The sequence below is a fragment of the Anguilla rostrata genome, chromosome 7, assembly GCF_018555375.3.
Source record: "Anguilla rostrata isolate EN2019 chromosome 7, ASM1855537v3, whole genome shotgun sequence".
NCBI lineage: Eukaryota > Metazoa > Chordata > Actinopteri > Anguilliformes > Anguillidae > Anguilla > Anguilla rostrata.
Window position 1 is genome coordinate 6,651,751 of NC_057939.1, and position 114,405 is coordinate 6,766,155.

At 46.2% G+C, this 114,405-nt stretch overlaps 5 protein-coding genes across 11 annotated transcripts in view; 1 reads left to right on the top strand and 4 right to left on the bottom strand.

The window, feature by feature from the left end:
• The window catches only part of tmcc3 (transmembrane and coiled-coil domain family 3), a 53,970-nt gene extending 14,602 nt beyond the window's left edge, over positions 1-39,368 (bottom strand). Inside the window, exon 1 of one of the 2 annotated variants that reach the window (XM_064342553.1) lies at positions 38,533-39,368. In XM_064342553.1, coding sequence (XP_064198623.1) covers positions 38,533-38,577 — 45 coding nt within the window. In that variant the 5' untranslated portion in view covers positions 38,578-39,368. Of the gene's footprint in view, positions 1-17,963; positions 18,221-38,532 lie in introns of those variants that run through there. The other variant, XM_064342552.1, reaches the window with a different exon arrangement.
• Positions 39,369-46,069: 6,701 nt separating this feature from the next.
• ndufa12 (NADH:ubiquinone oxidoreductase subunit A12) lies at positions 46,070-48,099 on the bottom strand. Its single transcript, XM_064342532.1, has 4 exons — positions 47,942-48,099; positions 47,445-47,527; positions 47,164-47,251; positions 46,070-46,366 (listed from the first exon to the last, which is right to left on the bottom strand). The coding sequence occupies exons 1-4, from the start codon at positions 48,028-48,030 to the stop codon at positions 46,186-46,188; spliced, it is 441 nt and encodes a 146-aa protein (XP_064198602.1). The 5' UTR covers positions 48,031-48,099; the 3' UTR covers positions 46,070-46,185.
• A 2,223-nt stretch (positions 48,100-50,322) lies between these two features.
• nr2c1 (nuclear receptor subfamily 2, group C, member 1) lies at positions 50,323-61,511 on the bottom strand. Of its 5 annotated transcripts, none has more exons than XM_064342538.1 (14): positions 61,377-61,511; positions 59,833-59,938; positions 59,136-59,330; positions 58,557-58,638; positions 58,111-58,290; positions 57,463-57,610; positions 56,846-56,942; positions 55,926-56,110; positions 55,407-55,560; positions 55,015-55,136; positions 53,971-54,110; positions 53,092-53,229; positions 52,378-52,483; positions 50,323-51,607 (listed from the first exon to the last, which is right to left on the bottom strand). In XM_064342538.1, the coding sequence occupies exons 2-14, from the start codon at positions 59,902-59,904 to the stop codon at positions 51,430-51,432; spliced, it is 1,797 nt and encodes a 598-aa protein (XP_064198608.1). In that variant the 5' UTR covers positions 59,905-59,938; positions 61,377-61,511; the 3' UTR covers positions 50,323-51,429. The 5 variants fall into 5 exon arrangements, with proteins under 5 accessions (XP_064198608.1, XP_064198611.1, XP_064198606.1 ...); XM_064342541.1 differs by having other exon boundaries at positions 55,926-56,095; positions 59,833-59,960; positions 61,377-61,508; XM_064342536.1 differs by having other exon boundaries at positions 59,833-59,960; positions 61,377-61,508.
• Positions 61,512-62,328: 817 nt separating this feature from the next.
• Positions 62,329-90,637, bottom strand: fgd6 (FYVE, RhoGEF and PH domain containing 6). The gene is made up of 21 exons (XM_064342533.1): positions 90,279-90,637; positions 84,799-87,106; positions 78,493-78,628; positions 76,698-76,765; positions 76,568-76,598; positions 73,028-73,179; positions 72,371-72,527; positions 72,052-72,139; positions 71,050-71,100; positions 70,624-70,682; positions 70,307-70,378; positions 69,958-70,026; positions 69,118-69,201; positions 68,648-68,727; positions 67,568-67,670; positions 66,648-66,794; positions 66,265-66,367; positions 65,530-65,645; positions 64,897-65,025; positions 64,340-64,488; positions 62,329-64,221 (listed from the first exon to the last, which is right to left on the bottom strand). Exons 1-21 carry the CDS (start codon positions 90,286-90,288, stop codon positions 64,185-64,187), a joined length of 4,149 nt encoding a protein of 1,382 aa, XP_064198603.1. The 5' UTR covers positions 90,289-90,637; the 3' UTR covers positions 62,329-64,184.
• A 71-nt stretch (positions 90,638-90,708) lies between these two features.
• Positions 90,709-110,311, top strand: vezt (vezatin, adherens junctions transmembrane protein). Of its 2 annotated transcripts, none has more exons than XM_064342534.1 (12): positions 90,709-90,853; positions 92,689-92,826; positions 98,526-98,615; positions 99,030-99,208; positions 99,734-100,018; positions 101,502-101,650; positions 102,181-102,329; positions 102,908-103,269; positions 104,255-104,463; positions 106,981-107,081; positions 107,772-107,979; positions 108,344-110,311. In XM_064342534.1, exons 1-12 carry the CDS (start codon positions 90,818-90,820, stop codon positions 108,898-108,900), a joined length of 2,463 nt encoding a protein of 820 aa, XP_064198604.1. In that variant the 5' UTR covers positions 90,709-90,817; the 3' UTR covers positions 108,901-110,311. The 2 variants fall into 2 exon arrangements, with proteins under 2 accessions (XP_064198604.1, XP_064198605.1); XM_064342535.1 differs by having other exon boundaries at positions 101,514-101,650.
• The last annotated feature ends 4,094 nt before the right edge of the window (positions 110,312-114,405 follow it).

A 114,405-nucleotide genomic window follows, 5' to 3' on the forward strand; every position in this document is an offset into this window, starting at 1 on the left:
CGGGCTACAGAGCAGCCTTCGCTGTCTGCGAGAGATTAGCCGCGGACGGGAGAGAATCCTCTCGCCTCAAACTCCCACGCGCAGGACAGAGATAGAGGGAGGGAGAGGAGGAGGAGGAGGAGGAGGAGGAGTGAGCGATAGAGGAGGGAGAGAAAGAGAGAAAAACATGCCACGACAGCACTGCAGCAGTCCCCCGCAAACACAGGCCAGCATGTGGAACTGTGACTTCAGGAGACAAACCATGAATGACAAGATAACTGCTAGCTGTTCATTTTTTATTTATTTTTTTACCTCAGAAAAAAAAAACCCAGCGGCGCCGTCAAAGTGCTGTGCGCAGGCAGAGACGGGCACTTTCAAGTCCATTATTCAGAAGTGTGATGAAGCAGAACCGTCATCCTGGCAGGGATTTTAGCCGGAGTTTGTGCCCGTGTGTGAATTTGCGAGTGTGTGATTGAATGTCGCGGGGGGGGGGGCGTTGTCGACTGCGGTGGGGGCTCCCGGCAGAATGCCACGCATGCCGGTTACCGCTGCCATGGTGACAGAGGTTCCTCTCTGTGTCTATAGAGGGGGGTTCCTCTCTGTGTGTCTATTCGACCCCCCCCCCTCCTCCTTCCATGCCAACCCCCCCCCTCTTGGGGCAGAGCGCAGACGGGGAGTCCACCGAGGCCGGCCAGATTACCCGCTGTGCTGGGGACCCAGACAGACACGGGCTTGCTTCTGCGTGCCTGTCTCAACATCGCCCACTGCCACGCTGAATGAACCAACGGGCGCTCCCCCCCCGATTCCCTCTCTCCGCGCCACAGTGGAAAGGTGTCCACGCCAGCCTTCATGACATCAAAACAAGGTCAATTCCCTCCGTGTTTTGGCTGATTTCACATAACTGTGGCGCATTGGGCCACAAAGAATGTCTGTAAACAGACACAGTTGAGTCTTGGAGGTCTAAGCATAAAACCCACGAGGGCATGAGGGTATTTCTATTTTCATCAGTTTCAGTGATGGTCTGTCCATCCATTAGTTCAAGAACAAAAACCCATACGCATTATTTGTTCTATAGAATGAAACAAGACCAGGTCAAAACCTAGTATGTGGCTGGACCTAAACACACTTCATCCGGCCGACCAATGGTCTAACTTCATCACTCACCTCAGTCACCCAGTCGCAGACATTCGCGTTTGTAGGGCTGGCCAAAAAAAGCACGGACGTCGGTCCATGGCAACAAAAAACCTATAAGCATTATCCGTCCTATACAATCAATTAAAAGCGCGGACCCGTACGCTTATTCAGTTTCCCGCAGCAGACCCTACGGCTCTATTAGAGGCCTGGTGCAGCTCAGCAGACGACGCTTCACACGCTGCCCGCGCACGCAGCCGGGCGTTTTAGGGACACCGCTGACGTTCAGCACAGCGGCGACTTTGCTCAGCGGTGCGCTGGAGAAAAAAAAAAAAAAACAGCACGAGTGACGCGAGGGAATCTGTCGCTCCGAGGGACCTCCGTCCTACCTCCTCCTCCTCCTCCTCTTCCTCCCAGAACCACGAACCGAAAGACAGGGGAGTCTGACTGACGGGGATGATGACACCGCGAGACACAGCAGGGAATGAGTTTGTGTGTGTGTGCGTGTGTGTGTGTGTATGTGTATGTGTGTGTGTGTGTGTGTATGCGTGCGTGCATGCGTGTGTGTGCGCGTGTATGTTTGGATGGGGGTGAGGGCAGACTTCAGTCAAGGTAGTACCTTGTAACGTTCCCTTTTGCCATTGCAACAGCCAAAGACATTTTAACTAACTGCTCAGAACAGAGATGCCCAAAATGGGGGGTTACTTTCATCAGCCACTTCAGCGCAAATCTGTCACAGCAGGACAAAAACATCTTGAGGGCAAAACACATTTTCATTCCCAGCCCTAATTTGGCACACCTGATTACATTAATTAGCTTCTCAGCATCTCAGGCTGTTGAGTGAGGCGTGCTTTTGTCAGGGCTGGAGTGAAAACCGCCAGGACGACGGATCTCCAGGAACGAGGTTGGGGACCCACTGCGGTGAGCATTCATGTCAAAGGGCTGTGCAAGGCGCTAGAACAATAACGTTTACAAGAGCAGCTTAAACTGCAAAATGATAAAAAAATAAAAATGAGTTTGTGCTGTAAAACAGCCCTGGCCCGGGCTGGCCAAGTCTGTGGTGTGAAGCCACATCAGAACACACCCCACGAATGGCTCAGACCCATCTTGCGCACCGTGGGCATCATCACATGACATGACATGGATTTCACCGGCACTGTCCCCGACTTCCTGCGTTTATGGGAGCAGTCTAGCTTGGCCACGCCCCGCCAACAGAGTCTGTGTTTCAGTGGCCCACTATCAGCACGGCCTCGTAGCCAATCGTGACCCACTGACACCGAGACCATCTCTGTCCTGACAGCACCCACGCGTGCTGGCCGGAAAAGGCTAATCCTCAAAGCCTTTCTCTGCTGATTTATCGAGCCACTCTAAATGCTAATTTGCCAAACTTAGATGGCTTCCATAAACACGGTCCGCCACGCGCATTCAGGACCATTGCTGCACAGGCCCATATATTTCGATGATAAAGCGGAACAAGAGGTCAAATTAATTGTGACCGCCGCCCCCCCCCCCCTTTTGGTGCCGCGTGTACACGCATACAGGGCAATATCATACCACAGAGTCACGGCAGATTAGCTCCCAGCTTATCGCTGAAGCTCTCAGTTTGATGTGACCCAGGCCACGTAATTTGGAGAACGTTAACCAGCCGTGAGTCTCGTTCCCCCGGGGTTTTTTTGTTTCCCTCCGTCTCCTGCGCCCGCTGGGACGTCCCGTACACTGCGGCGCACAAGATCGCTCACAACGTCTCCATTTATGGTCCTGTGCCCCGCCGATCCTGGGTGGGGGAACATAATTCAACGCCATTTCTCCTTCGTAGAATGCGCAATGTCGTTCCTTTTCAAAACAGTTAAAAGGTTGGGGCGGGGGAGGGGGGCGGGGGGGAGAGAGAATTGCGTAACGTGAGAATAGGGAGGGTGTCCGAGTTAAGGGGAGGGGTGGGGGGCGTGCCAAGATGCCATGCAGAACCAGCTGCTTCAAACATGAACGCAGAGGAAATGCGAAGAGGAAAGATTTCCAAAACAGGCCCTGGAATTAAAGCTTTTTTGAGTAAGAGCGAGATTGGTCCATTGGGAGCCCAAACATGGTGTGAGAGGAGGCCTTTTAAATGCCTACCCCCATCCCGTCTATCGAATTCTGTGAAGACTCATAAAATCAAGACAGAGGGTAACTGTTGAGCAGAGCAGTTTTTGCACTTCTCACTGCTCACCTGAACCTAGTATTTACGGAGTTCCAAATATAAGCGTGCTAGTAAGAGAAGCTCAACGAGGATGGGGAGGAAAATCAGCCGAATGTTGAAATCGCTTCAACTGAACAGAAGTTAGGAAAGACAACAACAACAAACCTACCATTTGTGTTGACAGGGATTACTTTGCTAAGATGATTTAGAGAAAAGACAAATCCAGCCAAATGGGATACCATTTATGTTTGGCTCTCTCTCGCTCTCTCTCTCTCCCTCTCTGACAGACTCACACACAAACACTCACTCAACATGCATGCACACTCATTCACCCTCTCTGTCTCTTTCTCTCTCGTTTATGAAGAAGAAGAAGAAAAAAAAAAAAAACTCACAGTGTTTGGAAGCAGGTCAAACTGCAGGTGAGGCAGAAGCAGGCCAGACTGCTAAGCTGTTTGTCCTGAAGTAAGCCAAGTGAACGTGATGGAACTAGCAATTAAGCACAGTTTTGTAACTGTACCAGCGATGCTTCTTGCCCAGACTTGAAATACAGACCCAGTATATTACTGACATGACTCACAGGCTGCAGTGATTCTAGTGCAGGAATTCATTATGAAAATGTTTTGCAGTTCTGTTTTTTTACGTTAAGTAAGTACAAAACTCTTCTGGCTGAATTTAACTTTGGCATTCAGATGTAAGGCCCATGCACTAATTGCACCTTCTGTCTCTATAATCACACTGACACCAAATATTGCATTTAAGAAAAAATATTTGAATAAAAATGAAAGTCTCCACCAATAATTTGGCACCATAATCAAAGATGGCATGAAAGCTAACACAGAATTCTGTGCCACAGACATGCAAAGAAAAAAAATCCAACCCCTAAAGATCTAGCATTATGGTGTCCTGCACAGAGCCTGTGTCTTTCATATTTTACCAAAGGGTAGAGACAGGGCATGTCTCTCCCTTGTTTTACTCCTTGTGTATATGCATTGACAATATACTGAGAAGATCCATGAACCTCTGTACTAATCTGGGCAGGGAACGAACCCCAAATAGAGATCTCGCGTCACACCTCCTAAAAACTTCAGAGGCAGCTTTGTGTATTCCATAGGATACGGCATAGAGCCCATGGGGTACAAACCAACTGTCACACTGCAGCATTTTTTCTTAAAAAAAAAAAAAAAAAAAAGCAGCCCGCAAACAGGTTTAGTCTGGTGAGAGATAGGCCAGGATATGCTTTTACTTGTGATCTTCTCAACTTCACATCCTTGCAATGACCGCGAGACAGCTGTCTGGTCGAACCTTGCGCGTTTCGGCGATTCGCACACGGGTCATCGTTTAGGTCACGGCCTGAGGTTACAGCATCTTTCTCCCTCGCCGTAGCCTGACTCACTATGTGCACACACATTCCAAATATGTCCAGAAAATGTATTCTCCTTATGGAATCCATAAGGATTTTTTTTTCCCCTTTTGCTTTTTCCATCGTGCCACATCAGCAACATAAAGGTTGCCTGGACGTGATGATAAACCTCATGCTCAAAATGAGTAATATTATCGTAGTTCCATTCGAAGAGCCCATTCGAATTTAGCCATGATTCAACTGCTTGAAAAGGGGGCCTATGCCTTCATAGTCTGTTACAGGCGTTGAGCTCATACACACAGTGTTCTCCAGGAGACCGGATATCATGTTTACCCCAGTGACACGCACCAAAACGCATCAACCGCGTTATGCAACAGAATGCACACGGTCGACCAAACCGTTCCCATGTCAACAGGAGACAAAGGTCTTCTGTCGATCAGGTTAGCCGCCGCCCCTGTTCGGTTTCCTAATGCTTTCCAGGTGACATAATTTTCAGTTACTCTGAATAACTGAAATATATGTGCACATTACTCCTCTCTTAAGCAAGAAAAGCGGAATCAATGTCTTATTAGAACTGAGAAGCACACTTCAACCAAGGACATTTTCACTATAAAATAGCCAGTGCTGGTAGAATTTCACGATGCTGAGCACAAGCAAGACTGCCTGACCATTTGGGTGGGTGGGGGGGTGGGGGGCAGGGGGAGACCGCTCAAACACAGAAATTATTCTGTATTCAAAACGCAGTATTTTTCCGTTAAATAAATCTTTGCAGCAGTAAACAACTGCGGTAAAAGCATTAAGGCACAAGAGCCAGTATGAGCAGACGTGAGAGCGAGTCTGAGCAGCCACTGAAATATCCAGGCTGGATTCACGCTAGGAGGAAAGTAGATTGCTTTCTTTTGTGTACAAGACAGACCGTGCGGGGCCGTCCTGTCAGCTTGTTCTAATATCTTGGCCAAATGGGCCATGCTCCCAGTACTTCCTTCAGATTAAAAATAGTTCCTTCCAAGCCCCATCCACTTCCTCCTCAAACAAACCTCGAGCGTAAGACCTGTGTTCATTCACCACCACAGCACCATTCATTGAGCACAGCTGTAGTGCTTTTCAAGGTTTTTAACAATGCTGCAGTACACGACAAAAACAACAGAGTGCATATAAACATAGAGAAGCTAAACTACACTTCAAAAACATTGACAAAAAGGGAGGGAGGGAGGGAGGACAAGAACAAGAAAGAATTGATCTTTCAACTAGTACGTCTGGAGAGCCACACAGAGAATACCACAGCACTTTAGGGCAACTAGCTCCTCACAAGGAGATCCGCAGAATAGGAAGCTACCTGAACCTGGCACTGCTCTCTTATCTCTTTACACTACCTGTCAGGCCACGAATAATTTAACCCTGAGCAAGTAAAAACAACACCGGAGCCAAGCGAACGGGGGCAAAGGGTCAGATGACCGCCTCAATAATTACACAGGGGAGCACTGCCCCCCCCCACCCCTTTAAAAAAAAAAAACCATAAGGGAATTTTTTTTGCAAATTATGTTTCCTGCTGAAAAGATGACAACAAAAGGACAAAAGGTGGCCACAAGAAAACAAAAGTGAACAAAAAAAATGTACACCTTGTTTGGCAAGGTGCAGACCAAGGTATGTGAACGTAAAACTAAGAAAAGAAAGGCAGCACACACTTTTTTTCCCTCCAATTCAGTTTTTAATAGCTGACTTTTTGACAGCAAGCTGCAATCATCGAGAAAGCAAGGGGGCCTGTGAGCACGCAGTCCTATCCTCAGACCAGGAGATAAATATGTCCTGTCGAATATTTGGGGGATTTGGACAGCAATCTTCAGGACAAAAGCCCTCAACTATTTAGGCTGCAATGTATGATGGGACTTGGTGTCGCCCTGTCCTCAGTTGGACACCCTGTTGGGCAATCCATCAATGACCAGCACCCCTCCCGCCTCCACCCACCCCCCCTCCAAGCGCAAGATAATCACACCAGGAACCATTACAGCTCGTCCCTCTCTACATTTACAACCCCATTATCAGTCAGGTTCCATCGACTAAAGATCCTCATCAAGCAACTGTGCCAGACCCACCGTGCCGCTCAGCGGCCTGGGACGTGGGACGTGGGACGTGTTAGAGTTTCGCGGAGAGAGAGCACAAACAGATCGATACTCCGCGCGTCTGTCGATGCAGCTATTCATTTGCGCCGCGGCCTCATTCCGGTTTTCATTTAGTTATCGGCTTCCCGAAGGACGGGCATTAGGAACACTGAATGCCGAACGGGAATCGATCCACAACAGACGTAATGTTCAGACCTGCCACGATGTGTGGTACGTAACAACACCGAAAGCTCTTTTAAAGGCTGAGGATTGTACTAGGATTATGTAGGTCATTATGTGGGAAGCTGTTTTATGCAACTTCAGTATCCATGTGCCCATAAGGTTTATATAGCCTGGAGCGATCTGCCATCTCTGGCGCAACTCGCCCTAAATCCACACAGGCCTTTAGGCCGTTCCAGCAAAAGGAAGGGCCTTCGCATCCAGCGATTAACGTGAGGAATATCATTACATTTGAGCATAACAGGATGAGAACTACAGGCGGGGTCAGGGTTATTTAATATAACGTGGAAATCAAGCAGATCTGTACCATTTTCAGGTAATAATAAGTGCGTAACGTACCGCGTTTCATAAAAGTGAACAGTAATGTTGTTCTAAGCAGAGTATCCACAGAACAAAAGAAAAGAAAAAATTGTTCTGCCATCAAAGCCCTCACCTGTTTTCTGTTCTCCCAGTTTCTTTCTCTCTTTATCACCCTGGAGACACGAGAATCAAAGACCGGTTTTTCGGTGCCATGTTAGCGACATGAAATTAGCACAATTAAGATCGTCACGGTTCATTAAAGCCCTTTCTATTTTCGTTTCTACCTGCCAGGTGACAAAAGAAGGTCCTCGGCGGGGGAGGGGGGGGGGGGTCGGAGGACGGGGGTGCACAGCTTGTTTTGCTCTCCCATTATGCAACATTAAAAGCAACAAGGTCCACGCAGGCAGAATGCACTACACAAATAGACAGCAGCAACTGCCCGCCGACCGTGAAATGTGTCAGTAACCACGGCGCCTGGCAAATTGACCGAGGCGCGCACGTACGCACCACCCCTGTGTCTCCGCGACAACACAGAGCCAGTCTTATAAATGCTCGTTTCAAGTGAGGGACAGCGAAGGGGAAAGGGCCAGGTGGTGGGGTGGCCCGGGTTATTCCAGGGGTATTTCTCCAGATCAAAGTGGTAAAGGGGCAGAACCGGAGTACAGTGTGTTTTCATTGCATTACATTACAGGCATTTAGCAGACGCTCTTATCCAGAGCGACTAACGCAACATTTTACATAGCATTTTACATTGCATCCATTTATACAGCTGGATATACTGTATACACCGAAGCAATGCAGGTGAGTTACCTTGCTCAAGGGTACAACGGCAGTGCCCTACCTGGGAATCGAACCTGGGACCTTCAGGTTACAAGACGGAGTGTAGCACAGTGGGTAAGGAACTGGGCTTGTAACCGAAAGGTCGTAGGTTCGATTCCCGGGTAAGGACACTGCCGTTGTACCCTTGAGCAAGGTACTTAACCTGCATTGCTTCAGTATATATCCAGCTGTGTAAATGGATACAATGTAAAATGCTATGTAAAAGTTGTGCAAGTCGCTCTGGATTAGAGCGTCTGCTAAATGCCTGTAACGTAATGTAATGTAACAAGACCAGCTCCTTACCCATTACGCTACACTGCCGCCCCTGTTTAATGAACAGCGGCGCACCATGAGGGCTGGCCCAAACGGCGCTGTCCCCTCGTTTAGGCACCGCGCCTGCCCAAAGGAAGCTACGCTAATTACGATTTATAATACACAGTTCACAGTTGGATAACAGAGTGTTTCCTCACCCCCCCCCCCCAAAACTCCGCTCTGCTTCACTTGGAATGCCCAAACTTGGCAGTGGGTTAGAAACCCATGCACTTTTACTGCGTCACACCACGCTCTCATCTTAAAATCAGCCGGGCACATCTATTTTGGGGGATACTCTAAATGCTCCATTTAAAAAAAGGAGAAGGCGAGTAATATGTGCACTACGGGTTCTTGAATTTGCCCTTATAAATACAAGTACACAGGGGACACGCTAAAATTACCGAGACCATGAGTCTGGTCCTCGGAAGCGCTATGCAAACCCGACCCGCTGCCAGCTTCGGGATGACTAATCTACGATGATCCGACGCGCTTTTCTAGCTCACTGCCAAGTAAGTGTGACACAGCTTTACTGCCTCAAAGCCCCAGCAGCGCGGAAGAGTTGCACATAAGCAAGTCTTCCAACTTGCATTTTAAACACTCCAGCTGAAGAATTTAGCAAGGGGCTTAAAAGCGTTTTTACGTTAGCCAAAACACCACAGCGCTCCTCAGCTGACAGCTACGTAGCATAACACTTGGGTACTGAGGCTCGTAACGCAAAGGTTGTGTGTTCGATTCCTAACTGTACAATATGGGACAGGGCTATTCTGAGACAGGTGTTGTCGTAGTACTCCTGAGCAGTAAAGTATCCACCTTTATACTTGAGCTATATGTACAAACATATATAATCGGCGTCGTTAGCACTGGGTAAGAGTGAGTCTGCTAAATGCTGTGGCGTAATGAGAAAAGCACAAGAGTTAAAAATAAAAGCAGACGTATTTTCTCACGTAGCCCAGACATTTGAGACTCATCGCTGTGACACTCAGGCCAGGACATCGGCACACGTCGTGGCTCTTTGCTGTAATGTTTTTAATGCTTAATTAGGCCGTGCTGTTAACTTCCACGCGGTGAAGTGCTGCTGCAGACCCGAGAGAAAAGCCAAGCCAGGCCCTCCAGTCATGTGGGTATTCTTCCAAAGTTACCATGGCAGCAGAATGCTGCAGTGTTGTACTTACGAAACCACGCTACCACATCTCCACACCGTCTAAACGTTTGCAGCTTACATAATTATTAGGGGAGAAAAACTGGTATATAACTTGCGTATATACGCACACAAATACGATTGTTTTACATTTTACACAGTGGGGTTTTTTTTTGACAAAAGCCTTAAATATTTTTTTCCAGGAACAAGTAGAGCACTGCATGCATGCCACAATGTCTGGTTTTAGAGCAGTTTTTTTGATGATGCAAACGTTAAGCAGACGTATGCCGTTAAAATGAGCGGGAGCTGCATAACTCCCAGCCCCTCAGCTTGCTTTCCCACATGCTGCCCCAAGCGTCCCAAAGCGGAAGTCCGCACATTTACTGTGACGTTGGGGAAGGAGGAAGCAGGATGTTTTGTTTACCACAATATGGTACACACGTCCTGTAAACAACCAGGACACATTTGCTTTACAGTGAAACAGATCACACAAGGTGGAGGGAAAGGCATTAAAAAATGTTTTAATTTGATAGCATTTGTGCAAGAATGCACAAGTTTGCGTGAGGCAGTATTTGAATGAGCTCATGAGCCAGTTCATTTAACTGTAAAATCTTCTGAAGACACCAAAACTCTAAAGAGGGGCAGAAGGCAGGCAGTACCCATTTTTTTAAGCATTTAAGCAGCTAATCACCACAAATTAAACATTTACTTCCCGCAAGCGGATTTATACAAATGTCCCATTATCACACTCAAAGGCAATTACAGTACGCACAATTTAACTGGTGCCAACTCAGAGACAATTACAAAACGAGTACAACAACAGCATTTGAAAAAAGAGTAAAATACCAATCAGAGTAAAAGTAGGTAAAAAGATGGTGGTGAGGAGTGTCACAGTCACACTTCATTTGCTCCCATTTATGTGTTTTTCTTGACTTGACTCAATGGGGGTTTCCACATTGACCTACAAAAATAGAACGTTCAGAAAGAAGCCGTATTAAGAGATGGACCGTTGGGTGGCAGGAGGGACAGTCGACCTCTTGTGCTGACGTCGCGGATCTGACGTTAAGTATAACCGCTGTAAATTCAGCAAATGACCGCTTTTTATTTATGACCCGACACGCAAAAGCCATCAGTGCCCTTGATCACGCGGCTAAAAAGGAGTGGCGTAGCACCGTACATGAAATGAACGGCAGATAACGGAAGCCGCCGGATAAGCAAACAACGTGAGGTTTCCTTTGTTCGAACGCATAGCTGTGTACTGTACGTGACCGCGGCAGCACAGTAATGTAGCCCTCGAGCCAACGGGAAGAAACACAGATCCCTACTCTAGCCTGGCCTCATCTGAGGGAGAGGGATGAGCGCACCCCCGCGTCACACAATGGGACCTTTGTGTCGTGCCCAGGAGACACTGGGTGGCGAAACACAGCCTTCCCGGCTCTTAAAATGCAACAAAGAGGCCGGGAGATTCATTAGGTTGCTGCATGAACATGTTTAGAGGCTGTTCAGGGGCCCTGTCCTTCTGCAGCCAAGTGCCCACACCGAGGCCAGCTGCCCTGTGCGCTCGAGCACCCACAGCTACTGGATGCAGGGCCCTGCCCCCGGAGGCCCTTCCTCACAAAGGTCACTTTGCAAAAGTCAGCTTGAGGAACTGGAAGTTGTAAAATGCAATCTGTTATGCGTCTAATTGTTGTGTGGAGCACTAAATAATATCTAATTCATACCCGGTAATTCCTGTAATACTAGGATGTCTAATTCCCATGTAAATAGTAGATAATATCCAGAGGGATAGCTGTTAGCTAATGTCAGCTAGCCAACTGATGCTATACCACTCTTGGCTAGCCGGAGATATATTTTCATTCATTTTTGGTTTTCTTTCACAGGGGAGCCATGTGACCAGGTATGCAGATGGTCTTGTGACAATCCTTTGAACAATATTTCTCATTCATAATCCGTTGGCTGAAGCGTATGACGCACAAAAGTGCAGCCTCTTTCGCATTGTGTGAACGAGCAGTCCGGATCACACATCCATTAGCATTGTAAACACACACTTATTTACTGTGGGACGCAATTTTGAAGAGATATGAATCCACGTGTTAATATAACCCATTCAGAGCAAATTGCCATTATGATACTGTATTGTATTTTCTATTGAATTAAGAGCCTCATTTTGAATCATTAAGTGTAATATAATTTAATTATTCTGTTACTGTTGATCTTCTGTTCATTCTATATTGTTCTGTACCCTGTACAATAGTGAAATCTATTTAAAATGTATTTTGTTTTGATTTTTTTGTATTATGAACAATAGATATATTCCATATAGGGAGCCTATTCCATTGAAACGAGACGGGAGCCAGTTAAATTGTCACAACGCACCACTGACTACGTTTTGTATTGTACGACTTGCAACCAAATAAAGACAAAACACCTGACTGTCTTGTCATCCTTCAAACATCCCACCCTCCAGAACGCAGAAAGCTATCTAACATCAACAGCAAGCCAGTTACGTTCACACCTCACTGTGTTCAGCAATAACCACCAACCACATAAAGGTGCTGGTATCACGCACCTCAGGGTGTGTGCGTTTGTGCAGAACGGTACCCATCAGCTCATCCCCGTCGCTCGCATAAATAATCCGGTGATGCGCGCGCGCGATGTCACGTGCTGGAGCTCATATCAACGACTGACAGCCGTTCTGATGTGCATCTCCACTCAGCCGACCTGCCTGGCAGGATAGGTGCTGGTCCTCGACACCAAGAGTGCAGGAAAAGCTGCACGTTCCATGCATTCCTACACACACACAAAGGTACGGCTAAAGGACAGGCAGAGGCCATCTGCAATAAAACTGATCCATACAGACAATATGAACACTCGCACAAAACACGCAGGCCTATGCAGGGACCATTAACGCTCACATTGCTCGTTGAACGCTCGCTTTACTGAATCCACGACACATCGTTGCTGTCTCGTTGTATTAAGCTTACTGGAGTATTATTGCAATTCTGTGGCAATGCCCTTTCTGCTCTCGTTAATCCTCCCCTTTCTACCCATTTCCATCCCTCATTAAGGGACACTTTGTCCCAAGATTGTTTTTTGTTTTGTTTTGGGTTTTTTTTGGCCCCATCCTCCACCCCTCCAGGCCCTGAACGAGTCTGGGGAGCATGGGAGATAAGGAATGTACCTGTCAGTGCAGAGAAACCAGAGAAGCATAATTTAAATAGTATCAGTTTACAGGCTTCCTATAAAGGCTCCCGGTAACTTACGTCCTCTCTGAGATGGTTAGCATCCTCTGCAGAACTCTAAAACTCTGAACTTGCAGTCCCGTCCCGAGCTCGCATTAAAACTCCCAGACAATTTCACTCCAAACCGAATCTGGTGATTTCTCCGGACACCTCCTCAACCACCTTCCTCATAGTCCTTAAATGTGTTGGAAATATAGAGACTCATAGAACATGCTGGGGGAAAAAAAACCCTTGAGAACCACAGCTGTTTAAAAGAGTTGGGCCTTATCCTAAAGTAACAGAGTATATTGACCGTTTCGGGATATGCAGTACTGCATTCATCCTGGATCTGCGAAACTTGCGTTAAAGTTAACTAAAAAAACATGCTGAAACCCGTCTGGCATGTGGAAGCCAACACCTGGAAACAAATCTGTCTCTAGGTTCAGAGAATCAAAGCCATGTCAGACAGCCTACATGGCAGTGACTGTGATGGAAAATGAAAGGTTTATATGTCAGCAATTTGTTCAGTTGGAAGTTCTAGTGGGTGCAAAGCTGTCTCATTATCTTCAATTTTCCTTACTGTTGTATTATACAGACTGAAGTGGCGTTTTGTGCTGCGTAGCCAGTCTACTCTAAGAGTGCCTTTTAAATCTTAATCCTCCAGCTTTCACATCACTTAAAGAACAATAAAAGGCTGCACTCCACCAGCTACTTCTATTGGACGCGTCTCAGTGACGAACCACACTAGCTTTTCACTTCCTTTCTTCACGCACTGTCTCAAAGCTAAAAGAAGGCAATCAAGACTGTGGGACATGTACGCAGATTAATATAGCCAGCGCCTGCGTGTCACTGGAGAGCTGTGATGGTTTCGCTTTTGGTAATCTTGTACCGAAACAAGGATCAACTGCGACTGCTGGAGCGTAACCCTCCACTCCAGGGATGCTGACACGTGCAGATTTAAAATGGCGGAGACCGAAAAAGCAGAGGTGGCTGAAAAGAGGAAATAAATAGTTTTTAGAATTTAACTTTCTCACGACTAACACTTTCCGTGTGACCTTTAGGCTGGTAAATGGGAACACCTGCAGCAAAAACGAGTACTATTCTGAAGTGTTCCTGCAAGACAAAAACCATGTTTTTCCCCCTTTTTTATTTTCTTTTAGCCTAACAAATGTAGCTTCTAGCGTCAATGTAGCTTCTAACAAGACCATGTCACCGCACGAAAAAATGCAACTCTTCTGACCACCAAACCACCCCCAAAATGGGATTATGGGTAAATCTCCAGGAAGCCGACGGCTTCCCCTGAGCAAAGAGAGCATTAATTGGTCGGTGGAGTCAGGTGTTCTCTGTGAACTGCCAGTTCCCCCCAGCTGTCGGTTGTGTAGGAAAGTCTGCGCATCGGTCGTCTCCTCCAGCTGGCCTACGCTGATCCTCGCAGACCCAGACAGAGCCTCCCGCGTTCCTGGCTCCGGTCACCGCCGGAGAGCCGCCTGACAGGTTCTCACCGCCGCCACGGCTTCTGGGAGTTCAACCCGCCGTCTACGAGCCTTCGCTGCAGTCCCCCTCCCCCCACTGCTCCCCCCCCCCCCAATCCCACCTCCGGCAGCTTGGCGCAACCCCACGCGCTCTCATCATGCAGCTCGGCGAGCAGATGAGGGAGCGCCGGTCCAGCCGCACAGACACATAAATCCACCCCCCAGGTCAGTGGGTTGCCCTATCTATTCCCCCCCCCCCCCCCCCCCCCAGATGTCTGCTGACAGCTCAAGGCCAGTGTCCCATGCTCCCCCAGCCTCAGAAAGTTTCAGGGGGGAAGGTTCAAGGAGTAAATCAAACCCACCCTAGGCAGCGTTCAAATAAAATTTTTAAAAAACCAGGGAGCAAACAGCACTGGGACCTGGGGAGCGAGAGAGAATCCTGCAGGTTGCCATGACAACGGCGGACCACGGAACGTCGGCCACAATGCCAGCCGCTAGGAATGTCCCCGACCTGTTGCTTCAGCGGTAAAAAATTGTGATTTGACCCTCGTCTTGCTCGCGATCTTGTTCTTTCTTCTCTCCTGGCCTCGCAGAAATAAAAAAAGAAAAAAAAAAAAAAACACATTCACAGTGGTTTGCGGGGACGTTTAAAAGCCTTTCTACATGGAGGGCACGGTTTTGCTAGACTGGCGAGATCTCTAGCGTTACCAACAAAATATCTCAGCGATACACTTAAAAGATCCTTTCAACCAGGCACTGGCTTGCACCCACATGTTTGTAAACTGACAGCAAAAAAGGTAAGTCTTGGAAAAAAAGTGTGAAATAACCATGCTCTTCAGGCAGCCCTTATAATTGTGCTTGACTGCTGTGCAATACCACCTCTTACTGTAGAATTACTACCTCTCACACTTCGGCATGGGACAACAAAACCTTTCTGAAATTACAAATAAGCTGGAGGGGTCTTTGAAAGCCATCATTACCTCGCCGCTGTAAAGGCAACCCAACAATCTTGGGTACGACTATTGAGATAAAAATAACGTTCCCATCTCTCCTGAAACCTCGAGCCCTATCAGCCTCTTTCTTTTCTTTGACCTTAGAAGCATGCATTTAGAGTGGGTGAAAGAGGGGCCAGGACAATGCAGAATAAAATGACTGGGATTTTGATTAAAAGCTGCGGGTTGAAGTAAATGCCAAGTTGCATCAAAGGTTGTCACAGTGCCTTCAAAGTTATATAGCTCATTAGCACAGTTAAATTGCCCTGCCATAATACGCAGCCAAAGTAGCTCTTTACAGAAATTAACAATTCAATACTTCAGTGCAATTTTCCAAATGCAAACTCCAAATATATATATATATATATATATATTTATATATTACGGCCTTTAGAATATATCATGTCTTTCCCTGTTATGAATCCAAATTTGCTGCATGACTCAAGAACATATCCAAGTTCCACCGCAAAGCCCGATCAATACATGCTCTCCAAAGAATACAGAACCTCACAATCTGTAGAGAGGAAACGCGTAGAACTTCTAATGAAACATCAGCAGGCAGTGGAGAGCTGAGAGGCCACACAAATGCTTAATTAAGGAAGTGCGCTTCGAGTCTAAATAATGATGTCGTCAGTGAAGGTTTTCCTGTCGGGGACTGCGTAAAAGACTCTGGCTGGCTATCAACGTAGTGGCTAGACCATTGCATTGCAGCAACAGCATAAGAGGGCAAAGGCACTTGTGTCTAACAGGTGTGAATAAACCATAAAAAACTATATTACCCCAAAATTCTATAGAATTAATTTTCTCCAACTGTGGCTGCAAACAATACCATTCAAAAACTATCCATGATTAGGCTATCCTTTTCAGTAATGGTGACATTAGTTTCAAATTGCCATTTTAGTTTCCACACTTTGAAGCATAGCACTGGTAGTACTGGACAATTGTTCAAGCAAATGGAGACAATAGGATGAATTAATACAACGGCCAATATTTTCAGAGATATTCTGCATAGGCTGTCTAATCATTGTTAAATAGATAAATGAGAGGTAAACAGCTCATTAAGGAGAAGGACAATGAGGCCCCCAACAGCATTTTCAGCCCGAGAGAAGAAGAAATGCTTGAAAAGATGTACTCTTTTTTTTCTACTGTCACCAAAGTTTTGACTCCTGTCCTCTGGAGTTTCTCACCCTGTTCCTCCTTCTCTTCCACTCTCAGCCTTTCCAAACTGGACCCGTCCTCGCGCATGCTTCTGGCGTGCGCCAAGACGTGGCAGGGCATTCTAAATGAGTACAGATCGACTGCCAAATTTCACTCAATGAGTTGACTAATTACATGATGCATGCCAGCAATCTTAAACGCATGTAAGGAATGTACGTGCTCTGTCATGACCACGCAGAAACCAGGGTCAAGTGGACGAAAAGTGGACCTGGAAGGCTTAAGTCGAGTTAAGGTGCATTACTCTATTCCTAGATGCCTGCAAAGAGATCGTGTCCATTGTTCTGTCGTATTTACGAGACCGGTGTTTAGCAAGCTTATTACATTCCACACTGTCTCCGCGCGCTGTCTGCTGCAGCCCGAGGCTTCGTTACTTCGTAAGCAAGACCACCGAGTTTCTGGTCCAGAATAACAAGCAATTTAGTAACTTTCACACATTTTAAGAAAAATACTACCCGTTGCATGGACGCCGTAAATATTCCCAACCGAGGGTTGGGCGCCGGGCTCAATTTTAGCGATATATAGCCTAGCCTACTGGGACTATATCAAAAAATAGCACACAAAACATTTTAAAGACCCTTGTTAAACTACATAGTTTCACAGCTGCACGGTGGTCATTGAGCTGTTGCTACAAGTAGGAGGCATCTGACACCTCATACTACAACAATCCGAAACGAGACCGAAGTAGCTACGTGCCATATCGGCTGGAGAAACACAAGTCTTAGACATCTGAGGGGAAGACGACTAATTTCATACCTCACTGGTGTGAACTTTCGATGTTTACTCACGGTTTAAATCTATTATAAATTGCTACTTGCCTTATGACTAAATTAAACAAGAGCACAAAAATTAGGTTGTACCATAAATGAATATTTTGTATCGGAATGGCTGATTTAAGGGGTGCATTTAAATATTTTGACTGCCTCAACGCTTGCGTAACTATGCGTTATCCTTAAAAACGAATGTTTTTAACGGGCTTTTGTTGAAAAATAGCTGAAGAAAAATAAAATAAGTGAAAGCTCTGTTTGAAGAAAAAAAACAATTCTGTCAGTTATTCAAATTTAATGGTTGCGTGCTTTAACATGTCTAAACAAACCACAGAGTCACCCACTCTGCACAGTCAGCTATCTAAACTAATGTTACACAAAAAACTAAAAACTGTGCTACTTTTTATTTATTTAAAAACGACACGTTGAACTGCTACATGTAGGCTACATTGAGCGTTGTTCGACAAACTCGCTCTCTGATTAGCGTTGCTACACTAGCTGCATAGCGGTGTTAATCTCGTAACAATAGATAATGCCAATTTAACTGTGTTACTAAGCGGTTCCCTCCGTGAATGACTATTAATTAATTACTATCTGCAAATAACAGATCGCCGATAAATTGTAGCTATTTCGATGCATTGCATATACAGACGCTTCTACAGTGTCCGCGACTCTGTCATCTCGCCATATGGAACCCCTACACGCCACGAAATGCAAGTGTGCGTGAAAGATCGGCATTTACCATTTCGTTTTTGTGATAGTATTTCTTCACTTCACACAAAGTTTTATCCAGAGCGGTATCGGCGCTGGGCATAGTCCCCGCAATTCGGTCCGCAGGGATGTGCTTCAGATTGTTATCGGGACAGGTACGTTGTTCCTCAAAAGAGTGGTCCCATTTGTTGCCCAACTCTTTCACAGATTTTTGTCGGTCCCTCAGAGTAATCCGCTCTCAAGCAGAAACGCTGCGAGCGCAATGTGCGCGCTGAACCCGCCCATTGTGCTCTGGTGATGGGTGGGGGTGGGGGGGTGGATTAGTTAACTCTTTCTTCTCCTAAATGATACGATGTTTCCTAGATTCACAGTGAAATTATTATTATTATTATTATTATTATTATTATTGTATAATAATATATATCAAAACTTGTATTTATATATAAAACCTTATTATTTTCTAGAATTCAATTATATATCGTTCAATTACATAAACATAAAGAACAATTCAGGATACTATTTTGAGCGATGCAGTGTGCTTAGCTGCAGTTTAAACCTCTAGGCCACAGGACTGCATGTCAAGTGGAACAGCTAAATTTCACAGATTTGGATGTAATGCAGTCTGTTCTGTGGTCTAGAGGGTTGAACTTGAGGCTAACTCCTGCTAAAAACACTTCAATTTACCCAGTGATTTTCAGACCCTGTGAGACTTTACAAAGTGTATATCCAGATATTAATTGGTGCTCAATGTCAATGTGTTTTTGCATATTCCACATCTTATTGCAATAATAAACCAGACATTACTTCAGAAAATATCATTCAGTGGATCAAACCCACTAGCTACACCCCACTAATAGGGATGTAGGCCCACTGCATATGAAATCGATGAACACAGACTAGCCAGGACCAGTGATTCATGAGGATTCAGTAGGACTGCTTATGGTACAAGGTGAACCGTGTGATGTAATGTAACGCACACTACAATGATAGGCTAGCCCCCTTTCTGAATTTGCTCCGAGGCTCGCACAGGAAGGACAAAGTCCTCCAGCAAGTCAAATGAACCATCCAGTCCTGCAGGTATAACCACAACAGCATAATGCCCTATTTTGCAATGGTTTCAAAAGGCTCAAAAACTCACCCTTGTCGAAGAGCCATTCATCAGTTTTCTCATGAAGACGACCGTAAATAATCTTTTGTGGTGAATGATGGACACTTTTTCCTCGGTTAACTGTCCTTTCCCATCCCCTGCGGTGAAAGGAGGCCGCCTGACCAGTCCCAGCTTGCAGGTGAGATGCAGGAGGTATTTTGGGCTTTCAGAGGGCCCGACCATTCTCGTGAATAATGAAGTGGCCTCACCCTTCATTAACTTTCCAGGTCTATCTGCTACTATCGCCATGGCTTTGTTATGGCGTGTTCATATTAGTCTGGCTCCTGTTACACCATGGCATGACTGCAGGCCGATACCGGACACACTTATATTGTCTCCCTCTGTTCCCCTACACAGTCTATATGCGCAATAACATCTTCTGATGTCTTTTTATTAACGAGCACAGGCGTTGGCGAGTTCTTTACCGCTCAACGCAGGCTTTGTTTTGCATGCTTGTGCCCACGCCTGTGCATTTGTGTGCATTGGTCTGAGTCTAGTTTATTTTAGTGAAAAATACATTTATGAAAGTATAGCAAAAACAGAATGCAATATCATGTAAAATAGTTGGATGTGTGTAACATCTTAAATGGCCCTGGCAAATATGCAATCTCTTTTTAGTCTCACACACTTTAAGAGCTTCAGAATGCCTACCTGCCACTGCAGATTAGGAGAGGGGAGAGGTTAGGACCACTGTGAGATCAAATTAAATACAAAGCCTGCAGATACACAGAAATCGATGGTAGATTAGCAAAATCAACAAACAGCTGAGTCAGGTCTGACAAACAGGGTGAGAGAGAGATTTAAGAAACTCACTGATACTACACCACGCTGCTAGCTGAAATAGCAGGGACAGAGTTAATGAATGCCTCTATTTCTCTATTTAGCAGCCTGCAACCAGATTCTTCCTGGTTGATGTTCTTGCAGTTCTGCTGCGACATTGATTACAGCATAACGTCGCTGCAATGGTCTGGAAAAGTCACATTACGGTTTGGTTTTGTGCTACAGAAATGTGTCTTGTGGACAATATTTTTACTACCCCACCAACCCAAATTACTTTTGCTTACTCATTTAACGGCGTATACTTGCATAATGTATGTTCAATATAGCTGCAATAATAATAACTTTTATCACATGCTTAACTAAAGAACATTTCATCATTTTTATTTTTTAATGTAAATTATTTATTATTATGGAGCAAGAAAAACAAAATCCTGTTGGTCCTGAATGCACAATCAGTGATGAAGACATCAGATACTTTTCAATAGTTTCTAAGAATAGAACAGCACATTAATATTTAAAACACCTAGTTTCTCTGTATTATACATTTTTAAAGATCGTACGAATACCATTGTTTTTACCAACGAAGAAATTAAGAAAAGTCGCACATTTTTTGTCACACACCAACATTGTAGTATATGACCGATACGCCTTCATAATACGGATTAATGATGCGAATCATTTTGTGCCTGTCCTTGTTTTATTCACATAATTACGTCCATTTGTCTGAACCTCTTATCATCTTTTTCTGAGAAACTGTTACTGTAAATATGAGAATCTGTAGGGAAAATTTACACAAATTACAGTTACACATATCTGAGTTGCTGCATTATTTGCGGACGTAGATTACATGTCACTTCAATTTTACATCTTATTGTGACTTGTGACCTCAATGAGCTCACTTTATTGCTCTTGTTTATAGTCTTGACATTATGCATGTTAATAGACAGGCCTACACAGTACATTTATTGTGCTCATTACAAACCCCCTGTACATGATCCCCCAAAGAAAGCAATGGTATATTATTCTGCTTGCTTAAAACAATAAGTTGGCGTTTAATCATAAAATGGCTCTAAGTTATATTTTCAGGAAAAGGTCAGAGTATTTGAAAATGAACTGCAGGAAACATTGGCATTGCACTTACAAAAGACACACCAAGCTGACGGAAAGCTGGTGTTCACCACTTCTAAACACACTTTCCATTGGTCTCTTCCTACCGTTCTCTAATTTCCTTTAAGACAGGGAGTCGGCATTATATGAAAATATGACTGCAGTCAAAACTGTGTAAAAACACGTGTTCGGCGTACTCTCGGCTGCCTCTCTCAAGCGAACAACCTTCTGGGTCAGGCCAAATTAAGTCTGTAAAACACTGAGCGGGGTATTTCCGCCAGGCTGCTTTATTAATGTGGATCACATGTGAGGGCACCAAGCTAGCCTTTCATTCCCATAAAAAGTTCTGTGACGGTGCTGTAATGCGATAGTGTTGTCGCAACATGACAGCTGGCTGAACACTCTGGAAATGTTTTGTACGAGCTAAGGAGACTAACTATTAAAGAGAGTGATGAGTGATTGAAATCGTTTTTTTTTTTTCAGATATAGCACAGGACACATGTAGCTGCTTAGCTGGATTAAAAAAGCATTCAGCAGCCACTGTAGCCATAAACATAGCCTGCCATGGTTCACTGCCCTAGACCCCGGCCCGGGCACTATGCCCTTGTATTTAATTTCATGCTCTGTGAGGCCAAAGAGCCAGCACACTCTAGAGTAAAATAATAGTAGCAGCAGCTAGGAGTGAACCTGAATGTTGTATAATTACTAACACCTAACCTGAATGTAGTATAATTACTAACTGTTATTAGAAAGATCGCAGTTCATTTGGTTCCTATAGAGTGTAAAGTAAAATGGTAGAAGATTTATGAATCTGGGTGTGTTAATGTGAAGCCTACACAGCAAAATGTTCAGTGTTAAACCAGCAGTGTTAGAGAAGTGTTTAGACTCTTTAGAGTACATTTTAGCCCCATGTACCTGGCGGCATTGTGTAGCTATCTGATCAGATTGCTCAAGTAGGCTAAAATGTAGCACGAGATCCGAACGCGGATCGGAAACACAGCGTGAGACGCGATGATGAATGAATAAGAGATGGCGAACATAACGACACGTACACCTATCTGATTAATGATCGTGACTACGCACGACACGGCTGACTCGCTGAGGTAAACGGGCCGCTCGAAGGCGAACGCAGGTCGTCTACTCAACTTACAACCGGCCGATTTCGGCTATGAGGTGTTCAGAGAGTCCCGTTTCATTACGTTGTTGGCAGTTACATTCCAGCCAGTTCCCTGTGATGAAAAGGCACCGTATAGTGAACCGTACTGTGGATGTTTGTTTCTCTTCTGATAGTTCTACTCCTGCTACAGCGGGCAGGCTAAGCTTTACACAGCTTTCTTCTCCAGATCCCTGGCTTTGCCCCTTTGTATTCAATTTCATTGAGGAAACTGATTTTGGCCTTTTTGCTCTCCTACATTGATCAAGGGGACACTGCCCCTCGTTAATTAATGCACGCGGTGTGATGTGCGTTTGTATTCAGATATATGTCCATCTCTCATGAGCCTGCTCTTCACTCAGTGTGCTTTCTGTTCAGCAGGAGCTGCATTCAGTGTATTTAATGGACTCATTACAGGCAAGCTGCTCAAACAAGATTGAGTTCCTTCCCTAGACAGCAAATTAATCAAATACAAGATACTTATGTCGCCAGCACTATTGAGCCTAATAGCTATATAATGTGCATTTGAACCCAATTAAACGAGTAAAAAAATATCAAGTGATGGCAAAAGGAAATACCACAGAAGCTAATTACATGCTTGTAAAAAAAAAAAAAAAAACTACTCATCCCAAGAATATAGAATTTTTAATTCCTGTCAGTCCAAAGACCAAATCCAATAATGTCACCCTGTGACTTATGAAAGGAGGAATTGAGTTTACCAATCAAGCTCACTGGAAAAAACACAATACAGAAGCTGGCTCCACAAGATACATATATTAGCTCTTACAGATGTCAGCTGGTTTGACTCATAACATAATGAGAATTTATTTATTTATTATTTGACGCTCATAATAGACAGCTTGTTTGGTGATGGAAAATGCCAGATGTCCAAGGGTCGACGTCAAGGTCTAGGGTAATGTAAATCAGGACTTTGAATATAGTTGACTCATTGACAGTAAATTAAATGAATAGTTATCTTGTGAAAAGCTGTCTCCCTCTCCATCATAAACTGGCTCTCAGGGTCTGGTTCACTGTTTTGTCTGAGGCCCTTCTCTTCCGGAAGTCCTTAATAGCTCTGTTATTGCAATAGGCCGGGTGATTTCAATCAACTGTTCAATGGCTACCAACCAAAGCTTGTCTAAATGAATTCCTCCATCTGCAAAAAACTGTTTCTGACCCAAAACAGTCATCCACAGCGCTGCTGATGTTGCGTGGAATGTCACCAAAGCATTATAAATTGAGCAAGAGAGCCGTTCTGTTATCTGTTATTCAAGTTCCATTCACATAATCAGCCTCACTGCAGTAAACACAAAGAGAGTGTGGACAAGCTCGTGGGCGGGATCCAATCAAATGCACTGAATTTGGGGGCGGGGTTCAATCTACAGTAATGCTCGCTATTCTTCTTTGACAGCGTATGCGGTTAAATCAAACCAAAACAAACCTGTTGTTCTGTAGTAATATTAGCTATCTGGCTAACCACTCTGCTGGTATAGAAAAATAAATGAAGTGCAATTCCACCCTTGGCACCCGCCGAGCACCGTCTGGGATCTTCTGAATTGGCATGTTTACGATTGTGACCATGTGATGACTGAAGCTTTATACACATTCTGGACCTTGTTTAGCACCTCCAAATGAGAGAAACACGCAGTCTCCTGGCTGAGATTCATGCTCTGATTGAAAGCTTATTGCAGCCAAAAAAGGACCAATATAATGGCAAAAAAATAATAAGGCATATTACATATATAGATATTCAATAAAAAAAAACATTTTATCTTCTAAATAGTTTGCGATCCACAAGTACAAATATTGTTTTTCCATTTAAAAACTATTCACAAGATGGTTACCTCGCTTGAATAGCCTATATATAAAATAGAAAAATGGTATAAGCATCAAATGAGGAATTATTTATCACCTTATGTTGTGTTTAGCATAACAACCAGTGCAGGTCTATGCTTTGTTGTGATGGACATGAAGATTTAGCAAGTTATTCCGACACATTAATAATACTGCAGTATGCTCCAGTAAAATGGTATCCCGTTTGTTTCTGTCTTAAGGCACACAACAATATTGGCAAACAATGCCAACAATGGGCTGGCATTGTCATCCTTTTCCAGCTCTTGTGGTGAGAGCGCACTGACTTGTCGAACATGTAAAACCTGTTTGTTTTATTGAATGTGGCGGGCTGAGGGGAAAATTTAAACACAAAAAATCTCAACCTAGATGTGCCTAACGGTGCATAGAAACTATATAGCCAAGTCCAAATTGTTCTGGAGTGTGCTGCAGAGAGCGTGTTTTCTAACTACTACCCAGCAGCCAAAGAGATTTGACTCTGTGTACTAATGACAACAAAAAGACAAATGCTATTACCCTTCAAGTAATCAGGGGGTAATACTTTGTCTTGTTGTTGTCATTAGGAACGATCTGATGTAATCTCTCACCGGTCTCTACAGAAATGACGAAACTCCACACGGCCCATTGATTTAGCTGCAGCGCACAGTCGGCAGCTTTTGACATCATTAGGTCCTTAAATTACCCTCCGCGCCTGTGTTTTGAGTTCCTTGGAACTGCAGACAGTGTTCTTCACCACCTATGTTATCTGATCCCGGAAAGCATTCCAATTTGCGCTCTCATTTGGTTTTCCAGTGAAAAGTATGTGTGTTCTTATCTATGCCAGACAGTTATTTAGTCCAGCCTATGATAATGTCCCACTTTAAATATGATTTTGTACACTCCAATACCTAAGAAGTAGCATTTTGTTATGCGATGCCTAGAACTCTTCTGGAATTCATAAACAAGAGTACCGCTGCTGTGACACAGCAGTAGTAGGCTATGCGTCATCCCCTCAGGATATAGTTTGAGTTACGGTGAATAAAGCTATGAGTGCGCCCAACCTCTCCATTTCCCCAGTTTGTAACGAGCGGAACGTAAATGTTTTTACCAAGCGACCCACATATTGCTTTCCCAAACAATTACACGATCCATTATTTATCCTGATACGGCTCTGCAGAAGGGTAAAATACACGTTAACCTCCTAGACATTTCCCTTTGTTATATGTGCGCTTATGCATTGTGCTTGTATTATTTCGTGTTTTTTCTTCGTTAGGTTTTCTGCAAACTCTTGCACAGTGTTGGTGGTGTTACAGGACGCAGCTTCCCATAAACAGCTACCAGCACATTACAGTGTTGAATTATGTTTATTTTGCTGGCTGTTGACAACCCATCTTGCATGCCTGGCTTGGCTTGGCTTGGCTCGTGAAACCTGAAGCCATAACAGTTCAGGTGAAATATTTTCGTCTTGCCAGAAATTGAACTGCCACTCATAAGCACCTGTGGTACCAGAGTGGGGAAATCTCATTATCATATGTACATGCTGAGATTCCGCAATGGTCACTGCAAACTTCAAAGGGGTATTAGCATGGATAAACTGGTGCTACAGTCTTAAATGTTTTTTTTCTCTGTGACAAGGGTCCTTAATCTTATCCAGGAAGGGTGCAGGCCTTTGTTCCAGTAAAGCAGTTACACGCCTGATTCTACTAATCAACCACTGGAGTCTTTGCTAAGGACCTTCAGAATCAGGCGTGTAACTGATTGACTGGAACAAAAGCCTGCACCCACACGGGCCCTTTCTGGATAAGGGTCAGGACCTCTGCTCAATGACATGTTGAGCATCTTTCGCCCTTTTCATTTTGCATTACTAACCCTCTCGCTTGGACCCTCAGTCTCAGCCTTCTCTCGCTCTCTTTCTCTGTTTCTAACACACTCATTCTAATTCTAACCGGACTCCCTCTCTTCCCTCCTCTTTCACCCTGATATTTCCCTTCTGCTGTTTCCTCTTCAGTCTAATTTATGCTCCAAGTCTCTCGCTCTCTCTCTCTCTCTCTCTCGCTCTCTCTCCCTCTATCGATCTATCTCTCTTTCTCTATCTATTGCGCTCTATCTCTCTCTCTCTCAGCCCGGGTTGTATCTGGCTCAGCGTCTCTAGTGTCCCTCTGTCTCTAGTGCAGATTTTCTTGTGTCGCATGCAGTATATCTCTTGGAATTAGCCGTTTCCCTCAGCAAATCTTCACAGTTTCACTCCATTTATAAAGATTTTGACCAGGCTGTGTCGTATGCGTAGCCAAGCTCCTTTAAAACCCTTCCCAGCACTTTCCGCTCCAGCATTCTGTCATGTACGTGTCAGGAGTGCAAGAGCAAAGGGGCCACAGCTCGGCTCCAGGTCCCAGAGTAATCAACAGCACATCTGTTTTTTTGAGCCACAATGGCGGCCACAAACACTCAGTCCCTTCACTCGCTCAGCCCAGTTCTCTGGCACGAAAAAAAGAAAAGCCATAAATCAACGTCCACTCGCTGTTTCTCTCCATCGGCAAGGCAAATTGATTTGATCTTCTGGCATCCCTTTCTGAAATGTATTGAAGACCTTTATGTCAGTGCATAACTGATCACACTGCCGTTTGCTCATTTTGGTTCAAATTTCTACTGGCTCTGTGTTTCATTGCTGAGGCCTTGTTCTTTGTAGAGCTTGAGCTTTAAGCCAATAAGTCAAGCATACCCAGCTAATGTACGCAACGCATATGGCTAGAGTAATTCAGTGATACCCAAACACGAGACGTTTCTTTTCATACATTTCAAGCCTCTTTGAAAATTGTTATTTTAGAGAAAATGGCATCGCCCTTTTCAATCAGAGCACAATGCACCGCAGCTGACTTAGGCTTTACCGTCTTTGCTTTGGAGATAATTACCCCCTCCCATTACTTCCCACAGACTACATTCTGAGCAAAATGGCGTCAACTTGATTAAATCTTGTGATCCATTTATTTATTTATTTATTTATTTCTTCTTCTCCAATCACAGTCCTCTCCTCCGGGTCCATTTCCTCTCTTTCTTTCTTTCTCGGCTCCTGATTTATGAGTCTTTTAACACGAGGTCCAGGGTGTGTTTTACACCGGGGAAGAAGAATTACTGATCTGGAGCGGTTGCCAGATTCCCCCGCTCTATTCACCGCTGAAGTTTCTAAAAGAGTAAAAAAGGGCCCCGATTGATAGGAGGGGGGGGGGGACTCTCATTCTTTACGCGTCCCAGCGGACCCCCCCTTTTGTTCCCACCCAGCGTGACGGGACGTGAATATCGCTGAATGGGTAAAGTTTTCCGGCGTGTTGGGGCCCCAGTCTCAGGCCCGTCTCCTCGTTCGAGCCCGGTTGGGGTAGGCCGGGCCAAATTCAGTCGTAAAAAGAAAAGAAATACGGCTCGCTAAAACAATGCACTGCAGTGGTCTATTGATTGAGAGGGAGAACAACAGAGACTATTTATGTCATTACTAAGGTTCTATTGTGAATTCATTACTGTCCCTCAAGGTTTTTTTGTTAAATCGTGAAACAAACTGGGTTAAAGCACTGCTGGAGCCAGTGCAGGAACACCACTGTCTGTTTTTTGTTTTATTACCATTTTTAGGCAGCCGGGGACCAAAGGTACTGTTATTTCATTTCACAGTTTTTTTTCTCATTTAGCCTGAAAACCATTTCCGAAAAAGCCACCTCTCCTCGAAGGATTATTTATACTGAATTATGAATTTTTAGGGCAATATCGCAAGTCTTTTGAGCTACATTTTTATGTTGGGTTTGGATGAATGCACCGTGCTTATTTTCTGCGAGTTCGACAAATAGCACATTATGAAAATTACATCCTGCAACCTACTAAGTATGATTCACACAAATGTTTGTATGCATAAAATATTTTAAGTGAAACAGCCTGCCCACAGTCAGCATAATGTTGAAAGAAATGCATTGCTCACCACTGTGTTAATCGCTGCCAAATGTTGTATATAAAGATTCTACGGAATATGCTATGTTTTTCATGCATCAAACTTAAAAGCCATTACTGGGCAGTGAAAGTTGATTTTTTTGTGACTGAACCCAGATTTGTGGGAATGTCTTCCATATTAAATCTAATACACACTTCCAGTAACATGCACACATCACTACATTTTTTTAAATTGACAATCAGACCTCTCCTGTGCTGCTTTTTGCATACTTCTCTCTTTGCTGCTCACAAAATTGCACTTACCCTCCACCACCCCAGCCTCCAACTGTTGTTTGGGTGTGCTTCTAGGTACCGAGTTTAAAAACATATATATTTCTCCCATTTAGCAAGGTAAATCTATCTTGTTCCCTGGTTGATAGGTTGTTATTTATATATTTAATATAAATGTGTGTCAGTTCACTGAACTGAGCTGGCTGCAAGGATTTAAAGGTTTTTGACTTTCCGTGTAATGTTAGCCTACTCCCTCTGCTCCTTCGCTCTTGGTTCTTGGTTACCTCAGGGCACCCTGTCAGAGGGAGGAGGGGCTGAGTGATGTCACAAAGGAGGGGAGGGGGGGCTAATGTGACACTGCAGCTGAAATGGATGTGACAGGTAGGGAACGGATACACAGAGACCACCTACGGATGCCAAAAGATAAATCAATTTTGGCAGGTGAGTTTGAAGTGTTGCATATCTTTCAGTGGCGCACGGTATCACATTGGCACGTTGTGCATGAAAGATGAAAATTCATTCACCTGTCATTCATTCATGCGAGCGGTAAATTACTTCCTGCAGCTCATAAACCATAGAAGCAGAAGTGGAATTTGATCCATTAAAAGCATTACATAACAGCATATTTTTATAGCCTCTTAATTCTTCTCATAACCCAAATAACGATTTGAGGACAATGTTTAAAAAAAAAAAACCCTTTGAAACGCAATTACTCTGGGCTAATCCATCTGGAAAACTGCTTCTGCAAGCAGATGATATTAATATTATGTTAGGCAATGTCATTCAGATTGTTCTCAATCAATAGATTGGTTTTCTTCCAGAGCCACAATGAGCCAAGGGGGGACTAAGTAAAAAAGTATTACCTGAGTAAAGTATGATAATTCAGCCATTCCTAAGAATACAGGGTACACTTGAAAAGGGCAACATAGACGTTTGAGCCGTATTACACACCATTCTGTTTAATGAGTTACTTAATATCATCAGTGGCAGTAGTCTACAGAATCTACAGCACCAGTCTAAGCTTTGATGAGAAAAGACCCCACCTAAGTGCAGAAACTAAAAGGAAAGTTCTTGCACAACCATCATCAGATATTTGTCGTTGTTCTAATTTGTCAAACTTACATCAGGTTCATTTATAATCAGAGCCGCAGGTAACCCACTCAAACAAGCACAGAGGTCAAACACAATGTCAAGAGGTTAGACAAGACACTCATCAGCAGATCGGGGTTTTAAAACAAGAGATCCGAGAAATGAACAAAGTGTTGATTGGCAGCTCTAGCGGCCATTATCGCACAGCCACCACAGAGAGTGAGGAAAGGAACACGCATCAGGACCTAGCAGAGGTATCATGGTGGCCGAGTGGCAGGAGGTCTAGATTGACGTAAAAAGTGCGATCACGGCTCCCGATGAGGTCAGTTTCTCCTTCGGGCCCGGTGGTGTATCGGAACCAAGACAGGCCATGAGGAATGGTCATGGGCTGCTGAGATAGGACCACCAGTTGCCTGTGATACGGTAATCCCAACCAGCAAGGACAGGAACGCAACAGGGGCGTTATGGCCAACAGAGCAGTCCTATGGTGGCAAAACACTCGTGCGGACGCCCAAACAGTTCCGATCAACCATCTTCATAACAACTTGTGACTGCAACAGCAAACAAAGCTGTTGAATGTACTTGGATGACAGTGTTTACATTCTACACTTCAAAGGTTACATCATGATTGAACAGCTGGAGGTTAGTGATGACCCCACACCACTGTAAAAAAAAAAAACTGTCTATCTGTGATGCGTTGCAAGATGGACTGAGGCAAGGGGACAAGATGGCAGTGCTAGCACATGACTTTCAGGAAGAACAGGAAGAGCAGCTGTCTTTCCCAGAGTTAGCTTCAGGTCATGCCTGTACAACCAGGCAGCAATGTCAATGTCAGGCATGCGGGTATATGTGTTCTGAACGTGGGTGTTCCAGGTAGAAAAAGAGTTATGTCATTAGCATAGACATTAGCAATGACACAACGTGCTTTGAGCAGAGGTAATTGGAGAAAGCGATTCAAAGAGAATATGGTAAATGGTAAATGGACTGCATTTATATAGCGCTTTTATCCAAAGCGCTTTACAATTGATGCCTCTCATTCACACATTCACACACACACACCAATGGTGAAAGGCTGCCATGCAAGGTACCAATCAGCTTGTTGGGAGCAATTAGGGGTTAGGTGTCTTGCTCAGGGACACTTCGACACGCCCCGGGGCGGGGGATCGAACCGACAACCCTCCGACTGCCAGACAACCGCTCTTACCTCCTGAACTATGTCGCCCCCAATAGAGGAGAGGACCAAACACCAAGCCTTGGGGGGACACTAGGGGCAAATCTGATTGGTTGGGGTCAAGGAAGTCATTTTGTTGGAGACAGCGAGACAGTTGATTGCAGCCTGCGCGCTCCAGTTTTAGATAAAAATTTGAGGAGTGAGACAGATTGCTATTTGTGTACATCTGCTAGGTTTAGACAGGGCTTTTAGAGAGGAGTGACCCGGACCATCACAGGAACAGCGGGGACAGTGTGGGTTGAAAGAGAGCAGTTGCTAAGAAACATAAAACTCTATGTGGTAGCCTTGTTTGCTGATATCAGAGAAACTTTTTACAAGATGCAAGCAAAGGGAATGTTTACCTCAAATAAAGTACAGTGCAATGACGGCACTTCTGATTAATGACTACAGTTGAGCCAGTAAAATGAACAAGAAATAAAAAGTTCCAGGGGAAATTCTCCAATATTATATAATATCGCTCCAAGGTTTAGTAGCACTGCTACATTGACCCATATATTTTGCAAGATGCAGACCCTCTACAAAAGGTTTGGAAGAAATAGGCTTCATAAATTCACGTCCTTCATAACCATACTTTTGCAAAGTTTATCGTTTCCATGTTGTGAAAAATGGGAAATGGATCATAAATTAAACATATTTCAAAGGCTACTATTCCATCGTCTCACCCTGTCCTTCGATTAGTTGACTGGCATACATTGGAGTATTTTCACATGAAGCTTTAAGCCTTGCTTTAGCAAGGTCATCAACAGGATTTGAAGCAAGCACTGTGGCAGTGTGGTATAATGGGTAAGGAACTGGGCTTGTAACCCAAAGGTTGCAGGTTTGATTTCCAGACAGGACACTGCCGTTGCACCCTTGAGCAACTGGATTGCTTCAGTAAATATCCAGCCGCATAAATGAATGCTATGCAAAAATGCAAAAGTTGTGCATAAGTCGTTCACGATAAGAACGTTGGCTAAATGCCAGCACTGTGATGTCACGGGTAATTCTTTCCGAATTCTTATTTCTTTCACTTTCGCAGACAGTAGCCCAGAACAAACACACCTTTTCACCTCTGATGGCGACAAGAGCCATGCTGCTCCTGTATTATTTATGAATGATTCAGTGGTTCCTGCTGAGCGCGACTGAAAAAAAAACCCTCCCCACCCGACGGCTCAGGCGATTGGACGCGGGTGAATGATTTATGAGGGGGGGATAACGGGTGTGCGCGCAGGAGCGTTCACCGGGACGGTCAGCCGATTTCGGTCACGTTCGGTCTGCTGGTCACGGTCTCGTCTCGCGCTGCACCCCTCAGAGAGGAAAACGTAGCAGCACAGGGGGGTTCCAACCTTCCCTCCCTCCAAATACAGGACAAACGCGTGCAATATTCTGCCCAGGTGGGGGTTGGTGGGGCCTGGATAGGTGCGGGGATTTTGACCGTGATAGTGTGGGGTTACATCTTGTATTTCTTGCTGGTATTTCCTTTCACACTTACATGCTTTTAAATTCAATGTTTGAATTTTGAAACTTGTTAGGATTAATAAACTTGTGGCATCTGCCTAAGTTTGGAAATTGTGCAAATACCACATCTGCGGAATGTTCTATTCAAGTTCTTTGACATTTAAGCCTAACAAGTAGTTCACTGAACAGTCACCAGAAAGCTCATAAAACTCGAAAAAGGCTGCAGAACATCCATGAATAGATACAGACAGGGTCCAATCTAGGAATTCATCTTGGTATAGGCTGCCTCAAAGGCAGTGTGACATCACAATTAATTCTGACTGGTATCAGGCTGTGTGGAGGTTCCTCCAGGCGTTAGATTCTCTCAGAGATTTACGCACATACACATCACGCTCACCAGCACAACGTGTGCCGCATCAAAGCCTGTTTGTAGCGCGGCAACAGTGATGAAACACCCTGAAATTAGCAAGCAAGCAGCATAGGTTCAGCATCTGTGATGTCACAATAACACGACCTTTGCCACAGTTTTTCAAAGTTAACACTGCTCCTTAACTTTGATCATTACGGGATCCTCCGCCATCAGTTCAGGAGGGCAGATGATTACAAAGCATGCAAAGCCAACCCACCAGGTACTTCTTTTCTCACTGCAAGTTGCACGGCTTAATAGGTCAGTGTTGTGGGGTCTAATAGGCCTCTAGTGGTTTGAGAGGAGCTTATAGGAATATAATGGCTGTGTGTATACTGAAGATCTTTCTCAGTTTTCATATTTTTACTGTTTTTATGCTTTCCTCTGTAACCGGTTCTATAAATAAAAAAAATGCAAATGAACTGAAGCTAGATTTTCGGTTTCCCTGGCTTTGGTGAAACAGTTTTGACTGCCTGTGATAGGTGCATGCTTGAGAGGTTGCATCAAGTTCAGATGAGATCTGAAAATTTCACTGCAGATATTAGAAATGCCTCTGTATCTAAAGCAGGGACCAGAAACAGTATTTTTTTTTCTTCCCCCTCCTGATTATTTATGAATAGATCTGTTGCATTTGTATTGCTTGTGTTCAGGAAATTTAATAAAGCTCCTAACGGCTTAGAGCAAAATCAACTCATGGTTCTTTCGTGTAGAAAGGCTGCAGCAATCAAAAGGTCACATGAGGTCCCCCCCCCCGATGAGCAGATGAGCAGTTAAGACGTGTACAGTACGTGATTCGCCCGTTCGCTCTATTGCGCCAGAGAGGCTCCGTCGAGTGGATGTATTGTATCTTCAGCCCCTCTGCAACACGCTGGCCAGTTTCCCCCAAACGCAGGCTAAGAGAGGCTGCAGCAGTAATTACTCCAGTGTGTCTGCGTTTATTTACTCTCCACAGAACAGAACAGCTCCCGGAGACAATGGTCTGTGAGAAAGCACAGGCCCACTTAAAAATTTCATCTTCCTCTTTAGCTGCGCGTTGCCAAGGCAACCGTGCCGAGGCCAAGTAGCCGGCGCAACAGTCACGCACCGCAGACCAGTCAGTTCGGCGAGGGCAACGGCAATAGAGCAGAGCTGTCAGCCAGAAACCACGTAACCTCCGGCATTGGGTGGAGTAAGATCAATGGCGAATCCTTACGCAGCAAACGTTCTGTTAAATCATAGGACAACAGTGGGAGAGGTGGATTGTGAGACACGCAAGAACATTTCTGCATTATCAAAATGCTGTCTTCTTGAACTCGAGAGGTGTAGCTCCTGTCTGTTACTAGCAATGACGAGTATGAAATGTTCCAGAAAAGTCAGAATTGCACCCCAGGAGTCAGTACTGGTAAATACTTGATACAAAAATGTCAAGAACCAGACTAGCTACATTTATGCGGGTGTTTTTCCTGTTCATCCTCAGTCTTTACAGTTTAAAAGGATTTTTTCCAATCAGAGGCCAAATTCCAGCAGACCAGAGGACACGAAATATAAAACATGGAGCTGATTTCAGAATGTAATTTCCGTACATGTCGACAATCTTCCACACGACAGAATGGATGCCAGTGTGGTGAACTCGACTCAACCCTCGCGTTTGGCTCACAATAAACAGCAATACGTTGCTGCAATAGTCCATCACGACAAGGCTTGATGTGACCGAATGTCAGGGTCATGAAGAAGTGAGTTTCTAAAGAAAGTTTTAGATGTTCACAGCGACTCCCCTGATGACATCACTCATGAATCACAAGCTGAATACCCATTTTTGTCAAATGACAAAAAAAAGACTCATACAGGATTTTATATATCATATTTCAGAGGAATAACATCTCCTTCAGCCGCGCTGTAGGGTCATAGGCGTCAGGAGCATAATCCGTTGAAAAGTGTGTAAATTGATATAAAGGTCAGTGTGGCCACATAAATCTTCTCTCTAAACCTCTGCTCTGTGGCCTTCTGCGTAATCAGGAAAAAAACATTCCACGAAACAGCAAACAACGATGACATTACTGCTACGGGTGCTGCGATACAAGATGCGGGTCGATGTGCGATCCCCGCGCGACGACAGACAACCCGAAAAAGTCATTCAAGCCCGACAAGAATTATGGTCGCCTCCCTCTCTCTCTCTCTCTCTCTCTCTCTCTCCCGCAGAAAAATGTCGCCCGTCGTCTCCGTGAGTGATGACGTGTACCCTAGCTGCCCTACGCATTATTATCGCGTTTCCCCAGGAGGAGATTGATCGGTGACAGGCCCGACGCACGGCCTTAATAAAGGCAGAAATGCCGCATCAGTCATCTGCCACTGCTCCGCCCTCGGCTCTCAAAGGGGAAACCGATCAAAACGCGGTCCGAAGAATGATCGCCGCGAAGGGAACACCTGACGTAAATAACCGGTCACCTGCAGGGGAAGGAAAAACCACTGGAAATAAACACTAAGTGGTGAACACAAAGCTCCACTGCAGAGGAATGTGCACAATACCGCTTTTCTCAGACCGAACTGAAATAACTCCTGCAACCCCAGCTTGTTAAATACTGCACACAGTGGAAACATATTTATTTTGCTGTGAATCAGTTCCCCACCTTTGTGAACACAATGACATTAATAAGTGAGATATCGTCCTCGCTTGGAACTACCCAGCAGGAAGTTGATGTCGGTGAGAGAGACCCCATGACCCCATAAGTAAGTGCTCCAATACCCTGGTAATGTTTGAGAGAGAGACACTGCCAGAGGGCATCGTCTGGCCAAAGCAAATGACTCATTCGCAATGGCGCACTTGGAACACGTTGACTCAAAGTACAAGACATCCCCATCACCCTCTATATCATATCCAGCCCTTATTGTACCTTGTATCATTATCTTGATGTCCTAGTTTGACTTAGCGTAAGTTAGGTCAGAGTAATGTTTACTGTGTGCGCTGGACTTAATGCGTTCACGGCAGCATTGAATAACTGTTACAAAATGAGCATTGTACCTTATCGAACCTGCGTTTTTGTAGTTGCTCCAATGGCCTTCAGTATGCGCTTATTGTACGTCGCTTCGGATAAAAGCGTCTGACAAATAAATGTAATGTAACGTATCCGCCTGGCACTGGATTCCATTCTCATCGTTAGTTGCGGGTTCAAGTCCACATTTAAATGTTATTAAAGCAACCCACAGAACCATCATTTCTCCTGCGCTGACGGCCGGCCAAAAGGCCGTTCGCGGTTGCTCGGAGAACGAGGAACCAAAATCTGAGAGGTGTCTGTTTAACAAACATTTCCCACGTCTATCCTGAGATCGTTGTCACTACACTACATCTGAGACACCATTACAGTTTTTCCCCCCCCTCTACCTTGTAAGTCAAGTTACAGATTACACCATTTTTTTTTTGTTTGTTTTGTTTTTTAAAGAAAGCCTGTGGTGTTTATATGTCCACAGTATCTTTTTATTTGGTGTTTTCACAGCAATGCGCGGCTGACAGTTTGTGCTCAGGAGCAGCCTTGACCCTCACGGGTCAAGTTCAGTCACTCATTTGCGCAACGCCTATTTCTTTTCACACATTAAGTCAGTTGGTTTTCAGAGAGGCAAAGTGCAACGTCCACTTGTCGCACTGTATGTAATGGCGATTTACAACGAATCGAATTACACAGCGCCTTTCATCTCACTACATCAAGGCCTTTATTTCATTAAATTGTTCGTAATTCGATTTGTGGTCGCTGTAATGCGATTTATTTCTGCGGCTGGACAAACGGCATGAATTCACGTCCTGAGGTTGTGCGATGCTCAGGTCTCTGAGAAATGAATTGAACTCAAACAGCCCATCTCTCTCTTTAAGCTGTCAGGAGTCAATGGGCACAAGGACGCTGAATTAATTCAAATAAAATAAAATCTACAGTAACTAATATTGCCATTTAGCAAAAAGAAAAAGGACCCGGGCTTCTAATACCGCACAAATACCTGCCGATTTTCATGTAATATCTTTCATGGCGGTTTACCAGCTGCCAACCCATTTGGGACAGAGGACGTGCCCCATTACACTGGTGTGCTGAGGTTACATAACCGTGCTCAGCAGTGTTCAGACGGAGTTGAGAGTTATTCCCCGGGTCCGGTCTGGGTTGCAGATGTTAAGGTGGACCAGGTCACACGACCTCGCTAATGAAGAGGCCCCTGGTGTGATCCTGCCCCCAGAACTGCCCCTCCAGCATCTGCCCTCCCCGACCCCATCAGACGCTCCCCTATACCCTGATCCGCCACGCACAGCTTAAACTTCACGGCCGGCCCTGGATGAAACAGCCCATCCCTATTACTCTAACACATTCTCATAGCCACACCTTTTTATTTAATGAATGGGTGCTAACATTATTTTTTGTTGGTCTCATTTCCATCAGTTTTTTTGGCTTGTTCGGCCATGAATGGACGGGTTACATAAGTGATGTAATTTCCTGTTTACTGATTTTCCCTGACGAGGACTGAAGGCGAGCTGAAATGCGTCAGTATGTTTTTGTTTTTTTTTTACCCTTGCCTAACTGAATAAAGGCTTTTAATACAAGACAGAGTGCCTCGGTCTCCCTTTGCGGAATTGCTTCCTATTGCAACGTTATGCAAGCATGGGAAATTATTTCCAGAATGCTTTAGTGGCCTAATATTCTCATGCCCCTCTGGACGCACATCCACACAAATACACACACACACACACCTGCTTCACACGGAACCATATCAAAAACACGCTTAGTAAACGCAGAAGCACACAAAAACACACACGTGCTCAAAAACACGGAAAATTTGCACCGACACAAGCACTCGCATAAGACAGATGCTAAAGGCATTCGTGAGACAGTGGTGAAAAGGAATGAGATTAGAGATCACCACGACGTTAGGAGAGCACGGGTTTCAGTCCGCGAACCGCGTGACACGTTATGTGTTGCGCGATATTCCTGACTCAGGGTTCCGCCAGAGTTGGCGGCCGAGTTTCGCGGAGACGCAACATTTCGTACGCAACATTTCAAACGAGAGAAGGAGAGGAAGTTCTTCAGACGCTGCATAGAATGAGCAATGCAAAAAGGGGTGGAGAATGTACTTAATCAACGACCTCTGGGAATAAGAGTCCGGTTTTATGATGAAGGAATGGGACGCTAACCAAAGTAGGACATAATTCCTGCAGTAGCTGGATGCTGAATTTCGCTCAAACCACTTAAATCGGTCATTAAAGATATTGGTTTGGCTTCAAGAGCTTCTCTTCAGCCAGTCTGCTTTGGTGTTCGCAAACAAGATAGCATGCAAGACCAGGTCCAAGTCGTTCTCTACCGCTTTCAACAAGACACCCAAGGGTGCAACAAGACGAGGTCCAAATTGGTCCAAAAACAGCCGAGAGCAGTATCAGGATATTAAGGAATAAGCTGTATATCACTTATGAGTGCTTTTGCAGTCTGTAGGGAAGTAAGTCAATGAAGGGAACGTCCCTTATTTGCACCTCTAATGCTTGGTAAATGAAAACGCATTATCTCTGTTCTCTCCCTCCACCACCCTCTTCCTGTCCTCTTGCTGTGAATCAGCCTGATGCAACTGCAAACTTTTGAGTGAACAAACTGTCATTCAGTGTATTTTCACTGCAGGAACCCCAAAAATAAGTCAGTCTTCACAAGTGTTTTAGTCTTCTATTTAGAAAAAATCATACTGACTGGTATCAATATTTTTTTTGTTGAAAAAGATTGCCAATAAGGTGAGACTCTTGCTAGTCACTTGCAGCAAAAAAAAAGTACCTTAAAACAAGCCAACATTTTCTACAAGTGAAAAAAATAAGATTTCAAGTCTCATCACAAGCCTAAACACTTGTTAAGACGCTTGTTTTACAGCGTGATGAAACACTCGGCTTAAGTTGCGTTGCACACAACCGCAGTGTGGCCTGGAAAGAGTGACGTTATTGCTATTTCAGCTCATTTCAGTTTTTTTTAAACGAGTTTTTTTTTTCAAGCATCAGACTGCGAGGAGAAGCATCGAGTTCCTCAAAGAGCACTGCAGCGTGCGGTCTTCGGTTTCAAGGAGGAAAGCTCACGTTTCCCCCGCGTGGGCTCATGTATATTTTAAACCGCGCAAGATCGCTATCTGGATTGTGTTCACGGTCAAGAAGTTCAGCGGTATCTACAGTTCTGCAAGGGGACGTGGGAAGGGTGGCGCGCAGAACGACGCCGAGCCGCCGCCGCCGCCGCCGCGCTCCTACCTGAGTGACGAAGATGAGCGGGATTGCGCTGGCCTGCTTCTTCATCTCCGCTCCCCTCCCACCATATCACAGACCCGCGCCGCGGCCCGGGAGCGCTGAAGTCCACGATTCGACCCCCCCGCCCGCCCGCTGGAAGCGCTCGCTTGACACTGCACTGCCGACGAGGAACGATTTCAGGGGAATGCCTTTTCCTGCGCGAACGAACGCTCCAGAGAGAAAGCCTCCTGAGTTCAAAGCTCCAGCCCGACGGCCACTGCCCCCGCAACTAGAGCAGTCCAGACGCTCTCCTCTCCTCTCCTCCGTCCCGTCTCTGAACTGACCCCCTCTCTGGGCTGGAGCACAGGAAATTGGACTAATTAGGCTGTAAACAACGTCGGTCCAGATTCCTATCTCGTGCGCCGGGGCAGGGCAGTGCCGGGCCACAGAAGGCACTCAGCTCAGTCATTCATTACCCCCTTTTAACGAGGAAGGTTTCGTCGAGAGGAAGTCCTCAGACAATACGCACACACACACACACTTCTCCTGAGGGCTGGACGAAGCCGAGGTGGGGGGGGGTCACCCCCCGATAGGGCGACGGCGAGGTACCCCCAGCACGCCGCAGACGGGCACGCATAAAACTGGCACCCGGCTGGGCGTCGCGCACTTCCCCCGCCGCTCCCAATCAGACGACGGCCTGCTTCCCAAACAGAGCCGACCACCGCGCTTGTGGTTAACCGTCGGAAACCTTCAGAAAGGAGCAGGCTAGGGGGGTTAATCCGTGTCAGCTTGACGAACGGCGCCCGTTAACCGTCCTCAACCGTAATTACAGAATCCCTGTGCGTCTGGCTCCCGTTCAGCTCTAAACACTCGGTTTGACCCCCCCCCCCCCAACCCCTTAAATTCTATGACAGTCAGAACTAAAGGAACTAGAGGAAGAGCTGCTGAATGTGAAACAGGGGTGGGGGCGTGTGATATCTCACAGGAAACACAGCGGACAGCACAGTACAGTATGTCTAACAGGAAGTAAGATATTGTTCTACCCACCCCACCCCCCCCCCCCCCCGAATGTACAGTGAACATTATATTAAAAACTCGGCGAGCCCTTTAGCACAGAAACATAGATAGGGTATTTCCACTTCCACAGTAACAGGATTACGACACGACTGACTGTGGCATCGCCCCCAAGAGGGAGGGATTTCATTCGGTGAGGAGGACGTGATCCCAGCCTTCGGGCACCATAAAAGCGAGACAGAAGAAGAGGCGGTCGGCTGCACATCCTTCAGATGAAGTACGTGTTGCTCCGTGCCTTAAAACGGACAAGGGACGCTGCTGCACTGGGACGGGTTTACAAAGATGCCATCATGCATTTGGCCTAAAAAAAAATACATAAGGACAGAAAAAAAATGTAGGGATGGACAATCATCAAAAAAGAAACTGTTTTTGATAAAAGCATCCACCTCAGCTAGCATCCCACATTAATTCAGTAGAGTTAGAGGCTCCAGAGATTCCAGGGTGCCAAGGGCCATGTGTGGAGTGTAAAATGGTAGGATGGGAATTCCAGGGGATCTTGAGCACGTTTTGAGTGCCTGCGTGACTCTCAAAGTGAGCTGTGCATTTAGAATGGGAACCCAGTGGATCTGGGGGAGATAGCGTGAACCTGAAAGAAGCGGCTGGCGACTCCACATGTATCGGAGGAGGCATGTGGTAGTCCACATCCTCCCCAGACCGACAGAAGGATAGCGCATCGACCAGGACCGTGATTCATACGGGGACTGGTATAACGGGTAAATTGGGGAGAAAATGGGAGAAAAATGGCAACAACAAAAAAAAGAACGGGAACCGAGAGAGGAGACAACACAGCGCACCAAAAGACCACAGCACTGTCGCGCAGGACTGGGACACGGCCATTTTTTTACACAGCAACCAGAGCAGGGCCACATTTTTTTACACACCACAGAAACGAACAGTGCCGAACGAAACCGCCACACAGCTCGTGACTCGGCACGCTACGACAGACGGCCGGGCGCTCTCAGACGTCCCAGAACACCTTTCTACAGATAAGGGACTGCATCGAAAAAACCACGTTAAACGTGTCAGCGTGTCGGTTTTTTACCGCGTAGTTCCGTTTCGGAGTTGCTCATCAATCCCGGTTCGGTCACAGTCTCAAAAGGGCCCACGCTTAGCACAGTCCCTGCCGGCGGGATGGATGCACCGTGAGTAGGCTTTCGGATCTCGCGCGCACAAAGAGCCTTCCTTCTGAGGCTGAGTCACGCTGGTGGCTGACTAGGCCGAGCGGATCGGGTCCGATAAGGCGCCCGCGTGAAGGTCAAAGGAGGACAGGGACAGAGCGAAGGACAATAAATGAAAGTGAAAGGAAGGAAATAGAGAGAGAGAGAGATAGAGAGAGAGACAGCAGTTGTCCTGAGGGGACGGCACACTGCCATCTCACATGAGATGAGCAAGGAGGTCTTCTTAATTTAACATTAAAAGGGGAGCAGGCAGTTGGTGCTCTTTTCATGTTTGAAAAAAAAATGGTATCCCTTGGCGGGTTACAGAGGTGGAACCATGTAGAAAGTGCCATGGCAGGTGCTGGAATCCCCAACCGCACGGGGGGATTCCTGAATGGCCTGAAGGGTGGGGCTGTGTTCCGGACCACAGCACACACTTCGTCCTGATCAAGGAGCTTAACAGCTGCGTACAAATTAAGACAAACCTGTAGTTACTTATTGCATTTATTTTAAATATTCACATTCTCTCATTTTTGAAGGTTAATCGAAAATATATAAAACATATTTCACAAAAAAAATAAAATAAGAACACAAACTTTTGGACTAAAAAGGTCTTGCTGGTTAGCAGCCATGTACTAGATAAAGCTCTTTGTTTGTAACTGAGACGATCATTCAGTTCCTGGTCTGAACATAACTCCGTGTTCTTCCGCTTCCTCCTTACTTACCCACATAAGACCTGGATATCTTTCATACGGACATGAAGCGTCCTATTCTGCTGAATGGTGTGCAAGTACTGATTTACTCCCAACAAGGTATTCCCCAAACGGCCTACTGACATCTACTGCCTCTCCAAGCGATGACACTGAAACTATGGACACTAGGGGTTCTAAGGGGTAAACACCTTATCTCACTCTTGGGAGCTTACGTGAACAACACAAGATTTCGATTTAGTCTTTCTCATTACCAGGAAATGAGAAAAGTTTCCAGAAATGCTCGTTCGGATCATTGACTTCCGCATTTAAAAGTTTCGCCGCTTTCAAGATGCAGCGGTCGGTCAGTCAACCACGAAACGGCATTTGTTGCACGCTGAGAAAGGGACACTTCCACTAATTACACCTACAAAGCCAGTGTTTCCGGCAACACTTTTTCTGAGCTAACCTGGCATCACCGGTGCGGTCTCACATGTCGAGGACAACAAAATTGATCCCAATCCTGTTCTCAAGGCCAGTCAATAAAATCCATAATGGATCGTCGCAGCAGGAACACTGAACCAAGACAGGATCCTGAGCTTTCCAAGACATAGTAGACAGTGCCATGTATTTATTTTGCCGTTTATATTTATACATATTTATTCTTCCAGGAAGGAGCTCAAATAAAGCAGTCTGTTACGCAGAGCTCTAGACCCACTGCACGTAGCCCCACAGCTAAAGTAAAGAACAAACATCCGTGTGTTTTTCCTCTGTTCGCTCATTATTTTCCTCATGAATCCTGGTCACACTGACAGAAAGGCAAACGTCACAGTGAGTGAGTGAGTCAGGAAGTAAGTGAAGGTTTGAATGAGAGCAAATGAGAACCAGAGTGTGTGTGTGTGCTAAAGTGTGTATACCCAGCTAACACACACAAAGGTGCTCACAATGGGACTGGAATGTCTTGGAAAGTTTATAACATTAGCACTGCAGGGCAGCAATGTTGTGAGAATGTTTTGACTGCTGTATGGACCTTTTCTGCCTCTCCAACCTTTCTATATGTCCTAGAAGCTTACGCAGTGAATGAACAGTAATTTTCAATGTTTCATCACAGTCTCACTCTTTCTTGTATGGTTGCAGGATGAGCCAATTATTAATTATTCACTAATTATTAAACGAACCCGTCAGTATTTAAGAACAATCAATGAGTTTACAATTTCATTCAATACCACCATTCACGTATAAACGCGGAAGCTCAAAACAAACATTCGGTTATTAACGGCATCTTCCAAATTTAGAGACTTGCACTTGGATCGAGCCAGGAGCCTCAGCCAGCACATGGATGTGCCAAAACGTAACTTACAGTGATAAGTAATGTGCCCCTTTCAGGCAAAAAGGGAGCAAACAGACTAAGTGCTTTGCAGCTGTTTTTCTTTGTTTGACTATAAATACTGCTCACATAAAAGATATGCTCTGCTGTGTCTGACAAGGACATCCTGAATCACCCAGAGCACAGACTGACAAAATTGCATTTCCTGTTCATTTTCTCAACAAAAGCCCTTTCCTTAGAAAAAGAATGAGAATGAATTTAATCTTCGCCAAGTCAAAACCACCGCACAAAAAAAAAAAAAAAACGAGAGTCTATTTTGGAGTAATCACCAGACTCAACACACTGTGTGGGGTGGGGGGGGGGGGGTGGGGGGGGCAGAAAAAACAAACACTGGTGGTTACACTGGTGGTTACACCGGTGGTTACTGTAAGACAACAGGTTTTCCATCAAACCACTTTCTTACCTCGCCGGCATCCCGTGAGAACAGCGACGATAGTCGGATCCTTCTCATTTACTTGAGTAAGCCCCCTGAAATATTCAGCAACAGGATACAGGGCAGGCCTTAGCAAAATGAATTTTGTAGCCGGGCCGATTCAGCTGCTCAACTGCGATGGCCAACACTGGACCACACGAATCAGCGGTGCTCATCCCGATTTCTGTGGTGTTAATGAAGCGGCCGTCTGGGTCCAAGTGCAACACACATGCTGAAAGTTCCTGTGGTGTTCAGTAGACCCCTGCCTGAATCATACTACACAAACAGAGCACGCTCACCTCTCTCATGATCCACCGTCCTCACTTCTCCGTGCTCCTCGGGGGATGGAGGGGCTCTGTTCTGCTTGCTCTGTCCCTCCCCAGGGGCGGAGGGAGAGACGCCACGAAAACGCGAGTGTCCGGTCACGTGACGCGGGCGATAACGCGACGCCGCTCCGAACGCCGAGGTGTGAAATACTGCGGCCTGCCTTCAGCCCCGCTGGGGCACGCGCCAGCACACACACCCATCAACACCCAAAACCCGCACACACACCCGCCAGCACACAGACACGCCAGCACACACACGCGCCAGCACACACACCAGCACACACACCCATCAACACACACCAACACACACACCCGTCAACACACACCCGCCAGCACACACCAGCACACACGCGCCAGCACACACACCCGCCAGCACACACACATCAACACACACACCAGCACACACACCAGTCAACACACACACGCCAGCACACACACCAACACACACCCGGTCAACACACACCCGCCAGCACACACGCCAGCACACACACCCGTCAACACACCGCCAGCACACACCAGCACACACACCCGCCAGCACACACACCCATCAACACACACCCGCCAGCACACACCCATCAACACACACACCAGCACACACACCAGTCAACACACACCAGCACACACCAGCACACACACGCCAGCACACACACCCATCAACACATGCCAGCACACACACACATCAACACACACACCAGCACACACACCAGCACACACACCCGTCAACACACACCAGCACACACCAGCACACACACCCGTCAACACACACCAGCACACACACCCATCAACACACACACCCGCCAACACACACCAGCACACACACCTGCCAACACACACACCCGCCAGCACACACATGCCAGCACACACACACCAGCACACACACCAGCACACATGCCAGCACACACACCCGTCAACACACACCCGCCAGCACACACCAGCACACACACCCATCAACACACACACCAGCACACACACCCGTCAACACACACCCGCCAGCACACACCAGCACACACACGCCAGCACACACACCGTCAACACACACCCGCCAGCACACACCAGCACACACACGCCAGCACACACACCCGTCAACACACACCCACCAGCACACACCCATCAACACACACACCAGCACACACACACCAGCACACACACCAGTCAACACACACCCGCCAGCACACACCAGCACACACACCAGCACACATGCCAGCACACACACCCATCAACACACACCAGCACACACACCCGTCAACACACACCAGCACAAACACCTGCCAACACACACACCAGCAGACACACTCGCCAGCACACACACTCACCAGCACAGGACTGAGAGAGAGAGAGATGGTACATTAAAAAATTAACTCTAACGGGGCTGGAAGGCCTGCTCTGGTCATTATGTGCTATTTAAGACCATACTGCGTCATGCTATGTTTGACAGCCCTTACGTTTGAGAGTCAAAGCTAATAATTTGAAATGGGGATAGATGGTTAGATGGATTAGATTATGGCTGATGCTCATACACCTGCAGCAGGACAGTAATGTAGTGATGTACTTAATGCCACAGTCTCTCACACGGTATACAGTGCACAGTAGTTCTTCCCTTTCTCTGAAAAACACTTTGACACGCTGTATTTAGAGAGCCCTGTCACCACACTAATCTCTCTCTCCAACACCAAATAACCCACCATGAGAGCAAGACACTGAACAGAAATGTCTCTTTTCTCACTATTGGTCTGTAAGAGTGGTATTGTTCCTCTTTCCACAGCATTGCTGTATTCTGTAAGGCTGTTCTCCCCATGTCCACTAGAGGGGGTCTCTCTCTCACTCTCTCTTTCTCTTTCTCACTCACACCACAGCTTGGCCACTGTACCATCGGCCTGAAATAAAGCAACTTCCTGTTAGCTGAACCCTCTATCTATGCCACCAAACTACTTCAACTGATTCAGTGCACTGCTGGGACCCAAAGTCACAGGATGTGAATAAGGGACATTTGTTCTTAATGGTATACACTGTCGTTTCTAACATAATGTTACCTTAAGGGGGTAAATTCTGCAATTCTCTTTAAAATTGTGTTCAAAATTCAGAGTTTGCTATTACAATGGTATTGCAAAAAAAAAAAGTCACTGTTAATGTGGAAACAAACTAGTTTTGATCTGCTTTAACATTCAGCAGAATCATACATTAAACCACAGGCTCGGTGCTGGAGAAAGTATCAGAGAGCACAATAAGGTACCCACGTGCGTGCTCCCTGTTCAGATTCCGAACAGTCTGAAAAGGAAACTGACACACCTACGGATTTATTCAAACCGTAGCTGGAAACCTGAAGTAAGCAGAAAATGCCACAGCAAGAATACCTCGGTCATGAACCCAGAGCAACAGCATTATGAGAAAAGACTGAAAGCCATCCCACTGCACTGAGACTCGAGTGGGAACTTGCAGCGTATTAAAACACAAAGAAAATCAAAACATATTCCCCAATAGTATTGCTCCCATAGTGAACACACAGATTGACTTCATAATGTTTTTAAGCCTTATTTTTATTACCAGAAGCAAAATGTTCTGGAGAACACATACAGAACAGGAGAATTATAATTTACAGTTTTGGGAAGTAGTGTGGCCGGGGGGGGGGCTGGGATCACTCACCCCCAGTATTGGGGGGCACCCATTCATGTATCTTCTTCCTGGTGGTGGAATAGGGGACGTACTGCTTGGCTGAGCCACTCAGGTTGAAATTGTGGGTTTCAGCCAGGAACTTTCGGGGCACAGGGGGGTGGGTAGTGGGCGGGTCATCTGTCATGCAGTGTAGCCAGCGATGCCTGCATGATGTGGAAAAAAAAAAAATTTATTTAAAAAGAGAAAAAGCAAAAAAAAAAAAGATTCTAAGCATAGGTGCTACGCCTACAATAATGCCACAGGCATTGGCTGGTACCTCAGCTGGACCCAGCAGTTAGTGTTATGAGCACAAACAATTTTAAAAACATCAGAAACATTCCTAGGCATTAATATATCTGATGAAAAACATGTTTTCAACATACAAAGAAGAAGAAGGGTAGCTGAGAGTATGTGATCACTGTGGTTATTTCTGTAGGGAACCCTGAAAAGTGCCAAACTCTTGGTGCTGTATAGGTAAGGGGTATGCCGCCCCACCAAGACGTAACTTGGCAGGATGGCATACCTGCCATCCTAATAACAATACTTGATGATGGGAGCAGGCCTTAAAGCATACAGGCTTTCACTTATCTACAGTAGGAAAGCTCAAAGTTGTGGGTTTACTCGGCTGAACTTCAGCAATGGCAAATGGGCCAAAATACTACTATTCCTAATTGCAAAGTCAAGCATATCATTTTGCAAAGAAGTCGTTTCAGATCTTAGTGCATACTCATAGTTCACTTGTTTAAAATCTCTTTTATAAATGTAAAAAGTGATTCAAGCAAACATTCATAAGTTATATAAAGCTGAATTTAAAAACAAAGGTAATCTGTTATATTAATTCATTAATCTAACCAATGAAACCTGTTCAAATAAATATTTATTTAACACTGTGCGTTTATGGCACCGAATTTCACAACATAAAACACTGAGAAGGTCCATTTCCAAACATGCAAAATCTTACCACTCAGCCGGCACCATGCTTCCATCCACCGCCCAGACGGTGTTCTTTCCGTTCATTTCCGTCGTGTAGATGACCCATCGGTGGCGACCTGGGAAGAGACAAACAAATGACTCTTGCACGGACTATTCTATGCAAAGCAGACACAGGAAGATGCGGAAAACAAGCTGGAATGATCGGTGATGTAACAATGTCCGGGTCTCCCCAAACATTACTATCTTTTAATTAATAACAATAATACACACACTACACAATTATCATGTTTCCACTGGACTGAGACTTACCAAAGAAGTAACGATTGTCTTCGTAATACTTGTTGCCATACTTGTCGACGCCAACGAGAGGTCCGGTTTTTAAATCATTTACTCTGTAGAACATAAATACAACATTTGCCAAACGCTTGTTTGCTATCCGTTATTTTATCCCTCTTTGTTATGATCTCGCCACTAGTCTATCTCCCCATGTTCTCACCAACCGTTCGCTACCTATGTGTAAATGAAAAACGTAAACCCACATGGACAGAATAACACAGATAAGTGTAAACGAAAAATATTAGATTGATATCAAGGCAACTTTCTCATAGAGTTAGGCAACGTCGTTAGCTTACTATTGTTATCCGACTCCCCAAGCGCTAGTTTGATACTCCGATAGCTACCGTCAGGACACAGGGACCTTGCGAGGTCATAGCTAACTAGCAGACACTCGTTAATTACAGTCAAGTTTCTAGCTAAGGAAAGCAAATGAAAAGCAGGTACATCAATTACCTCCATAGATTACCCACCTAAAAAACTGTAATAAAGCCCCACGTATGCCACCATGACCTCCTAACTGCTGGAAAGCCCTTCGAAATACTTGTACATACTCCGCCATCTTCTGACGGAAGTACCACAGGAACCCGGAAGTAGTCCTGTCCTTCAGCAAGTAATCCGCTCTCTACATTCCCTGTAAAAATAGTTCCATCAATAAGACTTACAAATTGAACACATCACTAGCATTATTGTGCTTAAGAATTCCGCTAAGTATGCGATACAATCGCATTTCTCCTGACACTAAACTTTTGGACCACATAAATACGTTAACATACAACTCCACTGTGCGCTTGCACATTCATTCCACATCTAAACCCCAACCCCGTTCCAACCAACCACAGGAGGGCTAAAGAAACAGGTGAAAATACCGCAAGTCTATGGATATGTCTGCAGTGGTCTCATATCATATGTAAAACCACATTGTGCTACTCTAGTGTGCATGGCGCAAAAGCGGAACGGTTGAAATACAAAAGAGTAGCTCAATAACAACTCTGGTGGTGCCCCTGCGTTAGCTGATGGCCACGTAACCACACCTAACGGTATACTATTGTCTTACATAAAACTGACAGCACTGATTGATTTATCGATATATATTTTAAAGTGTCGTGTATCTTACGATGCCCAGCCTTTTACACTAGGCTACATTAAAGCAGAACATTCATACATTGTATATTACATTGACTGTGAGCAGAAATCAATGAGACAGAGACTGGCAATAATGATAGTAAAGAGAAAGTAGACATTAACAATACATATAAAGCATAAATAAAACACACCGAAGCCTTATCAATTCAGCAAAGGAGCACGCTTAGCCTTTTGTACCAGCCTTTGTGAATAAAATGCGAAACTTCAATGATTTCTGAAAAGTTAAGTCAAGGGATCAGCCCCAGCATAACTCCACAAGATCTTCAAACCCTATATGCCAGCCAGACCCCTCCGTTCTGCTACCTCAGGACGCCTGGCACCTCCCCCTCTTCGCACCTGCGCTTCCCGAACACGTCTCCTGTCTGTTCTGGCCCCACGATGGTGGAAGACCTCCGTGGAGGTCAGAACAGCTGGACATCGACCACTTCAACGTACGACTGAAGACTCACCTTTCAGGCTGAAACCTTTCCCCATCCTCCCTACTTCCAGTAATTCTTAATTGACTGTAAGCTTAGTTGTAACTAGGAGCCTGTTGCTTCTGTTCGACTGTGTGATATGTTCTGATTTGTGTAGTGTTAATCAGGTTAACTTCAGGTCCAAGTTGAACTATGCGGTTGTTCCCTGCACTTGGAACGGTACTTCTCTCTAGAGTTTTCAACATACTTGTTCCTGGTTATGGTTATACACTTTGTTGTACATCGCTCTGGATAAGAGCTTCTGCCAAATGCCTGTAATGTTATGTAATGTAATGTTATTCAGCTTTCTCCTCATCCCCTCACCAAAATAATAAAAAGGTTTTCCATCTATAATTTTCTGAAACAGATCATCGTCAGACATAGTGCATTTGTCTTCCTGAACGTGTGTCACATTTAAACATATTAATGTATTTGATTGTCTGAGCAACAATTGTATTTTGTTGCCCTCTTCTGCAAAAAGAAAAAAAGAGGTCTTTAATAACAGTTTAATTTTCAGGAAGCTTTCATGCGAGTTCTAGAAATCCTGATCACGCTGTCGCTCTTCGCTTTCTCCGAGCATTTTCCAATTCGGTCGAAATGCTTTGGCCTAATAGGCTAATATCACACTTAACTAAGTTAAGGTTAACAGTTAGGGCTGCCATCCACAGCTGCTTAAAACTCCAAAAAGCACTAAAAACGGGGAAAGTCCAGGAACTGCCAACCAATGGGAGAAATGAGAGGACCCATGACTCTCGTGAGTTCTGTGACACACATTCAGCCGAAGCTACGAGTACATTACATTACATTACAGGCATTTAGCAGACGCTCTTATCCAGAGCGACTTACACAACTTTTTTTTTTTTACATAGCACTTTACATTGTATCCATTTATACAGCTGGATATATACTGAAGCAATGCAGGTTAAGTACCTTGCTCAAGGGTAAACGATGTCTTACCGGAATCGAACCTGCGACCTTTCGGTTACAAGCGCAGTTCCTTACCCACTGTGCCACACTCCGAGTAATGACAAAACAGCAGAATAAAGCACGATTGAGTTTATTTTAGCATTTTTGCGTAGCCTAGCTGCCTATGTGGCAATAACAAGCTCAGGATTTATGGTCCCTCCTACAGGGCCCCAGGGGGTGGGGCCACAGCACCACCCCGCCTCCTGCCCCCCAGCTCCACTTATAGTTATTAAGGTAATAGATTAATTGTGAATGAAAGATTTTTTACCAAGTAGACACAAAAGATGTTTGTGGTTCTCTCGGATGGTTTATTTCGTTAAGCAATTCCATCAACACGTTTCAAAGTTCATGGGTGCATGTGCAAAGCACCATGGGCCTTGATAGTCTTTTCTTAATTATATATACATATTTATATATACACAAAAGAGCATCCCATGGGCAGGTCCAAGCTACTGAAGTTACAATGTGAGCATTGCTCTGATACAGAAAACCGAATTATCTGCCGTAGTCTATATACGCATATACTTTGAGGATTTGTTGAGACTAAAGTCTTCAAAAAATGAGAGGATAATAACACTGCAAAAACCCCTCTAAGAGGTTACCAGTTATCAATGAGAGATGTGCCTCGCATCCAAACATAACTAGCTCTAACTGCAGTGTGCAGTGTGGGAAACACTCTTGGGCAAAGTGTGTTTGAGGAATGAACGCACTTCCAACAGCAGTGCTCCCATCATGGAAGTGGGAGACGCTGGGTTTTCAGGAAAGCATGGTATGACTTCAGTTAGGAAGTAGAAAGGGGGCAAGAAACAAATACTAGACAAGAAACCTTCCAAAGTCAAAGAGAATAATGTTCGCATTCCATGATTGATTCACACACAAGGGGACTGTATTAACACAAAGGCTTTGGGGAGTAAAAAACAAAATAAAATAAAATAAAATAAAAATTAAAAGCAAAACCAAGGCCTCCTCTGATCCTAGGTACAGGCCTGTTTAGATCTTCTGCACGTGCAGTCCAATACCATTTCAGTCCCATTCGCAAAGTGAAAGACCACAATCTTTTTGCTACAGGGATCTGCAGTTCTGTGTTTTTACATGTTTGAATTTATAATCCAGCTGTTTTCCAGTCTGCAGATTCCCTTGTATAGATAACGGAGGTGATAGAATGGATGCTATGGAGTAAATGCAATTAGCTGATTGAGCCGACACAAGAAAAAACAAAAAACGACAGTTCTAGTCAGGAGCCTTCATCGTCCGGATGACTCTTCGATGACTTTTTTTGACACTTGAACGTTCAGAATGTACGCAAGACTGAGGCACTGATCTGACTGCTCGTTCGCGTAGCAGTGTGGACAGTCTGCCCGGAGACCCCGTCGCTCAGGCGACCGGCCACTCCGTTACTGGATGACGTGGGTGATGACTTGGCTGCTGTAGTCGGTGGACTCCATCTTGAGGATGTAGGGAATGATGCTGTCGATCTGCACGTTGCCGATGAGGCCGGCGAAGAAGAGCTCCTCGGTGACGGCGGCGCTCATCAGCCTGAGGGCGGGCAGGCGCAGCAGCAGCTTCGACAGCCTGAAGCACACAGAGATACACAGGCTCAGAGACACAGAGATACACAGGCTCAGAGACACAGAGATACACAGGCTCAGAGACACAGAGAAACTCAGGCTTACAGACACAGAGACACACAGGCTTACAGACACAGAGATACGCAGGCTCAGAGACACAGAGAAACTCAGGCTTACAGACACAGAGACACAGGCTTACAGACGCAGAGATACGCAGGCTCAGAGACACAGAAATACGCAAGCTTACAGACACAGAGATACACAGGCTTAGAGACACAGAGAAACGCAGGCTTACAGACACAGAGACACACAGGCTTACAGACACAGAAAAACACAAGCTTACAGACACAGAGACACACAGGCTTACAGACACAGAGAAGCACAGGTTTAGAGACAGGCTTACAGACACAGAAAAACACAGGCTTACAGACATAGAGACACACAGGCTTACAGACGCAGAGACACAGACAGAGACACAGGCAGGCTGGCTTTCCACTGCACTTGCTCATTTTGCAATATTTAGTCCTCTCTGTATGGAAAACATATGCAAGCACACACACACGCACACGCGTGCATGCACTTACAGGCGTTCACATATATACAAGAGCATAGTGGTACAATATATCTGGCTGACAACTAATTTGGCTGCATGGTTCCCCATAGAAGCATTACTAGGACACTGATTTATGGTATTTATGGTATGCCATTAGCCTCTTATGAACATGACCGCTCGGCAGCACTGAATACTAGATCGCTCATGTAAACGAGTCTCACCGATACGTGTCCTCCGGGTACGTCCTGGTTACGTAATCCTGCAGCTCCACGTAGGCCTTCTCCTGGAAGCTCTCGATCTGCAGCGTGTTGTCGATGCCTGGGTGGTCTGGAGAACGAAAGCCACTCAGAGACCGCAATACACACACAACCGGGCATGCAACGCTACGACAGCGCTAAAGCAATGCTGATGTACGCGACCTATTCAGCCTCTAAATAATGAGTCAGACAGCCTTCTGAGTAGCGAAACAAAAGAGAAACACTTTCCCGATAGTGTTTCCAGACAACTACTAGACAAGTACAGCCATAGCATTGTTTGGAAACTGTGTGCTAACTGAAATAATTTGGCATCACAATTGGGATACATGTCCTCAACTTAGCTAAATGGAAGTTAGCAAAAGGTAAATTCTGTACAGACATTATTTTTTTTCATGCAGAGTAGTCAATGTGTGGAATAGCCTGCCAGGTCACATAATAGAGGCAGAAACTCTGGGGATTTTCAAAACCAGGCTTCACACAGTGTTAGATACTATCTAGTCTTTAGGTAATCGGAGCACTAGGTACAATTTAGTCAGGAAAACGACAGCCCTGCAGCCAGACATTCTCTCTTCCAGGTGAGAAGGGTAATGTGCATGTCATTAGCTCCCGCTCCCGCCCCCGCTGCCTCTCCCGCCCCCGCTCCCTCTCCCGCTCCCTCTCACGCCCCCGCTCGCTCACCGGGGCTGAAGAGGACGATGGCTTTGAGGAAGGCGTACTCGTAGGCGTCGGGCGCCAGCTTGGACATGCTGTTGCAGAACTCCTGCATGCGCCAGATGTGCTCCATCACCAGCTTCACCCGCTCCGCCGACACTTTCTCTGCAAAGACCACAGGGCGGGTCAGGCGTTCGCTTGGCTGTGCACGTGCGTCGGGTTACTGTGCACGTGTGTCGGGTTACTGTGCACGTGCGTGCGTTTGGGTTTCTGTGCACGTGCGTTGGGTCACTGTGCACGTGCGTGCGTTTGGGTTTCTGTGCACGTGCGTGCCTTTGGGTTTCTGTGCTTGTGCGTCAGTTTTTCATATTTGGAAAAGCTCAACTGTCTAAGGCAAAGGTCTCTGAATCAAAGCCGTTATTAAATAATTTTCAGTTTAGAGTGATTCAGGGTCTATGCAGTGTCTGTACGACTGGGTTTCTCAGGAAACACCAGCAGCACCTCACAGTGCGAACAGCTCTCAAAGGTTTTGCACAGGAAGCTAGTAAAAAAAATTACAGTGACACTCTACTTTAACCCTTCAACGTAAGGCTGACTCAATAACACAGATGACATCAGTTTATATTTAAAAAAACTGTCATAAAACTGTCATCATTTTTTACTGCCATAACATTTACCTACAAAAGTATGACAGTGAAGCTGACATCATGAGCTACGCCATCTTGTGACAGCCGCCATGTCACGCGTATGACAGTGCTATGTCACCCTTATGTCAAAGGGTTCAAGTAGCGTTACCAACATTACTCCTGCAGCAATTTGTCACACAGTGAAGCTCAGGGGGATCGGCAGCACAGGTTTCTGGGGACAAGCTTTTACAGCGAAAGGACAGGGTGTGGCTCCGCCCACCTTCTTGCAGGCTGTTCTGCAGGTGGTTGATGATGGCGGCCAGGATGGTGGCCACGTTCATCACGTGCGCGCACTGCGCCAGGCCCAGGGCGAACAGCTCGTTCCAGCACGCCTTCATCAGGTTGATGTTGTTGTCATGGCTACAGACGGGGCAACGGGAGTGCAGTGTGTTATATATATTATGGGCATTTGCATAATAAACCCCCCAAAAAAAACCCAAAAAAACCAAACACCTGCTTCTCCAGCACATAGCAATTAAAGTGCAGTTCACTGCTTACACAGGAATCCCACCCTCCTCTTCCTCTGTGACTGAACAACATTCCCTTAACCAGGAAGAGAGAGAGGTCACCCGGGGTCAGGTGACTGCATCACAAGCGCATTCACAAACAAGCATTTCTGCTGAAGGAAAAGCTTTGATCAAATGTCCCGGAGTGCAAATGCTGATGCACAATCAAGCTCTGACAGCCCCACTCATCAACGTCCAATTTTCCATTCGGTGAAAGGGTGGAAAATGACTGCGAGGCCTCATTATCGCCCCTGCTCTATTTTTATCTATTCAGCACAGACCCAACTAAGAGGTTTCTGTGGAAAAAAATATTGTTTCATCATGCATTAAATAATGTCCTCATTAACACCTGGATCTGAACATTTATGGTGTTTGCACACAACGGGCATTGTTACTTAGTTATGATTGACAGATCTTGACATTTGTTCAAGTATCCCCCCCCATACATTCCTACTATATAAGTACGAATGTTATATATACTCCTACTAATAACAAAACTAAATTTTGAAATAAAAAATAGCATGTTTTGATTTCGACATACATTTCACCATTTCTGGATTTTCAGCGGAATCCAAGATATCAAAGGACAAAACAATATATAAAATGAAATTAGAAAAATTCTCAATTCCTGTTCAGTATGCAAAGTACAGCCACTTTCTAGTTTCCGAGATGAGAGAGACGACATCTATTTCCAGAAATCATTTTATTTGCAAAACAGGTAGGAAAAAAAGAGTGGGAGGGTAGCAGAACAGACTCACCCCAGAGCTTGGAAGGCTGGTATTGAGCGTGCCCAGTGCATAGACAGGAAGAGCAGTCGCGAGGCCGACTCACAGATGTAGTTGACGTTGAGGTACTCTGGCACCGGCAATGGCATCATTAGCTATGGAATGAAGAGGCCGTACTGTTACCATGGCACTGCCCGCTATATGAGCCAACAGTGAACAGTCAGGAGTTACGACACCACCATCACAGGGCAAAAATAACCTATTCCTCTGACCGTCCATTATAAGCAACAGCTGTATGGAAAACTGAGTAGCCACATTAATCAAAAAGTTATCTCCCTTCAAAACAAACTACAATTGACCATTTACAGGAGAAGATGCTGATAATCCACCATGCTGGGGGTCAAAGGTCGGGTTCTCTCCTTTACCTTGAAGGGAACGTGCATGTCGGAGAGCAGCGGGCCTTCCAGCTCCACCACGGCGCCTGATTGGTCGCCTGAGACCAGGTGCATGCTGGCCTCCATGGCCTCCCCCGCAGAGTTGTCTACCGGGTTCAGCGCCTTGGCCAGGGTGTCAAACGCCCTGAACGCCCAAAAAACATCAGTCAGCACGGACATGCACACACAAACCCCGGAAATAACACGTGTATACATGCATAAACACTAAATCAGCTACTATACACAAGACTCAAGCTACCAAGGATGGCCAGTGTCAAATGCTTTGTCAATCAACAAACTATGCTGAAATGAAAGAACTCTCAAATTAAAAATATTTGACATTTATCGTTTAATAACCCCTTTATTGTTTCTCCATCATGGTCAGGAACCCAAAAGATTGGCCCGTGTATGAGCTCCTCGTTTAAAAGGGTCCGTTTAACTGGGACACTTGGAAGGGACAGGGACGTTAAATCATCGCGTTCGCCGACGTCCGACGCGAGCGCCCCTCACCGCGAGATGTCGGTGGTGCTCTGCTCCTCCCCCTGCACCTCGGCCAGTGACCCGTCCCCGTTGCTCAGCGTCTCCATCAGCGATAGGTCCGTGTTGCTGTCACTCATCTCCCTCGCCTTGCTCAGGTGGGCGAGCGACGTGACCACGTTGGCCAGGGTGCTCAGGTCATCCTGGCAGGGGTCATACTAAGGCGTTCAGAGATAGTTTAGAGATCATACTTACCAGTGTTGCACGCCGCCCTACAGGAAAATCTTTCACTGTGCGGATGTTAACAGACAGCTTGGCAGTTCGCAATAACAGTAGGAATGCAGGAAGGAGCCATAATTACAGCAATCAACCGTAATTCACAATTCAGTCAGCACTGTCATAGTCTATTATCATAAACACACGGTGGCAAGCAATTAGAACATGATTCCTAGTTTGCATCAAGAAAATCACATCTAGAGAACAGACAAGATCAGAAACATGCAAACGCAGCACAGTGACTATAAAACTAATAGTACAACTGTCTCTTGAGCCTACCAAAAATAACTCAACATTCGAGCTCCATTTACAATGGATATACTCTTCTGTAATAGAAAGGATAAGTGTACTAAGGATTCAGTAATCCAGTTTCACACTGATGTGATTCTCACGTTCATTTTCCATCCTACATAGCTTGATTTTTTTAAATAGTTGGGACCTAATTGGTACCTATAATAAGAGGTCAAAATGGTTTGAAGATAAATTCTCCCCCGCCACGGGTGGACATAACTGCAGGTTAACTTACATCAGCAGTACAGTCATAAGAGTTTCAAACGTCCTGATACATCATGCACTATCCAGTGCTTACATTGTAACTTATGCACCAAAAACCATCACTGATGGGGGCTGGGGGGTGAGGTCTGGGGGTGGGGGGGTTGGGGAGGTGCATGTCGTACCTTCTCTGGGGATGACGGGACCATGATGGTGTTCTCCAGTTTAGGAAACGGCTGCTGGATATTCAACAACATACCAGACTCCAGTACGCTGGTGGACCTGCACACACAAATACCGATACAAACGATTAATACAATCAATACCTTAAACAAAACAAAAAAACTCCTAGAATGTATTATTAGCAGATATAATAGCATTTGGACACTGTCTTAGCCTGGAGGGGGCTGAACCGGTTTTACGTGATGTTATGAAGAGGAAAGGCTGTGCGGTCTACATCACAACAACAGTAAGCCCATGAAATGGCCGTTTCATAATGTTCTGCAAGTTGGCTGAGTGGATCCATTTTGTCTCTTTAACTCTTAGTTGAAGATTTCACGTCAAATTTCAGAAATTATAGCAGTCATAAGTCGACGTTTTTGTACACTGAAAACCTGTCCTGTCAGCAGATGAGTTTTGATCTGAATCGGTCCTAACGCGCCAGCCCATCTCCTTGGAAGAGGAAACAGTCCAAGCATACATCGGTTACATTTCAGCTGGGACCTGAATGGTTTCCAAGACAATGGTTCCACCTGCATAGGAATGTCCATGTCTCTGAGTTGCCAGTTGGCGGTAAACGCACCTGGCGGTCTCCTTGTCCGTCACAAAGGTGGGCGTGGCGGCCAGAGGGCTGCAGAGGTTCTTTCGGATGTAGATCTTCTCTGTGGAGGCGGCGCAGTTGACGGGCTTCTCCCGGGACACCTCCATGGGCTTCCGCTCGCACTGCACAGCTGGGGGGGGGGGGGGCAGGAAGTCAAGAGCATGGAAATCGCAGTGAAGCCTGTGACCGTGTGAATGCAGCAGACTGTATGAAGCGAAAACCCGTGATTACAAAATGGTTACCACAGAGCATCATCAAAAGGAAAGGGCGATATCAAAGCGTCATTTCAAAGAGCTTAATTTGTATGTCACAGAGTTTGGGATGAATTAGCTCATAGTCACGAGGGTATGAAAATTCAAAAGAGACAACTACATAATGCGCAGATGACAAGCCATTAATGAGCAGTATTCTGATTGGCTGGAGCGCTGATGACACATGGCATTAATGAGCAGTATTCTGATTGGCTGGAGCGCTGATGACACATGGCATTAATGAGCAGTATTCTGATTGGCAGGTGCGCTGTTGACATAAGACATTAATGAGGAGTATTCTGATTGGCCGGCACGCGGATGACACAAGGCTTTAACAAGCAGCCTTCTGATTGGCTGGCGCGCCGGTGGGCGTACTCACAGTCCTGCTTCATGCCGTAGGAGATGCAGCGCTGCAGGCGGCAGTACTGGCAGCGGTTGCGGTGGTGCTTGTTGATGACGCACTCGCCCGACCCCCTGCAGGTGTACACCAGGTTCTTCCTCACGCTTCGCTTGAAGAAGCCCTTGCACCCCTCGCAGCTCACCGCTCCGTAGTGACGCCCTGAGAGAGAGAGAGAGAGAGAGAGAGAGAGAGAGAGAGAGAACAGAATGTAAAATTAGGCCCTGTTCTATTTTCCCGCTGTGGCGTTTCACAAACACCTCCACAGGCCTTACGCAAGAGAAGGCTCTCATTTAGACTTTTGAACCGTTTAGTCTCGAGGTTTAGACCAGGCTTAAACTCCAGCTAAACGTGATGCAATGACCACACATGTCCATAAGAAAAAGAGAAAAGAAAAATTAGATTAAAAATGTGGATTTCTTGCCCACCTGAGGCCTTATCTCCACACACGACGCAGTACTCCACGACAGGTTTGGCGAGCGACTGGTCCGAGCCATCGTCTGTCACAAACTAGGAGAAGAGGCGAAAAGGTACTCACAGTCATCAACTGGATTTGAGCACTTGCAGCAGACATCTGATACAAAACAAATAACTGAAAGTGTAAGTAAGTCACGGGTCTGCATTGTTCCAGACAATCTAACAGTGAAAAGGTCAACTTAGAAGATATCTTAACAGTGCTGAACAAATGGCATCATAAAGTCTACATTTATAACCCATAAATCCAGCAGAATTTGCAGTATGCTCGGCAACCACAGGGGGCAGATAAAGTTTCTTCTCCCGTCATTCTGGACATGCCTTCCACTACAGCCTTACATACCATATGAGCTTACAAGCAAGAGATCACATCAGATACCCGACAAGTCTTGCGTATCAAGACTTGTGTGAGCTTTTCACATACTCAAGCTGCGACACCTTCGCATGGAAACACAGCACTGTAGTCTGAAATGAGAGGGAAAAAACTGTGGGCGTGTTGCTGTTGGGGGCGGAGCCTGCCAGGAAGCACGTACCTGGATCTGCTGTCCGGCCAGCTCGGGGGAGGCGAAGAGCAGCTGATTGACGGCATTGCCGTCGGGGGTGGTGAGGATCACCTTTCCCGGGGAGGGCTCCTGCTTGGCCAGGATAAACTGCTGCCTTCCAGCAGGGGACTGATCGAACGCCGTCACGATCTGGATCTTCTGTCCCGTCTGCTGATCTGTCACAATCTGGAGACCAAAGCAAGGTTACGGCATATACACCCTGGTTGTTTATAAGGGTTTGAGACTGAGATGGCTCAATACTGATCTGGTTCTAACATCATTTGTCAGACGTGGGCTATTAGTGCTTTCAGCAAGAATAGTTTGGTATAGCTGATGTGTCCATAATATTGGTCAGTGTGACACTTAACATTAAAACCAGATATTTACTTCATTTTGTTTTTATTTTTGCACACCTACCTTGTTATATATCTCCCACCTCGGAAACGACTGCTGGGACATAACTCATCACAAGCAGGTAGAACAAAAACTATGTATGTTGGATGCTAGCGATTGTACCACGTACGTTAGCGAATAACATATGAATACCATTCCCCCCTTCAGCTATACCGCAATTGTATCAATTCAGCATGCCGCATTCCGTTAAGTCAGAATCGTTAATTACAGTTCATCTAACAGCTTTTGTATGTGCACGTGGACAAGCAGTGTAAGTGGTTCAGGACTGGGTCACCTGTATTCGATGTCCCAGGGCCATCCCTCCATCTGCTGAAACCAACTGTATCCTCTGGGTTTGTCCATCCATGGTGATGAGTTGTCCTACGGCAACTTCTCAGCTTCTAAGCCCATGAGGCAGGCAGACTTTGAATGAGTGATCCAAATACAGAAAATCATAAAGTAAATCTATCGGTTCATTGGCAGCAAACATGCTTCTGATGTACAGGGACACGTGAAATACAGAACACACTACTGTGAAAAACAAAATCATTTAAGATGACAGCCAGATGTGTGTGTCCCTTTGCAAACCAAATCGGTACAAAACACTAGCCGTTCACAATCGACCTCAGGCGGGGCGAGGACGGCAACAAATCCCGATATTAACTTTACCTAGTAATGTTTTAAGAGCATACCTAAGCAAGTTACGTAAGGCCAATTTTGGGTTCAATTTTAACACATTATTCGCAAAATATGCAACATATCTAGGAGAGGGATATCGTGTAAAGTGAACAGGGCTTATGTGGCTAACTAGCAATAGAAATCGGGAATGTGTCACAAATTCTAAGACGGATGCGGCTAATTCAGCATATGAAACTCTGAGCTAAACTTCGGGAAATGTGTGAACAGGAACACGTGTGATTGGGGATCAAAATCTGATATCCAGCTCTCATAGCTGGCTTAGCTGAATCGAAATCTAGCTAGCTAACCAGCTAGAATGACAAGCCGACCAAGTCCATCCTCCATGTTTGTTTATTTTTTTAGCGACTAGCGCTACAAACCAGCTAGCAAGCTAACCGTGACAGTATAATTACACCCACAGCAGGCAACGGCCCGCTAACTAATGGGTTGTTTTCCCAACAAAGGTCAGTGTTTAAAACCAATACGGAAGATAAAAGTTATTTCTTTTCCTGTGGGTGAAAGGTCAACATTGATAGGTTAAAGCATGCTACATACCGTGGGTTCAAGCAAACGGCCTGTCGAGAGGAAGGGTTGAGACTGGCGGGATTTCCTTTTACCATTGAACTATAGCGACAAATTACTTTTTTTTTTTTTAAACCTAAAGCATACGGAGATGTAACATTGGCTTTTGTAATTAAATAATTCAGTTACACTCGCCTGTGTATCCAGACGTATTTTTGAGGTTAGCCAGGAAATGTAGCCCACGCGATCTAATCCCAAACAGGAACTAAATTGGCAAGCTAACTTCGTTAGCTGCTAGCTACGCGGACCCAAAAATGGCAGTCCTAGCGTGCAAGCTAAATAATGCGGTTGGGTATATTTTAGTCGATTGTTAAAGCCCGGTTCAATTTCTATCAATTATTTGCATTTTTATGGGGAAGCGCGAAGACGACGACTGACCACTACAAACAGCTGCCCATGGGTGTTTTCCCAATCTCGTTCCGCTTTTACAAACCGAGTGCTGGCTAGCGCGAAATGTTAGTAAATAGCATGCTAGCTAACGTTGGCAGATGCATATTTCCTTGGTTAGTGCGCCGTCATGCCACGAGGCTAGCCACTGCATTGCCAGAGTAATAGTGTTCTGTACAAAACGAGCATTACCTGGAATGTTGTATTATTTTCTTCTTATGTTGCAATCTTATTCTTAAAAATATGTTTCTACCGTTCACTGCTCCGGGGAGGGTCAGAGTTCGTGACCTCTTTCCGCAAAATGTGCTGTGCTGCACTGCTCATGCGCAAACGCGCAGATAGCGGGTGGCCCGTCTTTTTTCCTTATTGTACTATCACAGGGTTTGGGCCATTTAGCTCGGTATGTGCGGTTGTACTTCTATGCTGGAGTGTATAGCGGTGTCGACAAAGGTAGCTAGCGTTTATGGTAAAAGTAGGCGAATACATCCACAGAAGATATGCCAAATTCCAAGTTCTCTGCCTGGTAGGTAGCTCTGAAGACCACCTTGCTGGTACTCACTATTACAGAAAACCAATTTACTACACCCCCTCATACCCTCATTGTATTGAAACGTGGATTAAATGGGTAATTCACTTTCTGGGTGGGGTTGCTGAGGAAAAACACTTAATGTTTCCGGAAGCTTTAAGCTACATATGAGCAGATAATCGAAAAACTTATGAAGAATGGTAAACAAGTGTTTTTGCCGGTACTTCTTTCCTTGCGCGCAGTAGTCTCGGGTTGCATATGCGCCACATAAAACAGTTCCAGCTCAAAATGGGTTAATACACACGTGGAACCTCTCTGAGGCCATGACATTGATGTAAAACCTATGCAAATGGGGACAGATGTACAATTAGCTACCTGGCAGAATAAAAACATATTTGAATAAGTATTTTTTGGGGAAAAAATGAACACATCAGTCTTTCCTAACAAAAACTGTTGGTTGTGAGAATGTGGGAGCTTACTTTGAACAGAGGAACATTTTGCACATAATTAAGACCAAGTAACCACCATTGTAAGCAGTAGGTGTAAAAGTGCAAAGTTTATCGAAGAGATGCACACCTATCTGAACGAGTTAAAAACACAAATGAATACAGGGGCAGATTTTACAGTGGTACAGCAAGGCGATGGCCATTTTATTCAGTCAGTACTTTACACTTTGTTCTGTAGAAACACATTTACAGTTACGAAAAAGGTGAAACTGAAAATAGTGGTGGCGTTCTATTAACGCTCTGCAACTCCCATTTCCTTTAATCAACATTTCATAGCATAGTAGTGCAATCTATAGTGACCAGATCAGTAGATGTAAAATACAAAATGTAAACTTCATAAAATTCATTTATAAATAAACAGTGGATAATAACACCAGGCTGTGCTAAGAGGCTTTTCGGTATGAAGCCGAAACGCATATTTTATATCTAAGAGTGAGTAGTCCAGTTTAATCACACATTTTAAACATTTCAATAATAAATCATTAACTTGCACATATTGAGCAGTCAAATATGAGAATGGGGGTGTCCCACTCATTTCCGTCCTTACCCTGGTGTTTTTGCTAGGCTCTACTCAACTAATAAAGCATTACACTTGAATTGAGTATTGCTCTTTAAACAGTAAGGGAGGTTTAGCACTATCCAACTGATGTGAGACACCAGAGAAACTAATAATAATAAAAAAAATAATAATACATTTCACACTGTTACCAGTCTCACAATTAAGCAAACCAGATCAGGAGCCTCATGGTAGGGTTTTCCACACTGCACTGACACTGGTTGGTTGCAGGTCCAATCCCCAGTGGTAAATAACTAGCATTAGACTAATGGACTGGCCTAGCATCTTATACAAAAACTTGTTTCCAAACACCTCGCAATGTATTTTGGGAAAACAGAATGTGATTATGCACAGTGAAGTGTCTGAAGGAGTTAGAACTCAAGTGCAGGTAAACCAACAAGCCCAGAAAAATTAGCACCACAGTGATTGGTGAGAAAATTGGTTTACAGTGGGTACTGCGATTACAGTAATTAATGCTTCAACCATCATCTCATAAGAAACATTATGAACACTATTATTCTTAAATATATATATATATATTTATATTACATGTATTTATATTACCTTAGTAATTTCAAACTATTTCCAGTTTTTGAACTACACATATACATTTTTAACGTCCTGCATTATTATAAAGAAGTAGACATACTTGAAAGCCTGTTAAAAATAAAAATCACTTTTTCCTAAGTTTTTTGCTGGAGGAGTGTTGGAACAGAATGGTCAGCTTCTTTCTCTTTGCAGAATGCACAGTTCATTAATTCACAGCGAAAACAAAAAAATCTCCCACAGTGCAATGCAGAAAAACAGGGCCATCACAAACAAATCTCCCGTAATCCATTTCCTGTATCGTTGACGCACCCAACATGGGACATTTCTATGACACTTCCGCGAACACACTCCCGACTTGACCTCTGACCTACATCTGTGACAAGTGGCCATTGGCTTGATTCCAAAAAAAAAGCCCCTTTTGGGGCAAAAATAAGTTTCTTTTCTCTCATGGATACCACTGTGAATTGAATCGATACACAGTGAGAAAATGCCAGCTGACCACCTGCTGCCTTACAATGTACTGTATGTGATGCATGGACTACAGCACTGGCCTACACTCGCCTCCTCTTCGTGGAAGGAAACTGTTGGATTTTCGCTGGTTCTTATGCTGTCCAGTGACTCCAGTGTTCACCATACAACCTGGACTTTCAGCAGAGATTTTTTTGTAGATCACAGCTCATAGAGACAAAACAAAACATCCTCAAATGTTTATCAGTCCTCCACGCTGAACTGGGGCACACTGTAGCACCATGGAGACGCCCACTACAAGATTACCACGCCCACTGCACTAGAAAGTTCACCCCATTGGCTGAAAGCTGTCGTTAATGCTGGTGATTGGATTTGCTATTAAAACAATGGAATGGTTAGAGGATCATGGCTTCCTGGAACGCGTCAATCCATCTGAGAAAAACACACACAAACACACAGACAAAAAGACAAGATTACTACTATAAAAATTTTAGCATAGATGAGGCAAGATAGTGCAACACTGATGTGAAGGGTGTAATGTACTGCTCACCTCTGTGCAGTAAGGCAGTCGTCAGCCTTGAAGATGTAGAACAGAGTGTTTTTGTGGTAGAGCTTGAACTGCAGCTTCTGGGCTTCGCCCGATCGCTCCTCTCTCAGGAAGAACCCCAGTAAGGGCTGGCTCTCCAGCGCTGCCACGTCCTGCAGAAACATCAGATACTTCTCCACACTCTTCCTTAAACTCAATCTTACCTATACAACACACAGGCACTAAGCCACACACATTTAACCACATGCTGCACAATTATGCAAACGTTTCAAACTGCCAAATTCATAAATTATTAGAATGTTTAGGATGTGAAAATAAAAGCATGACAAGGGTTAGATTTAATATAATACCCAGTTCCTATTTGAAAACTATAGAATACTGTGACTGGATATAGAAACATGCTTGTGTTAACAAGCATGACCCCAGAGGATTATGGGTATTATCACATCTCTAGTTCACTCAACTATTTACATGGATCCATACAGGAGAGATAAATGAAATGTCTTTAATGTCCTCAAATAGTGATGTTCACTAAAGACATGAAGAAGAACGCAGCTCACCTCACTGGCAGCATATGTGTACAAGACTTTGTTTTTGATGACGAACCACAGCCTTTTCCACTGCTTCTTGCTGCCCTTTGACCTCTGAAGGTAGCCGCTCATTGAAGAGTTCTCCGTATTTGCAGACACCTGGAAGCAGACATCGGTCATCAGTCATGAAACTGCACTCCTTACCCAACCGAGAGCGTAACAGGGACAGTTCACACTATTTTCTCCAAGCCTCCTAAAACACGTTCATTTTGCCAAAGGCACTGTACATTTTGAATTTGTCTTAAACAAATATACCCTGGTAAGGCAAGACATATTGTGATCCACACTGCTTATTTATTGATCAAGCATAACACAAACATAATTATTTTAGAGAAGAAATGTCTTGTATGTAAGTTTCAGCCATTCAGACCTTACACACTTGTATATATCAGCTTTTCCTATATCCATTTAATCTCACCGTTAACAATTGTGACCACAAATACCGTACAATGGAAGAATTTCACATTCTTCTCCTGGATTGTTTGTTAGTGCTACAAATCGAATACAAATTGTGAATGGCTGTGTTGGGGGAAAAACATAAATATATGTCGCGCTGAAATATCGATTAGATTATTTGTATGGAACGTCGCTGCTGCCATTCACCTCTTTGAGCGCAGCAGGGATCTTCTTCTGCTTTCTGGAGGGGATGAGGACGGAGGAGAAGGCCCCACTAGAGGTTCTTGTGCTGGGGGAGACGGTGGTGGATGCAGGCCGGTCACCTGGAGGGGGAGGTGGAGGGAGAGGGGTACGTGCAGTCACTCTCAACACTGAGCACTGTGACTAAAGGAAAACCCTCAAACAATACTGTAAATTGAGTGTGTGCTCCTACAGAGGTATTTGGGTACATAATGGCCGTCTTTTCTACTTGATTTTTCAAAAAATAACATGAGTCATTGTTGGTATGCATGGTGTACAGTACTAATATGTTTAGAGTAATCAGCACCTGAATGATTTTTCAGTTTGCCATAGCAGAATACATTTGACATTTTAGCACACAATTTGCTCAAGATATCAATACTTATCAAAAAAGCCATTTTGAGGTCAAACCCCAATAGCAGATTGGTGAAGAGACACTGAATGCTTGTTGACTTAGCTATCCATTCCACACAGTGGTGTAAGGTCCTGGGGTCAGAAAGTAAAAGTCCTGCCATGTGTTTCTTCCACTCATGAACTCAGCCTGCTGACTTCACTAATTAATTCCACCTCCTGGCTGAAGAACTGTGCTAAAGTAATTGGCAAATCCAGGCGATTGGAACAAAATACTGGGGAGAATTTTTACTGTCTGAACCTGGAGTTCCTGCTTAAGCATAAACGGGGTCGGGGGGGGGGGGGGCGTACTCTTCTGCTGCAGCTTGAGGAAGCAGTGGTCACACACTCGGGCCAGCTGGTTCTTCAGGTACTCCAGGTAGTGCTTGTGGGAGGAGCAGGACTGGCACACAACCTACAACACACACACACACACACACACACACACACACGTACATGTACACATACATACACGCACACACACACGTGCACACACACACACACACAAACTAATTAAGAATGCAGGTGGCAAGTTTAAAAGTTACGAGCTGAGCACATAATTACTGCTTTGGTGAACTACTGAAAAAGTCTTTGTGACACTTAGACCCTATCCTTAAATGATGGTAAATGGAAGTCAGTGTAAACTGTATTGTATTGAAAATGAATTAGCCCTGGGCTGGAGGAGATCTAATCACCTTCCCGCAGGCCCGACAGTGATGTCGCCTCCAGGTGAGGGTGAACTCGCAGGTGCAGATCATGCACATGGTGGCGCGCAGGTCAGGGATCCAGATCGGCGCCTTGGCCCCCAGCGGGGCGCCGCTGTCCCCCCCGCCCCCACCAGCCTGCCGGGGAACAGGGAGAGGCTGCAGTCAGTAAAGCACGGCCAGCCTGTTCCACATGATCAGAGCCTACAGTCTGAAAGTGGCAACAGAGCATGTGGAACAGGGAGAGGCTGCAGTCAGTGAGCACGGCCAGCCTGTTCCACATGATCGGTCTGCAAGTCACAACAGAGCATGAAGTGTACCCCTCCGTCGAAACGACTGCACCCACTCAGCCAGCTGGTGGAACGCTGAGCGATAAGAGACGACAGATGGCAGTGTGCACTCTGGAGGCACTGATAAGATAAGCAAGTAACCCCACAGAAAGAAACGCTTTGTTCATTTGAAGGTGAGCAGTCCAGCGCAGCGGGCATTCTCAAACTTCTCTCCGTCACGGCCAAACTCTTGATCGGTTACAGTTGTAAAACTGATGTTTAAGCTCTTTTAGAACTTTTTCCCTCAACTTATGTTAAGGTTTGGTTCACTTATAACCAGTGATTGGTTACCAGGTGTACACAATTTCAGTAATTATTTCATCTGTGATGTAATCAACTAAAAAGGGAAAAGGGAGCCTGGTGGATGGCTCATCTGACAAACGCACTGTTGCATTTTAGGGGATACAACTGTGGTTGGAACGAAAACCAGCATTAAAAAGGGGTCCCCCCCAGGACTGAGCATCAGAACTGCCCCGCTCTAGTGATCAGACGGTACCCAACGATGGCTGGAGCTACCACATGCTGTCAGTTACTGACTTGTTCAGGCCAATCAAAATGCTTTTCTCTCCACATCAGAAGTACCTCCTCCTGGCTCTTGCTGCAGAAGAAGGTGATCTTCTTCCTGGTGTAGTCCTCCATGGCTTTGGAGATGGCTTCCAGCCACTCGTCACGCTCCGTTGCTGAACTGCCGGAGAGACAAGAGAACGTCAACTGCCACTCTGACAAACTGGAAAAAGCTCACGCTATCTTTTTTTTTTTTTTTAAAAGCCTGCTTTCTTACAAAACACCAGTTTTGAGGACAAATTTATTTTTTTTGATGGCTCATATTTCAAACACATTCCTCCTTCAGAGAGATTAAAAAAAAGGGAACAAAACACTTCTAGGCTATCTGGAACCACGAGCAAAAAAAGCCCTTCTTCCCCACTGCTAATCTGGAGTTGGCAGCACTTCACATGTCAAGAGCCCGGAGATTAAAACGGGCAGCCCAGTTTGATAAAATCGTTGCACAGCCTCTTGAAGTTCATGGCTGCGGAGGAGGGGGAACTTCTGAGAGCGAGAGACCCAGCAGACAGAGCTGGAACTCCAGCAGGTCAAGCTGAGCTCGAACTCTCCAGCGATGCACACAGGCTTCCACACTGAGGCAGCGCTCACCCGGCAACAAAGTTACGCAAGCCTTTGTCTAGAATCTTCTCCCAGACTGCACTCCCAACACGGAGAGTGGAGCAGATGCTAATTGCCCTCTGCACACGTCAGTCCCGGTTGTAGAATGTTCTGATTGGGGCGGGGGCAGTCACAGATTTTGCAGGGGCAACTTTTTATTCAGAGCGTAGAGTGTGCCATACAGCTTACAGGCTTTTTTCATCCTTCGTATGCTAGTGTGTATAAGATACGGTGTGGTCTGTATGTCTTTGGACAGTGACGCAATCTTTTGTTATTTTGGCCCTGTACTCCGGCACGTTGGATTTCAAGTGAAGCAGTGAATATGAGGTTAAAGGGCCGGCTGTCTGCTCTGATTTCGCTCCCCCCTAGATCTGGCCCTGGCCCACTAATGGAGACCAGATGAGAGATATACACCCCTCCTGCTCCCGGGCTTTCACTCCTCACCCGCTACGATGAATCACAGTGACATCAGCGCAGCACTGTGCTGTGATTGGCTCCTACCTGGCAGACAGAATGAAGGATCGCTCAACGCTCTCGATGTTCAGCTCGTTCTGATAAGCCTCCTGGGTGGGTTTGCTCACCTGTGTGGACATATTAATGGAGTTGTATGAATCGCTTAGTCTAAGGCCAACACAGAGAGCTTCAGCCAATCTGTATCTTTTTTCATGAACATACACCAGAGCAGTAGACAAAGTGCCAAAAGCCGGACTTTACATTAATTAAATATAGTGAACAAACACAGTAACAAGGATTCAATCCCACTTCTCTGTGCTCTAAGGCAGCTTTTAAATTTGTAAAAGGGATTGACAAAGTGAAATACAAGAGATCCTTCAGGTTGAATTCTGTCAGTAGAACCTTGTGTTAGCATCATACCCATCTAGGTGAAAAATGCAGAATATTCTAGTTCGTTTTGTGAGTCGCATGTTATTTTACACACAGAAGGAACTTGTGTAAGTGCAAAGAAGTCCCACCTTCATCCCCGCCAGAGACAGCATGCAGTTGAGCTTATACTGGCCAGAGGGCACAGGGGTGGTGTACAGCATGGTGTCGTTGAACTGCAGGAGAAATCAAACGAAACAACCACCAAATGAGGAACTGAGAACTAAGCACAGAAACACAATTTCTAAACAGTTCTGCTGTGGAAAAGCTGTGGCTAAATATACACGCAAGCAGAGGTGGGAAATCCAGGTTCAGAAAGTGAAAGTCCTCCCCAGTATTTTGTTCCAATCATCTTGATTCAGCACAACTCCTCAGCCAGAAGGCAGAACTAATTAGTGAAGTCAGCTGGCTGAGTTCACGGGTGGAAGAAACACACGGCAGGACTGCTATTTTCTGACCTTTGTACTTTCACCTCTGCACACAAGCAGTTTCGCCAAGAACTGAGCATCAGCTCTATTTGAAAAAGATTTCATTCACAATAAAACTACTGCTATCATTTAGAAATAGCCAGTAGCTGTAACCTGTGTATTAGTCAGTTCAGATATGATTAACAGTACATTTTGCACACATCATTTAACACAATAACCTTTCAGCAAATCAAGTCATTCTATTTCTACTGCTGTCATAATCCAGACGGTGGGTTTAATGAATCTGATCTAGCAATGCTGAAAGCTAAATTCAGTAAAACTTAGTAAGCTCTCATGTTCACTATGTCTCTGGCATACTCACAGGTATCAGAACCAACATCACACCTTGACTCAAACCTTCCAGCACATACACATACACCAGCACATAAATGCTGATTTGAAATAACAGCAGGTAATCATGTTGTGCAGTAGTGGGGGTGGTCCAAGTCATGGGCGTGGTCTCACCAGGAAGAACATCCTCGGCTGCATGACCTTCCGGGACAGCTTCATCAGAGTTCCCTCCTTCAGGAACACCTGCCAGGGAGGACCATTTTTATGATTAGAGGAATTCTCTAATCAGTGTGATTTCCTAATTAACCCTTTAGTGTAAGACTAAAAAAAATATGAGATTAGAATGTTCTTAGCCAAACATTCTAATGCTGATGTCACAATCACTGCTGGTAATCGACAGCAATGGAACACTGATTTAGAATTCTGAAAAAGCATTCCAAAAAACACTACTCTTCAAAGGGTTGAAAAGAAGCATCATTTAAACTGTTTGTGAGAGAACAGGAGACCACGAGGCCACACTCACCCTCCCGGGCTGGACGATCTCGTGGTGGCCAGTCAAGCTGTACTGAACCTGCATAAGCTTCTGGAAGTTATCCTGGACAGAGAGAGAGAGTTTCTGGGATGAATTCCAATGAACCAAATTTTTAAACTTCTGAGCTTGAGATTTACAGCTTGGCATTAGGACTGAATGCAAATGAGTGTGCAGGTAAGAATTAAATCTGATGATGACCGTAAACGGATTGGGAATTTATCGAACTGTTGCCGCAAACCCAGCAGTCTGAGTGGGGTCTGGAAAAGCTTAAGAGGAGGATGCACCGGTCCCCAAACACGCAGCCTTACCCCTTGCTTCATGATGTCATTGGCATGGTTGGCCACTTCCTTCACTATGCCCAGGGCGGCTGTGTACACAGAGATACAGTTTATGCCGACGCGTCCTGAATAAACATTTTCCATGTCATTTGTGTGGTCTCCAGGAAGAACAGTGGTCACCATGGCAACTGGTTCCAGCAATCCAAATAAACTGAATGAAAGGTACAGGTGCAGCCACAGTTTCATGAACAGTAAAATAAAAGATAAAAAAATTCAATTCAGCTGACAGGAGAATGGATTTTAAAAGTAGTTTCAAAGCTACTGGAATGATTTGGTGTTTTCCTCTCCAAATATCAATACATATCATATTACCAAAAAACCCGATGACATCATACATGAAACAAGATCATCATCAGCACACAAAATACAGAGAACAAGGAAAGTCACTGTTCTTACATTGTGTGTCTTTGAAGTCAGATGAGTCTTCAGCCAGGTTCTTCAAATAGTCTTAAAAACAGAAAACTGCTCTTTAATTGCAGCTGAGATAATATTTTAAAATAAGATGTCGACATTGGGCTCCCACTGCAGACCCAGAGTAAATACAAACATAAAGTTTAACTTCAGCATGAGGGCAGATTATGAAATACTGACGCAAGAGAAATTTCTCACATTTCTCTGGGGACTGGTGCCTCTTAGCAGCAGGAGGTTGTCATGCCGCCAAATCTTATTTGTAGCGTGCCTTCTAATCAGATTAAACACGCGGACACTGGAAATGTACCGTTCCAGAGGCCTCTGCAATTAGAGCATCTCGCCTCTAGGTGGCACTGCAGTGCTATGTCTAACAGTGATCCTGTTATCTTTAAAGGGAGAGTTTATTTTCTGTTTTCTTTTTTTTTTTTTTTTTTTAAAGGAGTGTGGGACAGTTTTTTGCTTTATTTAGACAGGTTGAAAGCAGAGAGGTTAACAGATAAGGATAGATAGCAGAGAAAGAGCCACGGCAGGGATCACATATGAATAGCACATGGCCAAGAGCTGTCCACTATGGACAGCACATCTCAACTGAGTTTTTTAAAATAACATTTAAGATTTAGCAAATGTTCTCGTTGGACCGGACGGTTTTTGTACACAATGAAGGATATTTCATGTGTACGGGAATATTTACATAAGTTTCTGTAAGCTTAACAATTGTTAACATATGGGTATTCATGTTAAAAAGAAAAAAGCAAGAAAGTACACTTCAAGTAAAGCCGGAGCAGCCTCCCTCAAAAGGGTTAGCAACGATTATGGCTAAAACAGTTAGTCAGTGCATTAGTCAGTCAGTGCAGTGTCATGTGAAATGACCAATAGATGTCTCAGAAGTACAGGACAGGCAGGAACCAGGAAGTGACCAGTACATGAGCGCATGGCAGATGACAAAGTGCACAGACTGTGTAATCAAGTCTCACTGTCGCCCCCTACCTGTGAGCAGCAGCTGATACTGGGGGATCCTCTGGACAGGCTTCAGAAGGTAGTGCTTCAGAGCCAGATTTGCACAGCGAGGACTCATCTGAGTCACATGACATATTCATCATCAGTAAAATATGTGCTACATCACCCACAGATACCCACGTGCACTAAGAGTGGTATGCGCACACATACACACACACACACACACACACACACATACATACAACCAAAGACACACACCTACACACACACACCAACACATACACACACACACACACACACACACACACACACATTGAAAGTGTGGTCCTGAACAGCCCGACCCGGTTACCTCGAACTCCCTGACGACTCCAGCGAAGCCCGAGTTCTTCCGGCACTGCTCGTCCAGCAGGGCCACGTTCTTGTCAAACTCGCGGATGTAGGTGGAGTACATCTTCAGGTACGGGCCCTTCTTCACAAAGACGTCCGCAAGGCGCTGATGGTCGCTCCTGTCCAAAAAAACAGACAAAGTGAGAAAGAAAAGCAGAGGAGGTCAGTAATAGATGCTCAAATGGCACACACATACGCCATGCTGACGTATGGCTCAAACCAAACACAGACAGCTGAAGTCTTTGCAGATGATGCGGGTGATGGCTATGGTTATGTGCTGAAACGCACATACGCATTATTGGATCAGTGTGTTGTACGTGTGAATGGATGGTTCCTGCCATTCAGAAAACAGTGACTAATAGTTGGGGTGCAGTTATAGGCCAATCCATGTTTTTGAAAGTCCATGGTGTATTTTAAAGCTTGACAAGTTGGAATACATGATGGGTCAGTCTAAACGGACACTATGTAGGGTGAGCAGTGGACGGTCAGTCTAAGCGGACAGTGTAGCAGGTGAGCAGAAGATAGTCAGTCAAAGTGGACAATAGCGTATGAGCAGCAGGCGGTCAGTCTAAGCGGACAGTGTGGCGGGTGAGCAGCGAGCAGATGGCGGTTCTGGTACCAGCGGGCCACCCTCTCCTCCAGCTCTCTCAGCAGGTCTCGGTTGAGCTCGTACAGCTGGGGCAGGTAGTACAGGATCTGGGTCAGAACCCGCTCCTCGATCACGGCCTTCCCGCTCAGCCGCGAGGCCTTGGCCACCGCATCTCGGAAATCCTGCCAGGGAACGACACACGGAAGGACAGGATGCATTATGGGTACTCGAGGAAGGGAAGACATAGATGACAGAGCAGGAGCTTCACACGGTGCTTTCTAAAGTGCTGAATTGAAAGAATGGTGCAAAAATCAAAGTACAGCAGCCGGATTGAGCAGGAAATCTAGGCTTTATAGGGATGACTCCACATATCAGGGAACATACAGGTTTCAGCCACATGCCTGTACTGAGGCCTTTAAGGTAACTTTTCCCTATGCATGAATCCCTCTCTATCTTCTCTCTCTGTCTCCCTCCCTCTATCTCTCTCTCTCTCACACACACACACACACACACAAACACTTCCTCTCTGTCATGGTGCTGAAGTGGTGAAAATAGCCCTGCCGGACTGGACCGTGACTCTGAGCCTGTGCAGGCAGCAGTCATGAGGTTTAAAACACCCACACTTTCCTTGACTCAAATACCCTTCATATGACCACCAGAGACACACATGCGCCCGCACAGAGACGTGTGATAACGGTGACTGTTAAAAATATATCGCTACACATTTGGTTTCAAAGACACCGTCCAGGGGCAGTCTCTGATTGGTCAGAACAATGGCAAGGTCAGAGTTCAGTCTTGTGGATACCATGACCCGGGAAGTGTAGGGTTTTATGGTGTTCCAGCTAATCCAGGCACTGATCTCCACACACAGTATCTGTGTCACACATCACTGGCAAACCTACACCACCACAGAGGAAAATAAAAACCAGCAGGGATATGCACTGTAGCATTTGGGTGCATGAGAAGGAACTCCGCAACTACAGCAGTCTAAAAACAGCCTGTGTGTTCCAGAAGGGTGCGGCTCATAGATTCACATGACAGAGTCTAATTTGCAAGCACACACATGAATGCACACATGCGCACACACACACACACGCAAACACCCAAGAACATGCACACACTCACACACACAAACACACACGCACACACACTCACACACACACACACGCACAAGGTGTTCGACCAAATTCTGTTCGTCTGATTGCTCCTGCACCTCTGACCACCTAATCATCCCCCTACAGGTAATATCACGCAGCTCAAGGTGAAACAATCATCACAATTCAAGGCAGAAATCTGACAAGATTGAGAACAAGATGTCACATATGCTACAATTAGGAGAGGCCAACAGTGCGAAGTGGCAGTAACAGCACTGTGCTAATTCACAAAGGGGTTGCAAGTTCACATCTCTAGCGGGGCACAGTATTTAACGTGTTGCGGTAAAACCATATAAACGGTTCCTGGGAGTGAGTTGCTAAAGCCCGAGGCTGCAGAAGGAACGCCAGTCAAACTCTGGGGCCACAACCCCAATCTCTCTCAAACAGAGAGGCAAGTAGCAACCACTTTAAATCTCTGGAGCGACACCGCTAAGAAGTGAACCCACAGCTCGGAGGGTGACTGAACTGGTAGGAACGGATGACCTGCTGTATGTAAGGAATGTCAGACCCACCCCCCCCCCACCCCCACCCCAAACAAAGCAAACAGACCGTAAAAGGGAATTACACAGCAGTGTGGCCTCCGCACACAATGCAGTTTATCTCCATTTTCCAAACAAGACAGCGCCAACAAAACGCTTCCTGTCCTCCTTCTGAGTTCAACAGTGATTAGCGGCGAAGAGAGAGCTGGAACGTCAGACAGAAATACACACACGCTGCAGGGGCAGACGGATTGGCTTCCTCCCTCCCTCTCTCTCTCTCCCTCCCTCCCTCCCTCTCCCTCTCCCTCTCCCCCTCCCTCCCTCCCTCTCCCTCCCTCCCTCCCTCCCTCCTCTCCTCTCTCTCTCTCTCAGATTAGCAGAGTCCTCCTTTTCAGACGGAGGGCAAACACTTCTGCTAGGGGGCAGCTGTCGCGGGGTCAGGAGCTGCAATTTGGCCTTTCTGTGAAAGAGACCTCTCACGTGCCACTCCGCTGTGCTGAGGCCTTAAATCCCCACAGAGCTCCAGCCGCGCAGGAGAGCCGGCCAGGCTAATCCAGCCGGAGCGCGAGGAACCCAGACAGGTGGGCTCCAGCTCCCCCGGTGTGTGTGTGTGTGCGCGTGTGTGTGTGTGTGTGCGAGGGAGAGAGTGTGTATGTTTGTATGCGTGTGTGTGTCAGTGCGTGTGTGAGAGAGTGTGGGTGTATGTGTGCGTCAGTGTGTGTGTCCGCGTGTGTGTGTGTGAGAGTGTGTGTGTGTCAGTATGAGTGTGTGTGTGAGAGTGTGTGTGTGTGTGTGTGTGTGTGTGAGTGTGTGTGTACGTGTGCGTCAGTGTGTGTGTCCGTGTGTGTGTGTGTGTGTGAGAGTGTGTGTGTCTGTATGTCCGTGTGTGTGAATGTGTGTCTGGCATGTCTGCAGTGTGTTTACGTCTCTGAAACCTCTCTCAGTTCAGAATTTCATGAATGAGTGCTGCTCCCTCGAGGAAAGTCAGGACTGAAAATAGCCCCCCCCACCCCACCCCACCCCCAGCTTGCCCAAACCCCAGAAAACCACAGCTGAACAGATGGGGGGGGCCACCCCTCTCAAACAGAACAAAACCATTTCATGGAACTTCTCTGAAGACCACATAGTGGTTTCAGATAATCGGGAGGTGTGTGTTGCTGTCGTCCTTCTTACATTTCCGAAGGGGAGTTTTAATTAGAGCCCTAAAACGGGAGACATCACCCGGGCCCCTCCACTGACTGCTCAAGGCATCTGTTAAAACCTCGCCCCAACCAAACTTCATTTGTTTGTTAATGTCTACGCACTCATCAGAAGACACCTGTCACACCTGCCATGGACCCTTAGGCCAGGATTAAGACATTTATGCCCGGTCGCCATGGATACCCTTCATTTATGCCCTGTCGCCATGGATACCCTTCACCTAACCGCCAATCAGCCACAAATGTGTACATTCTAGGAGCTGGAGTGACCGAGCGTGAAACCCCGCTTTGATCGTGACTGCAGAGTTTTGAGTGAGATCCATAGTTATGGGGGGTTTTTACTTCCAACCGCCACCCCAGAGGGGAGTGCAGACTTTGGATTGTAATCACGGAGCTCCACAGTTGAGAGCAGTGCAGAATTTCCACTAAGACTGCAGAGCTCTGTAGGGATGAGCGGTTTGAACTGAGAAGGTGTGCGCTGAGAAAAAATGAGTAGTGCTATATCTTCCACATCCATTACCAATTCATATCTTGACTTTAATGAAAACTGCAGAGGACTCACACTTGGCTAACTTCATGCTGCTTCTTGAAAAGTGAAATCACGAGGTGGTTTTTTGAGTAGATGTATATGCTATGCTACTAACACATTTTGATAAATGTTATCACAATAACTGACTGAAATCCATATGAATTAGAGCTATGCTAATCCAATTTTAATATGATCAGGAGGATACTTACGATATGCAGAAGCTTCAAGACATCCACAAATCTACAGGGGGAAGAGAACAGGGCAGATAAGAAACATGCACACTTATGGCATTTGACCTGATGGCTGAAGTATTTGAGGTTTTACAAAACAAGCACTCACACTTTCTCGGAGCTCACGATCTCCTTAGCGATGTGGACCACCTTGGTCTTCTTTAGGCCAACTTCATGCTGGCACACAAAAAGACAAAACAGCTGTTAAAATCCATTCATTTCTCGATTTTAACACGCGTTATGGTGCGACGGACAAACAAGTGGGTGCAAAACGCCTTACAATGTCACCAAAGCCCACCATCTCATCGTCCAGGGCGCAGCCACAGCGAGCAGTTCCGATCCGCAGTAATCCAAACAGGGACTTAAACACTGTGTCTGTGTGCGAGTATGTGCGAGCGCTTTTTATATGGAGACCAGCAAGGATGTAGGGCGCCCGGTCATTAAGATACCCTTTCCCTATGTATGAATCTCTCTCTCTCTCTCTCACCCGCCCTCTCTCTTCCCTCCCTTTCTCTCCCTCTCTCTCTTTCCATCTCTCTCCCACCACACACACTTTCCCCTCCCGCCAAGGCTGAAGCTATTGGTCTTCGATGACATACCGAGAGTCTTTATTTGGACAGTTGCTTCACTTCCGATACGAGCAGCCGCTCAGCCTGAGAGGCACTCCCGCGCTCCGGTCCCAGTTTCTCTGCCCAGTGACAAACAAGTCGCTTTTCTTGCGCGCGAGTTCGCAGTTCCACGTGATAAGAGGCTGAGGGTCAACATGGGGGGGTACGGGGGGCGGACTCAACTGCGGGACTCAACAAACTCAACTGCAGGGGTACAGGAGAGAATGCTGGGTAATGTAACCGCCCGGGCCCACCCCTGGGCCCATCTACAGGACAGTGCTGTCATATTTCCGCTAGCCTAGCTTCAGCTACACCTCGGTGCGGCTGGGCTTTTTGCAGCGTTTACATTACATTACTGAGCGCTAGCTTGACACAAGCCAGGAGCCTTCTCCGCAGAACGCACAAATTCAAATATGCCAATAGAGCTTTTTGAATGTGAAAATATTAATGCAGTTAGTGACCTACCCAATGGCGCACCCTTGATTTCCTACAGCGTGTAAACTGAAACCTACTTTAAATGGACTTGAACGGTCTTATCATTGACCTATGCCTCAACGCTAATTACATAATTACACGCCGTGGCTGCCACTAACGAGAATTAACAAGACAAAAGCAAGCCGTATAATCATGTTGTTTCACTCATCTTTCTCCAGTGTGCAACTTGGTTTCCGCGGAAACTGTAATTAATGAGAGAAAGCAGGATAAATACAGCGCGTGGCTCTCTGACCAGGAGATAAGAGTTATTTTTATGTCACTGAGCAGAACTGAGACAGGAATAGGCCACACCCCCTGGGTGGAGAATGACATCATTCGGCACCTCACCCTCTGACAGAGCACCCGCTGCCAACCAAGCGTCTGACACCCCCAGGAAAGCAAAACAAACAGCAATCAAGGGGTCCTTATCGCACTCGTTTTATCACCTCCCCATTTACACCCCAAACAGGCAGCCGTGTGGCCACCTCTTCACTCGTCAGCCGACACCAATCAGAAGAGCTCTCAGTCCTGACACACACGCAAGCATTCACTTCGGCTGGGTCCAAATCAGCGCACTTGCCTAATATTGAGTATGCTTGCTGAGTACACTTGGGTGAGAAAGTAGTTAAGTAGGTGAAATTTTTTCTAAATGTAGTGTACTTAAAATCCCTGGATGATATACTTAATTCCAGGATTTCGCTGAGTACCACCTGCACCCTACATCCAATTCAAATAGCCCGAAAATGCTGCGCTGTGTACCAACTACCCTGGACTGTTCTGTGGGTCCGCTGAGCATATTTAAAATCTGGAAAAATGTCTCACCTGTCTGTCGGCTAAGAGCTCCAGTTCCCCTTTGCTGGAGGCGAAGCTGTCATCGTCATCCTCGTCAGAGCTGTCCACCACTTCCTCTTCTCCGGAGTGCCGAACATCCGAGCCATCGCTCCGCTCCAGACAGACCCTGTCAGGAAAACAGGAAGTTCTGTTCACTCCATCCCGAGGAAAGCCAGCTGGGGAGCTAACACTTATGTACACACACACACACACGCACACGCACACGCACACGCACACGCACGCACACGCACACGCACACACACGCACACACGCACACACACACGCACACGCACACGCCACACGCACACGCACGCACGCACACACACACACGCACACACACCACACCCCACACCCACGCACACACACACACACGCACACAACCACAGCACACACACACGCACACACACACACGCACGCACACACGCACACACGCACACACGCACACACACACACACACACACACACTCACTCACACACACACATACACACACACACACACACACATGCACACACACACACACACACACACAGAAGTATACACTCTCACAGCCACACGCACACATGCATTCATACTCACATGCTGTCTAATGAACAGCACAGGCCTCTCAGAACAGTAAGACTAAGTTCATTCACAAACTTCCAGGTTGACGCATCATTAAAGCAAACACATTCATTCACGCACAGATGCAGTATTTCAATTCCTCTGCACGTTTGCCCCCATTTCATTGTGTGGGGAAAGCAGAAAGCAAGATGTTTGAACAATGCCATATTGTTATTCCCTTGACAGATTTAGTGGTGGGCATATTTCCTTAGGGAAAATAAAAGGGCAGCGCATAGTTTTATTGCCAGATTCTTTGTTCTCTCCCATTAACAAAGAGCGTCTTATTGTTTCTTTGACATTCTAACATGGAATAATAAGACGCTCGAGTACTGGCACTTTGGAAGTCAGAGGCCAGAAGGAAATCCTGTCTAAAATCCACTCGACTGAAGAGAGCAACATCACTGGCAAGCTCTGTCTGACGGGATCAGGCTAACATGCAGCGTTCTCATTAACGTGCGTTTAAACAACGGTAACATTGTTCGCGGCGACAGTTACTGTCAAACGATTTTAAATTAACATTCCATTTAGTTCGCCACCAACGCTTTTTAAATTAAAATTAAAATGGACGCCACTGAACGGAGAGTAAACAGCATCATAACGTAACAGAAACAGTTCAAGAACATTAGAGATCAGCAGGAGAGGTCTGGGGACGGGCAGAAGGCAGAAGATGAACGCGAAAATAAACCCTTCAAAGAATTTGTGTAAAACAGCTGGTTCTGACTGTACTCTGGGGCAAGGCCTCCCTGCTGACAGAAACGCGTTTCCTGTCTGGCTCTCTCTGCCACCGCCGCATGCCTGATTTTGCCACAGTCGCTTTTCTGGTTCGCGGCTGACGTCCAAAGGCCACGCCACAAGCACAACCGCAAAACAAACCGCTCGTCTGAAGACCCAGCGGGGTCTTACAGGCTACGTGCGTCCCGATGTGTTCGCCCCCTTCGCCCCCGCTGCTCTACCAGACCTCTCATCCACACCAGCTGGTCATCTCTGGTTTTGATCACAGCTGAGGAAAGCTTTAAATCCCGTTCCTTTACACAAAAAACCCCACAACTGTGTAATTAACATGAATAGCGAGTAAATCCCATAATGCAATGATTTAGGGGCTCGGAGTAGTTCTTAAAAATTCAGGATATTTTGTCAAATGCAATTGTAGGTCTGTGGAGCGGGTGCACAAATTGATTCACGTGAACCTTCCCTGTGACTGCAGGTGCCAATCAAGGGACCAGACTTCAAGTGTGTCTCTTGTGGAATTTCACAAGGTGAGTAATGATAATCATACAGCCTCTCAGCGCTTCCTATGAAAAGACGGCTAGGCTTGAGAAACCAAGCAGATCTTTCAATTGCTAAATCACACGACTTACACATCGCAACTTTACGCAGCCTCTTAATTAATCCCGCTTTTTAAGTGCACCCACAGAAGGAGGCATATGAGCAATCCAGACAGAAGCAAAAGGTTCAATATCAGTGACATCAGCAAGTTTGAAATTTCTCATTCACCCGTGACAAATACAGTACATTTCTGCCTGTTGTACAACATCACAACCCAACATGTTAAAATAATTTTAACCAGTGTATTTGTTCGTGGGCAGTGACCCTTTCTTTGACATCTATGACCCACATATTGTACACGCTGTCAGGAAATCCTCAGCCTTTTAACCTCCATTCACTCCATATGTTTTGCATCGTTTCCATATTGCCTGTAACATACATGTTATATTCAGGGCATCAGTGATTTATTAGACAACGCCTTTGTGTGTGGATACAAATGTTCTCTACTCCCACTTCTGCTCCCAACATCTGTTATCTCTTTTCCTATGGGCCTCCTCTTTTGTCCATGGCCTGGCCTTTCAAAAACACCCTGAGAAGTTACTGCACCAATAAATCAAGCCGTGTATAATCAAGAGCACTATTTTTTACTTGCCCATGACTGAATGCAGTTATTATACACATAAAATCACGGGATCCCTAAATTTTAAAAAAGTGAGGGATTTCAACAGCAGATCATGAGCTCATGAGCACCTCCTCAACCAGCATGAAAAATGAGGGAGAATACGATCACAGCTGATCCTCAGGCACAGAGTGAGGTGATGCTGGTATATAAACCACCTGCTGTATGATGTAACTCCCTTTCCACCAAATATGTATAAGAGTAATCTGAGGTAAGCATATCAGATGCATTCTACTATTTCAAAATATATTAAACTCAACTGCAATTTAGAAAAAAAAATTTATATACAGCCTAGCTAGAGGAAAGTTCTCTACAAGCAACAGAGTACACATGGCTTCTATTCACAGGGATCAATGTTCAAATTGCGTTCAACAGTAAAAAAAAAAAAATTCCAATTTGTTAGCCTCACACAAGAACCGACATTAGTTGCCGTTTCAAATCTGCATAGCTTCCGTACAGGAGGTCACGATGACGTCACTGCCATCTTATTCCCCCCTCCAAAAAAAAAACGCAAAAACAATGCATGGCCTACTTTGCAAACTGACCGTGACAATGAAGAAAGCAAATCTTCTATCGGCGTAGATCTGAATGCGAGCGAGAGAGCCAAATCCAGGGCTGACACTCGAGCGGACAAGCCCGGTCTGGCTGGCGGGCAGCCTTCAATACAGGAACAATGGGGCAGCTCAGGGCTCTGTACCTGCAAACCCAAGCCTAATCCGGAGAATTCACTGCGATAAAAGCAGCACGGATCTGATATAAAGGGGGTTATATGAGCGGAATTATGAGCTCTGTAAGCAACAGGAGTCGTACCGTGAAAGCGACGATGAGAGAGAAAGGCGCTGGATCTGGGCCACCTGTGCTCAAAGCAGCAGTTTTGACTTTCAACACGGAATCTGGAACATGGCTAGGATACTGGACTCAGAATCGGGGCCCGAATGGTGTTGAGCAGTGGTTAGGTCATTTTTAACCAACACCCGAAGGTTGACGTTACAGTCCTGTTGCATTCATTAGCAAGGCATTTACAGCCAAAATAGCCGCTTTGGCAATATCACCAAACTATCAGGACAAACTTACTGTGAGCTAGCCTATCTACTTTTACAAACAGAAATCACAAACTGATATGAAGTCCTATCAAACCAACCAGACCACAGAGCGTTTATTGACCACATGGTACGTCAAGCAATGAAATTAATGAATAAGGCCCACGGTGCCCTTTGAATTTAAACATGGTTATTCTGCTAAACTTGGCATAGTGCTGGATACATTTCAGAGTGCAGGTAATAGGACAAATCTAGATGATCATAAAGACCGTTTTGCGGTTGGTAGTGCTATGAACCTCAGGACCAACTCACTAACAGGACTCGTCCAGTTCACAGAAACGCAGATCCTTCCTGCAAGATTTGGCTTTGCTAAATTTGACCTGTAGGCCTAGGTGTTTCCAGATTTTTTTTTTAGGTTACTCATAATAGATAATGGCTCAGTTCTGTCCTGCATGCATTCTTAAAAACTTTTTCCTGGCACATGGACAATTATGTTAAAGAAGTTGCAGGGTTTCCTGTGGGCGTGTTATTCATAAGTTATTTCAGTGTGAAATTTCACTGTAGTTTTCACCACAGTCGCAAAGTGCAATTTATTCTATGAGACTACGTAGTCGAATATCTTCAGGATTATTTCATTCATTTATTTCTATCTTATATCAGTAAACTTGAAGATATAAAGCATGTCTCGTTCTTTTCCTTTTTATGCCACATGAGTGCATTATGACTCACCTCTTTTCCTACCACTTTGTGGTTTCCTGATGATCCATTTTCAGACCAAAGTAAGTATAGCCTGTGCACTGGTCTATGTTATTTGCCACTAAGGTGAAATTGTGCCTCTTTCTTTACCACCATTACCACAGAGCTCTGTATCAGACTGTCTGGAAGATATAGCCTACTTAAAACTGGGACACAACGCATGTGCTGAACAGTCCACCAAGAGGTTACTTCCTGAAAGAAAGACCACTATTAGACCGCACTTATATAACCTTAGTGTAAAAGCACTTGAATACATTTGGACAAGCCGAGGATTTGCCAGTATTGTTGACAAGGTTACAATGTGTAAAAATTCTGAGCACTTCAGGTTTGGGTATGATGCAGGATGGCTGAACAAATCCTGGGTAAGTGCTTATGGCCACTTTTTGCTAGGATGTAGGCTATAGCCTATATTCAGATATGCATCGGAAAGAGAGGTAGAGAGAGACATACAGAAAGATCTAGGGTTAGAGAAAGGAGGAGAGAAAGAAAAACGGACAGAAATGAGGGCAGGGTTTCTTCCCCACCCCTCCCGAGTTAAAATTCACCAGCTTTGCTGTATTCACACATTTCCTGCTCTGGGCCACTGAAAATAACCCACAGGAAAAAGGTCTAACCAAGAGCCCGATGAATGCCCCTTTCATCGCCTGCATTCTCAGCACGGTTTCCTCAACATGCAACTCACCGCTGTGGTCAAGTACAGGGATTTGGCCAAAAAAAAAACATGGCCAGTGCAGTCTTGGGGAATATGTCTGAGAGGCCTGTCCCAGACACTGCAGTCATAACTTTGCTTGTTTAATTCGCTAAGCAATACTGTACTGTGACAAATATGCGACCCTAGCAGGGGACAAATATTTAAGCTTCACCGGTCGATGATGACTGCATAGGTACATCTCCAAAGTATCAGGCACAGTTTAGTAAAAGACAGCTTGCATAGTACCAGTTTAACATATGCAGTATGGCTATAAATCTCAAGAGCGTATTGCATGTAAAACTGGTTGTAAAATATATTGTATTTTTGATCTTTAGAAGGCTAAGTAGAATATTTTAGCCGCAATCAACACTACACCACGAGGTTAGTCTTTGGATGGATGTACTAAGCAAGTACCAGGACTCCAGACACACTAAGCTGTTCAAAACATGGTAAACTGTTATACAAGCACTAATCCTGGGTTTGATGATTGGATAACCCCTAGACTTCTAAGAGTATAATTTTGCACTGTAATTCCTTTGTGAAAGAATAAACAACTCAACAACAAAAAAAGTAACAACTCAAGGAAAATGACCAGTAGCCTGGAAAGCCCTGTCTTCTGACACTACCATGAAAAAACGCTGGACAGATGTCAGCCTTCAACATCTTTGAACTGGAGACAAGATAACTTGACAGTCTGTTCACTTCGAAACTGGTGAATCACTGAAAATTTGCCACACACAGACTATCTCTAGCAGAGAAAAATAAAAGGCAATGACAAAGCTAAATAAATAACATGTTTTCGCATTCCACAGCTGCCTGACAGTGATATTCCTGACAGCACGCTGAATAAAGTATTGTTCTGGAAATTCCTCCCACGTAGTAATTAGCTTACAGTAAAAGCTCAGCTGCCACACTCCTCCCATCTCTCCTCCACTCCTACCCTGGGGGCACAGTAGTTCATTCCAGCGACATCATGCACCCCACACCGTTAACATCGTTATCTCCGCAGACTGAGAAACCACAGGCTCCCGTTCACCGCAAACACATGCCCTCTCTGAAAAGGTGTGCTGCAGAAGGGCACACCTCTCCTCAAAACACAGTCATCAAACTAAAATGAGCTTCCACTTAAACAACATGTAGCCTACAGGTCATAGTTTCCCGAAGGCCTTGCTGACGGGACAGACACGTTTCACAACTCTCAGCTCAGCTAGACGCCGAGTTTGATTAACGGCACATGAAAACGGTTCGCAACGAATGCCGTTACCTCCTGTGGGCCTGGCAATGCCGCTCGTTCGAGACGTGGTTTTCACGAGACGCGTACGGCTCCTGTTCCTCGTAGACGTCCTCGTCGCCGTCTTCCAAGCTGGACGAGTTGTGCCAGCTCAGATAGGCCCGCCGGTGGCCCAGTGCCCCCCTGGCGTTCAGGAACGGCAGGTTCATATACTCAGGGATTTCCTCGTAGAACGGAAGGTTCTCGTATTCCACCGCGGTCTCCACCCCAATGCAGAATTCTTCGTCATCTACGCTCTGATCCAAGCTGGTCTGCGGACACAATGGTTTGTGCTCGACAGACAAAGTACTGCTGGGCGATGTGTCCTGGCCATTCGGCAAGGGAGCCTGTTGGTTACTGATAGCGCTGCTCTCCGGGTCTTCTTGGGTCCATTCGTCATCGATAGACTTTTCCATTTCCACGGTGGTGCAGTCCAGAGACTGGGTGCCCTTGGCCAGCAGCTTAGGTAACATTTTCATGGAGAGCTTGAGCTCCAGAAGCTTCCGGAAAGAGCTTCTTTTATGGCTGCTTGCATGCTCTAGGTCCGCCGAGGAGAAGGATTTTGCCCTCTTTGGCTCAAGACCTGATCTGGGTGGCTTGCTTTGTGCGTCGCTCGTGCGGCCGCTCCTGGGCGCTTTTTTTCCACAGAAAGGCCCAATTGCCCGCGGAAACCTCCGTGAAGGTTTTTCGACCAAGGGTACCAGAGGCTCGCTCGCCACCTCCTCGCTCTCATCGAGAGCATCGCCGTGCTGGTCTACAGGTGGATGCTCATCCTGCGGAGGCAAATGAGGGTCCCCCTCACCCGCGCTACCCCCCGCTCTCTCTGAAACCTCCTCAGACGGCTCCTTCCTAAGCAGCCCCGACGCGGGCAAACTGTGCCTCTGAGGCTTCTTTGGGGCCACCTTCGGTGACCTCTCCTCTGCTGAAGCCGCCCTGTCCCCCATCGTGAGCCGGCTGCAGCTGCGCTTGACATGTTTTGGTGGAACCCTGGTGACAGGGAACCTGGCAAAGTCACAGTACCCTCCTCCATCCTCCTCCACCGCGAAACTGTCGGAGGTGGCACAGCCACCCAATCTGACCTCCTCATCTTCTACCTTCAGCGGCGGCTCTTCTGTAAAAAAGCTGGGCATCTGGTCACGGTCCAGCAGAAGGGACATCTGCCGTGGAGGGGGAACAGGTGGACTTGAGTCCTCAACGCTATCAGCACCTTCTTGGCAGGGTGGGAAAACTCCCTGTTCGGTGGACGGGTTTTTAAAATCTAATACGCTCTGTGTGTGAACTTTAGAGGGCGGAAGAAAACTATTTGAAATCAGCAATTCCTCTACTGTTTTGGAGCTTTCCTCTGGTGTGACCATCTCTGTACCATCCTGCCTAACTAGGACTAGTTTCTTGGATTTACGCGGAGTGGGGATTGGGAGGGGCTTCCTTGGGGCCGCTGGGACCGGGGACCCGCGATGAGACTCCCCAGAATCCCTGACCGCGGTGTCACTATCTGTGGAGCTGGCCGAGCTGTCCGTGTGTGCAGAGCTTTGCTGCTGCGATTGGCTGAAAATGGGAATGGAGAGATTACCGTTAGCATCGTCACCCGATCTTTCAGAGAGCGACTGCCTCTTAACAGAGCCGTCCGTGTCTCCGACTAGGTTCAGGTTCTGATCCAGTGTCTCAGCCTCATCGCTCTGAACTAGGGGCTTTTCCAGAGGTGTGTCATTTTGGAAGCAATTAGTGGAAAGAGCCTGGACCCAAACCTCATTCAGTTTTTGCTCCAGAAAGCTGGTATTGACAACCTGACTCTTGTTAATCCCCATTTCATCGTGCCCATTCTCCAGTTCAGGGTGAATTGGAGAAACCGGCGAGATCCGCGATCCAGACGTCTCCGTTCTGTCAGCCTGCCATGTTTCCAGGGGTTTTTCCAGTGGCTCAAACATGATCTCAGTAGTTTTACAGATCCCCACGTGTTGACAGTGTGAAAAACTATCTTGGCTGCAGGTGCAAGTTGGTATAATGTAGTCTGAGCCTGGTTTGTTGAGCTCCACATGCACTCCATTTTTAGAGTTGAGCAGGCCCAGGTTTTCTGAACTGCTGTTCCTCTCTGGAGCACAGGTAAAAGTAACAGGTGTGGATTCAGTGACAGTTGCTGTTTTGGGAATGCAAGGTTTAGGGGCGACAGTTGGCTTGGCCTTTTTTGGTGCTACTGGAGAAGGGTGAGAGAAGACAATATCCGGTTTGGGGGCGACTGGGGGAGGAGTTGGCTTCTGAGTCGGAGTAAGTTTGGGTTTGGGTGCCACCGGTGGCTTCTTCAAACCTGTAGGGACAGAAAAGGACTGATGTCAGTCAAAAGGACAGAGCTACTGTTTTTATAATGAACTTAATCTTATTAATAAACCTTAATCAGACATTTCTAGCTTTCAAATCTCGATTTAATTAGCCACCATCAATTTAATATCAAATGTTTTCACTTGATTAATCGTACTGTGGCCAGAAAAGCAGGGTGATTGTGGAAGCAGGAACTTTGTTCAACATTGTTTTGATAATTAAAATATTGTTGACAGGCTATACATGTGCATAAACTATTTGCAGTAAATGAACAGCCAAGTAAGGCTTCTACGCAGATAATTCAGTAGATAAACAGACTTTTTTTCAATAGCAAGAGGGCAAGTTAGTTTACCCACAATCGACAGCTGTTCTAGAAAACTAGCCTGCTGAATACCTTGCTAGCAACTACCTAGCTATCCCAGTCATTACAACAGCAAGTGAGTTCCTCTGTACAGCAAATTAATGGTTAGCGTACTGCTTACAAAGAAGAACAAAATCTACCTAAAAGGAAAAAGGGTTCAGAGGGACAAGCATTCATGTGTCCTTGGAAAAACATGCAGACAGCCAGAGACATTATGTTCATTAATTTTGCCTGTTTTTTTTTTTTTTTTTCTACTCAATTCTGTTTAAATTCAATTTAATACCAGTCTGGTCTGGTGGATTTAGAGTAAACAATCAGCAGTCTAGACTTTGCCTCAGAAAACTGGGAAGCATTTTAATGACAAATGTGTGTTCATTGGGTAGTTGCAGCACCAGTGTTATGGCGCAAGTTTTCAAGTGCTGAAAAGTATCCTTTGAAACACATTCAGACACCTTTTCTGTTTCTATTTTCTCCTATATTCAAATATTTACCTGGAATCTTAAAATAAACTAGGCCTCATGATTAGACAAGGGCTCTGTTGTCTTGCATAAGAAAAAACCTGTGAAGCCAATATATTCGTTTCCTGTATGTTACATAAAAACAATTTAAGCAAGCAATACTGTGCTGCTTCCCAAGCCATGTTTTGTAATTATGGTCATACACAACTCCTACTAACAGCTGACTTACAGAGTTCAAGAATGCAAGAGAAACTAATCTGGCAGTCCATATCCTCAGCAGATCGTAGTAGCCAATCAATACACAGAATATAACACTCTAAATAAAAAACTAGAATAAGAGCGTCCCAAATAATTAAACAAGGACCTGTCTGTCGCGGAAGGACAGACAGGTACTTGTTGTAGTAATTATGACATTACAGAATGAGAAGGGGGTGGGTCCAAGTTTCAAGTTTCAGTGGGATCAATTTCAAATGGACATGAAGATTTTGTGGACTAGTGAATAATGTATTAGATGACTCAAAAGAATGTGGGCCGCGTTTTGAAATACCATGCTAAGTGAGGGTATGAGCATGTGCCATGTGTGTTCACAAAGTGTTCCATATTCCCACACTTGAACACAGCTCACCATGGAACTTGCACAGCTGTTCTATTCTCAGGACTAGCTCTCAATAGGAAAAGACCTGGAGCAACACAGCCTTGATGTGATGACACCAAAAACAATTATCTATATTATGATAAAAGCCCAAATACAAGTACACAAACACAAAAGTACAAAAAAAGCATGCATGTATACACGTGCATGTGTATAACATAATGCATGTGTATAATAATGAACGTTATAAATATAAGAAACATTCCCGTATAATAGCATAGCCATAAGTACATAGCTATATACAGGAGCACGGTCAAATACACAACATGCATAGCTGAAATTACAAGTACTTTCGCCAAATTACGAGCACTTTCACCTATATAGCCTACTGCACCATCTCGATTTATAGTAGATTTATTTACATAGTGTATTTCTAACCACAGATTCATTGGAATGGTACAAGAACGAGTTGTTTTTGTTTTACGTGGTTCGGAATTTCTTGTTTGTTTTAAGAAACGGATACGATTTACGAGATTTCGGGGAAACGATCCAAGACAGACACTTCAGTTCATATGATTTCGGTGTAGCCTAAGCAGAGATAGGCTAATAGTTTACATGGGCCCTTTGATTACTTATGCTCCCTTCTAATTTTTCCAAAGTAATTCCACGCCTTAAATTTAACAAACAGGAAAATGTGCTCCGAGATGCTATTTTACTCTTTGAACTGGTTCAGTTGCGCGCAGTAATTCATAAATCCTGCGAATTAAAATGTTTAGAATATGACTAGGTTTAATGAATGCATTTAATTAAACATTAAATGAAATTTACATGCCCTTTCATCTGTCTTTTTTAACCTGACACAATTGAACGGACATGTTCAAGTACCGATCTCCACTGCCAACATTTAAAACGTGGTTCCAACAAAGAAAGCAAACAGTGGCCGGTGTCTTATTCTGTCCGTATCAAAGCACAAAGGAACTGCTTGAAGCCTCATTTGCTGCCCGACTAGACCTCCATTGCTTAACCTGGCGTAGTTTTATGCTATCACGAATGTACATTCATTGAGTAACTTTAGTGTATATGCTGGTAATTTACTTGTCGTCAATTTCTCGGGATAGACAGTAAGAACAGAATAAGTCAAATAACTGTATCGTCTGAGTATCCACCGTGACGTACATTCAGCTTTGCCCATGTGGAAGAAAACAGGTATCCAAGTAATGCGTGTGCCAAGTAAGTAGCAAGGAACCACACGTACAGAAAAAATTATCAGCTAAAATCTGTCTGAACATGCGCCTGGGATCAAGTATCTTGATTGTCTTTGCAACCTCCCCTTCCAAAGGTACGCTCCGAAACGGCTGTTAAAAGGCAAAAAAAAAAAAAAAAAAACCGAGATGCATAAACGCAATCTCCCCGAAATATTTGAAATACAGTGAACGATAGGATTTTGTATATAATCCATGACATAGCCGAATTTGTTTATACATATTTTCCTATATTTTTTGTTTCTTGGGATTTAAGTCAAGTTGTTGGAACCTCTTAAACTAAGATCTGTTGTCGATGAATCCTAAAAAGCAACTATCACAATGCAAAACATTATGTATAGTCCGCTAATGTGCAAATAAAAAGTTAATATGATTCATCCTACATTTTCCGCTTTACCAGGCAACCTTAAGTTACACGGCTAAAGGACAGTTACAGCTAAAGTGCATGATCAGCAATACACTGCACAACCATTCAAAAACTAGCTAACCTGTGCTCATGATGACCAAAAGTTGATCCTTAAATCCATGAACGACTTTCTTTCGGGGTGGTAGCGATAAATTCGTTGATCTTCTTTTTCATGATGCTCTGTCAGTTACAGAGTCCACAAAACAATGACACGTCCAAAACAATCCCAGCAAATCCATCTCCTTTTTAGCGAGAAAACAGGTAACACAAAAAACAGATCATAAGTAAAAGGTATTCCTCAGTGTCCTCTTGTTCCCTTTTCGCAGCTCACTTGCAAACCTCAGCCTTGCATCAATCACAATTAGCCACTGAACATAACATTTGCCTCGAGCTAAGAAGTTTCGTAAAACTTCCACTAGGTGCTTCACCGCTGCCACTTGTAACATGAGCACGAGACTTGCGTCTGGTTTGTTCAAAACAGTGTTGCATTGTGGTCAGTCGAGTTTTTTTAAAAGACGTAGCTCTGCGCATCCAACATGTGCACAACTTTCTGCTCTCCGTTGACTACATTGGACTACAATCCCAGAATGCGTAACGAGTAGATACCTATGGTGGAGCGCAATGACTGAGGAGTATGATGAAGAGGTGGTGTTTGAGGTTCGTGCAACGTTTGCAGGTGTTTTGTTTATATGTGTGCGTGGTGTGGTAGTAGACACTGTGGAATTGTGCGTGTGCATTGCACGTGTAACTAGCTGTAGCTATTAATATTGTCGATCCATTGCGGTCGCTATGTGTCACAAAGCCTGCTAGTCTGCTAGTGCGGTTTGAATGTTGACCTATTTGTTAACTAGCTGTCCTGCATGCTAACTAGCTACCTTGGCTGCCAGGTGTACTGTTAAATTGCTACTATGAAATACAGCTAACAGATAGTTCAGTGAGAAGCTAGCTATCTTTGTGGTTAGTTCGCTAAGTTAGCATCGTTAGCCCATGGTCATGTTGAAGACCGCGAGCTATTTGAATGACTTCAGATTTTACACTCATTTCAGAGCACATCCATGTTGTTTGCGTTATACTACTAGCCAGTGGTGTGTGGGTCATTACAGATCGCCGTAAATTATAGCTAGCTGACGTTGGCTACAACAAGCACTCGCTTGCTAAAACGTCTCAGTTGGGCTAATGTTCGGTAACCTGGTACTATAGTTGCCTGTAGCTAGCTTGCTATCTGGCAAAGTATAAACTAAGATAAAATCCTTGTTGTTTCACGTAGACTAACGTTAGCAAAGAGTGTTGCGTGGGAATCTATTGTTGAAATAAGGTCTGTGTTTTTTTTTTAAATGTGTGTGATATGAACAGAGCAGATTTGGGTTCTCAGCAGTTACTGTTCACCATGGTGAGAGCAGTAGATCAATGCAGGCTGTTGGACATGTATGGGATGGGAATATTGGCATACTGAAACATCTCAGGGTCATGCAGTCCAAGGGCTTGGTTAGACACACTGATTTAACTCTTGTTGAGTCAGATTTGGTCCAGCACCGTACATATCCATGACACGTAGAAGTGATTTGAAGAGTGTGAATATGCATAAGGCCTTTATATGGGTTATAAGTTGTTATAAATTACTCCATTAAGCAGAATAATTTGATGGAGAGACAGTGAAATAATATGTTGTTTATTTGTGATGTAATGCCAGAAAAGGTGGCCATATTTGTATGCCCTGGAATATCAGTACTCTTCTGATTAATGTTCCCTAACATTGTATTATATGCACAGTGTAGGGCAGGCAAAACCTCATGAAATGACAACTGTGATGCTGCCTAAAAAGGTTAGGCTAGGCCTCCTCCATCTCATTAAACCAGAGCAAGGCTGTTTGCCCTCGTGTGAAAATTCACCCCCCCGTTCAACCTGCAGAGATAGAGTTAAGCTCTTTATTGCAATCCATCTCAAATGATAAGCTGTGTTTCGTGGAGGCATTCATAAATATATGATTCCTTCATGAAACTGGAAGCTTTCAGCAAATCCAGATTTTTCTTTTCCGCAGTGCACGTTTCGGAAAGCATGACAAAAAAGCGAAAAAGGAACAGGATGGTGGGGGTTGGATATCACTATGCGAAGAACACATCTCTTTTTTTTTTAGCCCTTCCTTTAGAATGAAAGATGGTTCTACCTGTACTCTATTTAAGAGTCATGTGATGGACACAGTTATGTTGCAATCATGTCCTTATAAATCCTGCAGTCTCTTATGGTTGAGTCATAAAAAGCAGTCTATTTGTTTTGTTTTTTGTTTTTTTTCCCCCCGTCCAATACTTGATGGCTTTTCTGTGACATCATAAATGTGTCTGAGTCACGCTTGATTACTTGCACCTTTCGGGTTCTGAAATAAGCAGATCAGTGTGCAGAACAGCTCGATCTGAATGGGTGTGTGAGTAAAAATGTCCAAGGCTCATCCCTAACACGCACCCCCCTCTCACCCCCCTCACCCTTTCCCTCTCCAGAACTCTCCGCTGTTCCAGTACTTGCAGGATCTAGGACACACGGATTTTGAGGCATGTCCAACGGTGTCGCAAGAGGAAGAGCCGTGTGTGGGGGGAGGGGAGGGGCCCTTCCCACAGGAAGAGCCCTGCCTGTCCAGGGTGAGTGCCACCCTCTCCCGGTCCTCCTGACTCAGTTCCAGGCCCTTTCCTCTCCGCGTGGCCCCTCCCCGCTCTTTCACCCCATTCACTCTGCTCTTCCTTCTCTCGTCCTCCCCGTACCGACACCTGGGCCAGATGGCGGTATGCCCCCCTGCCACCTCACCCCCCCCCCGACGTGCCCTCGTGCGACTAATGGGGCGGGGTCTGCGTCAGCTCGTTTTATGAGAATTGCTCTCGTCACATTAACGCCCCCTTATCAGAGTCGCGCACGTCAGTCTGTGGACTGGGTCTGTGAGGGCAGAATGGATTTCCATGCTTATCAGGAGGAACCTGGCTATAGAAAAATGGCTACATATTCAAATTGAAACTTAGCCAGGGCAGATGAATGGCCGGGGGAAAGGTGTGCGGGCAAAGTGCGGTCTGGGTTGAAGAAAGCATTCGCAACATAAAGGAAATTAACTCAAAAATGAGTTCTGGTCAGCTGAGGAGAATCAGGTTTTGCTGTTGCTGTAATGGTTCCTTTCTATTTTATGTCCTTGGCGTGAAGTCTGTGTCATAGCAGTTAAAAATGTCTTTTTCCATGCAATTAAAACCACTGTGTATTGGGTTTGGATGTGGATCTGAAGGACAAGAACAGAGGGAATAGTCAGCCCCACACTGAGCATGCTCAGAGTGTCTCTCTTCTGCCTCTTTTATATGGAACCCCTGCTGTCACATCCCTGCTGGTTCCTGTCACCATATCCCAGACCCTGGGGCCATTAAAAGCACTGCCTCGAGAAGGGCATCCGGGGTGTGTGTGTGTGTGTGCACGTGTGCGTGTGTGTGCTAAGCCGTTAGCCTTACAGATTGTGTTTGAGCCCAGAGCTGAGCTCTTTCACCTGTTCAGCTCTGTTCATGTCTTGGTGCTAGTGAATGTAGAAAAAAAATGTATCATTTTTATCCATTTTGTGTTATTGTTCTGTTCATTTACGTTTTGATGGCGTGGGAGGCAAGATGGCGTCCACAGCAGCTTTTTGGCGGTGCTTCTTTGAGTCCCGACTGCACACGCACTCCTTTATCTCTGCGCTGCGAATGTTTTTCGTGCCCTTTTCGGAAAAAAACCCTCCGCCGGTGCCCCCTTGTTTCCTCCGGGACCGTCCTGCCGGTGACACAGTCGCAGCGCGGAGCTGGAATTCCGAGCGGTCTTCCTGGTGCGCTGCGCTTCCTGTATAAAAGAGCTGCCAAAACAAATCTAAAACTGTTGCTTTCTCTGTTTTGTTTTTTTGTTCCCCCCCCCCAGCTGCATGGTGAAGTGAGCAAAAAACAAGAAGGCGTTCAGTCAACAGTACTGCATTTCTGCTTTGGTAATTAATCACTGCAAGCTAAGCATTTCGGCAGTGCTCAGCTTGTACACTTACCCGCATAAGGGCAGTGCACTCCTCCCTTATATGTTGTTGCATAATGTGTGTGTCTGGGTGAGATGAACCTTGATGGGATTGAGTGGCTCGTTCTCATCATATGACATTCTTATGTGCATCTAACCCAGAGCAAAATTCACTTTTCAATGCTGCTAAAAGTCTAACTCGCCAATTGAATCAAATGAGGGCCCCAGAATAAAGCGGGCAGGCTGTAGCTTAATGCGAGTGTGAGGTGCCTATAGGGTAGCAGCTCTCTTTATTCCTGGAGGGTTGGTGTGCCTGTCGTTTGATGGTGTGGGAAACACTGATGTCTACTCCCATGGCTGTATGTGACCTTTTATAGGACATTATTTTAGTGAGAATGGACCAGGCTAACAGCGACAGGCTAACTAGAGACACGCGTTCTCAGTTTGATTGATTGTTTTGTGCAACTGGCGGCAGGGTGGTGTAAGGCTACGTCCAAAATGTAATTGGTGTCGATTGTAGTGTAAGTTGTAAGGCTTGTCTATCGATTGGCTTTGGACTGAAAACAAAAATGTCATTGGATTCTCTTTTTCAGGAAACTGGCTTTGTTTTTTTTGTTTTTTAGAACTGCTGGGTTATCTGCAACCATATCATCCTGCTGCCAAAAGCAAGCCAGCTGGATATCTGTGGTACTGCTGGCTATTCCATTACATGACATTACATTAATTTAGCAGCCTGTTCAGAGCGACTAATGGTGCAGGAGAACATAAGTGCATTCACCTGGGGAGCAGAGCAAGACCTGAATAACAGCAGTTACATTCCCAGACAAGCGTGTGTACGTGCAGCATCTCTGAAGCCATAATGCGAGGGAATTATACTGACCAAATGCCAAAAACAGATCATTTCTCTTAACAAGCCCTAAGAAGGAAACCATAGAACCATAAAAATGCACCCTAAAATCATAAAAAATTACAAGCTGAATTAGTGCAGTAGGAGGGTAGGGCTGCGTCTGTCGCGTGTTTAAATGATTGTAGTTATGACGATGACGGAGTCTTACCAGAGTTCATCCACGTAGCACCAGCAGGGCAACACTGGGTGGATAGGCTCTCGTGTAGCACTGCTGGGTGTCCTTGACAGGCGGGTCATGTGACTAATGACTTCAGAGTAACCGGAACCCGGTCAGACCCAGGTAACGAATCGCACCGCTGCCCCTCCCCTTGTCAGCCGCTGCTGCATGGAGCACCTCTGTGCCTGCAGGCTGCTGAAGGAGCAGTATTGGGTCTCTGAGGCCTCAGGTGCAGTACCAAGGGCTTCATACCGCATCCCCAGGGCTTCAGGTGAAGTACCAGCTGCTCTTCATACCTCATCCTTAAGGCCTCTGGTGAAGTACCAGCTGCTCTTCATACCTCATCCTTAAGGCCTCTGGTGGAGAACCAGCTGCTCTGCTTCAAGCCTCTTCCCTAAGGCCTTGGGTGGGGCTGCTCTACTTCGTACCTTATCTGAACTGCTACGAGAGACAATTCGGTCAGTTATCTACTCTGCTAAATGTGATTTACTGGCACTGAGGTCATACGTGCTGGATTTCAGTGCAGCGTCATGTACGGTGCGGGGCTGCGTTGGGGTCGGTGCTTCAGGGCCAAGATTTCACAGGGTCACGAGGGGTTGTTCAGTGCCCCTCTTACTTTGGCTGGGGGGGGGGGGACTGCGTGTCCTGCTACGTTCCCATGCTCTCTAGGACCTTTGGCATTAAACCTATGGGCTGAAACAGCCGTGGAGGAACCAGAGAGTCTGTCGCTTTTAAGCTGGAAGCATAGGGGAGGTGTACGTCCGTGGCTTTATGAAAGTCGGGGCATGGCGTGGAGCCTGGAGCCTTTTTTACGTGAGGGTCAGGGGGTACGTGTGGGTGCTGAGGTTTGTTAAATTTCACTGTGCACCGGCGGTGTAAAAGCAGGCCGTGTAACTGGATCGTAGAGTGCTTCGTAAAAATGTCCGCAACGAGATGAACTACACCACCTGATAACTCCAACTGAGCGAGATTTCCCATCAGGCCTAGCTAAATTATATTTTATCTGTGAATACCATCTATACCGCATGTGTGATGCAATGAAAGAAGTATTCCCAACCGAAGCAAATATTTGTGTTATATTCTGATATCGATTCCACAAAGAAACAAATTTGAAAATATCTAAAACAAATGTTTAAATGTGAATTCTAAAATAAATTTCAAACAATTTAGTGGTTCCCAAACTCATTAAGAGTCTTGCAGTTACTTGCAGTTGCTCCTGTTTGCATTTTTGTGATAAGGACTTTGTGACATTTTTTTAATTTGTTTTGTGACCTAATAAAAGTAGCACTGAAATAGCATTGAAATCTGCCCTGGATTGAGTTCACTCTGAGCAGCCTTTCGCACCGTCGGTGGCGACAACAAAGCAGCCGGAGTGCTCTTCGGTCCGCGCCGCGCTCAGAATGATAAAAACGAGCCTGAACAAGGAGCAGCCGGGAAACGATCAAAGCAGCGGCTGCTAGCCGGGCCTAGCGCCCGCAGCGGCGCTTTCTAGCCGTTACGCCACAGAGGAAGCTGCCCGAGGCGGAATTGCCGTAGTAAAATAAGTGGGCATAATCTAATCCTCGTTACCAAGGTGACAAAGGGTGTCTCGTCAGCAAATGAGTAACAACAAACTGCATGGTGGTGTGAGATTTCACAACAGCCAGGAGTCCCCGTTAGGCCTTAAAGATGGATGTGAATTGAAAACCGGGGGAAATGCGCAGCTGTTTGGACCATGTGGTGTCATCTGATATTCTGGTCACTGCCAAAAAGCCCCCAAGTGCTCCCAGCCCCCCACCCCTCCCCCCCCCTACAAACACGCCCACACGCTTGTGTGCGCACACTACTTTCATCAATGAATGTGAGAGTCACCCCACTTTCATTAGTGAAATGGAATTACCCTTGGACCAGAGAGGCGCTGTGTTTCATTCGTTTGTTCCTGGTGTTCAGGCCTGGTTCAGGTTCAGGCCTGGCTGCAAACTGAACCTCTTCAAAACAAATTGATTTGCCAAATTCTTTTTTTTTCTCGTTCTCTGCTCGATGCTGGTAATAGAGCTGAAGATGCATTCTCTCGTCTCCTCAGCTTGGCATAGAAAGGTCCGGTCAGAATTGTTCTGTCTGGTCTTCAGTAGATCCCTGTGTGTGTGTGGGATCAATAGCATTGTGTCCTCAGGCTCCAGGGTCGGCAGCAGATGTGACAGCGCGGTCATCCATCCTGTCTGGACAGACGCTGACCTCGATCCATCGCGCCTTTGTTCACATTCCCTGTACACGAACGAGGCCCACTACGGCTTTCCAAACGTTACACAACAAGATGGCCTCCCAGGAATTATGTTATCGGGGAAACACGCTCAAGAACCGTTTTGCTTTTCGTTTCGTGCCGATTCGAGGGGGCCCCCCCTCCCCAAGTATTTGTGAGGCTGCGTCTGTAAGGCGATCAGTGGACTGCTAAGTTTGCTTCATTGTTGGCTGCTTTATGGACAGAGCACATTCTCTGCATTGGTGAGCTGGTGCAGCTTGGCATCCCGGAAAAGGGAGCTTGATTGGGTGTAAACAGGGGTGTTTTCATGAGTTTGGGGGGGGCGGGTTGCCCTTCTGGAGGGGGAGAAGTATACACAAGTGTGGGGTGGGGGTGGGTGGGGGGCAGTAACAGACAATCACAGAGGCATTATTGGCTTCTGAAAGGGCTTGTTTCCTGTGGCAGTTTACCAGGCGCCTGCATAAAGAAGCCTTCTCCCAGCATTGAAAAACAGGACTGTGGGGACATGCAGAGTAGCTAATTTGCTCGTTGTGTGAAGGCCTGAGAAGAGCTGTGTGTGCTGTATGCAGTTTTCATGCGCCGTCGCCGTCCCCTGGACGCGCATTCCCATGCGTTTAGACCCAGCCCCGCAAAAACATGCGACTCTTTCTCTCGCCGTGCCGGGAATGCACGAATTCACATGCAGATCGGACTAGTGATGTAATCTGGATTACTTCTTCCCTGCTTTTCGGTTAAAAAAAAAAAAAAAAGAAAAGGGGGGGGGGGGGTGTTGATGGATGGCCAGCCGGGTCGGTGGCTGGGAAAGGGAGGTGGTGTGTGTGTGTGAGTGTGTTTGTGTGTGTGTGTGTGTGTGTTTGCGTGTGGGAATCCGCAGACTTGTAGGGTCAGGCTGATCTCCTGTAGGGAACCATCTGCATTTTGTTACTGAGCACGTCTCTGACGGTTAGTCTGGACGTAACTCCCTCTCCCTCCCATCCCGCCCCACGCCCACCGCCCCCGGCCCCCCTACCCTTTCCTCCTCTCTGCTCTACAGGACGGCCTCTTCTGGAGCCTGGCTGATGCCTTGTGGAGGCAGAGCTTCTTCCACCAGGGCGGCGTGGCTGAGCACCAGGAGCAGCAGCTGGTAAGCAGCGTCGCAGCCAGGGAGTTTGGGTAAAAGTACCAAGTGTAATAGTGTACACAGCTCTATCACTGCTGCCATTTAGGAGCATTTGCTCCTCAAAATTGATGTGTGCTAACTTGAAATAAAAATGATCATTTGGGAGCACATCTACTAATTGGAATGTAATAGTGTGCTCCAAATTTTTTAGGTTATGAGCACATGCACTCCTTGGAAAAAATCTTAGCATAGAGCCCTGCTATATCAAAGTCTATATCAAAATCCTGTTAGGAAAGTTCCGGAATAATGTGCGGCTGCCTGCCACTGCCTGAGAGGTAGTAGTGACCCCTGATCCCTGGTCATTGTTATATTAATTAATTAAATACAGTAGAACCTCAGAGATGTAGAGACCCTCTGTCCCTCCCTCCCTCCCTCCAGGATGCGGACTTTCGGCAGTACTCTCTCCGCACCATCCTGGAGCAGGACGTGCTCCTGCAGGAGGACGTGGAGCTCATCGAGCTGCTGGACCCCAGCATCCTCTCCGCGGGCTCCTCGTCTGACTCCGCCCCCGCCGCCGCCCCGCCCGCACCCCGCTTCCTGGCCACACCCACCCTCTGGTACCCTCCCAGTCTGCCTGCTCTTCCTCTCTCACCCTTTCTCTGCTTCTTACTTCCTGTTCCTCCCTTTTCTTTATCTCCTGGTGTTCGCCGTCTGCATCTTTTCACACGGTAGCTAATTCTTTCTATCTCTCCGCCCCGCTCCTTCACATCCCTCCCTCCCTCCCTCCCTCCCTCCCTCCCTCTCTCTCTCTCTCTTTAAGAAAAAAACTCCATCCTGCAGACAGTAAATCTATAAATGAGAGCGATACACAGCCCGACAGGGTCTTTGCCTGGCCAGTGCTACCTCAATGAACTGCAGAGAAAAGTCTTAGTCCTCCGGTCTTCTTCATACATCTCTGTCTGCTCTGTCTCTCCTCCTTCTCTCTGATAACTTTCATTCTCCCTTATTCTCTTCCTCTGGCATAATTATATTATCAGCTTTGCTGAACTTTTTCATTTAAATTTTTTGGAACATTTGTGTGATTGTGACATGTAACTCCCAGTGAGGCTAAGGGCATTCCTGTGTGTGTCTCCTACCCACAGGGACCTGGCGGTTCTGGCGGCGTTCGTGGCGGTAATGGCGGCCCTGCGGTCCGCGGAGGGCGGGCCGGGCCCTCTGGTGGTGGTGCCCTGGCTGCTGGCACTGGCGGCGTTCCTGGCGCTGCGGGGGGCGGGGCTGTGGCGGACGGGCAGCCTGCAGCGGCGCATGTGCGCCAGCGGGGGGCAGCTGCGGCAGCTGGCGCAGGACAGCCGCGCCCTCACCGGCCTGGCGCGCAAGTCCCTGCGCCTCCTGCAGGAGACCGAGGTCATCTCCCGCGGGTTCACACTGTAAGCGTCTCCCCGCTCGTCTCCCCCCCCCCACCCCCACTGCTACGCTCCCGCTCTCCGTCTGACTCATAATGACCCCCTCCCCAGCCCTGATACTCTCTCACCCTCACACCCCTCAGTCCTCAAACTGTCCCACTGTCTCCCACTGCAATCCTCGACCCTTTGAAGAGTATTTTTTTTGGAATGTGTCCGCCCCCCCCCAAAATTTGAAGTCGGTGTTCTAGAACTCCATTGCTTTTAATTATCGGGAGTGATTGTTACATCAGCATCAGAATGTTCCATTAAGAACACTGATCATTCTAATCACATGATCTTGCTCCTGAAAGTGTTTAATTTGGGCTGCCCAATTTGGTTCCTGGAGATCTACATATCCTGTAGATTGCCAGTGAAAGGGTTCAGCCGTCCTGCCTTTAACTGCCTGTCTCTACCCCCCCCAGTCCCGCCCCTGCCACTCTTAACACCCTCCCTCCCACATACACCCTACTGAACGTCACCCCACAGATTTCAGACACCCGTCCCTAACCCTAGACAACATTTTGGCTGCACTGCTCCCTCTAGTGGTAGAACCCACAGCCTTTTACTTGCAGTCCTGGTTAAACAACTTTTGGTTCAAAAAGCTTTTCCCTGCTATCCTGTGCATCCTGATAGACACGGGCGTCAAACTGAATTCCCAGGGGGCCGCAGTGTCCGGTGGTATTTGTAGTTTCGTTTCTATCAGCTGCAAATTAAGGCCTTGAGAACTAGGCGCGTGGATTCTTCAGCCAATCAAATGACTTAAATCAGTGGTAGCCAACCCTGTTCCTGGAGATCTACCATCTTGTAGGTTTTCATTTCAACCCAAGTTTGGCGCACCTAATTTTGCTAAATAGCAACTCAATGAGATCTCTGGCTGTTGCGTGAGGTTTGTTCTGTTAGGGCTGAAGTGAAAACCTACAGGACGGTAGATCTCCAGGAACAGGGCTGGTTACCACCGACTTAAATGTGGTGCCAAGAACACCCAGACAACCATTAGACACTGCGGCCCTCCAGGACTGGAGTTTGACACCTGTGATAATAGGTGGTGTCTGTGTTTATCTGTACTTTGTATGTGCTTCGTAGGTAGAAAAATGCAGACTGTATGTCAAACCATGCATTTTAATCGCTATGTGTACCATAGAGATGTGTGTAATGTACCATAGAGATGTACTATGTGTACCATAGAGATGTGCACGATGTACCATAGAGATGTGCTGTGTATATCATAGAGATATGAGTGATGTACCATAGAGATGTGCTATGTATATCATAGAGATGTGAGTTATTTACCATAGAGATGTGCGCAATGTACCATAGAGATGTGCTATGGGTATCATAGAGATGTGAGTCATGTACCATAGAGATAAGCCCTGTGTACCATAGAGATGTGCGCAGATCTGTGTTTGTGTGTGGTGACAGAGCTGGTCTGGGGACGTCTGCACAGTTGTATCACGTGTCACTTCTCAAGTTTGCTCGACAGGGTCAGTGCGGCCTGTCCGTTTAGCAGAGCAGCGCACCCCCGCAGCCAGCAGCTGCTGGGCCTGAGGAAGGCCTCCTACCGGACGCTGCGCTCCGCCTTCAGGGCCTCCCGCCTGGCCACCTGCCACATGCTCAAGTCATATCCTACTGCCCCGTGCCTCTCCCGTCCCGTGTCCCCCCCGCCCCGCTGGTACAGGATACGGGACCGCTCCCCGCCCAGGGCGGCCCGCAGCACAGGGCCGGAAAGATCCTCTCGACCTGCCCGTCTTTCCCTTCCTCTCTGCGCTCTCTTTCCCTCTCTCTCTCTCTGTCGTTCCCTCCCACACTCCCTCCTTAGCGCCTGATTTATTATTATTATTGTTTTTTATTAAATAACCTTTATTTATACTGGAGCACACAGGCTGATTTACAGCAGTGCCCTCCAAGCCCTCATTCGGGCCTTTCTGTGTGGAGTTTCTAAGATTTACCAAGACCTTTAGCATGTGCAAAACCGCACGCAAAACTAATAACATGACCTATGATTGGTGCAAAATAAATACCATGCCCAATCATTGGTCACGTTATTGGCTTCTGAGTGTGTTAGAAGGTTTTAGTAAAGTAAACGATGCGCATGGTACTGGGCTTTATCTGGGCTGCAGAGCTGTGTGCGTTTCCCTTAACCCTTTCCACGTATCCCATGGACTCCGAAATCGACAATGTGACAAACTACGTCTCCACGGTTCCCCTGAAGGAGCTGGGCCTGGGCCTGGGGGCGGAGCATCTGACTGACGAGCAGGTGCAGGAGCTGACGGACGACTACAGCCTTCCCGCGCTCAAGGTGTGCGTCTCTCGCCTGTAGCGTTCCCTCTCCTGTGTCTCTACCTGTCACGCCTCACCTGTCGCTGTGACTGCGATGTCAGACCTCTCACCTTAGCCAATCGGGAGCCATATATCCTCTTTTCTGTCTGTCAGTTTGCAGCTGTCACTCCTGCTGGTTTCTCCTCAGGTTTCACACACTCACTCACCCCCTCCTCTTCTCTAGCTCCTCTGCTCTCCACGCTTTCCATTTTACCCCTCCTCCTTTTTCAAACATTTCTCTCCCTGTTTTTTTATACTGTGGTCTTCTCTCCCCTATGTCTGAATGAAGTCACCCCACTCACACTGTGGGCATTTTCCCATAATCCTTTGCTCTGCTTCTGCTGTGAAGGCAGGAGCTGTTTGTCTTATTTCTCTGGGACCTTACAGCTTGATTATTTTAAGTGAAAAAGATGTTCAATTGAAGATTTTTTTGTTGGGTGCATTTATATAGACAACCTCATTGAGTTTTCCTGCTTTCCAGGTACACTTTATTGATTCTGCCTTGGTCTGTGCTAGTGATTTGCTCTGATTGTCCCTGTGGTGTTGCCGTACGTGCAGGTGGTCTTCCAGCTGTGGGTGGGGCAGAGCTCGGAGTTCTTCCGGCGGCTGGCCCTGCTGCTGTCGCCGGGCCGGGACGAGCGGAGGGAGGGGGCCGGCGACGGCGGGGTCCCGGGGCAGCGGCGGTACCGGCGGCCCGCCCACCAGGTGGTCGCCGAGGTGACGGGGCCCCTCGTCCGCGCGCTCTCGGGTTGCCTGGGCAACCTGCGGCGCAGCTACGACTTCCACCGCTACTTCGAGACGCAGCGGCAGTCGCAGGGGAGCGAGCGGGCCCGCGTCGCGCGGCGGAAGTGCCGCGAGCTCAACAGCCTCCACGCCTCCGTGCGCAGCCTGCAGCTCCACCTCAAGGCCCTGCTCAACGAGTGGGTACCCCCGGCTCCGCCCCCTCACAGGCCTCAGCCAATAACCTGTCGCTTTATACCCGGCTCCGCCTCCACACCGGCGTCAGCCAATAACCAGTCACTTTATACCCGGATCCGCCCCCAAACCGGCTTCAGCCAATAACCTGGCACTTTATACCCGGCTCCGCCTCCACATCGGCTTCAGCCATTAACCTGCAACAGTACACCCAACTCGGCCTTCACACTGGCTTCAACCAATACCCCTTCACATTATACTCCATCTTAACACCGGCTTCAGCCAGTAACCCATCTCATTGTAACCGACTCCGGCGTCAACCAATAACAAGGCACCACCTCGCTGAACATGTACAGGCCACAGCGGCCTGCCTGCCTCCCCCTAAAACCCAGGCTCTCACCCCCACCGTTTCTCCAGCTGTCCATTTAGAATGGCCAGGAGAGCAGCTGACCGCTATAGAAAGACCCACCAATTGACTTTCGGCTTGGGAGCGGAAACGCAGACCAATTGGGCGCCAGCGAGCGGGCCTCAGGAGCAGGTGCGCTAGGCTAACTGAGAGGTGCAGCTGAGGGCAGGACTGATAGTCGGGGGGTCGGGGTGCCAGGAAGAGGGCTGTAGAGTAAAGCTCAGCAGGCGGGAGCACTGCACTGAGGACGCTCGGCGGTGTTTGAGGCCTCAGCATTGGCTTCCTGGCAGCTGCTGCCCTCCAAGGGCATGATCCAATCACAGCAAACCCTGCCTTCATTCAGACTGCTGTAATTTCCTTTCCAACTGCTGTGCTGTAAAGCCTTTCTGCTAGTCCTCGCCACTTGGAGGTCAGCTGCCAAATTTAGACTCACTTAGCTAACATAAATTTGCAAAGACGCTTTTAACTTTTTTAAATTTGCTCAGTCTCTTTAACTCCAACCCCCTTCCCCCCCCCCCCCACAATTTCCACTGGGTCACACCCCATACTGCCCCCCCCACCCCCCTTCTGTCCTGTTTCACCAGGATGATCATTCTGGAGGACGAGCTGGAGAAGCTGATGGTTTCCCGGGAGACGACGGAGGTGACGGACAGCGGGTACCAGGAGCTGCAGGACAGGCTCCGCCTCCTGCAGCCGCACATGCAGGCCAGCTCCACCTGCTGGGACGACACGGTGGCGCAGGTGGAGCGCATGCTGCGCCGCGCCGGCAGCCGCCCCGACGACTCACTCGCAGGTGAGTCCCGAAACGAGTCACCTGTGAAACTCACAAACGCGACCAACTCACAGGTGAGTCCCGAAACGAGTCACCTGGGAAACTCACAAACGCGACCAACTCACAGGTGAGTCCCGAAACGAGTCACCTGGGAAACTCACAAACGCGACCAACTCGCAGGTGAGTCCCAAAACGAGTCACCTGGGAAACTCACAAACGCGACCAACTCACAGGTGAGTCCAAAAACGAGTCGCCTGTGAAACTCACAAACGCGACCAACTCACAGGTGAGTCTCGAAACGAGTCACCTGTGAAACTCACAAACGCGACCAACTCACAGGTGAGTCTCGAAACGAGTCACCTGTGAAACTCACAAACGCGACCAACTCACAGGTGAGAAAAAGGGTTACAGATGAGCCCCACATAGGCAACCAGCTCACAGGTGGGCCAAAAGCAGACTTAACATACACACACAGATGAGACATGTACAGGTGACACAGCAATGGTTTAAACACAGGTAAAATCAGATTAAGTGCAGGTGGGGAATGCAGACGATACGTTCAGACGCAGCTGAACAGCATACAGGAAACGCACTGGAGAATCATGCAGAGATGGAAAGCACGCAGGTACAGGCTGTTTTCTTTCTGCACTGCACTGGACTGCAGAGTGCAGTCCAGTACAGAACCCAGCGGTCCACTCAAAATGAAGGGCTGCAGTAGACTTTCAGAAGCACAGGAGCTGGAGAGCTTGTTCTGAAAGATAGTCAATCAGCAGAACTCTTATAGGTGAGGGAGTCAGGCTGCCATCGTATGAGCAATCAAATCTTCAGTCGCTCTCGCTGCGGTGTTCCGTAGGAGAGGTAAGAAAACGCATCAGGGGACCAAAATCACTTCTCAGGCCCTTCTCTTCCTCGCCCGTGAGAGCTTCTTTAGCCAGCCCTCCTGTGTGGGCCGGGCGTTGTGTCCCGAGGTCTGACGGCGGAGTTCAGGATCGCTGCCGGTTTCCCGCCGGATTGAGTTTCTCAGATCAGAGGTACCAGAGAAACTGGGAGTTCAGTGGGCCGGATTGCAATCTGAGACCGTTGCCGTGGGGTCAGGTGTCAATCAAGATTCGCCCCGGTGGGTGGCGTGTAATTGAGAGACATGGAGCACGCAGAACCCGTGGGACCCGCCGCTCGGAGACGAATCAGACGCGGATGTGCGGGGGGCTGAGGTTGCCAGGGCAACGCTGAAGGAATGTCATCTCCGCCCCAGACGGGTGCCGTTAACCAGCTTGGCCATCGGCAGCCCAAATTTTCTGGGGTTGTTCACCTTATCAGTTCCCTAAATCAAATACATGTCCAGGCTCCAGTGTTGCGAAATCCGAATATTTCCTCCATTTTTAATGTAGCTCGTTTTCTACTGATCTCGTCTCGTCCGTCTCTGATGCCGTTGGCAGCGTTTAAATTTTCGTCGATCTTTTTACGACCCCGTGAACCGCTCTTGCCGAAGCCCTCCGGGCACGTTTGTATGAATCATGGCTCCATTGCTGCGCCGCCCCCCCCCCCCCATCTGTTTCCACTTACCTGGACGAGCGCGGGAGCAGACGCAGTTTCACAGGCCCATCTGGCGCTCGTCTGCTACAGTCGCTTATAAATCGAGGGGGGGGGGATAACGTAGCAGTCATCCGCAGGTCAGGTGCACTGTAAGTCCAGACCCATAATTCACAGGAAAATAAATCATTATTTGCATAGTCATATTTAGGAGAGATGTTGCATTGTTTCCACTTTTTGCATACTGTATCCGTTTACACAGACGGACTGTATACTATAGTGATTTACATGAAGGCTGTTTGTCAGTAATCCCACCCTGCGTACACTTGGCCTCTCTCTGTTATTACTGAATCGACCTCCTGAACGTATCCAAATGTTTTATTCATCTTAGTGCTGCCAGGATATAACTGTAGTTTATTCTTTTGCCTAGTTGGCTCTGCGGAGGTTAGGTCTGAATAGTGTTCACTGTGTGAACTAAACTGTGTTCTTGGCTAGAAATAGCTGTACAAAATGAGTATTGTACCTTACTGAACCTGTGTTTAGCAGTTGTCTATGACCATGAAATGCACTTTTTGTACGTCGCTTTGGATAAAAGCGTCTGCCAAATAAATGTAATGTAATGTAACACATTGCAGGGGATTGTCCTGCTGGTCTTATACTTCAGCTTCTTTCGTCTTTTGACTGTGGCTTTGACAAGCTGACTTGAGCTTCTGGAGGTGAAGTATCACCCCGCAGCTTTAAAAGGTGGACAGCCACATTGGTAACATTTTGAATATGTTGAATAACATTCTTTCAGTGTCACTGCTTAACTGAAATTACTGGTCGACACAAGGACATAATAATGTGATGGCTGGGTTTGGAGATTTGCTGACCATTTAGCAGGACAAGAATAAGCGAACAAGCTGATGGTGTTGTGTGTGTTGGTGAGGTGCCCGTTTTACGAGCTGCTGTGCGTTGTAACAGCCTGTGGACCTGTGGACTCATCTGTAGTCTGAACGTTTGTGACAGGAACCCCTGGAGAGACGGAGGAGAACGCCAGCCCGTTGCTACCCACACCTCCCCCAAAAATCACTTTCATCCAGGACAGGGATCCCGTCCCAGAGGAGCAGGTACTCGTACCGGGGGGGAGGGGGGAGCGTGGAGTTATTTTTTGGATGGTTAGTGTGTGGTGGTTTCTAGTAGGCTCCAAGTTTGTGTGTGATTTATATTATTTCTTAGCCTAACTCTACCCCTAACCCTTCTCTGAGTTCTTGTGCTCATGTTATTGCAAAACTGAATTTCCTTCTCCCTCTTGAGAAGCTAGAGAATAGAAAGTAATTTAAATGTATTCAATTTATGACCCTTTCAGTGTCCATATCACTATGCTAGGGCGTGACCTGCTCAGAAAGCCAAGCTGCCGTGCTCTACGTGTCTGGAGTCTAGACTTGTTCCTGTGTGACTGTATGAAGTGTATATTATAAATGGCTAGTGCTATGACTTGCAGCAGATGTGCCTCCTCATAACTGGAGCCTGTTGGACAACAATTCTCTCAGCTCAGAATATTTGATTCCATTTTCCTTGAGAGAAATCCAAAAAGTGTAAAGGGGGATACCTGTGTAGCAATTAGCCAATGCCGAAAGGTAGCATTAGATAAAATAGATATTACACATGAAAGGGTCATAATAGGACCAGAAGAATAGGAATCGGGATTAATTGTTTTGGTCTGAGGGATTCGATTGGCTAAGTGAGCAGAGGTGAGCTGAGGCGCTTTGAGACATGACGACGACGACGACGACGACCTCTGCTTTCCGATTGGCCAGGAGCTGGAGGCCTACGTGTCGGACTCGGACTCGGACGAGGAGTGGCGGGGGCCGCTGCTGGACCTCCTGTCCCCGGAGGAGCGGGAGCGGCAGCGGCGGGAGAGGGAGGAGTCCCGGCGGGTGCTCCTGGAGCTGAAGTCCGTCCTGGGGATGCGCGCGTCTGATAAGGAGCGCCAGAAGTGGAAACAGCTGCTCTTCAGCGACCAAGGTGTGAACAAGCGGTCAAAAACACATACACGCGTACACACGCATATGTACACACACACACACACACAGACAGACACGCACACACACGCCCACAGACAGACAGACAGACACACACGTGCACACACACAATCTGACACACACACCCACAGTGACATAGTCACACCCACACAGACAGAGAGGAAAATTTGCCTCTGTATGTCCTTCCGTCCAGTGTCCTTTTGTGGAACATAACTGTGATGTGTAGCGAGGGCTCCCTGTACCAGCCCTTGCCAACTGGGAGTGAATAGTTTCTAAAGGCTGGGTAGGTCTGGTGCAAGGCCTGTCATGTGACTCAGACCCTCTTCTTCTCCTGTGTCCTCCCCCAGCCGCCCTGAACACAGCACTGCCTCCTGAGCCCACAGAACCTCAGAGGCCCTCTGACCCGCCAGACCAGCCGCAACCAGCGAGCGGAGAGAGCGACCGTGCGGCGGACCATCCGGACCACCGGGGGCACCCCGACCCCCCTCCCGCGCAGACGGAGTTCAGCTGCGGAAGCTCCGAAACGGGGCGGGGGACGCCCCACGCGCCGGCCCCCGACGGCAAGGCGGAGACCCTGCACTACCAGTATGACGGCTCGGCGGGGGCGGAGCCGGGGGCGGAGCGGAACGGCGCGGATTGGCCGTTCGTGGCCAGGGTCCCGGCCGTCACGGTGATGGACAGGCTGACGGAACTGCACGGCTCGGCCACCCTCAGCTTTAGCTCCGCCCTCGCGGCCCAGGTGGCCGCCCGCTCGCACGCCTTCGCCAACATGGAGGAGCAGACCTTCGGAGACGAGGAGGAGGAGGAGGGGGAGCGGGAGGAGGGGCAGGAAGAGGATGGACAGGGGCTGGAAGAGGATGTGATGTCACAGCCCAGGACATCGAGGCAAACAGATCAGGACTAAGGATATTAGGAGTTGTGCTTTATATTTTTTTTTAATGTACAGCCAGGATATTTATTTTGACAGTTTTCTGTTATTTATTGAGGCTTTTTCTTGTTTTGAGTTGCGATGTATTTAGGAGTGTGTCATTTGAATTTTTTTGTGACTGATTTTGCACTTTTGCTGTTCATCATTTGTAAGATTTGTCATAAATTTGTCAAGGTTTTATCCTGTTACAATCTAACGTGGCCCTTCTTGAGTCAGGGTTCAGCCCTCAATCGCAGCTATGGTTACGGTGAGGCCAGCCCCTACGCAGCACCCTCCACACAAAGGTCAAAGGTCATCGGCTGGCACAGGCACATCTTAAACTGTAACTATACAGGAAATCCTCACGTCTTGTTACAAGATGTCTTTTTAGTTTATTATCTTTATGCCATTCTTTTGTTCACCAATTGAGGTGGTGTCATGAAGTTTTCTGTTTTTTGGGGGGATTTTTTTGTTGTTGTTTTTTTACATTCACTACAGTTATTAGATTGTTACATTAATCATTTTCTTCCTGGAAGAGGATTCTGCTCGTAGCATGATTGTGAGTATAGTCATCATATTCAGTATGAACTGCTTGGTGAACACAGGCTGCTAATAGACTGGAAGTGTTGATGTTGAAGTTGTTAGGACTGAGGTGTATTCTACCTCAAAAATGTGTTCCAGTGGATGGGAACTTTGTTTTATGTCCCGCTACATGGCACGTTTCACAAATTGGTCTGCAAAGTACTCTGAGCTCAGTGGAATGTCTGGAGCTTCTGAAGATAGATCGGTAGATCACACTCTTAACTTTGGTCATTCTGAAGCGAATGAACGTTGATTGTCCACATGATGTGTTAACCACAGTGTTAGCTCGCAACATTCTGTAAAATTAATTTCCTATTCCCGTCCAAATTTGAGCCTTAAAATGGTACAGTTGTTTGTTTCACAGTGAGAGGGAAGCGAAAACTATTTTGACTACCTGAGATGGACAGTTCACCGGGAAGGCCTCAGTTTAGCCTGTTCTGTAGCACACCCACGTCATTGGGATGAAAGCCTTGAGCCGAACCCTCCTGAGTTTTTGGGATCGGTACCTCGCCTACTTCTCCATTACGGCACGCCTGTTCCTCCCCCTGGCCCATCTCGCACTGCCACCTGCTGTTGACCAGCTGAGTTGCGTTCCTGAAAGACAAGCAACGTGGACTTCTAAATCCTGTTTTTTGTTTTTTTTTGTGCGTCACAGTCCGGTTTGGAAACCGTCCGGTTACCCAAGAGGCAACAGTCCCGGTCCGCCCCGGTGTGTCGGCAGCACGTCAAGTGCGGACTGCCGCCTTGTCCAATCCGTGTTGTCCGTATCTTCTCCTGTGTTGTCTCTTACATTTTATTTGAGCAATAAAATAATGTTTTAAGAACAGTTTGCTGTGTTCCGTTTGCTTTGACTGCACTTCCTGTGACCACGCCCTTTGGGTGGGTTATGAGTATGGTAGTTTGCTCAAGGCCTCTCAAAGCAGCCTGGGAGTAGGGTTTGGGTTCTAGCCCTCTGGGCATCTTCCCACAAGCACTCAGCTCAGCTCCCTGCTGAAGTGACAGATGGTTAAATGGGGAGGGGTGGTATTTTCCACACTACACCCATAAAAGCGAGTGATATTCCTCAAAACATGGAAAATTGAGAAATGTTCACATACAACCAAGTGACCAATGATGCCATATTTGACCTTTGGACTTGAAATGATTTGAGGGCTCTTACCTGGAAGAGAATGGAGATATAATGGGCAGTAGAGGTCACTGGGTCACTTGTCCCATACTGCACTGCTCTATGACAATATCCCTATTGTGGGTACTTGTGATGATAATGGAATTGATCCTGTCGTTTCCCCTGACCATCTGCTACAGTGACACAAGGGCAGTGTTCCATTATGCCCATTGCCATCCTAATTGTTCTCCCTCCCCTCCTGCAGTGTGGGGAACTGGAGAATGGGATGTTCGAGAGTAGGCGTTAGCCCTAGAGTTTGACTTCCAGTATTATTTACAGAACAGCTAAGCCTGGAGTGTCCAGTCTTACCCAAAACGGATAAGACTTTTGAAAACAAAAACCTGGCACGCACACCAGCGCTTTTCAGGTAATATTGGACACCCCTGAGCTAGACCCATTGGAGATTTTTTTTTCCCCGAAAAACTGCTTCCCTGTTGATGTCTGTTCATACAGAGAGGGAGCGAACGGGGTGTGGTCCCAAATTTATTGAAGCAAAGGCTTCACAGATCTGCATCTGCAACTAATCAACTCGCAAGAGCCTTATATTATTTAAGCAACATTTTTATATTTTAGTACCAGACTCATTCAGTATCGTGGGTTGGTTTTAAAGTGGGACGTGCCACCAGGAACCATACATTTTTACAGACTACCACCAAGACCGTTTTTGTAAGGCCATTTCTACTGTGGTCAAGTGCCTTCAATTGTTGTCCTTTGGTGGGCTCCCACTCATTCTGAGTGCTGGGATGGCGGATTACCGCTCAGACGCAACATGAGACCCCCTCAAATAAACCGAGGACAGACGCCTCCAATAAAAATCCAACGCGACTGAAGCTAAAGCTACCAGGAGACATACACAAGACAGGAACCCCCCAGCTCCTCTCTAATTTAAAAATAAACCCTTTTTAAACCCCTTTTCTTTTCTCGGTTTATCCTGCGGATAATCGTCGGGCGTGTCGCGTATTGATCTCGGCGGGCATTTTGTGCTCCGCGCACGAGACGATTTGGGCCCTCGATCAGAAAAGCCCTTAAAAGGTAATACGACATCAGAGCGAGAGAGAAAAAAAAGAAAAAGCCTCTTCCCCCAGGTAAGGCTAAAAGTGTCTGATTTGCTAGTGTTGGCCCATCGGGCCATCAGAGGAAATCCAGAGAAAGGGAAAATGGGAGGCATTAAGACTCCCTTCAATAGGGCTTGGTTTGAGTGCAGCCCCCCCCCCCCCAGGGGAGAGGCCTGCATTAAGATGATCCCCCCCTCTGCTTCCTGGAGCAGGTTTAGTGTGGGGGAGGGAGGCGGCTAAAAGGGTTTGTGGTCAAAGGGGGATCAGATCCTCGGCAGATTTCCCCAGACAGACACAGAAAGGAAGGAGAGTGGTGGGGAAAGCACCAGGGGTGTCAGTGAAAGGGCAAAGGAACGGGCCTTTTTGGATGCAAATCTGATGAGATCTCACAGTTGAAGTTTTAGTGTGGTATCTGAATAGAAGCATGTGTGTGTGTGAGAGAGAGAGGGAGAGAGAGAGAGAGTGTGTGTGTGTGTGTGTGTGTGTGTGTGTGTGTGTGAGTGGGAGTATGAAAGAGAGTGTGTGCGAGTGTGAGTGTGTGTGTGTGTGTGAGAGAGAGAGAGAGAGAGAGTGTGAATGTGTGTGTGTGTGAGAGAGAGAGTGTGTGTGTGTGTGTGTGTGTAGTAAGAAACTGTGTATACATGTCTTTGACAGGCAGCACACTGCACTAAGGGTTTGTGTGCAAATACAGAGTCAGCTGCCCAACATACCTCTTAGCGTTATGGCTGCATCAGTCTCCACTGAGTAACATTCACTCTATAGTCTGGCTCCAGTTTCAGTCTTTCAGACCAAACAGGTCATGGCCTCCATTCAGCAAATCGCTACTGACCCCGTGATGAAAAGCCAGAGCTCACTTCAGTCTCCAAGTCTGACACCTGTTTGGACCATTAATCTGCAAAGCAGCGACAGCCAGAGAGCCTGAGCCGTCTGATATGCTGTTAAAATAATCAATCACAAATAGATGCAAAGCTCAGACTCTGACCTCTGGCTTAATTTCTCAACTCAAAACAAAATGAGGACAGATAAGATTTATCTTTGGCCCAATACTGGAATTGTGTGTCTTTAAGGATGGAGATTATAATCAATTCAAACAATATTTCTAGCTGGGGCACGTAAGTTAGCCCTGTAGTAAACTGGTTGACCCTTTGCTTGTTAACTTAGACAGCACTCCACTGGTGAAAATGTGGTACTGCACCCTGGTGTACAGCAGTTATTTTGCTCAGCAAATAATCACAATAGTAGGCTCTGCATTCTAAGCAAATGGCCATCCCCAGTACAGTGGATCAGTTCCCCTGGTGACACACTCTGAGACACACTCGTCTGTAGTTGGATAAGAACATCTGCTAAACGCCTAAAATTGAGTTTTCTTCTACCCTTCTTGACCAGGTGTTTTTTTCCCCCACTAAAGAATTCTTGCTTATGGGAGATTAAAAACCCAGACTTGTTTCTGTGTGAAAATACTACAGGAAACAATTTCTTAACATTTTTTGGGCCTGTTACTCCTTTGCTTTTGAGATAGCCAGTCAGCAGCTCTTTTCTAACTCTTCCCAAACCCGACAGAATTTTACAACTTAAATGAGCCCCATAAAATTAAACCGAGCCATTTCAAAAAGCGTCAGAACTGCTGCCACCTTATGGACAGTGCAAGTAATGACATTTCATGAATCTACATCCATATGATATAATGGTGGGGGTGAGATAATTCAGGACACTGAAGTGAAGTACATATTATGGATAAAATGCTAAGATAAATAAGATTATGTTCGGTTTCATTGCCCGATCCCAAGCAGTCTTGGTTTATTGTCGTTTATAACTTCTGGAACGGGAGCAGGGAGAAAAGAGAAGAAGAAAATAAAGTGCAGGAATAGCACTATCATAGTTTCTTTGGTAATAGAAAATCACCAGGAACATGTCTGGAGTCATATCTATTGTGACTCTTGAGCAAAGCACTATGGAAATGTCACTCTTCAAATACAGAAGTCCAAGTGACACTTCAGGGAGAACACCCAGATAATTCAGGATAGGCACTTTACTGACTGCTCACTTGAACCAGCCAAAAAGTGAGCTGCACTGACAGTTGTCTCTGTGTCATATATAGAAAATATCTAAGGTGACAATGGAGGGTATTCAGTTCACCTATGTGTGGTTACTTGTGAGTGATCATCTCTAAGTTTACACATGATTGTGTATGTGTGTTTGCCTATTTGCACTCACCTGTTAACCTAGATACAGTCTATACTGTATACTCAACAATCCATGTTTACTTGCCCACAGGTCATGTGTGTATGCTTCTCTGGGTCTATTAACTTAGGTACGGTAGGTATCCTGTGTGTGGTTACCCTTCTGGTGCTGTAGCTGACAAGTTGCAGGCATTTGTTAAAATGTCACTCTTGCAAGTAAAATATAATTTAGGTATCTATTTGAAAAAGTTGTTCCTCGGATAGTACGCTGGGTTTTCTGAGTAATTACACTGTAAATAAAAGACTTGTACCTGCGAATGGCGCCTTGAAAAAAATGGTCATGACATGAGGTTTTGGTTCCTGCACATATGACGAATGTAACATAAGGTAGTTTCTCACTCGCAATGTAATCACGCAGTAACATGCAGAAATATGACCATACGTACAGACACACTGTGGACAAAACTGCTGAATCAGTACAGAGAGGCTGGCGTCTTCTTGACCCCAAAAAAAAGCAGGC

Bases quoted from the DNA above. Each gene is read 5' to 3' on its own strand.
- vezt (XM_064342534.1), top strand. From the start codon at position 90,818: ATGACTGAGGAGTATGATGAAGAGGTGGTGTTTGAG. The intron at 98,616-99,029 runs GTAAGCAGCGTC...CCCTCCCTCCAG, and splicing joins AGCACCAGGAGCAGCAGCTG to GATGCGGACTTTCGGCAGTA. The intron at 101,651-102,180 runs CATATCCTACTG...TAACCCTTTCCA, and splicing joins CACCTGCCACATGCTCAAGT to CGTATCCCATGGACTCCGAA.
- fgd6 (XM_064342533.1), bottom strand. The intron at 73,180-76,567 runs GTAAGTATCCTC...GTTCCCTGGCAG, and splicing joins TCTTGAAGCTTCTGCATATC to GATTTCCGAGATGCGGTGGC. The intron at 70,683-71,049 runs GTAAGAACAGTG...CTGTGTACACAG, and splicing joins TGACTTCAAAGACACACAAT to CCGCCCTGGGCATAGTGAAG.
- nr2c1 (XM_064342538.1), bottom strand. From the start codon at position 59,904: ATGGATGGACAAACCCAGAGGATACAGTTGGTTTCAGCAGATGGAGGG. The intron at 53,230-53,970 runs GTGGGCGGAGCC...TGGTCTTTGCAG, and splicing joins GCAGAACAGCCTGCAAGAAG to AGAAAGTGTCGGCGGAGCGG. The intron at 52,484-53,091 runs GTGAGCGAGCGG...TTCGTTCTCCAG, and splicing joins CATCGTCCTCTTCAGCCCCG to ACCACCCAGGCATCGACAAC.
- ndufa12 (XM_064342532.1), bottom strand. From the start codon at position 48,030: ATGGCGGAGTATGTACAAGTATTTCGAAGGGCTTTCCAGCAGTTAGGA. The intron at 47,528-47,941 runs GTGGGTAATCTA...TATGTTCTACAG, and splicing joins GCTTTATTACAGTTTTTTAG to AGTAAATGATTTAAAAACCG. The intron at 47,252-47,444 runs GTAAGTCTCAGT...GTCTCTTCCCAG, and splicing joins AGACAATCGTTACTTCTTTG to GTCGCCACCGATGGGTCATC.